Source organism: Harpia harpyja, chromosome 4, assembly GCF_026419915.1.
Source record: "Harpia harpyja isolate bHarHar1 chromosome 4, bHarHar1 primary haplotype, whole genome shotgun sequence".
Classification (NCBI taxonomy): Eukaryota; Metazoa; Chordata; class Aves; order Accipitriformes; family Accipitridae; genus Harpia; species Harpia harpyja.
The window spans coordinates 26,613,989-26,758,167 of record NC_068943.1 but is presented as its reverse complement, the minus strand read 5'-3'; the positions used below and the strand labels follow the sequence as shown (position 1 = coordinate 26,758,167).

General features: G+C 37.4%; 1 protein-coding gene across 5 annotated transcripts; it reads left to right on the top strand.

Moving 5' to 3' along the window:
* Window positions 1–47,833: 47,833 nt before the first annotated feature.
* PCDH17 (protocadherin 17) lies at window positions 47,834–139,713 on the top strand. Of its 5 annotated transcripts, none has more exons than XM_052786026.1 (6): window positions 47,834–48,372; window positions 50,005–53,080; window positions 77,561–77,619; window positions 77,777–77,946; window positions 127,415–127,489; window positions 135,169–139,713. In XM_052786026.1, exons 2-6 carry the CDS (start codon window positions 50,453–50,455, stop codon window positions 135,849–135,851), a joined length of 3,615 nt encoding a protein of 1,204 aa, XP_052641986.1. In that variant the 5' UTR covers window positions 47,834–48,372; window positions 50,005–50,452; the 3' UTR covers window positions 135,852–139,713. The 5 variants fall into 5 exon arrangements, with proteins under 5 accessions (XP_052641986.1, XP_052641984.1, XP_052641985.1 ...); XM_052786024.1 differs by having other exon boundaries at window positions 77,774–77,946; XM_052786025.1 differs by having other exon boundaries at window positions 49,929–53,080; window positions 77,774–77,946.
* Window positions 139,714–144,179: the final 4,466 nt, after the last annotated feature.

The window sequence follows — 144,179 nt, the reverse complement described above, 5'->3', positions numbered from 1 at the left end:
CTTGTCAAAACAGTGGGAATTATGTTCTCATTCCATGTTAAATATAATTAGCTAATACTTTCCAAAGGATATGCAGGCAGAAGTATCTCACATTTCTAGCTTTGTTGCAAATTTCATTATTTGCCTTCATTTGTTCTCTCTCTCAGAATGCAAAAGTTTAAGTTATGTCTCCAGTATGCTCAAAAGAAATCCATTATAAAGAAGTTGGGTTTCAAGGGTATTCACGTTCTGTGTATGTACATATCCATAAAGATGTTTTAAAGGAAATAATTGTGAATTAGATTGTTTACAATGAATTATTACATAAATTTTCTTCTGGGATTAAAAAAAAAAAATCAAAACAAAACCAAAAACCAAAACACTTTCTAGCCTTTGTATCTTTTAAAACACTTTTTTCCCCCCAACAAATTATGCATAATACATTATAAATACATTTCTTTTGGCTAACTAAATTAGTTTACAGCTTATTTAGTTGGGACATTGAAATGCATTATTTTTATGGTCTTGCTTAATCAAAAGGGGATCTACAAGCCTATAGTAAAAATAAGCCGTACCTGAAAGAGCTTACAATAAAATGACAAGATGAGAAAGGTACATGAAATAAAAAGTAGAAAAAGGATAAGAGAACAGCCTGATGACACACAGCAGTTTCTAGTATAGAAAAGATGCGGGTACCATTTGTAGCAAATCAGACCACATCTACTCTTCTAACTGCATCCACCCCAGGGAGGGATGCTTGGCAGCCAAGCCTCAGAAGTAGCCTCCTCTAGGGTAGATTAGCTGTATTTGCATGAGCAGTTCTTGGCTTTAGAGCCTTTCTGGGCCTTGTATAGTTTATATAAAAGTCCGTTTGTAAATATATATATATGTGTGTATATATAAAATAAATATTTATATATATTTTTGTCAATCTGTGTGTGTGTGTCTGTGTGTATGTACGTGTGTATACACATTTATTGATGGGAGGGTTGAGGAAAGGACTATAAATTAATGTGTCTGAAATAATAAGACAATTGTGTTGCAGCCCACCTGAAAGGTTTTTTATAGCATGAAAATGTGGCCATATGTCACATATCTCGAGGGGGTAACCAAGGACAGAGGGGAGTGTAGGAAGGTCCCCAGCCTGGTAGATAATGATGAAGGACTGCTCAGGGCAGGGGGATAAAAACCCGTCTCATTTGTAATGCCTATTGAAAGCATTTGTTGGAGTGTGCAATCCACTGAACCATGCTTGGATTTAATTTAGGAGGGACATGCTTGGGTCAGAAGAGAACTTAGGAACAAACTAACATTTATAAACCATGGGCAGTCAGTACACTTAAGACCAAAACTGAGCTGGAGAAAGAAATTACTTGATACCCAAATAACACTAATGAGCTCCAAGAAACCCACTGAAATCAGGCATTTCTATAAGGATCTACCAAGAGTAGGATAATTTATACACCGTAAATGTAAAAAAAAAACAAATTCCTTTTTTAATATGTGTAGAATTCACCTCACCTAGATTCAAATGTCTAATAATCTTCAAACCTATCTTTTGTATTTTTATAATTTAAAAATCTGATTTAACAATCTAGGTTGATTATAGAGTCTCTCTGGACACTCTTGCACTCTCTCCAGAGAGAGAAATTATCTCTGGAGTAGCCTGCTTTGCTGTACTAACTATACAGAAACCGAACACAACTCCAGTCTTAATAATTCAGTCAGTCCTTCATTTTAGGTATCTATAGATTGTTGGGTACCTAAGTGAGGTGATTATGGGCTACAACTCTCACTTTTGCTTCTCTTTACAACTCAGGGGTTGTAACATCATGCAAATTGCAATTCATAGCAATGGCAGTGGTTTTAGGGGAAAAAAAACAACAAAAAACCCCCAAACCAAAACCCAACCAACGAAACAAACAAAAAAAACAGTCATGAGGTGAGGCAGCAGCCACAGAAGGAAATGGAGGAGAGGGTTCATATCACTTTTATCCAGGTAATACAGATCCTACCTGTTAGGCATATACCTTTCAGATTACAGAGCATGTGAGGATGCAAAACAAGAAAGGGAACGCACCTCATCAGCTGCTGAGATATGGCCAATATGCAGCCAAGATTACAAGAATCATGGGAGAAGGAAATGAGGCAAGGGGAAATCCGATATTGCAGTTTGAAGGCCAGAGCATAGACCTGAGAGACAGTAATTATAAAACCTGATCTTGGGGGTTTTATGAATCTTACATTAGATCTCAATGGTTTGAATGCTGAAGCAGTCCAGGGAAAAGAAGGTAAGAGCCAGGCTTCTCCTCACAGTGCCTAGAATGACAGAAATAAGAATGCCTGCCCAGGTTTCTTCTCCCTTACTTTTCTTCTGGTGCCATGATGCTTCTATTCTTGAGTATAAAATACACAAGAGGCTTAATGGCAAGGGACCCCCACATTCATCACCTAGTTCCTCCTGTTCCCAGAGGCAGGGTTAGGGGTCCTCGAGACTAACATGACAGAACTGCTTCTTGGAAAAGCGATTTAACCATGAGGATACAGTACAAAAGTATCTATGTCTGTGACTGCTGTGATCTGTATCAGACTAAATGTTAGTCATACCTCTTGGACAGAAAGGATATGCTAGATATTCCACACAACCAAGATGGTGAATCTCCTTAGCGTGTGTAGTAACAAGATATTAAATTAAAAAAATAATTTATCTTAAATGGGGAAAACTTCAGTGCCTGCCATCCTGCCGTTTTCTGAGACTGAAACATCTCAGTTCTGCCCAGTTTTTTTCTAGATTCCTCAAAAACCTTTAAAGATCTTACTTTCAGTTTCTTTGTGCCTCACTTTTCTATTTCTTTCGACAATAATTATGTTTCCCTGGAAAAGCAAAGGAATTCACATTTGTAAACTGCTCAGACACTTGTGTAGTGCAGACCAAACAAGAACCTAGATAAAAAGGTTAAGAACTAAATGCAATTATATGTCTTATACTCCTCTCCCTCCATTTATGAAAGCAGAGAGTATAATAAGAACTAGCAGACAGAGCTTTCTGGAAAACTTCTTACTGCCTAAAATAATGAGGAAGCTGTTCGATCATACTAGAAATATTACTCAAGTAATTCTGTCAAGGTCAGAGTCTGGCAAGTGTCATTTTCTATTTGCTACATGAAGTACCATGTGTTCAAGTTGCTGTGGAACTACCCCAGGGCTTGCAGAGTGGTTGCATGTAACTTTTCAGAACCATTTTGTCTAACATTTTTATCTACTCTTGTTGCTCCTTTGTTCCAGCTCTACCTGTGTTTCTTCTAATTCTCCATTTCAATTTATGTTGGCCCAGTCTCATTCCAAGTATGTTCACTGTGCTTAAAGATACATATGTTAATATCTGCTTAAAGTACACTGGAGAGACTCAAAGCCGCACAGTTGTGTTGTATATGATACACTGTGCAAATGAAGACAGGCAGGAGAGTATGTCATTTATAAATAAGATTCCAAGGGGTGTATCCCAAACGTATGTTAAAGGATACAGAGCATATCTATCAAATAAAAAAGGGAAAACTTTTCTGCTTTCAAGTAGTCTGTATATACTGACTCACAGTGATACTCTGGAGTGAAAATTATCTGCATTTCCAAGGTGAAAGGTCAGCTGAAAATCTTTTATATAATATCACTCAATATTTTACTGTTATGTCCTAATATGGGAGAAGCCTTGTAACGGAAAAAGTACTTTATGTTAATAGGTGGAATCTAGAAAAAAATACGAAGTTATATACCCCCACCTTCTACTTTTTCAGGAAAAAAATACTTTCATGACATAAAAGCATCCATCTTCCACTGTACATTTCACAAACTTCTCCATTACAACCTACGAACTGAATTTCTCACTTGTGATGATATTGCTATCACAAAAACACTGTATGACACCAAAATACAATTGCTGACACATTAGCTGTGTTCTACCCTTCAGCTGCTATTTATTTTATCATTTCAAAGATCACGTTTAAAAAACAAGAAAGCATTGGCATACCTACATAGGGACAGAACTCTAATGTTAACGAAATATAATCCTTTTACAGCTGTTATTGTTTTAATCTTCCATAAAGAAAAGCCAGTTAACCTGACTGCTGTCCAGGTCCTCTCTCTTTGACAATATGTATAATATCCTGGCTTCCTAACGCTCTGACACTCTGCTGAGGCATGATGCACTGCTGAATGTGGGGCACCGCAAAGCTAAAGTGGGAGCAAAGGTCGTGGATTAGAATGAATTAAGCAAACATGGATTAAGAAAGATCAATGAGCAGGGACACAGACTCATCAGGCTCTGTTTAGATAATCTGCTTGCTCCGACTAACATTTTCTTCCAGCGTTACAGCTGAAGAAAATGTACTTGAAGCTCACTCTTGTCAGCTCCTGAGAAACTATCAGTAAATCACACAGACGAGATAGTACCCTGAAATGTAAAAACTCTGCCAGGGACTGATATTGACCCTGATCCCCAGATACCAAGTACCATGACTGAAAAGACAGGTCTGCAATCCCAGATGATGAAACCATCAGGTCAGTTGCTCTGGCTCAGTCAGTGCATTACTGAGGAAGAATAGAGAGAAGCAACAAATGATACTATAGCAAACTGCGGAAAAGGGCAACAGGAAAAATCAGAAGGGCATTCTCCAATGTTGTGCATTACTAGTGATGACAGAAATGTTGGCAGAAGAGACCTGTCATTTCAGAGGAAACAGCTTGTAGAAAAATATAATCCTACAAACTGATCAGAGAAAACTCGCAGGGTCACAAAAGCTGTGGGAGAAAGTTGAAATGAGTGAAGTTCCCATAAGCCACATGGTGAGTAGGGACATGAAAAGCGTGAGCAGAAGTATTAGGGCATTTACTGACTAAGAGAAGTCTCTCAAAGAATTGGATCTGTCCGTCAGTAGAAAAAAAACAATGTCCTGACTCGTGCATAAGGTCAAAGTTGTTGGAAAAATAACAGGGAAGTCTTACCAAATCTCCCACACTGATATCTAGTTTTTATTGGTGTATACTCCTCTAGCTTGGAAAGTTAATAAAAGAAAAATCTACCAAAGAGCTGAAAATAAAATATAGTAGACATCATGCTATAGGAACCACCTCAGAAGTGATGGCATGTGTGCTGAACACATCTCAGCCTGTAAGACCTCATAGGATCTCAGATCCTAATCTCGACCCACTTTTGCTTTCTTAAGTGACACCTTGAGAATGATTATTCTGTACAATTTAGAAATAGAAGAAACTTTTATAGTCAAGTTGCTTTTTTCTGTCACTGCAGGATTTTTCTTAGTGGTACATTTTAACTGTTTTGTCACATTAGCTAAATCACAAAGGTGCTGAAGGATTTTACGGATAAAACAGTAAGATTTTTGCTTAAGTAACAGTGTACAGCCAGAAACACTACCAATAAAATTAGGAGAAGGATTGATTTCCCAAAAAGTAACTGATGAAAAAATACTTACTTTCCTGTCAGGGAAGCAGATCTTAGAAACTGCAAACAGTAAAAAAAATTATTTAACTTGCAGTCATCTGTTCACGATTCCATAGGACAGGGATGGTTCCAGCACACAAATGAACTGCAGGATATATGAAGAAGATATTAAAATCAGAAAACAATGTCAAAGCAATCCTTTATTCACATAATGAATAAAGGACTGAATTTGTCCCTTATAGCCTGTCAGAATAGAAAGCGACTTGCTTCTCTAAAAACTCACCCATTCTAAAAAGAATAAATAAAGTAATGATTCATGTCTGCCTCACACTCAGCTTGCTTTTGTATTTTTCCAGGAAAAAAAAAAAAAAGGAAAAACAAACCAAAAACCAAAACCAAACTTAGTAAATGGGGTTTATTTTCTTGTTTTCCCATGTTTCAGTATCCAGTGAAAGACACAGAAAATCACTAACACAGTGCTGGATCTGAATTCAGTCCAATGTAAATACTTCCATAAAATAGCAGATCGAATCAGGACAAGGATTCATCTGTCCCAGCATCCTTCCTTCAACAGACACGAGTATGGGGAACAGGCATGCCTGGAGTGATCCTTTCTCTTACCATGCTCTTGAAGCAGTAAGAGTCTGAGGGACTTCCTGAGACAAAGGCTCCAGACTTCTGTGTTCAATAGAGAAGATGGGCCTGTCCTCAGTCCTTTTAAGAATCTAATTACACTTTTGGCTTCTGCAACGTCTTGTGGCAATGAGTTCCACAATTTAATTACAGACATGATATGACAAAGTACTTCCTTTGTTTCTTTCAAAACTGCTGCATAAAACTTGCGTTAAGCGTTCTCTACATTTTGCATTGGAGAAATAATGAACAGTTAAACAGTTTACCATACATCTGTGATAAAGAGCAAATTATCATCCTTCCAACAACTTGAGCTAGCTGGTTTCTCATCAGGATCACTTTGAACAGAATACACTGATAAAATACATAAATATACGAAAACTGTGTGTGTATGAAAATCACAGTACCCTGAAAGGGGAGGGACAGAGAAATTATAACAGTTATTTTTTCTGAGTTGGTATTTTTTGTTTGTTTTATATTGACTAAGGAAGCCTTGCTTGTAACCATTTGCACAGGTAGATTTTAAATTATCTAGCCCTGGGAATGTTCTAAGATATATGCATTTTAAAAGGTATTCTGTTAATGTAAGGGTAGAATGATTCCTGAAAGTACAAAGTTCATAATATATATGATTACAAATTCCTTTTGCAATCTATGTACTCCTTATTCACTCCCTGATATTTAAGGGCACTTACTGAGGGAATGTAAGTGTTATTACAATGAGTGACATACCATATGGCAAGCAGGATCAGATGCAGCTTTGCATACTGTTGTCATTTTTCCCCTTGTACTGCACTTTTACATGATGTAATGTTTTTCTGTGATTGTTCAACATTCTACCATTTAAGCCTGCCATATTATAAAATGTCATTTTAGGGGGTTGCAGCTGAACCTGCTCACCATAAGTCTGCATTTATTTCACAGATGTCTATCACACTGTCATCCCACAGGTGCACTCAAACTTCAAAATTTTCCTGTGCCTCAGCTTCTAATGTAAGAAAAATGTATTATGCAAGATGAGGAAATGGCAGCCAAAAAAGTAAATGCTGCTAAATGTCACTTTACAATACAACATGGGCATGCAAATGCAAGTAACCTTATAGGGTGATAATATTTGCACCCTCAGTAAAATGTGATGTGCAAATGATAGTGTAAGGGCCAGGTCCTGAAAAGTAAAGGTCCTCTCCAGGGTGAAAGTAAGAAACATAAATGTGGGGGATTTTCCATTAATATGGGAGAAATTTTATTTTTTCTGTGCTTCTGCTCAATTGTCATCAATGAAAATTTTTTAACACTGATTTCATCTGGAGGTTATTTTCTGTCTTAAGTGAAGTTACAGCTGGTTTAAAACATAGAATAGAATCATAGAATTGTTTAGGTTGCAAAAGACCTTTAAGAGCATTAAGTCCAACCATAAACCTAACACTGCCAGATGCACCACTAAACCATGTCCCTAAGCACCACATCTACACATCTTTTAAATACCTCCAGGAATGGTGACTCAACCACTTCCCTGGGCAGCCTGTGCCAATGCTTGACAACCCTTTTGGTGAAGAAATTTTTCCTCATATGCGATCTAAACCTGCCTTGGCTCAACTTGAGGTCATTTCCTCTTGTCCTATCACTTGTTACTTGGGAGAAGACACCAACACCCACCTCGCTACAACCCCCTTTCAGGTAGTTGTAGAGAGCAATGAGGTCTCCCCTCAGCCTCCTTTTCTCCAGACTAAACAACCCCAGTTCCCTCAGCCGCTCCTCACAAGACTTGTGCTCCAGGCCCCTCGCCAACTCGGTTGCCCTCCTCTGGACACGCTCCAGCACCTCCATGTCTTTCCTGTAGTGAGGGGCCCAAAACTGAACACAGGACTCGAGGTGCGGCCTCACCAGCGCCGAGTGCAGGGGGCAATCACCTCCCTGCTCCTGCTGGCCACACTATTTCTGATACAGGCCAGGATGCCGTTGGCCTTCTTGGCCACCCGAGCACACTGCCGGCTCATATTGAGCTGACTGTCGACCAACACCCCCAGGTCCTTTTCCACTGGGCAGCTTTCCAGCCACTCTTCCCCAAGCCTGTAGCGTTGCATGGGGTTGTTGTGACCCAAGTGCAGGTGAATGTAATCCCATTGCTCCATTGTTAAAGAGTGTTAGAAAATAAGCAATGTGGAATGCATAGCTAAAAAAAAAAAAAAGGAGGAAAAGAAGCTAAATAATAATGTAACAGTTAAGTGTAATCACAGATTTAAGGAAAAAGCAGGTTTCTAAGACTGTCCCTGCAAAGTTCATACATCTATAAAGGACATTCTCTTCTCTCTTTGTTTCATTTCACTTCGACTTTCCTCCTTCCTTTTTCCTCTTTCCTCTTTCTCTTTCCTCTTTTCATCTCAATGTGCCATGCCCTTTTTCTATCTGTAGGTCAACAGCAATGCTGTGATCTAAGATTCCATTTCAAGGTCAAACTCTGCTGCATATCTACATGAATGATCCATTTAATTCAGCTAGGCTGCTAACATACATAGATACACTGGAAGGAAGACAATGAAAAAATAACTAAGGCAAAAATTGTCCAGCAGGAAGTGCCACTGGTCCAAAAAAAAAGATTTTCAAATCTCAGTTTGAGTTTTAGATCTCCATTAGAAAACTAGTTTTATTTATGCACCAATCAGGAAATCTGTAAAAGACAATAACTAACAAATCCTTCAATAACAGATTATTAAAAAACCACTTTTCTGAATTAGAACAGTATTGTTAATAAAAGTATTTTCAATGTGCAACAATAAATATGGATTCACAACCAGTGTTATTTCTATGGGTAGATGTGAAAGTAACAAAAGATAAATTAAAATGCAAAGGAAAGGACAACATCAAAATACAACTAAACTTTTAATTAAATAAATCCCCATAATTTGTTCATAATTTTGGAGTACATGTCAATATAATTCAATACATATAATCCTATATTCTGAGATCATATTGGTTTTGGTGCCAGCACAGAGTTACAATAAAATTATTGCCTTGTTGATTGTTAAATTAATTGAGATTACATATGGCCTAATACTTTTGGTAAATTCTTCTCTGATCAGTCAGTCTGAGATTGTAACAAGAAAACATGGATTTATTGAGGCCAAAATAATAGAAAACATTGATATTGTTTTATAACTGCAGTTGAAGTTACAGTTTTATATTGAGGCCTTTACTACTTGCTCTACCTTCCTTGATTTATCAGGACCAGAAGACAGGGTAGCCTGGCAACAAAAAGCACTGCAACAAGGAAAGTTAAAAACGCTTCTCCCTCATTAATATGTGTATTTCATGTCTTATTTAATCTACTTTAAGTACTCATTTACCAGGTATTTTCTGACTGTACTTGGTTAATAACTAGCAAACATCACTGAAATATGTGCTTAAAATATGTATCTTAATTTTTCTTTGCAAACAACAAATATGGTTATTATAATCCTTCTTGGAAATAAAGAGGTTTCTCTAATTAATTACCTACAATAAATTTCACTGATGTCAAACAAACACCTAAGGCCTAATTTTTTTTTCCACTTGGAAATCTGAAAGTCTGTTAAAGAAAAAGGTTTTTAGAGAAAACAGTCTTTAGTTAGAATTCTGTTAATTTTGTACAGTTATTGTCACTTCCTTCTTTTACGTGATTTTATATTAATTTCCTATTGAAGGATTTGCATTTAAATAACAGCAGCTGTCAAGATTTATGGCTTAAGATATTGGCACAAACATAATAGAAAGGTACTGAAAAGTCTATTGCAATTGAATGAGTTTGGGTAAAAATTGTACTGTCCTCTTAAAGATTTTAGTTCCACTGGTAAGCTTACTTGTTATTTATAAAGGAAAGAGAAACAATTTCTCTTCGCAAGCTTCGCTCTCACATTTGTAATGCCAGCTGCAGATACTGTCCCAGCTGAGACAGAACAGGGTAATTCTTTTTGTTCACTCTGATTCTGCAATTCAATGAAACTTAGAGAAGTTGGGAAACAAGGAAAAAAAGAGCTATAGAAAAAAAAAAGTAAACATGATTCTAAAGAAAACAAAGTCTTAAAAAGAAAGTGATGACAGCAGGCTAGTGAAAAAGCAAATGTACTGTGATATGCCAGAAAAGTTCAGAAAAATAATATTTTTCATTTTGTTTCAATGTTTTCAAAGTTTGTTCTTTTTCTAGAAGATCATTAATAAACAGATATCATAATTTTGAAATCTCTATTGAAAACAAATTATATCCAAAATATAATTTTTCTAGTAATTTTCTATTAATGAGCAGTTTCTTAAATCCATATTTGTTCTTCATCCAGCTTTTAAGTGATTTACTTGTATATGGAATTAGTATTTTCTTAGTATTCACTGAATTTCCAAAAATATTTTGATGTTAAAAAAATATTTTTTTTATAGTTTGTGTTTTGTTACACAAAATAATGCAAACTATGAAAAGTTTAAACTAATATATTTTACCAACTATTATGATTGGCCTATAAAAGTAACCATTTTAGTGGAAAGACCAAATAGTTCTGCTATGTAGCCTTATAAAGTACAGAATATAATAGATATACATTTTGCACAGAATAAAAGTATTGCAATAGCTGAAAATAAATAGCAATAAAAAATTCAGTAACATATTTATACCACAGCATTTAAGTAAGTGATCAGGAGATGTCTCGCCTAACTTTAGAGGTCTACAAGACACCTGCATATTTATTAGTTACTTTCAATTTTTTTTATATCCAATGGAGATCAATAAGCAGTAGAGGATGGACTTTATGTAACCAGCTATAGATATCTAGTTTAGGATTACATGAATCACAAACTGAGAGCCTGTTTCTCTCAACTAATAATAAAAGAAGCCTACACAAACAGCTCAATTGTAGGTGTCTGCTTAATACAGATGTAATGGTAAATGAAAAGAATCATCCCTGTTTACTATTTTCTTTACCCCCTATGGCTCAGATGACTAGTTTTTCACTACAATAAGTTCAGATGGTGGATTATTTACGGGGATTATAATTGAAAGTACATATTCCATCTTTATGTGGCAATAGAAATCAAATTGTCCTATATGAACTTTGGCTACAGACAAAACATATGCCATGCAACACTTAATTACTAAGAAATATAAAATCACAGCAGTTGATGTCTCAATATATGGTCATTCTCAAGTCAGTTTGAACCTATATTTTATGGGAAAATTCACACAAGAACATCTAGATTATATTATGGTTTGCTGGTAACGCCAAGTGCTTTTGGAAAGTTACTTGTCTCTACATTTGCAATAAAAGCTTGATTGTGTTAGGTAATATACAGAATTTGATACACAGCATGTCATATCCAGATATTGTCATTTAACAACAATTATTCATGAAAATTTACACTCCTCAATATATATCAGAAAGTTTAGCAAGTTTAGAATGGGAAGTTTAATGAAGATTGTCTTCCAACTGCCATTATGGCAGACACAATAAATAGTAACAAACGTAGATATAAATGCTGCCGGTACTAAAAATGTAGTGTTGTCTTTTCTGATGAGCAGTGGGAAGAGTCAGGTAAATCAGGTGAAAGAGTAAAAGCAGAAAATAAATCAGTAAATATGAAGAGCAGATACAAAACAGAATGGAAAAGGAATAGAATAAGTTAATTCAAACAATGTAGTGATGGATGTGGGAAAGACTTGATTATAGAAAAAATAGAGATAATCATTGAGAAAACTAACTAGATTAAGTAGTTCGATACTTAACAGCAATGTATGACAAATAGTCATATGGAATCACCCATGGAGTCATACAGTTTTCCTTAGAAAATCATCCAGGGATAAGTTCCTGTGCAGTGAGATGATATACACGGCCAAAGGAAAGGAAAAGCTTCTGTTCATATTTTTCAGCTACAGACAATCATCAATAACTTTTGGGGTTTGTAAAGGAAAAAATACTAAAAGGTACAAGAAAAAAGTCAAATATTTATCACTGATGTGACAAAACTTAACAAAGATGACATCAAATCCCAGACAGATATTTTTGGTAGACTTGCATTAGTTCAACACTAGGTAGAATTAAAAGCTCTTTTAAATTAAGAATTCCTTATAAAACCAGGACAAATGTTCTATCATCTAGAACTCCTTTTCATAGCAGCTCTAATAATAAATGGGAAGACATTTAAGCAAGCTGAAATGTTAATAATTTAATGTGTTTTTATATTTTGTATCACAAAAGAAAATAGCTGAAACACTATTCTTTAAAGAGTACTTTGTCATGTGTGTAGTTTCTGTTTAGCAATAGTATTTGTCAGTGCACAACATTGATGTGTAGGACTTCAAACATATCTCATAAATTCTCATGTTCGACTAACATGATTGATCTTGCCATTATCTCTAGCTGTAGAAATCCCAATAATTTAAAATCAAGTGTTTCCTGCTAGTTAGCCTAGTAAATTTGGTCTGCCTCTGAAAAGATCAAGCTATTACAATTTTATCTTTCTAAAAAGAGCTACTTATTTGCTTTGAAAAGATTAAGGAACCTGTTACTCCATCTGTAAGAGTATATAGATTCTACAGCAAAGAAATCTAACAAATCTGGGGAAACTGGCTGTTTGCTCGAACAGCTGACTCAGTGAACCATTAAAATGGCTCATAGAAACTCCAGGGTTTCAAATTCTCTTTTGGTTATATATTGTCTCAACATGTTCTAGAAAAATGCAGAGCTCCTCTGTCTCAGGGCCTGAGCTGGGAAAATGTGTAAATAAATATTGTCTATAGCACTCATCTCAGGAATTTTGTGTAACCCAGAAGTAATAAAAAAGTGCCACAAAAACTGAATATTAGTTTAAATATTTTACAAGTTCAGAAGCTAGAACAGAGGAAAATAGAAAAAAAATCTCTAATGTGGATTCTTTAATAAACTTTCTGAAAATATGTATGCTTCATTTTTCCGTACAATGTAGAGTACAAAATATTTTGGACCAGAGTATGGTTCTGTATCCAAGTGTCTAGGATGTTTGGCTATGGGTTAAGAAGTCCCAGACAGTTCCAGACACAGTGTCTGTATCTCATATTCAGCACTAATTGGAGAATAACTGGAGAATACCTGTATATGTGTCAATTTACCCAGGCTGGTACTAGGGTATACTGTCATTTTCTCTCCTCTTGACTGAGACTCTAAAAGGATTTTGCATGAAAAACTTCTTGTTTCTGAATCAAAACTGCAATCACAAGCAAGTTCAGCCCCAACCTCAGTGTCAATCTGTTCAGTGCTGGACAGCCAGAGTATACACATCTCCAGCTACTCAAAGAACCTGAGAAGCAGCTTTGAGGGGATTTAAAGATTTGTGAATACAGAATAAGGCACCTACATATCACTGAATGCATTTAAATCCCCTTCCCCTTTTCGCTATCTAGCTTCTTCTGGCTCTCCCCAAGCAGACCATTGTTTCTGACTGGTAATCTGTGAAAGAAAAGATCTGGGCCAGAACTCAAGGAGGAAGACTAATAGAAAAATGCACAGCAAAATCAACAGACCGTCAGCCTGCTTTAATTAGTTATCTTCTTATTGTAATTTAGTCTGATGTGCAAAAAGTAACTGTAAAAGCATTACTTCTTTATATATCTAAACACTAACATAAAAAAAAACATTAAAAAATCTTTTAGTGACTTTCTATTATGTCTCATAATTGAAGTAATCGTTACTCTACAATGCATCTACTGTGCTAGTACACATTAAGCAAACATTAGCAAAACCAGAGAAATTTCAACGGAATGGAAGTGTTACACGCTGATTTTTTTTTTTTTTCAGTGTGTCTTTCAGCCCAGTAACAGCATTGAATATATCTCAAAGTCTCAGTGGCCCTGAAAGATGGCAGAAGAACTTTCCAGCCTGGTGAAAATATCACACCACTTTATCCCCCAGCACCATACCTCAGCAGCCTTACCCTCAAATTTGGTGAGCCATTGATGCATGAAAAAAACCTCCAAACACCTTTTCATAAAAATCTCACTGCTGACCTTAATTACATCTCTTCAGTACACCAGTTTCTGCTCATGCATTTCACCTACCAGAGGCAACTTTTCTCTGATGGAGCTTCTTTCCCAGCATACAATCTTCTCCAATTTACTCTCATAGGAACTTCTCTCGGTACAGTAATTTCCCCATAGACTGGGAATACATCAGTGTTGCCAAAACGTTTTGGATGCACTGGATGCTTCCGTGTGTGGCATTAGCTCCATCTCACCCCTGCTGGTATTCCTTCTGTCTTCTGTGTAGGTTACCCTGTAATGATCACTTGTTCCCTTCCTCCTTCCCATTCTTCCTCCACCTGATAACAACAGGTGTCCATTAGTGGTGCTGAAATTACCTTTAGATAAAGAAGAGGTGTCTTTTTTATTAAATAAGCTTCAGCTGGAGCATAGACTTAAGCATGTGTCTAGCTTCAGCCATTGAAACGGACTCAATAACTTCATGGGATTATTTACGTGTGCAAATTATATTCATTACTACTTAAGAATGGTTGGTCAGGTTGTACCCATAAAGCATCAGCCATACCAATGTGAACTGTGCTAGTAGAATAATGTATCAAGTTTTGGGAGGTTATTGCAGTTTCTCCCTTCCACATTCCCTTTCCAGCTAACAAGTACTGCTATAGTACTCTTAAATGTTTTGCTTACAGAAATATTTCAGGAACTTAGCATTAGCAGCTTCTTATTCTTTACTTCTCTCATCTCCCTTGAGAAAAAGTGTGCAGAGAAGAGCATCTGGTAGTTTCCAATATCTTTGCAGTGTGTTTTACACTAAGGAGAGTCAGGTTGGTGAAATAATAGCTGCTCTTTTATCTCTGAAGACAGAGAGCAAAGGGAAAAGATTTTTAAAAAATTTTCAGCCTTTGAAATGTTGTATAGAAAGACCATTGAAAATAGCAGATTGGAGATATGATTCTCTGCCCTCTAACTTGAAGGAGTCAATGGCGGTCTGAAACCAGAGTTAAGCCCCCCAAAGTGCAGGCACATGGGTAATTGCATAACAAGCTGTTTAGAGAACACTGAAGAAAAGACATTCAGGAAAAAAAAAGGGGCTGATTTAGCTTTTACCTTCTATGACAACATTTAAAGAAAAGATTTTCTTCAAGTAAAGAACAAAACTCAGATTTGATTAGCACTCATGAAAATTTCTGCAGAAAATTTCAGGGTACAAATTCCCAAATATTTTTTTAGACAAAAATGTTAAGCTTCATTGTGGTGGGTTGACTTTGGCTGGCTACCAGGTGCCCACCCAGACGCTCTCCCACTTCCTCTCCTCAGCAGGACGGGGGAGAAAATAAGATGAAAAAGCTCATATGTTGAGATGAAGACAAGGAGATCACTCACCAGTTACCATCACAGACAACAGATTTTACTTGGGGAAGATTAGTTTAATTTCTTGCCAATTAAAAATAAGAGTAGGATAATCAGAAACAAAAACAAAACTAAAACCCCTTCCCTCCACTTTTTTCCCAGGCTCAACTTCACTGCTTTGTCCCTGACTCCTCTACCTCCTCCCCACGCTGAGCAGGGCAGGAGGATGGGGAATGGGGGCTTAGGGTCAGTCCATATCAGCTCCCTTCTGCCGCTCCTTCCTCCTCATGCTTTTCCCTTGCTCCAGCGCGGGCTTCCCATGGGGTCACAGCCTCCTTCGGGAACCCACCTGCTCCAGCGTGGGGTCCTCCACAGGCTGCAGGTGGAGATCTGCTCCCCCGTGGACCACCATGGACTGCAGGGGGACAGCCTGCCTCACCAGGGTCTTCCCCACGGGCTGCAGGGGAATCTCTGCTCTGGCGCCTGGAGCACCTCCTCCCCTCCTGCTGCACTGACCTGGGATCTGCAGGGCTGTTGCTCTCATGTTTTTCCTCACTCCTCACTGCCAGGCAGCACTTTTTACCCTTTCTTGAGCACACTTTCCCCGGGGCACCCCGGCCTTGTCTGTGGGGCTGAGCGGTGCCCTGGGGTGGGCGGGTTGGAGCCGGCTGGAACCGGCTGGAACCGGCTGTGTCTGGCACGGGGCAGCCCCAGCCGCTCCTCACAGGGGCAGTGTCTGCAGCCCCCCCAAATGCCAGCACTTTGCCACCAACACACAATACATTAATTCATATAGAAAACAATTTTGGTTTAATTTGGTTTAGTTATAAAACAAAGCAAATAAATCTTGAGACTAGCCTTCCCCTGCTGTATGCTGTGGTCATGAAATCTAATCAATTTAATTAAAATAGACATTTTCTCACGAATTCTATTGATTTGGATGAACTCCCATTTCTCCATGAAATACTTTTCTTATTAAAAAATATCAACCAGCCAATTATTAATAATGTTTTAAGCCAACCTCAGCAGGCTAACTAAGGTTCTTTCATAACGGAAAAGGGTTAGAAAACAACCTGCCACCAAAATTTTAAAATTCAAATCAATCCCCAAAATTTCATGTGATTTTTAATATTTAAATGCAATTGAGAAAGACACTTAGCAACTTTAGTCTCTCTCATAGCATATTCAGTGATTATATCCTACCTAACACATGAAATTACACGTGAAAGTAGATAAGAACATTTTCTCCACTGTTCAGTGAAAGCTGAGTGCTAGGATGTCCCTTTTGATGATAGTGCTAGAGGAAGGCAAAAATGAGATTGGATTTGGGGTTCCGGAAGTAACAATAACTGGACTTTTTGTGCAACAGCACTCCCCACCATGTCCCCTGTTTCAGTAAATGACTTCCTTATGCGCACACCTTGAAGAGGCAGACGGAGAACTGAGTCCTGTGCTTCTGTGTAAGTGGAGTCCTTTAAGGAAGAAGATAAGCGGTTCTTTGCCATTTAACAAATAAAGACAAAATAACAATAGTACATATTATAATTAATAATTATCACTTTCAGAATACCATACAGTTTCAAAGCACTATGAAACCATCAAGTAATTAATGTTTACTTAGTGAAATTAACATAATTCAATATACAAAGACACTAAAACAACAGAAGAGTTTTAAAACACACAAGCCAAATCCTGGAGCCCACCTGAGAAGTCGCGCAACTTTGTAGTCAGGTTCTACACAATCCTTCATGTGCCATGTATGCACAGTGTCCAACAGCAGCAGAATAGATCAGCAGAATAAACCATTTGGAAAATAATAAAGTCTCAAAGGAGATCCCGGATTTTAGATGGCTCTCCAGAGGGTCAAAATCACACACCTTGATGTTCAAGCTACTCATAGTACTAACAGACAGGAAAGAATTGACCAGATAAAGGTGTGTTGTTTTTTTTTCTTGTGAACAGTGTAAGATTTTATTGCTAATTGACTCTTACAGCTTATTCACAGTATGATTCTGCATTTTTATATACTTAGAAGTTCCATTGACTTAAACAGGAGTAGTGAGTGCACAAGGAATGGAGAATAAGGCCTTTGAAGTTCAGTATCATTATTTAGATTTCAGGCATGCCTGGAGACAGCACTCTAGATTAATAGAATGCTTTGCTTCAATTAGCTCTGTGTCTCCTGCATCCCTCCCCAATTCCCTCTGCCCTTGTTTAACATACTCCCTTATCCCTTCGCATTATCCAGACAGGTGCTCTCTGCTACCACAGACTGCTGGAAGTTTCAGGGAGGAGATTCGGTGTGGGAGGAGGGGGATGTATATTGGTTTCTTGGCTCTGATGCAGGAAAGGAGAATGTGTGAGTCTGTATACAAGGCTGATTTGTTCTCCCTGAGTATTGTTTCAGAGATTCTTTAAAAAGATCACTGAAAAAAAAGATCTTAAAAGATCTCTTACACAGATATGCTCACTTCTATGTATGGCAAGCACATTTCCACAATCTAGCCCAGAAAATGTAAAACAAAGGAGTATTACTTCTAGCTGATTAATTCTGGGGGAGAGAGAAGCCAATATAAAGGAAAAAATATCTATTCTTTTGTATATATGAAAGGAATTTTTATTGTGGCGGAACTGAGATTTCTGCCGTGATTTTCTCAGGTTTTCTGCTGTAATAAGCCCCCTCATTTCAAATTTCCTTGAAAGACGCTTAGGAGTATAATGCAACAGCCACTGAAAACTGACGCATCCTGCAAAGTGGGAGCAGGAAATTATAAGTTTCACATTGAGTTCAATGGGAAAGTCATAAGGCCCTGCTCCTTTTCCCTTGGGGTATTTTCCTATTTTATTGTCAGTACTATAATGGGCAATCAGTTCCTGAAATGGTGCCCTGCTGTCTAGATGAAGCCTTTATAGGTTTTTTAAGCAGTCCATTTGAACACTGCAGAATAAAAAAGTCAGCCCTTGTAAGTTCAGATTTTAGGGCCCTGATCCTGCGCTGAACTATGTGTCGGCAAACCTCCTGCCCACTTGGAATTCAGTGCAGGATCAGGGTCTCAATTTCTACATTTTCCGCTGCAATTCAGACCTTTATTTATCACAGCTGGAAACAACATTACAAATAAAAATGCTTCTAAAAACCAAAGTGTCTGTCCCTTTTAAAAGTTAACTTTCCTAGATTTATGCACATATATTTACATAGTAATCCTCTAAATGGAGATACTGCTTCTAATGAACTAGGGTATTACTACAAAAATACATAAATCATCACAGATGTTTTCCAGGCAGAAACACTTTCTTTGAAAAAAAAAAAAAATCTATTCAAAACTCAAAGGAAAAAAAGTCTTTTTGAGGGCCCAGTATCACAAACCAGATCCAAGAAAGACCTTATGGGACAGATCCAGTGTAAGATTTAGGCCTAAAATGAAACAAAGAGAATTTAGGGATCACTTAAGGTTGGCTAAACTGGGATTTAGAAGACCAAACTTGACTACAGCCCAGACCATTATATAGGTCATCTCTTTTCAGCACTGCCTAATCCTTACAATACCTAAATCTACAAAATGCCTTCTTGTGTGGCTTAAAGTTTGCTACTGCTGAAAGCGGCCATACTTGTTCAGACTTGGCTACTGAAGGTATATGCCCATTGCCCAGATAAATTCCAGTTTTAATCAGAGGACAGTATGTCAGTGAGCTATCTACTTCTCCAGAAAATTCTGAAAGTATTGCTATGTCTTTTTGCACATCTGCTTAATGCTCAGAACTCTTCTTCACAGAAGCTGGAAGCCCGTTACCAGCCATTGGCCATAACCTTAATGGCAACCCCAGAAAAGGGCCTGTTCCACCTGCCTGCTGAGGTGGGAGCTCTATGAAGCAGGAGTCACAGTATCAGAAGAGATAGTAAGTTTATGAGTGACTCTTTCCTAGTTGTTATGGCATTTAGTAGGAAAGAGGTAAATCTGATATTTTTTTCAGGTCTTTACTCCCAAGACTATTGTCCTTGTAACCAAGCGGCATAGGAAGTACATATCTATTCTGAGATAGAGCAAGAATATAATTTTTGTCCCACTCAAAGGACAGTTGGAGAACCCTTTCTACGGTCACTTGACTTTTTTGGATACAATGGCTTAATTGCAAGAGCAAAGGCAAACATTTATCAGCAGATCTCCTCACCAACTTGCTGCTTATGTCTCAGTAGGTCACAGAGCTTGGTGACCAAGGCCACTGCTGTAGGGGGGAACAGGAGGCATCAATTGCTTCAAGATTTGAAAATCTGCTTACTGGACAAATGGTTTAACTGCCAGCCTACAATTCAAAAGACAGGGAGTACAATTTATCACCACTTTTCAAACTCATTTCCTTTGGTGCCTATTCCCCCAAGGTGTGTAGGCTTTCAAAATCAGCATCTCACTCCTTTAATCTGAATTCTTTCACATCAGAGCAAGAATTTATTCATGGGAACTAGCTACTTACTCTCAGCTGGATGACATATATCTGAGTTCACCATACCATTTTCATTCTTGGGCTCAATTAACCTTGTCTCATGTAAAATGAAAAAGAAGGATGATAGCATGAGCAGGACTGAATTTTCCATGAAGACTTTTTTTTTTTTTTTTTTTGATACATTGAAAGACTGAGGACATGGCTCCATCTCCATAGACAGATGTAAAGATTCATACGGCAACCTATCCCAGATCTCAGCTGGCCAGCTATAAGCTGACTCCAGTTCCAAGGCTGGGAGGTAGTGTTAACACGGCACTAAGCCCAAGTTAACCAAGCGTCAGGAGACTCCTGAGAAAATGAGAGCATTGGCAACTTTGCAATTTTGAAAGGCTTGAGACTGTGTTTTAGTCACTCCCTCAGCCTCAATGAATAGTTCTATTCAGTAGCAGGTGATTATCCTTAAGAGCAAGACCTATATGCACTCTGATAGAGAGCTAGTAGAGACACCCTACTGTGAGTGGTTTTTTGGCAAGCCTCACCAGAGACTTTGGCAGCTTCTCTTCCTCTAAAGTGCTACTGTGCTTTTGCATGGTTGCATTCTTCATGCAAACAAATATCAATGCCAACCCTAAGAACATGAAGAACTGATAATAATTATTGTTTTCACTGCTGGATAGCAGAGAACAACCGCAATGTCGAGAAATATCATGCTTTCTGAGCATTTTTTTAGAAAATGTATCTATTTCCTTTAGCTTAGGTAATAAAATCCAGTTATCTGACAACATATTTGAATTGTGTTTTCATTATACACATGTACATTTTGCAATGGATTACAGTTTTTAATTAAGGCCCCATGTGGTTATCAGAATAGAGTAATTAGTAACTTCCAATAACAATTTTATGTTAATGTTTGTGAAATAATGTATTAGACAATTGTAGAACAAAATAAAATAAATTAAAATGTGGAATGTCTTAAAGATCACAGTTTGAGCCCCCCCAAAATGTTTCTTTTATTCAATTTTTTCACTCTATTCCATGTTTGATAATGTATTCATAATAGATATATGTTCATAACATTTCAAAGCTGGAAAATGTTTACTTTCTTGGATTGAAAGTATCTCTCTATAGTATTTCTAATGCTCACATAACCTGGCCTCCTCTGGACTATTTTGTGAAGTTTTATTTCTGGGAAGAAGGGCAAAACAAGGTCCACAAAAATAGTGATAAAGAAAAGAGATGAAAGGGAAAGAAATGCAAACGGAAAGAGACATAAAAGGGCAAATGTTTTTAGAAATTGAATAGGAGCAATACATCATCTATTTACAATGTTAGCAGTGAAAATTATTTCCAGATTTTGTAGCAATAATCTATCGTTTGCATGAAACATAATGCTCAGTCTAAAAAATCACTTAGGGCAGGTGTCTGCCTAACTTCTACTAGTGTTAACAGCTGTTGGGGTGGGAATAACGCAGTTTTATTGCTTGTCCACTTGCCTACAGGCTGCAGCTCTTTGCAACACGTTCCCTTCATGAACCTTGTTGGCCAAAATCAGGGAACAATAAGACCTGTTCACAAGAGGGAAAGTCCCCTATCTCTAAAAAAAATAAAATGTTCTTGGCAAGATGACTCCAAAGGTTTCTCTGAGACGCTGAAAATTTGTGCTGGCCTGAAGGCTTTGCGCTGCTGAGCAAGCACAATTCATTCTGTCTTGTAAGGAATGCCACAGTGAGTATGCAGGGAGCAGTGAAGTTTCTGCTAGGCAAGGTGAGAGTTCCCATCTCCTAGAGTTTTGGGTTGTGATACAGGAACAGTTTAGACTGCCAACAATACGTGTGTTAATAACTAGTCTTGCTTCCAAGATCTCAGCGGCAAATGACTCATCTCATGCATCACAGTAGCTCCTAACCTCTTGATACTGGCTAGATGCTAGACGGACTAGAGACCTATTGGAGAAAATGTTATTACAGAGCTCTGAACTCTGCCATATTCTAAATGCACCAAGTCTGACAAGGCTGTGTAGGTGGAAGATGTCACTCCTACTATACGCACCTTCATTACTGAAATTCCCACACGAGCTCTTTTTGACTCCAAGTCTTTTGTTTACAAATGAAAAATGAGATCTCTGATTTGATAATTAATTCTTACACCAGGTATTTTTGACTGTGTCTTTTGTTTACTCGTATGTGGCATACAGGGGTTTTCTGGTCTAAGGCCCAAGAAACAAGAGATAAGCAAACAATGGCATAAGACCTAACCACTATTTATGCTCATTTTTGGTGGCTGTCTCCTACATGTAACAAGCATATATATGTTTATCTTTGGGCCAGCAGCTGGAAAGCAAAGGAGGATACTGATAATATCTATCAGTGGTTCGCTTGTCATGCCTTTGACTCCAGCACAAGGTCTGTGGTTTTTATTTCTCTTCAACAATCTGCTGAGCAAATATTTATCCTCCTAGTCCTCTTACCCGATGGAGGAATTCCATTGGTATTTGCAAGGGAAATTATACTTCTTTGAGCGGAATAGAAGACAAACATTTTCACTATCCCAACGACGGGATGTATGATCTTAAAACTTGCCATTTGTTAACACCTTCTCCCCCACAATATCTCCAAATACGTTTTCTCTCAGATGGTGTAAATTAATGTCACCAAATTAAACTCAGTGCTGTTGTCTTCAAACTAATTTAAATTTGAATGTTGATATTTCTATTTCAACACTGTAGAAGGTTTACATGTGTGCCTTTAAGTTTACTGATTATGAGTTAATTTATTGTAAGGCATCACCTCCTTCACATCTAGTCTCACTCAGGAAGAATTCCTGTCTTTTTTGTATAAGCAGGATCTTTGGTGGAGACACTACCTAATACTGGCAAAAAACTTAGAAGTAAAGGAATAGAAATGAACCAGACCCAAAAAGTTCTGTCTGACAAGTCTCCCAAGACTCCATGTCATCTCCTTCTCAGAAGAAGAAATCCTACAAAATGTGCATGTCTTAGAATAGAGGAATATTTTCAGGAGATTGGAAGATTTCAATACAAACTAAAATTTCAAACTTAGAGTTTCTTGTATGGAGACATTATTATTTCTCTGTTTCTACTGTTTCTGCTGAAGTACTTTTAGCTGATACATACTAGGATTGTAATTGCCTTTTGAGGGAGCTGCTTCATGAGGGAGTGTTGTTCCCTGATGGACTATTACAGCTAGTTTTTACTTCTTTTTTTCACTCCCATCTGATTTAGCTCCCAGTTTATTGCTCTCTAAGCTAATGATACTGCACTGAACACAAGTATGTTTCATTCTCCTTCTACACTGCAGTCATCCATGTCATCCATTTTTTTCTCATATCATGATCTTCCATTGAACTGGTGATCCCTCTCAATGCTCTGTATTTCATGACATTTATGCCAAAGTCATCAATGGAATATCAATTAATTCCCATCAATGATGTTCCTGGATCTTAATATTTTTTCTTCTAACACAAAATCTTTTCTCTAAGGAATGAACCCTTGTTGTTTTTATTCACAGAAGTATTTTCAGATGTTATCAGACAATGATCCAAATTGCAGTAGAGATTGTCTTGAGGAAAAAAACCTTCTTCAGACGTGCAAACAGGTGGCAGCTCTGATATGTCACTGCCTGGATGTCACTGAGATATCCTGTTTATTCAGTTGTACCTGACACCAAATAAGAAAGAAGCATAAAAAAGGAAGAAGATGTAACCTTTTTTCTTTTTTTTTTTCTTTTTAAGAAAAGATCCAAACCCAGTAGCAGCCCATGAACAATACTTGAAAATCTAATGACTTTAGAATAGTTTGATGGAAGACTTAGGGATTAGAAGGTACATCTACATTAGGAAGCAGTATAGTGCAATAGAGGTGAATCTGTGGAGCAAAACCATTAATTCAGCAATATCCTCTGTAGAATAAGCATTTTAGATGGGGTAGTTTAGAAAAGCTGCAGTCTTGCCTTATGCTGAAGTGCAAGGGGTGTGCTCCTACGGCACAATTCTTTGCCTATCTTCCATGTAGACTATAGAAGGCATTAAACTGTATTCTTCAGCCAACCCTTCAATAATTACAAAGACTGGCAAAAATATAGGGTGAAAAATCTCCCTGGAGATAAAGTGACTTACTGTGTACTGACTTTGACATGTAATGAGAGACATCAAAGTAAATCTACATCTAAGAACGCTCCACTTTTACCAAAGATATACCAGTTACACCCACAACTCTTACGACATCCTGAAAAAGAATTGTCTTTGGATTTTGTTAGCTACTTATATAAGTTAGGAGAACTAACATATCTCTTTCTTTTCACAGAGTCTTATATAAATTTGAATTTTGAATGTTTTTTATTTGACATCTTTCATATAATTACTATCTTGTTTAAATATCACTGTGCTATTGCCTGAGGTAAATGCGGTAGAAAATCACTATATTCAATGTTACTGCCTTATAGTTTCATCCCCTCTGTCAAACTGAGAACTTTTTTTAATTCTGCAGGGGAATTTTTATTTCATTTGCTTGTTCATTCCTAATGTGGATGAATAAGTTGCTGGCTATCTACTTACAGACACAGAATATTTCCTGTGTCAGTTAGCCAAGCTTAAAATGGATCTGTACACTTTTGTCATTGTCACAGATAGGTTTTTTTCTCACTGCACAATAATGAAATGCAGAAAAAATACACATTAACTTTTTTTAAAAAAATTATTTAAATGATTGATAGTCAAATCAACTGCTGTTAGTTCTAAGTCAGATTCTCAAACTTAATACAGACTAAATTTAGGAAAGAACTGAGCACATACTTAAATCAATCTTTTGCTTCAGAGGAGCTTGGAGCGAATCCAAAAGGTGGGTGCCGAGCAGGAATTCTACATTCACATACAACAGCTGTGGAACAATATAGCACAGTGCTTGAAGTACTCAAAAGCAGGGGGAACTGGGCACTCACTTCCCTACCCAGTTTACATTAAACTGCCATTACTTAAAAAACTTATGGTGACAGCAAGAATATGGTTCAGAATGCAAATCTGGCTCTTCTCTACTCAGTGCAGTACCTTTTGAAATAGGAGAAATAAGTTTTACTCCAAATCTCCAGCTTCTGTGGCAATTGCTCTAACCACCAAGCTACTGTGTGAAAGGCAGACTCCTAAATGAGGTCCAGCCTCATCCAGGCAGCTAACTGCGTCTCAGAGTTAGGTTCTCAAATTGGAAAGGAAAGGGTATTTAGACACCTATTTTTATCATTTCTAGTTGACTGATCTTGAAATCTCCCTGCTCAGTACTCCAAAATTTGTATATTCTCTTCTCAGGTGCCTAATTCAGCAAAATTCAGTTCCTGGGATACAGCAAATAACCTACACTAGCACACAAGCTTTCCTTTGGAGCTCGTCCTTAGGCTACAACTACCACTTTAGGTATCTACATGTGAAGGTTTTGTACCAGTGACATTTGCAAATCTCTGATATCAGTTAGGAGGTGACTAACATTTCCACTGGTAATATCCCCACTATAACTAAGCTATTGCCAGAAGCCATGCATATTAACACCGAACTTCTGACAGCATTAAATTGGTAGGTGTCTAGATCATTAGATTCAAAATTCATAAAATAGACGTTACTCGGTGCACTCCATAGCAAAGCCTGAAACACATACTGAGTATTTCAGCTATACTGGCTGTTGTGGTTTAAGCCCAGCCGGTAACAAAGCACCACAAGCCCGCTCGCTCACTCCTCACCCCCCGTGGGATGAGAAGGAGAAAACGTAAACGGTCATGGGTCGAGACAAGGATAGGGAGGGATCACTCACCACTGATGGTCACGGGCAAAAGACAGGCTCAACTTGGGGAAGAAACAAAATCAATTTACTACTAATCAAATCAAAACAGGATAATGAGAAGTAAACCCAAACCCTAGCACACATTCCGCCAGCCCTCCCTCCTCCCCGGCCCAGCCCCACTCCCGGTTCTCTCCACCTCCCGCCGCCGAGCGGCGCAGGGGGACGGGGAATGGCGTTTGGGGTCAGTCCGTCATACCTTGTCTCTGCCGCTCCTTCCTCCTCAGGGGGAGGAGGACTCCGCACTCGGCCCCTGCTCCACCGTGGGGTCCCTCCCACAGGAGACAGTCCTCCACGAACTGCTCCAGCGTGAGTCCTTCCCGCGGGCTGCAGTTCCTCACAAACTGCCCCGGCGCGGGTCCCTCCCACAGGCTGCGGTCCTTCAGTCCCAGGCTGCCCCAGCGCGGGCTTCCCCAGGGAGCGGTGGCCATCTTGGGGGGCATCCACCCCCTGCTGCGGCGTGGGCTCCTCTCTCCCCGGGTTGCAGGTGGGCATCTGCTCCCCCGCTCCCCTCCGTGGGCTGGGGGGGGACGGCCTGCCGCCTGGTCTCCCCACGGGCTGCAGGGGCATCCCCTCCTTCCTCCCTGCCCTCGGGATCTGCACAGGGGTTCCTCTCCCACCCCGATCCCCCGACTCCCGGCAGGTTTCCTCTCTGGAATCTGTTCTCCCAGAGGCGCTACCGCCATCGCTGACGGGCTCGGCCTGGGCCAGAGGTGGGTCCGGCTCCCAGCCGGGGAAGCTTCCAGCAGCTTCCAGCAGCTTCCAGCAGGAGCCAGCCCTACCCCGCTACCGAAACCCTGCCACACAAACCCAGAACGCTGCAGTGACGTGCGGAAAACAGACTCCACAATCGGTGAGATTGTAAAGTAGGTATGTTCATTCAGCGCTGGGCAGCACGGGGGGGTAGTCCCACCAAAGTCGTGTGCGCCTGATTTGTCAGTTCACTTTAAATTTATACAGTCAAGTGTTACATATACATAGAGTTTCGCAATACGCCTATACATAGGCATTACCTAGCCCCGCTTCATATTATAATTAGCTCTAGGAAGTCATTTCCATAGTCTCCTCTCAACTGCGCTTGCACAGTGCCTCCTTATGATGGTCGTCTGGTGGTCGTGAAGATGAAGGCTGTATGTCTTCTTCACAGTGAACTCTTAACTTTCTGTCCCTGCGCAGACTCAGTTGTCCCTTGGCATTTGTCCAAATCACAAGGTTGGTCTTGGCTGGTTCTTGGAGTCACTGCTGATTCTTATCAGGGACTATCTCCTGTCCCAGTCAACCTCAACAATGGAAACGTTAAACATCACTTCTCATCCCCTTGGGCCATGTCTACCTCTACTGAAACTTCTTTAATTTCATTATAAGCTAGATAATTATTAAACAATTCCTATCTACATTCATATATCTACTATATCTACTAAGGTTCCTTTGGTTCCCCGTCTCAGCAGTATCTACAAGAGCTTTGGCAGGACCCCAAATCAGCCCAATCTTGAGGTGGACCAGTCTAGATCTTTTCCCTAGAATGACCTGTCTAAAGGAGACTGAAAACAGAAAATCCAGGCTTTAACAGTCTTTCAACTAGGATAGCTAATTTTTTTTTTTTTTTAGACAGAAAACCTCAAAGCAACTAGGACAGATAAATAAATAAACAATTATCTAATTAATTTATAAACCATATTCCCCCACCCCAGTTCCTCCATGATCTTAAAGGTAGGTCCTGGCTTCTACACTTTATTTCAGTCAACCTGGCAGCTCCCAGCTAGAGCAAATAGCACAGTGCTCTGTAGTTAGTACGGACCTTGCTTCTGTCATCCCTGAAGCCTCTAACAAGGTTTTCAGTTTGGCCAAGACCTGCAAAATCCCAGTTCATTGCTGCACCTGTCACTGCCTCCTACTCCTCTTCTCTCACCCTTGGCAATCCCCAGAACTTCCTATATCTGTGCTTGCTCAGATGCTCTCCAGAAAACATCCAAATTTGCCTACAGAGGGAATCCACATGGCCCACTCATTTTGAGGGAATATAAACATAATTTTGAACAATGAATTAAAAGAAATTTAAAAGAAAAAAGTAAAAGAAAATTCTCTGAATGATTTACAGCTGTGAATCTTACCCTAAGAAAGTGATCTTTACAGCAGGCAAGTGAACATCTAAGTCATCCCATTTCTTCATGGCACTCTTATTCACCACCTCCTTGTTCAGCATGCTGGCAGTTTTGCATCCCAGGCCTATCAGCCCAACATGCCCTTCCACTGCAGATGGATAGCATCTAACTCTGCAACACTGCAGCAGTAGTGAAGGGCTGCAGTATTCATTTGTAACACTGCTGCTTTCCTAAGAATGATGCCCAGAAGCCTAAAATGCTTAAAGAAAAATGGATATTATAGCTACAGAAATTGTTTGAGACACAAATTAAGAAAAGCTAAAATTTGAACCTATATTCAAACTGGTTTGGTATTTTTGTTTGTTTGTTTGTTTCAAATTTAGTAATGCCAACATTTGCAGGATTGGTTTCATAAAGGGAGTTTGGCCGTTGATTTCATATGGGTATTACAGGATCTCATAGGAGCAATGAAAAAAAAAGAAAAGATTCTATGCAGAAATGTTTATCCATTGGTATTCATCTCTTAAAGCTTTCTGTACTCTGTGATAACTTGACCTTTTTATTTTCTATTGACCACCAGACTTGTATTCAATATAATACTGTATTTAAATATTAATGTATTAAAGCATATAACTGTACCGTATGTTACCTTTTTGTTCCATTTCTATCTTAACTTATATTAGAGGGTTTAGATTTGAAAAAAGTGTGAAAAATGTCCTTGAAAACTTGTAACTAGATCTTTATAAATATTACAAAAACAATAATTTTGCATCAGTATGGTGAACAAGTAGCAAAGTGCCTGAAGAATATAAATTGAATGTTCTCTAGAAGAATCGGTAAAGGTTAAAATTCATCATTTTAACTGATAGGCTTTCTTTGGGAAATAACGGATGCAGTGAATACAAAATGCTATGATAATTTTGTGTTGCTCCTCAGTGCTGTTTTTTTTTTTCCTTGAAAAACCATATCTCTTCAATAATAAAGCATACTTTTTCCCATTCATTCTAGAACTAAAGTTTCCTACAATGCTTGTCTTCATACACAATTGATAGGTTTTTTCACTTTAAATGGAAACTTTTTATCTGAATGGAGTGAACACTTCTGTCCATTTTAGGAGAGGCTGCAATTCTATAGGAAATACACTGTGACTTAGATCTTTTTAGGAAAAGATTTAACCTGGACATGGTATGAAGACTGGTTGCTAAATACCACATTTACTACCACAGTTTCCATAGTGATTTTCAGACTGTAGCAGGCTGGAGGTTAAACTAGAAAAATAGGCATAAATGCAATTTATGCTAGAAATAACAGCAGTATTTAGGAACACCTGTTTGTCCTAGGCACTGCACCAATGCCAGTAACAGATACCTTTTATTTTCAAAGTCTTACTTGTCTACTAAGTGAAGTAGAAAGGTACTGCCATCTTTCTATAGTTAGGAAATTGAGTTACAGAGAAATTGAATGACATTTTTTTCACAGTCACATGGGAAGACTGTCACAGAAATGAACGCAGGTCTGTTGAGTTTCAGTCCAGGTTATAAATCAGACTCCAGTTTTCCATCAAGTAACTTTACTCCATTTAACTATTATTTAAACTGCAGATTAACCTCCTGTGCTGATGGCCTGAAGCAGCTGACTTGCATGTAAATCAGGTATCAATTTGTGGAGATTAGCTAATTCCAAGTAATATTATTTCTTTCTACCATGTCAATACTTCTGCCCACAAAAGATTCTCAGTACAATGCGCTTTGTTAATTTGGGGTACGAAACAGGTTTTTAATTGCTTTGCCGATTTAAAACTTACTAGTATGATTAGACTGTGGTAAAACAAGGGCAAACAGGGTCCAGATTTGTACTTAGCATTGTTGGCAATCTGACTATCACAAGTTCAAACATTTCCAAACTTTCTCCATGAGATATTCATTGCCCCTCCTGAGTGTTAGGCATCCCAGGACCCCCGGGAACAAGCTCTGTGGCTCACAGACCCAGTAGCTTGGCACAGAACACCATTTTGGTAGGCTAAGAAAGGAGCTGCAGGTACATGTACCTAAGCCCCATGTGCAGAAACTGCATTGTAGTGCTGCAGGTTAGGGATGGATTTTGCTTTCTTAATTCACCTTCAGACAGACATATCCCCCCTGCTCAAATCTCTCTAAAAGTTCCCCACAAAAGGCACAATGACTCCGAGTGTGTGTTTGTGTGAAGTTCACCCCTAATCTTTACATGAGCTAAGAATTATTCCTGCTCCCTTTATATCTTTCTCTTTTTTTTCCTCTTCTTTCTGCAGGCTATTCAGATAAGGATTTTCATTGTCACTGTTCCCACTTTACTCTGAATAAGTGGAGTGTATGAAAAAGCAAAACCCACAAAAGAATGACTCGCAAACACTGATGCCACCATTGGACTTGAATTTAAAGCTATCACACAAGGACACTGTTAACATTTATCCTCCTCTCTGTAGGCCGACAAATTAAAATATTACTTGAAGTCTCGGATCAGTTTCTGCTACAGCGTTTCATTTTGATTGATGTCCTCTATTAATATCAGTGATGCTAGTTAGCTTTAAGACACCCCAAAGGGTAGTCAACTAGTTAAAACTCCAAATGAACCTCATGCCAGCTGTTTAGCCCCTTGAAAGTTTTGCTGAGCATTGACAGAAGACCTTATCAATCATTGCAATTAAGTGCTTTCAGACTGTCCCTTCTAAGGGGAGTCAGCTGAAGTACCATCTGCTATTTTGCTTTTAAAAATCACTGGTCTCCTCTAAGGCAGCCGTTTCACTTTTGAAATCATGTTTCTTTTGCAGGAGAGTGATGGGCTGAAGAAGAAAACTTTTTGTTTTAATAATCAGCAGTTTCTATGATGTGACATAATTTTTGCAGTGCTCAGGGCCTTTTACAAATCAAACGGAATCCAACTAAAACAGTAATTAATGTCAAATGACTAGTCACATACGGCCCTATTTAATTAAAAAGTTCTAATCTTTGATTAAACCTCCTCACATGTTCTTGAGACTGCAAACTGTTGTCTGCAAAGAGAAAGTAATTGGGTACATAATCTATTGTGTCTTCTAACTGACACCTGCTAATTGTCTCAGCAGCAAATGGCAACAATTTAATTTAGAAAGTTAAAAAGTGTATCTTAAATATTCAACAGATTTTTTCTGTATTATGTATTGCTTTACTGCACTGGGAAGATCTTTTCCTGAATTTATCCCTCTAAGAATTTTCTGCTCTCTAAGAAAATTATTCCATTGTTTTTCAACAACATGCTTTCCTATAGTAAACACAAAACATATGATTTACTGGTCCATTCTTTTAATGTGAAGTTAACGTTTTAAATGCTATTAATCTGGATATTTTTTTTCTAAATATTGACTAATCTGCACAGCAGCCATTGCAAACAGGTTTCTATACCCATAGCTTACAGGAGGAAAACCAGGAGGAATAAGCCACAGAAACTACCTCCTCAGGAATTATGACTAATTCAGAATTTCAGCTGGGGAAAAACTGGCAGCTATAATCACCTTCAGCACTACAGTGAAGGACCTCCCCCTCTTCCTCATCCTCTTGGGATCTTAGCTTTAGCACTAGCAGTACAAAGATGACTGTTAAGACAAGAGTGCCTCAGACGAAAGAATATCCTTTCCCAGCTTCCACCTTTTTTTTTTTTTTACTCATCAGTGCAGAGCCTAATTCTCTGATTTAGCAAAAAATATAGTCACTATTATGTCTGCATTTACTGCTGAGGTGCTCTTGCTTTCTAGGCTTATGGCTAATCTACCTGCTAGATTTTTTTTTTTTCTGTCTTCTATGGCATGATTATTTGTTGTTTACAGTTTTTCTCAACTAGAATTGTGACACTCTAAATATATTGGTACTCCCAGCTGAAATTCCCAACAAGTATTTTGTCTGCTTTATGTCTTATTTTACAAATATTTTAAAAAGTCCTTTGGCATGTTGAATGACGCATTCTCAGGGAAGAATACCACCACTGTCTTTTGACAGCACGTGTTTCAAAGCCACGCATAATCCCCCAAGCGAAGTGGTAGGTTAAGTGTGTCTGCAGATATTTTTTGGTTATGATGGCTTCAGACACAGCTAAGCTCTCACGCCTCCAGTCAAAACTACCTACTTGGGCACAGTCATTTTCAACTTTATTGCAATCCCAAATACATCTGGACCCACCCCAGTATCTGGAACTAGTATGCTGCCACTATAAAGGGACCATCGCGTCCCAGTGGTGGTTGTGAAGGTGTCCACGTGGGATGGCCCAATGGCCTGGGGGCATCTTCTAACTGAGCTCTACAGAGAATTCTACTGAACAGTATCTATCCTTTTTCATCTATAAATGTACAAAGAAAGGAAAGAATTGCTTTCACCGTTTTACAGACAGAGAAACTGTAGCACAGCAAACAGAAATAACCCGTCCAAGATGACAGGGCCAATCAGTGGTAGAGTCAGCAAAATAAACCTGTGTCACCTGATTTCCATATTGCTGCTCTACGGTCAAAATATAAAAATAGCTATCTATCAATACATGTGGATGTGTAGAGACAGATAAAGATATAGATGATCTAGATAGCTTTGTGACTTTTATTACAGCAAGTTGGCTGCTGCATGCCAATAGAATAGTATATAAACACAGCAGAAGGCTTGAATACATTTTTTTTTTATATAATCATTGACTTTCAATGTCCAAATTTGGGGTCCTTGGCCAAATCATATCTTTTCTCCATCTACAGTATCTTCAGTTACTCATCTTTTTTCCCTGCCTGCTTCACACCTTCATTATCGCTCACCTGCTGTGACCTCTTAGCCACTGTAAACTTCTTCCCTCTAATCTCCTTCCTCCAGTTCACTTCAAACACCGTGGCCAAGGTTATCTTTCTTGTTCACCACTCTGACCATTTCAGGTTATGTCTCAGTCCCTCAGTTGGTTTTCTGTCTCGTTACACTACAAGGTCAAATTTCTCCTCTGCAATTTCAAGGCTTTGCAAGAGTCTGCCTTAGCCTACCACTGGACTGAGTCCTTACTCTTTCCTGGCTCAGATAGATACAGTCCTGCCTACTGTATGTATCCATATCTCATGCATGACTTGCTATTTCTATTCCCCAAACTGTTTCCAGTACCTAAAATATCCTCTCTGTTCTACCGTTCCAACCAGCCTCACCTTCTTCTTTCAGGTCTCTACATTTTCTGTGTAAATTTGGTTATAAGTGCTTTGGGGCAAGAGGCTTGTTTTTGAAAATATAAGGCATTTGTGAAGTTGCAGGTATAACGATGACGTTGAAGAAATAATCATTATGAAATTTACTTTGTTATCTTGCACCATATTGTAAATAAACATATTAAGTAGCATTTAAATATATTCAGACTAACTAAACAACAGACATGTCTCCAGATTTATACTCAAGCAAAGGAAAAGGAATAGTGGTTACTATGTGTGAGTCAGATATACTTGACAAATTTTATTGCCTCACCAGATTGCCTTTCCTTTGAAGGCTGACCACTACCAGATGATACATATTTAAACTACAGCTTAGACTTTATCGTGGACTAAAGCATGCTTTTGATTCTCATTAAGACAAGACTCCTGACAGTGTGCTATGAGCTCTGTGACATTCTCAAAAGAGGCTTGAGCCATAGTTAATTCTGAAATAAATATGCTGCCTTTCAACTAAACAGCTCTTACTGCAAAAAGGCAGCTACACCTAAATCTGTAAAACAAAAAAGAGGAAAGTGGATCAGGGAAATAAATCAGGCAAGGCTTATATCAATTAAAAATGTTGGGAAAAAGTTTATGGCAGCAGTTTGATCCCTCTTCTCTCAAAAAAAAAAAAAAAAAAGTTGGGAAATAAAAAAAACCACAGACACAAAAGAACCTTTTATTACCGGGAGTTCCCTCAGGCAAGGGGCGTTTCAGCTTGTTTATCATACAAGTCTTTCCCATAGTTCAGGTATTAGGCAACGAGTTTCTATAATCTACTGTCAGTGAAATTAATGTCTGTAAATCTTTACCGCTGATGATATTATAACATCAGAAGCATCTAAGGGCAACTGCTTTCAGTTTTATTGACAGAAGTAGTGGGAAATGGAAGCAAAAACTTGCAGCAGCAAATCAGTAACTCTTTCTAAAGCAAATGTGATGTATGTGATCCATTTCTTTTAGCTTAGCTATGAAAAGAACTAACAGAAGAAATAAAATTTAAAAAAAAAAAAAAGCCTGGCCACACAAGGTTTGCATCTTGATATGTAATTAACTTGATTAATTAGCAGTATGCTTCTTAAACTGTAACAAGTAGATAAGTGAGAAAAAAAAATCCACTAAAAATTTCTGTATCTGATGCTAGTGTGGGAAAACAATCCCCCTCCCCAATTTATCAAAGTAATTGAAACAGCAAAAGAGATAAAAATGTGTCATCATAAAGTGATATAGAAATTAATCTGCTTGAGAGCTCAACATGTTACAGTGATCACTAGCTGCCTAAATTCAAACATGCTTTCACATTATTTGTGACATATACTCCACACATCTGGAAACATAGGCTATAATGTATGCCAACTCTTCATCGATCTGCTCTAACAATGTCGATAGAAGTTTGCTTATTATTCTTTCTTTGAAATGCAGCAACAATGCTAGCAACGTTGACATCTACAATTAAAACACATCTTGGTAAATTCCATCACACCTGTTAATGTCAGGTGTGATTGCACTGGTCCTAGTAAAAATGTACAAGAGACTCTACTCTCCACTTTGTGGTGCTAGTGAGTCAGTGTTGATAATGAATAAGTCTAAATATTTTGATTGAAAGTATCTTATTTGAAAAAAAAAACCAAACCAAAATCAAAATCCACTGGAACAGACTACTTTTTCAGCATATCTTTGAACCAAATTAGAGCAATATTTCAGTGTGGCAGCCGAGTATATTTACATACTTAATTTTAAATAATTTATATTACCTTTTACTGGGATGGTTTTACTCTGGCTGGTATGGTAGAAATCTTATAAATTATTGACTGCAAACTAAATCATTGTTGTGCTCACCTATATTAAGATAAAACCTCCTATTTTCAGTATCATAGTGTGTACTTTTGCTGCCATGGTAATCAATGGCAAAATTCTATCTGATTTCAGAAGGATGAAGATAATTCCCCATGTTTAAATCTGGCTATCTGTATCCTAGACTTTCTTTTCTAATGAATTGAACACATTTATTCAATGCAAATTACTCAAATTTGTTTATCTGACTGCAAATAAACAACATATAATTCAAAGTGAATTCTCATTTATGCTTTTGCAAAATGTGTTGTATGGACAGAAGCAATGATGTAAAGAGATTCTGATATTTTTACTTGAAAAGAAAAAAGAAAAGAAAGAAAGAAAGGAAGAAAGAAAAGAAAAAAGGTATATGCCTTTCTTTCAGATCTGCCAGTAGTCATCACTGATTTTTAGCTCATGGGTTTCAGTTTCCTTGTGGAACACAGCACCTTTCCATTTAACATTCCAATTTTGTCCCTGTGTGATTTTCAGTGCTGTGGCATTTAGAAAGGGTGACAAAACCTCAATACTTTTTTATTCTGCGGGTCAGTATTCCAAATAATTGTCCTGATACATTAGAAATGTTAGCTGCGTTACTGTTAGTCTTGTCACTTGCTATTTACCCCACAGAAGGGAAAAAGCACATTTTTTAATCATCTTTTTCTTCCTAATTAATTGCATAAATATGCTTAATACCAGAAAAGGCCTGTTAAACCCAATGAGAATTTGTTCTTCTATTCACTAGGGTAAGAGTTAGGCTTTGGTTATCCTATAGCTGACTATGAATTGATTATATCAATTTTATCATTTTAAATTCATGGCAGTCATACACAACAGAAAGTCTCCCAAAGTATTAGTATTTGCCTAACTCTGTTTATTAACCATCTTTGTTCCCCTTATGTGATCAGGTGTGAACACTAACTGTTCTTGTTTTTCTTTTTTGTCTACTGACTGGAAGGAGAACATGTGTATTAGAATCTGCCAGAGAGCATCCACAGCTTCAACTCTAAATGAGCATACTGAAAAAGAATACTTTCACGAAACAGAATAAAGAGATTAAATATTAATCTGCAAATGAACTTTAGTTTCTTAGTACAGGCTATACACTTTGTGTATGTAGACATTTAGTGATGTATTGCTTAGGTCTGCCAGCTGTAACTTTGTATTATTTCTTATTTTAAACTCTTTGAGCTAGACAGCATAGACAACGATTTGGTCTCTTTGAGGTCTTTCAAAATCCTCCTGTGAATCTACTCTGTATTTTTTACAATTTTTCTTTTATGCACTTACTCTATGATAAGTGGCTTTTCAGAGGTTTGGGCCCAATTCCCAGGGTACTGTAGCCAGTTGTTTGAGACAGTTGCTGTTTACTACAAGACAATAAACAATGGCCCCTGTTTGTGAACTCTTTCCCATAAAGTCTGTAAACGGAAGAGCTTGCTATATGAAATGCTTAAGAATAGTCACAAGCTAAAATTTAGAATTCTCCTCACTCACTGCTTAAAAAACCCAAACATACAAAAAAGCTGAAAGAAGTTGTGCTTCAAAGTTCATTAATAAATTAAATGTGCTTCTCTAACTTCAGTTGCTTGAGGACTTCTCTGATTTTTGCATCACATGGGCCAAATGATAGCAAGATTATCATGTAGGTGAAGGCTTAAAGCTGGCTGTGCTTTGATGAGCGTTCAGTAGGAAAACTCAACAGGTAGTTACCTGGTAAAGTTCTGCAAGAGAGCAGAATCAGGATTACAGCCATAATACTGTAGAGACAATTTACGCCTGCTGAAGAAGTGAATGCTATACTAACATGACTACAGCCTTTAAAGATCGGAGACAATGATCAGGAACATCGCTTTCTCTTAGAGAAGAAAATATAGCAAAGCAATTTAAAATGCACTTCTTCAGCAGTTTTCTATATGATTATGTCTTGTAATAAGAGCTCAATAATGTCTGAATTCAGACATTTTGGTGACCTAATATGTTTCATACAGCTTAGGTCCCTGACACCACATATTAGCAGTGATTTTATCTTTCTTTTGGTCGTATGTGGTCTTCTCTGATATACAGGTTTTTGATAGACATTCATCACTGTAGCATAAGAACATCTAATATTAGTGTACCGAGCAGTACAAATTAATCTATTTTAATTTTGTTCTGCCATCAGTGCTTCAAAGAGAAAAGTGTGAGCTGTTTCATCTTAATAAATTAAAGTTACCTACATATAAATTTTGCTATATATTCCCATTAAAGCAAGCTAAGTAAAGAGAAAAGCCTTGTACCTAAAGCAGAAACATGCTGAGGTGTAAAATGGTCATTGTTTCTCACGGGATTTCATTCCACTGTACCGGGTCTGTCCGCTGAAGGTGTCAGGTCCTTCTCCAGATTGACTATATTTAGGGCAGACTGCTTTACTGGGACAAAAAAGCAAGATTGTCAACCACAGCCTTCTCAAAGGACTCGGTCTTTTCAATACCCTGAATCATTAAGCACCTTCAGATAAGGGTGAGATACTGAACTTGACTGATACACCCTGAGACAGGACTCGTGCTCTCACACGTCAGGTGGCAGCCAGCGTTACAGAGGAGTTTCGCTGCAGCACCCTGTCAGCCAGAGTTTCCCATGCAATGAGGGTCTATGGCTTCGCCGTTACAGAAATCAGGATATAACTGATGCCCGGTCATCATTCACCGTAACAAAATGGCATATTCTTGTACACCAGAGATGTTTACATACCCTTAATTTGGCATGTAAATTAAGTAGTTAATTAAAAAGTAAATTTCACTTCTTTAGTAAAACTTTAAATAGCAATCCTCCAAAAAGCATTTAATTTAGGTTTAATAGGAGTTAGTATATATTAAACTGGAACTAGTTATTAATTGATACAGAAGTAAAAAAAGGATAAAAATCAATTATATATTCCCTACATCTGAATAAATATATTTAAAATAACTATCCTATTTCAGTAATGTAACTGACTCATTAGATCCAAATTGAACACCTGTAGTGTAAACCAAACCTTAATTTAAAATAATACCCATCTTAATATAGTACACTCCCCTTTACACACTACAGTGGACACATTCAGTGGAACAGGCAAATGGCAGAAGTTTGCCATTTAAATACTTAATGACTATGCACATTAAATAAAAACTGTCTGGAACATATATTTTGTAGTGATTTATCTGTAATTCAGGTGTTATCTCTAGATGTATGTAAAGCTGTTAAGTCTACTAACAATTTAAGATATTATAATAAAACAGAAAACTGTAGCAATTCATTGATTTTAATTTATCGACACTATAAATTCCTCAGGGCAGCAACCGTGAATACACTTTCCTGTATAAAACTAAAAACTATTTTGGTACCTAACAGAAAAAACTTAACAATAGAAACACTAAAGAGGATTTATATTTGCATGGATTTTTTTTTTCCTCTTTCTCTTTCTTTCTCTATTTTTTACATAGGTCATCCAAAAATATGTGGGGAGGAGGTTTTAAGATTTTCAGAGTAACGAGTGATTGTATGTACTTATCAATAAGATGCCTTAAAGGACCTAATTTCCAGGACATGGACACATTGCAATTTTAAAAAATCAAGCCTCTTTAAAATGTCAATAAAGACAGATAAATTCACTAAGCATTTTTAGTGGTCTCAAGGATACAGTATTTCATATTTTAATTTTAGGATCTGTTTTTGTTTTTGCAGCAGGTTATAGGAATTTTTTAACATTAGGTTTGCACCTTGGTTATTACATTTGGTTCTGGGGTTTTTATAGCACTGGATTCTGACTAATCACTTATGACAAGACTGTAAGACAACAGTTTGCCTGCAGAAAGAGGGATGCATAGCAGCACCATCCCAGGAGCAAATGGAGAAGGGAAATATGTCTTTTAGAAACATAATTTTCTCTCTTGCTTGCCCCTGGCTCTAAGGGGGGCACAAACTCCTACTGCTCTGTGCTGGCAGCCAACTGTCAGGTCAGCTTATCTCAGATGGGCAATGTGTTGAGGGGATGAAGCCAAAGCCCTGCATGGCCCTGAGCGCCGGCTGCCGATGCCCCATCAGGACGGGGACCGGTGGCCCCGCGCAGGCTGCTGTCATCACTCTCCAGCTTTTGCCGTGACCTGCAGTCCCACTAGCCCGTGCCAGGAAGCAAGCCCTCGAGTCTCCCTTATCTTCCCGCGCGCTGGGGATAAGAGTGTTTGACAACCCTATTTGGCGATTCGGCCACCGAAAGCGGTATTGAGGCCTCAGTTTGGTAGGCAAACAAGGCGAAGCAATCGTCTGCCACCCCGTTAGCCGGCTGTAGCTGTTCCGGACACATCGGGCAAAGACCCTCATCTCGTAATCCCCGTGAGCACTTGCGAATTCATCAGAGGTGAATCTAGATCCTCACTTGCCATCGGAAAATGAAAGGACGCTTCATACAAATAAACGGGTTGTGTTGCATCCACAGATGTGTCAAACTTTGAAAACCTCATGCTCTAGACAGCCTTGCCTTGCTGCTAATTGGTATGTTTTTCTTTAAAAAGTGAAGATTCTAACCTTTTACTTGACAGATATGTGGGTAAAATGCCACATAACATTTTGAAAGCTTATCTATAGTCTGCTGTTTACGAGTCTTGTTTATGTTGGAGCTCACAGAGGAGTATATAAATGAAGAGGGTTAGCAGGAACAAAACTGAATGGTTGGTTGCAAACAGATGTGTAAACTAGCGAAGAAAGGTTTTCACCTACAGAAAGTCTAAAGATGTTGCTCCCTTTTAAAAGGCAACCATACAAATGTGACACTTGACTCAACAGATTTTCTTATTATCATTATTTATTCCTAGTTGTGTCCCTGGATTTTGTGGGTGGAGAGTAGAGTCAGTTTCATTACCTGTTTGGTTTTGGTTGGGGGTTTTTTATTATTATTTTTATTTCTTTCTAATCTTACGAAATTGCAGCTAGGAGAGAGTAAATGGGATTCCATTTCGCTGCGAGATTTAGCAACAGAATTGTTTACAGTGTTGCAATCAGTCATGTTTAAAGTAGAGCTACTAACTGCATAACTGTAAGGGAATACTTTGGAAACAAAAGGGTTGCATAACAGGCAAATTTAGCTGGTAGAATCTTTAGTATGCAATGTATAAGAAATTTCATAAGCCCTAGGGAGAGTTTGCAATTTTGTCAGTGGGTGCAAAATGCTAACTTAGAAAAACTAAAATGACAAAAATATGGAAATAACTGACAATCAGAAAGCCGGCTTAATTCCTTTCTTTTTTGTTATTTTTGGTTTTGTTTCCAGTAGGAACTTTCCTCCTGCAGATTTATACACACAGATTACTTTGCATTTATACTTCAGGCTTATTCTCTTCAGGAAACTAAGCGCTGCACTCGGACACCGAAAGTTTCAAAGACCAGGATATCTTCATCCCACCTGAGGAGTAACTGTAAGAATATTGGCAGAGGTGTGGCTCAGGAATATGTAGTATTTTACATCTAAATTATTTTGGACTCTTCCTCAATCCTCTGCTTCCTGCCACTACTTGGAGGTGGCAGCACCAGCTCTGAATTTCCACAAAGACATTGGCCTTGCCTTCGCAATCCCATTGCTGACCTGTCTGACTGATGTTACAGGTTTCAACCTGTAAGTAGCACTTTGAGAGGAAAAAGTGATGCACTGAACTCTACCACAATTCCTTGGCTGCTGCCAGTAAACATTAGCTCTGAAACAATTGTAAGACTGAAATACTAGAAGAGAGTGAACAACAAAAACCTACCATTCCATAAGAAGCAATACCCTGATGCTTAAAATTTGGGAAAATGTTTTGAATAAGTGACTCAAACCTCCTGCAGCTTGAAGGTGTGAAATGTGGGAAGCCTGTGATATTCCAGTTAAAAAACTTACTGGCTCTGCAGTGTTAGCCAGAGATTCAGCTTGACTCAACAATAATATCAGCCTCACCTCAATAATATTGTAACTTAGAAGGTGCAGCTATTTTCTTCTTAAAGGAGGTCCAGTGACACCCTATATTGAGATTTCGGTGAATTCCTAAATATTAATTATTATTACTACTAATAATGTCTATATAATATCTTAATATTATTAGGGACATTCCTGCATAAGAAACATGAGATATATCCAGCAGCTTCCTCAGACTCTGTTGGGTCAGTAATCTTGTTTGTTTAGTCTTTTTGTTTCATTGGGTTTTTTTAATGAAGAGAAGGAAAAAGTTTTGTTCCATACTTAACCTCAGTGACCACAACCTTAAAGTCTACTTGATACAGCATCTTTCTTACAGTTCCATGCAGCACATGCTCTTGCCTTAGACTGCTCTCATGAAACACATTTGTCAAGACTTTCGTCAGTGCCCCCATTTTCTTTGACTTTCCTGACCTTTCATATCATCTGATATGCTCTTCTTGAAATGTTACTTTAATTTTGGCTTCTCCAGCTTTGTCCTCTATCAGTACTCTACCAATACTTCTATATCTGCCCAATGTATGTCACTTAGGCGGATCTTTGAGCTTGATCTACTTCTACCTTTTCCTTAAAGCAAGCACTCCCAGCACTCCCAGAAAAGTTTTAAACCCCAAAGATCAGATTTTACTCCAAAACAAAGCTTTGTAAAACATCCAAAGTGAGACAGGATAGAAAAGGTATAGACAACCCCCCCCGGCTCACACTGCTGTGAGAGGGCACATCTGCTTGTCCGTGCACCGTCTCAGTCCAGCAGCTCCGCAGGTTTGCAGAGCATTACGCACAGTGCCCTCCCCAAGCCGAAGAGAACATTTTCTTTCCTTCCCCTCTGAGACTGGAATAGCAGTTCTGTTCCCTGCTTTTCTCAGCCCTTTCTGGAGTTTCTGCTCACTCCTGTCTTTTTTTTTTTTTCCCTTCCTCCTTCTCCTTTTTTATCCTGCGCTTCCATAAGTTTCTTCACTTGTGCATTCTCAGGGAAGGCACAATGTCCCCCCTTTCCAGAGTGCAGCCTAACCCAGAAGGGAACAAGAAGACAAACATCTGTCCTGTCCTGCCACATAATCTTTAAAGGACATAGGAGACATTAACCTACAATATCTGCAGACAAACTAAACACCTTCTACTAAACCAAGTATTTAATAGATTTTAATGACATTTATCAATTTCTAAACAAATATTTAAATCATTATAATAATAAAGGGTGTATGTGCTCTAATCTCTAACAAACTTGTCACAAATAATTCACAAAACAGATTTTCATCGGTACGGTACTTCATTATTCAGTAAAACAAAACTTATTGCTGATCTCTATAGGGTTTAATGCAATTTACCATGAAAAAAAAATATTTGCTTCAGAAGAGTTTCTAAATGCTTCAGAGAATATCCATTATCTGTAAATGCAAATAATTTCTATTCTATGTTACAAAATCTAATGTCTATATTTACACAGTATGTTCCTATCTCACTGGTAATATCAGTGCACGCACTATGACAACATGCCAAGTCATGTCATATGATCATATTACCGTGCCATATCATACCGCCAGGATTAGTGCCATGTTATAATAAAATGGCTAAAATGTTTTAATTTTCCATGTTGTAGGTTTGTTTAAAGGAGACTATGTAAGTAAACAAACAGCCCACTTGACCATTACCTGAGTGTGTCTCTGTCTCGCCGTCGTTCTGCCCAGTAACTTTGCGACCTACTGGACAATTTCAATCAAATTTGGGAGTGGTGTCAAGGTGATTGTAGTTTAAATTTCATTCCAGTTAGTGGGTATGTATGGGAGATAAATTGATACCCTAACTGAGAGAAGAAAAAGTAGCCGTTGTACCTTTCCAGGCAGTGCTGCCTGGCCCAGCAGCACGTCCCTCTCAGCCAGCCACTCACATCTGCAGGGTAACCATCACCGAAGACACAGGAGGAGGCTGGTAGTAGTGGCAGTGGGAAAATTAAAGACACACCTGTAGGAAACCGGTTTTAATTAGTTTGATTGCTCTTAAATAAATTGCTTTATTTTTTGAATTCATTAAGAAAACTTCTTAGTCTGTTTGAAACGCTAGGTTTGATCTCAGTGTGTCCTGTTTCCACTGTAATAATAAAAAAAAATGTTTCTGTATTCTGTGCTGAACAATGATTAGATAACATGCCTGAAAAGAGGCATGAGAATCCAAGTCCTAAGCCACTTATCTGTGGCCTAACAAGTCACCCTTTCTGTAAGCCTAATGAATCTTTGTGTGTGTGTTTGTATGTTTGTTTGTTTGTTTGTTTCCTTGTTTGTTTCCAAAATGACCCAGGTACAACTGTGTATGTAATACTTCCCAGCTAGATAGAAGAAGTAGGTCTCAACTGTTTCAGTGACAATCTCAGGCTTAGCTCCTACTTGCTAATTCCCTTTGCCTGAAGTCTTTTTAAATAGCCTTATGCCCCACTTCAGCACCCTTCTCCTATTTCTCTCTCTTCTTGGCTCCTGCCCCTCCGTTAGTCCACTAACATCATTTGCGGACACTTACCTTCTCTTGCCTTTACCTACTACACTGTTATTTCTTCTTTCCTTTCTCAGCAACTATCCTCTCTTCTACATGTGTTGCTGGTGTGGACTGACATTTAAATTGACACGGAACTGCTTACATACAGAGTGACAAAAGTAATTTTACCTGTTGTTCTGTCGCTGCTTCAAAACAATACTAATGAATGGAAGAAATGTCCTTTTAATCTATGTAACTTGTGCTTCTTTGCTATTATGGGATGAATCAAATCAGTGGAAAGGTTTCCATTGATTTCATTGAGTTTCTGGACAGTACTTCTCTTACATTTCCCTAGATGCCGTATAAATTCTATTTTTAATTGTCTTTTTAACTAATTTTTTTCCTAGTACTGAAAGTAAAGCCTGCCACACCATAATTCCTTGATGACCCTTTTAGTCCTTTTAAAAGACAAACAGATTTTGTACCTTTTAATCCTCACACATAGTTACTGATCTTAATGACTGCATATTTTTAACAGTTCATTTACTTCATTTTCAGATTCTGTAAGAACGGTTGATGACTACCATTTAGTTAGATGCTTTAAGAATCTCTCTGTTGACACCTCAGTACAGACCCACATCTCATCTTTGTTGCTAAAAAAAAGTTGACCTGAGGAAATGTCTTCATTTGCTGTGAGCACCAGAACACAGAAATTTAATTTCTCTGCAATACTTTTTCTTTTACAGCTGGCCCACTAATAGCCCCCCCAGTTCTGTCGTGGCTTCCTCATATTGGTAAAGCATATGTTTGGTTTTTAACAGGTAATTCATTCTCTTATATATGGATTCTTTGTTCCTCAAATTCCCTCCTTGGCCTTTCTGATTTTACTTCTTTCTATTGTTTTCAAGATGATTGGATTTGGGCTTTCCCAATGATACATTTTAGGCTCAAATAACTTAAATATTGAACCTTGACATTTAACTACATTGATCTTTTCCTTGCCTTCCTATTTCTTTTATTTGTTTAGGGATATTTGTTCTGAGACTTTTGTGCTGTGCTTAAGTACCCTCCATGCTGAGACTAAAGATTTTCATTTCAACACTTCTGATTGAGGATATTTCTTATTTATTCCCTTTTTCTGAAAGTAGAAATGTTTACCTGTCTCTGTTGAGGATAGAATGATAAACTATTAAATTTCATTACAAACATTTCCCCCCCAAAGTCTGAATACTGATGCGTTATGTTCATGATTAATCAGCATTTTTTAAAAAGTTGGGTTTGAGATGTATCCTGTTACTATCTGTTATTTTGGTTGATGTCAAACTACAGCTTCCACTAAACAAACATTTCAGGGATCGAAAAGTAGTTTTCCAAAGCATAATTTAACCCCTCCGTACGTAGGTTATTGTTAAGACTGTTATACTGGACTTTGCTCCTTTGTTGAGCTTCTCCTACACAGTGTATTTAATGTGGGTATTTTTGATCTGTCAGGTAGTGTAAGCCTTCTATATGTGTATTGCTGTTATTAAGGATTTTCATTTTGTCTATGTATTAGCCTTTCCACAGTACAGCTTTGTCACCAAGCTGTTGATAAGCATTTTTTCCTTTTGTTTTAGTTTTGTTTCTTTTTTTTCCCCAATAAATATACACTATATATTCAATACACAGTGACGTGGCACAGCATATAGGTATTATTGGCACACACTGCATTACCATCATGCATTTTCTTTCTGACTTTTCTATGTGAGAAATACAGCAATTTCCTGATGAATGTATAGAAAATTATGATGCCAGTCTAAGCTATCAAATATGTAGTGTGTGCTACAAATTTGACAGAAAAAGTATTTTAGATATACTATAAAATCATCGAAGAAATAAAATATTCATTACTTGCACAGGTGGATTAAAATCAATAAATGCCATTTTGTTGTTATAAACTGTCTGATGTAACAAACATCAGCCTGGCAGAGACATATATTCATATGCAGGCATAAATTTTTATCTGGCTTTTTCCAGTTAGGCATCTAGGTCTCTATTGCGTTTAAGAGTCACAATTTTTAAAGATGTCAAGATGATATGATTTCCAATAAATCATTAGAAATTGCTAATAATCAGCCATACCTGAAAATGAGCATTAAAAAGTAGCTCTGCTGAAGTTAACGCTAAAAACTGCCATGACTTGTAGGGCAAAGGGTAAGCGTTTCATTTATGATCATCACCTGGTAGTCAGTCATAGGTTTGAGGATCTAGTGCTAGCAATTCAGATTTTATTTTTCCTCTAAGTATTCCATGCATGTCATTGGTATCAATGGCATGTTGTAAGCTGCGAGATGTTTGATAAAAAAAGGCAGATTTTACAAGCAAAGACTCCAGTTACTTGGATAAAGGGTTATATAGTTTTCCCCTTAATTTAGAGTCCCGACTACTTGTTTTACAAACTGCAGAGTGCCCTCAAATGTATTGACTTCATTGTGGAGTCAGAGTATTTATTGTGTAATGCTGAGTCATATAAAAATCCAGAAAGGCGTTCACTAGGGTGGAGAAAAAAAATGATGGAGATGCTAGCCTCCTCAAAAAAAAAGTCAAATTCATCTTGGGTTTTGTGACTTTTTTTTTAACAGAAGTAAACCATGAGAAACATTGCCAGAAATGTATTACATAGTATTATGCCACTGTAATAGTGAAATTACTGTTTTATCCTGCTGGTGCTCTCCTGCTCCCTCAGAAAGGAAACTCGAGTTCCCGCCGGTGTACACGCTTGGGCACACACACACGGACACAGGGACACGCACACGGACATGGACACGCAGGATGTACCCCAGCTGCAGCAGTAGCTGTAGCACACTAGAGGGAGCCGTTACATAATGGCAGTGACCCTTCTCCCCCCCCCCCCCCCCCCCCAATTAGCAGAAATTGCAGAGAAAAATCTCTGGACATCCTGAGACGGACATCCTGAAGGTTTGGCATAGGCTACGGAGTAAGGAGAGGAAAGCGGAGGACTGAAGTGACAGTGAAACGAGGTCTCCTGATAGCTCAGGAGCTTTACTCTGGTGTTTGTTCCATTTTTAAAAATGTGCTACTCCTATAGGGGATGTCTCCAAATAAGTGACTTAGCCGAATACGCCGATTTTCATCAGCCAATCTGAAGCCCTCATTCAGAAAGCAAAGCCCATTTTGTAAACATATCCTTTATTTCGTCTGTCTGTCGCTCTTACACAGAAAGTTGGCACGTCTGAGAGTAGTGATTTTACGCTGCCACTAACGTATGTACGGTTTATTTATACACTGCATTTTAACACAGCATTAGTTTGATAACGGTTACTAGCAGACTCGTTCTGCATGGCAGACTATCCGTTTCAAAGCTACAAAGAGGTCTTCAGGACGGGAAGATGGGTCTAGAAAGACCCCTTACTTGAATTTATAAATCTGTACCACTTTCTGCAAGTCAAATTATATTTATGGACACAGTAACTCAGAAAGGGCTGAAGGTTATCCTATTGAGCAAGGCGAAAGAGCAGCTTCCTTAACTGTGCCTTTTAAGAGCCGCTCTTAAATAATTGTCAGGAGCGTCTTATAATCGCTCCACAGTTGATTTTCCTTTTTTTTTTTTTTTTTCCTTTCCTCCTCCTTTTCCCCCTAAATGATTCATGCTACTTACACGCTCGTCACTCACAGCTCACAAATGGCAGCTTCATTTCGGTACGCGCGGGTCGACACCGGCGCTCCGGTAATCCCAGCACTCACCTTTCCAGCCTCGGTCCTCCCCCCCCCCCCGCGACCACCGCCGCCCCCGGTCCCCGCGGCGAGGGCAGGGAGGGGATGACACGGGAAGGGAAGGGAAGGCAGGGCTCTGCTTGCTGCGGCCCCCAGCCCTCCCGCTCCCCCATGCTCCCACGCTCGGGACCTGCCCCTCGGGGAGGGCGCGTCCCGTTCGGGGCGGCTCCCATAGGGTCGGGGAAGGGGTGGCGGGGCCGGTGAGGGGGGGGGGGGGGGGACGGGGACGACGGACATCCACACGCCCCCCGGGGGACTCGGGGACGGTGCTGCGGAGCCAAGTCCTCGCTCTCGCAGTGCTTTGGAGGAGCGCGGGGGTGTCGCGTCCCCCCTCCTTTCCCACCCGTCATCACGGAAGACTTGTTAATACGCCTTAAAAAATAAATAAATAAGGGCGGGGGGGGGGGCTGCGTATAAATAACTAAATAAGGCCAAGCCGGGAGCAGCCGGGGGCGCGGCGCTGCGGTGCGCGGCGCCGACACACCGCAGCCCGCCCGCCCGCCCGAGCCCTTCGCACGTTGCGCGTCTCCCACCGAACCGATCTAATCAATGACACCCAGCGCCCGCCGCCCGCCCCCGCCCCGCCCCGCCGCCCGCCCGCTTCCTCCCATTGGTAGGTCGGCGTCGGGGCCGGTCGGCGCCGCCGTCGCCGATTGGCTGGCGGGGAATCCGTATCAATGTTTAAGCCGCGGCGTGAGGTGAATAGAGGCAGTCGGCGAGCGGCGCTGGGCGAGCGCGGCGCGGCGCGGCGCGGCGGCCCCGCGAGTGCTGCAGTGAGGGAGGCGAGGAGGCGGAGGCGGGGGGGGGGGGGGGGGGGGAGAGAGAGGGAGAGAGGAGAGGCAAGCAGGCAGAGAGCGGCTCCAACTGTTGAATTTTCGCTGAATTCTCTCCACTTACCTGCGGGCGGCTGGTGAAATGGATCTGGTTTATCGGGGATCGGCGTTCCTCGCGCGTGCTGTCTGGCTAAGACTGGCGACCGTCTGTTTGAAAGGGGCCACCCATCAATGAGGCAGAGAAGAATATTTGTTTTTTCTTCTTTTTCTTTTGAAAGCCTCTCTACCACAGGTTCCAGAATTAACTGTGTACTTTGGGTCCGGACTCAAATAAAGGAGAAAAAAAAAACATTGCAGAACTGAGACTCGGAACTAGATCTGTGAGCTATGTATTGGGAACCTATGTTTTTGTTGGTGGTTTTTCTTTTTTCTTTTAATATGAAAGATCTCTGATTTATTTCACACATAACACTGAGGAAAGGTGGTTAAAAACACTCAGCAAAGCAGGAGACAGACGCGCCTCTGTGCCAGTGAGTGGATAACAGCCTTGTTTTCCTGATCCTCAGTCTCCCGGAGAAAGAGGTATAGTAAAAGTGTAGCTGGATCCGACACCCCCCCTTCTCTTTTTTTTTTTTTTCTCCTTTCCCCCCCACCCCTACAAATCTGATTAATTTTTTTTCCTGTCTACAGAGTGAGTCAGAGAAGCGTTAGGAAGAAGCTGCAACTAATGTCTGTGAAGGGAGGAACATGAGGCGATAGTGAATGTGATTTCTTCTGCTGGATCTGACTCAGCCAGCAGATTGAAACACCTGCATTTCTGGATGTGCCTTTCCTTTATTTCTGGTTGTTAAAAGAACCTGAAATAAAATCTAGTTACCCTTCCCCAATATTTACCTATACACCGTATCGCTGGGAAAGGTATATCGGAGAGGGGGAACGCATCTGGCGTTGCCGCCGCTCTTCTCCCCTCTACCAAGATGCCCAGAGAGACTGTTAAAGCTTGAAAGGACTGCAAAAAATGCATCACACCAGTGGCGGAACTGCATAGGTTTTAATATAAGCGAATTGGTCGATTAAAAGATCTCCCACTTTATTCATCGCCAGAATTGTTTTTCCTCTTCTTCTCCCCTCCCCTAAATGAAGAGAACTAGGCGGCAGTGTCATTGGAAGGAGATGTTGAATAGAAAGGAGAGGCACTTGATAGCGCAGCCCTGTGAATACAGAGACTGTTTCCCTTTTAGCGAGAGACTAAGAGAGAGAAGAGAGTGTGTGTGTGTGCTGGCTTTTCTTTCTTTCTTCCCCCCCCCTTCTCTCTCTCTCTCTCTCTCTTTTTTTTTTTTTTAATCTATGCGTCCAGCTATGGGTTGCCTGTTGATTTCCTCTCGGCTGGAGAGAAAAGCAAACTGGAATTAAACTGCATCGAGAAAAGTGCAGTTCCTCAGACACGCATACGCACACAGGCATAGATAGACTGAGAGAAAGGATGTGGTGGTGGCGGCGGCTACTGGCCTGTCTTAAAGAAACCCAAGTGTGCATCTGATTGAGCACAGCCTGTGATTTCTCTCAAAATATATATCTATTGCTAATGGTGACGGTCGGCTGGTGGGTTTCTTAATTTTTCCCACCCCCAAAAAGGACGAGTGTGAGGCTGGTGGTAGAGGGAGAGAAAGGAAACTACAAATCCGGACACTAGTTTTTGCTGGGGGGGGGGGGGGTGCGTTTTGTTTTCCCCTCTTGCCCTGCAGTCCTCATTTCCCTCGCCTTCTGATTCGGGAAGGAAACAGTGAGGGTGTACGAGACAGAGAGGGGGGAAATACCGATGGCAGCGAGATGCAGCTCTCCGCCGCAAGCAATGCAAGATTAGATCTCTAAATGCAGCAAAACACTCCCTGAAAACCAACAACCCCGCGGTGCAATCAGACATTTCACTGCCTCTCACTGCACACGAAGAGGGCTTCAACAACAAGCTGAGACTTTTTTCCCCTTCTGTCTCTCTCCCACCCCTCCGCTCCATCGCATCACAAGCGATGAGTAGCAAATAAGCTTTTCTACCCCTGCTTACAGACCTGTGGCCACCCCCCTTTCCTATGTCTATAGAAATACACATATTTAAAAAAAATCTTTTTGATCGTTTTTAGAAAAACAACCGCTGCCGCCGATTTTTTATTATTGTTGTTATTTTTATTATCCTTTGTACATCTGCGGGGATTCGAGGATCGGCAACGCTTCGCCTGCCCGGAGGAGAAGATCTTTTGCAAATTTTCTGATTTTTGAAACCCTCCCACTGCCGAACTTGGACAGCCGAAGTAACTGCGAGGGGACTGCAAGCACGGCAAGCGCTTGCTGAAACGCTGCCGAAGCTGCTCCCCCCCTCCGCCCCCCCCCGCTTGCTCCCTCCCTCTGAGCTACATGGTCTATTTGCTGCCTTTCATCCTGTGTCTCTGCAGATGCTTTAGAGCAACAGGTTCAGGAACTTAAAATACGGGGGTGGGGAGAGAGGAGGACCAAAAAAAAAAAAAAAAAAAGAGAGAGAAAGAAAAAAGAGAGAGCCGACGGAGAAGGAGGAAGACCAAACCCAGCGCAGGAGGCAGAGAAGACAGGGACAACCCTGGTCGCCGCTGCAGCTGCTGCCCCCCCACCACCCCCCCAGCCCTGCTTGGGGATGTACCTTTCCATTTGTTGCTTCTTCCTCTGCTGGGCTCCCGCCCTGTCTCTGAAGAACCTGAATTACTCGGTGCCGGAGGAGCAGGGAGCGGGCACGGTCATCGGGAACATCGGCCGCGATGCGCGGCTGGCGGCGGGCGCGGCGGGAGGAGGGATGCTGCCCGCGGAGCGAGGCGGCCCCGGCGGCGGCCCCGGTGGTGGCCGTGGTCCCAAGTCCACCTTTCGGGTGCTGGAAAACTCGGCCCCGCACCTCCTGGACGTGGACGGGGAGAGCGGGCTGCTCTACACCAAGCAGCGCATCGACCGCGAGGCGCTGTGCCGGCGCAGCGCCAAGTGCCAGCTGTCCCTCGAGGTGTTCGCCAACGACCAGGAGATCTGCATGATCAAGGTGGAGATCCAGGACCTGAACGACAACACGCCGGCGTTCCCCTCTGACCAGGTGGACATGGACATCTCAGAAAACGCCGCGCCCGGCACCCGCTTCCCCCTCACCAGCGCCCACGACCCGGACGCCGGGGACAACGGGCTGCGCACCTACCTGCTCACCCGTGATGACTACGGTCTCTTCTCCCTCGACGTGAAGTCCCGCGGCGACGGCACAAAGTTTCCGGAACTGGTCATCCAGAAGCCGTTAGACCGTGAGGAGCAGAGTCACCACACCCTGGTACTGACAGCACTGGATGGCGGCGACCCACCGCGCTCGGGCACGGTGCAGATCAACGTGCGCCTCATTGACTCCAATGACAACAGCCCCATCTTCGAGGCGGCCTCCTACGTGGTGGAGCTGCCGGAGAACGCGCCGCTAGGCACCGCCGTCATCGACCTTAACGCCACCGATGCCGACGAGGGTACCAACGGAGAGGTGCTCTACTCCTTCAGTGGCTACGCACCCGAGCGCGTCCGCGACCTGTTTAGCATCGACCCGCAGAGTGGCCTCATCCGCGTCAAGGGCAACCTGGACTATGAGGAGAGCGGCCTCATCGAAATCGACGTCCAGGCTCGGGACCTGGGGCCCAATCCCATCCCCGCTCACTGCAAGGTCACTGTCCGCCTCATCGACCGCAACGACAACGCCCCCACCATCGGCTTCGTCTCCGTTCGCCAGGGAGCGCTGAGCGAGGCTGCCCCGCCGGGTACCGTCATTGCCCTGGTGCGGGTCACCGATCGGGACTCGGGCAAGAACGGGCAGCTCCAGTGCCGGGTGCTGGGTGGTGGCAGCGGGCCCGGAGCCGTCCCTTTCACCCTGGAGGAGAACTATGACAACTTCTACACTGTGGTCACCGACCGGCCCCTGGACCGCGAGGCACAGGATGAGTACAACGTGACCATCGTGGCACGTGATGGGGGCAACCCCCCGCTAAACTCCACCAAGTCATTTTCCGTCCGGATCCTTGACGAGAATGACAACCCGCCCCGCTTCAGCAAGAACCTCTACGTCTTACAGGTGCCTGAGAACAACATCCCCGGAGAGTACCTGGGCTCCGTCTTGGCCCAGGACCCCGACCTGGGCCAAAACGGGACAGTCTCCTACTCCATCCTGCCCGGGCATGTGGGCGACGTCTCCATCTACACCTATGTCTCCGTCAACCCCACCAATGGTGCTATCTATGCCCTGAGGAGCTTCAACTACGAGCAGACGAAGCACTTTGAGTTTCGCGTGCTGGCCAAAGACTCTGGCTCACCCCACCGCGAAAGCAACGCCACGGTGCGCGTCACCGTGCTCGACGTCAACGACAACGCGCCCCTCATCGTCCTGCCCGCCCTCATCAACGACACCGCTGAGCTGCAGGTGCCGCGCAACGCTGGGGTGGGCTACCCCGTGGGCACCGTCCGCGCCCTGGACAGTGACTTTGGGGAGAGCGGGCGCCTCACGTATGAGATTGTGGAAGGCAACGAGGAGCACCTCTTTGAGATGGACCCCACTAGCGGTGAGATACGCACCTTGCACCCCTACTGGGAGGAGCTCAGCCCTGTGGCTGAACTGGTGGTAAAAGTCAGTGACCATGGCAAGCCCAGCCTCTCCGCAGTGGCCAAGCTCATCGTCAGGGCCTTGGCGGGGCCCCTGCCTGAGGCTGGCGAGCCGCAGGTGAACGGCGAGCAGCATCGGCGACCACACTGGGACTTGTCGCTGCCCCTGATCGTGACGCTGAGCACCGTCTCCATCATCTTGCTGGCCGCCATGATCACTATTGCCGTGAAGTGCAAGAGAGAGAACAAGGAGATCCGCACCTATAATTGTCGCATTGCCGAGTATAGCCACCCTCAGCTGGGAGGAGGGGGAGGCAGTGGCGGGGGAGGAGGAGGCAGTGGCAGTGGAGGGGGCAAGGGCAAGAAGAAGAAGATCAGCAAGAATGACATTATGCTGGTGCCCAGCGAGGGCGAGGACAGCCGGGGCCCCCTCAATGTCATGAACGTGGTGAGCAGCCCATCCCTGGCCACCTCACCCATGTACTTTGACTACCAGACCCGCCTGCCCCTCAGCTCTCCCAGGTCGGAGGTGATGTACCTGAAGCCCGCCTCCAACAACCTGACCGTACCCCAGGGACATGTGGGCTGCCACACCAGCTTCACAGGGCAAGGGACTAACGCCAGCGAGGCTCCCCCGAGCCGGATGTCCATAATTCAGGTAGGAGACTTTTAGAATACCCTGGACCTCACTTTAGACGCTGGGTTAACTTTACCTTTTGTCTGCAGTGAAATCTGCTGTCAGGCACCACTGAAGGGACCAACACAAGTCACTAAAGAGAGGTGGACTTAAGGAAAGTGGAACCAGACCGCAGCTGGTGGGGTGTGGTTCTGCTGTCACACCGGTGTTTCCCGGGCGATTCCAAAGTAAATGCCCGCCGAAACAAGCGGAGGTATGGCAGTGCAAATGAGGGGCATGTGGAAGTGCAGGCAGGCGTTTAGTACGTTTGGGGCACGCTGGGGGATCTTCCCAGAAGATCGTCAGACAGAGGTGGGCACTTCCACAGGTTTCACTTTGCTTTGGTTTGGGGTGGAGAAGGGGGGAGGGGGGTTCTGAAGCAGTCATGTCATCTGCAGTAACTAACAGGACATGGGAGAAACTCTACCTACTGAGGACATCTATTGCAACAGTGTATTATAGCCCTCCGATCCTGTATGTAAATATGAGCTACCTTTCCAAGATGTATGTTTTTAATTTTTTTAATTTCCTTCTTTAGAATATATACACATAAATATTTATTTTTTTGATGCAGAACAGTATCATTGGGGCCCCATTGCCTCCTCCTCTCCCCACAAACAGCCAAACGTTCAGCGCTGAAAATTCTGCTTAGTCAAATAGAAAGAAAATGTACGTGGCAATTCCCTCCTACCCCCAAATGTTAACAAAACTCGCCTCCTGTCATAAAACAGCAAAACAACTAGTCAGTTTTCCAGTAGCCTGAGTCAATATTGATGATTGCTTTATAGCGAAAGACTTACATGCTCTGTCTTCTACCAAAGCTCATTTAGAAATTACAGCTGGGCTGCATTCTGCTGCCAGTTATATCCACACTGTCCTCTACCGACTTTTGTGAATGTGAGACGTGGCAGAATTTGGACCATTGGATGTAGGGTGCTGAGCAAAGAATGACTTAATTTTTTGCAGGTAGTTTAAAGTCCAAACTCAGAAGATGTATTCCAGAGCAGTGAACTCGCAGAGTGAAGGTGAGGGCAGAATTTGGCTCCAGTTGATTTAATTTGAAGTCATACTTCATGATTAATGCAGCTTAATGTTCAAATACTACAGGTATTTGATTTTTAACATTTGGATTGAAAGCAGGCTCTGGATAATGACTATTAAATATATTTGAAATGTCATATCTGTTTTATCCTGTGGTTCTAATATGCTGTTCTGAGTCATAGGGGAACGAGCTGAGTGTATCAGAAGTGACACAGACTCATTTTGTGTATGCAGCAAGTGGGAAAGAAGTTGCACTGTAGACACTTGATGTACCAAAAGAAAATTGATAATACCTTGGAGTTATCATACCCTGTGGTCTGTGAACACTGAATGTTCTAGCTGCCAGCTGCATCGAATGTTTTAAACTAAATAGAAGTGGCCATCGGTAATTGGCAGGTTAAGTAACCAAAATTCCAGTGACTGGTGGCCTGTAAATTGAATATTTATAACTGGGAGAAAAAAAAAAGAAAAAAAGAAAAAGGCTGTCTGTACAAGGTCACTGTGAACTAATCCTCAACCCACTACTGAGTTGTGTCACAGAAACAATTTCATTTTATGCCTATCGTGAATTTGTGTTGCTATCAATTAGGTGAGTAGAGCAATACTTAAAATCTGAAATTGATTTTAACAAAAAGTGACACTTCAGGAAAGAGTTTAGGTTAGGGCATAACCGGAGATAATTTGATTTATAATTCATGCTTTAAAAAATAACTTTCAATGACACTTGTTTAAGTAATGTCAACTTTTTTACTGTAAAATGGAGTTGTCAGAATGCTAAAAAAAAGAAAACACTTTTTTTCCTACTGACAAGTGTAATAGTTACTAAAAGACAGAACATTATACTTTTCTATAACCATGTAATGTCTATATAAAGCAATTAATTCATGTATTGATGCTACTGAGTAGTAAAGATTCAATTGTAGTGTAAAATCCCTATGATTCCTTTTTTTACAGTGTTCACTGTATAATATCAATCATGATTTTTTTTTTTCTGAGATCTATATAAAACTAAAAGAGGAATTTCCTCCCTTAAAAAGGTGTGTTGTGGTTTCTATAAGAGTTTTCGTTATGACAACTGTGGGAAATGTTAACCGTAACTCCTCATAGCACATACTGGTATCTCTAATATTGTTTTTACTTTCCCTGAATATCTACACAGAGTGTTTTGGATGTTTAGATGGTCCAGCCAGTAGATTAGGAAACATTCATTTTTCCCTAGTGAATAATCTGTTCAAACATACTTATGGATACTATATTATGTATTTGCATTGACAAAACAAATACACAGTATGAAGCAGAGTAGTTGGTTTCTATTTAGGAAAGGCCCAGACTTAAAGTAGCTAGATGGGAAAATCTGACCCTCTTCACTATGATTTTGCATTGCTAAAATACATTTTGTATTCTCTATCTCCACATCTCTAGAGTAAATTTTATAAAAAATTTGCATTTAGAATGTAGATACTACTTTGTGTCTGGTCCTGTACTTCTGCCTCATGTAAAATTCAGACTGCAGACTTAGGGAGAAATAGTGAAGGATCAGCCCTCTCTCTGGATCTACTCTACCCTTAATCACTCCAGGAAACCTGTGTCTGGAAAAGTAAATTGCACAGTTAGGAATCAAAGGTATAGCCAGTGGAAAAAAGATACAGAATCCAAACAGCTGCTTTATCATCTCCTTTCATTAGTCAATTCAGAAAAGCAGTTTTCTTCGTTACCTCAGTAAGGGAAAGGTAAATGATTGTGTAAATGTTCTCTAGCAAATATTCACTTCAGTTTTTCCAGACATATTACTGAACCACGATAATCTCACACTATATAATTCATACAAAAATGGAACTGCTTTTCTTCACTCTCATTTTCTCGGCAAGTGTTTAATGGCAGAATTCTCTAGCGGGAGCCAGTTATTAAAACTTTATGTTTATATATATATGTACATACTTATATATCTATGGATATATATATACATGCTAAATATTATATTATTACTTAGTACATCCAATTCAGTCTGTAAATAATTAAAAACAAATAAATAATTTCTTTCTCAGTAAGATCCAAATTTTCTCACTCTTATGAGGAGTGCATAACAATTTTTTTGCTTTGCTTACTAGTAAGAGCTAGTAAAGTCAATAGACTTTATGATTCCCTTATTTCTCATGAATAGTATTTTATTCTACGGATAGCCCAATTTATATCCATGAATACCTGTGGACTAAAGTGTTACTTAGTGACTATGGGTTTCAGACTGACCCAAAATGACGAGCGGTTGAATAAAATACTGCCTGATATGTGTAAGAGCGGTGTAAACTTGCCTCTCTCTAAGTGACTTCTGTTACACATTAGTCACACGGTTCAACAACTTGTGTGTTTACTCACTACTTTGTAGCATCCAGAAATGTGCCATGGTTGCATGTGTCACTTATATGAATCAATGAACTTCTTCAGTACCATAAAAATGAAATAATTTAAACATGCATGCATACATACATGTATGTATAAAATTTTTGATGGACAGCCAAGGATGCTGTGTACCTTCAGCTTTTATTGGCGCAAGACACTTGCAAGTGCTTAGGGCCTCTGAAAATAGACCATTTGTGATTTGATGTGCACGTGAGGTTGATGTGTAGGAAGAATAGTGTTTAGTAACATACTGGGAAGTTAGAACAGCTACGCTTTAGCATGTTTCATTGCTTTTAACTTCAGCACTCATACTCTAAACAAACTTTAGAAACAGTGCTTTCAAATGCAAGTCTGTTAAAAATATTTAAATATAGGCCAGTGCTATACAATTCTCATTGCCAGATTCAAAATTCTATGTGACCTTTGAATCACTTGAGGTCCAAACTATTTGTTTTTATTGGGGAGTAAAAAAGAGGAAAGCAGGAGAAAATGGAAACTCTACATGGCTGAAAGAAGATTTCTGGTCACTCTAGACCTTAAAGACTACTGGGCAAATTCTGTTCATCTCATTCTGGTGAGTAAATCAAGCTGACCTACTCACCTGACTAAGAGAAACAGAATTTTGCTTTATTTTGAAGGCCAGACATTAGAAAAAGAAATATCATGTACAAACATATACATATATGTTCATATCTGTCCTACCAAAAAGTTCTGAGTTAATCCCCTGGGTGAACAAGTCTCAATTTCTTCTTGCAGGTTTCCAATAGATAAAAGAGTGGATGGATAAAGGGGAACAAATAGTTTCTTTAAACAAATAGGTTCTGGAAATAGGTTCCTTGAAGTGACATAACATTAGTGTAGAAAACTATCTACGTATGCAAGTAGTGTTGATCATCCTAGAGATTATTTATTATTACACTTGTGGTGCAACTTGGAGAGGTTTGTAAATATATCAGGAATGAGACGGGTGTGAATAAAGAAAACAGTGGTCACGGCTTTTGCTAAACAACAGCTAAAAAAGAATGACTGTGTTGCAAGAAGCTCTCAAGCTGGGAATCACTGTAGCTGCTGTACTCGGCAGTCCTGTAGCGTTTTAAGATAAAGTACAGATCATTCGTAATACTTCAGGCACCTGATGTTTATGATGTGTCAACAGACTACTGTCAAATCCCATTGCAGCTTCATTGCCAGGTGTCTAGTAGTACGTAAGAAGATATAGTCTTCAGGGGAAATAAAAAAAACATAAACTATATTAGTGCTGCTCTGTCTTTAGATATACTACTATTCCATGCTTTACTTTGAGAAACTTCAGCTCAGAAATTTCAAGATTGCAGAAAGAAGTCTGCAGCTGCTGCAGTATAAGGAGAAGCAGCTTTGCTCACAGAAGTTGCATTCATTCTCAGTGATTTAAATTCCTATCTGAAAACAGAGGTATTCATTTTTTATTTTTGTATCTTCTGCTGCAAATGAGCAATATTATTCTATCTCACTAGAGCTAGTAGAATTTAACATTTTGCATCAAGAGAATACTGGGGCAGTTCTACACGTTTGGAAGTTTGTGGGTTCGTACTTTATAATTCCCCAAATTTCACAGCTGCATATTCTAAACTGTCATCAGATGAAACTTCAGAACTACCTGACTAAGATGCATTATGGTAGTTTTTACAGTGTTTTACAAGGTTAGATGTCTTGCAAAAGAACTCCTGTGAATGTTTGCATTGTGTAAATACAGTCTGCAATTAGTATGATTTTGTGTTATATCATTCTGTAGCTTTAGTTTTACTTACTCAGTGAAGTCAATACCAGCATCAACTGTGTAAGAATTTTAGGACAGGATCTTTTCTATATTTTCATGAAGCATTATTTCATTTTTCGTCAAGATACACTGCATAGTACTGTGACATGAAGTAAATATATTTTAGGACAAGATCTGGCAAAATACTGCTCACTATGGCATCTGCCCTGGCTGGTGAAACAGGTAGAGGAAGCAGAACTGGGCTCCTGTTTTGTGCTACACCTCCTCTGGTCTTGATCTTGAGCTCCTTGCCAGTATTGTTTATAGCAATATTATTTCAAAAAGATCATTCCTGATATATAGGTCCATATGAGATCTAAAGAACTTTCCAAGATGAAATGCTGTAATATAGAACAATAAACACAACAGAGAAAAAGATAATTTAAAAGTCTGAAATAGAATATGGATATTATGAGAAAGCAAATGATATTGCCGGAACAGAAATTCTCATTAACCAATAAATTAAGAATAATAATGTCTCCGTAGAACTTGCTGTTTTACAAAATATAAGAGTTGAAGAAAGTGCAGTTAAAATAAAGGACATGAAGCAAGTCATGCAGGATTTATTGGATCACAGCTCTCAATGGCTCTAAAAGTTGTCTGAGCTTGCCTCATCTTGGTGCTCACTGTCACTACCTAATCTTAAATGGGAAAATCCACACAAATTTGTGGTTACCAGCGCAATTTCGATGACTGATCCTTTGAAGAGTTATCTTTTAACAATAGATTGGTCAGGTTTCTGCTATCCTTACCCATGTTTATGAAAAAGCCTGTTCTTACTCATATTTCAGTCAACAGCATAATTTTGACTTAATCAATGATTTCAGTGGTTCAAGAGTAAATTGTGACTGAGACCCTTCCAGAGTCCAGCTAAGAATAGTATGATTGGGCCCTTTATTTTTATATTTCAGCTTTTTGTGATGTTTTCTTACAGCTTCTTTACAAACAATTGAGGAGACTGGAATTTAGAAGATTTTGTAACTATGATGTGAACTGTAACATAGAATCATAAAATCATTTAGGTTGGAAAAGACCTTTAAGATCATCAACTCCAACCACTAACATAGCAGAATCAGGTGTGCAGCTGAAAGAAGAAATCACGGACTCCACTGAACATATTGTGGAACATATATTTTCACGTTTTCATATCTTTTTGAAAGTGTGCATAATATAGCATTGTTCTTAAAATTCAGCAAATATTGTTACATGGAAAATTAACATTAGATACATGTAAAATACTCAGAAATATCGCTTGGTATTAAGGAAGCATAGATACAACCTGGCTTCTCTAATGAGGCAAAAATGTCATTAAAAAAAAAATTTCTTCCCAAGTCACAACATTTGGCTGTGAACCAGCTGAGATTTTGTTTTCAAATTTTTTTCCCCAGCATTTTTTCTTCCTTTTCACTACCCTCCTCCCTAGGAATCATTAACATACTGGGTAATATTTATGCATATGTTTTTAAAGATCCTGCTTGATTTCTCCTTCTTTCGTTGTTTCTACAAAATTTAAAATGCCTTGTCAAATTAATTTTAGGTTTCGCTATGCAAGACACTCACTCTACATATAAAAAGTGTATGTATATGGGTTGTTTTCTTTCTGAAGAAAACATACACGACGCATGGCAGAGGTCTTGAGATACCTTTTCAAGACTGAGGAGTGCCTGCATGTATAAAGAAAAGACATTTTGTCACTAGTACTAGTATTTTCCAACAGGTAAGAATTTTCTGTGAAAAGAACTTAAACAATGATTTGTTGACCGGAGCAGAAACACAGCTCTGTTTTTATCTTTAAAAGTATAGAAGCAATCCTTTGATGTCAAAAGGTCAGAGTAGAGCAGTTGGGACAAATTTTTGCAGCAGATAGCCTGAGAGCTTTTTTCTTTCAATTGTATCTCTACTTCAGCTGTAAGAAGCAAAGTGGTGAAATTAATGCTAAAGGGTTCAAAAATACAGGAAACAAGTGAAACTCTCAGGGGACTGCAGGCTCTTACCTAAATTAAAAAAAAAAAAGAAAAAGAAAAAGGTACTAGGAAGAGAGTGGCAGAATGATTTTTGGGAAAAGTTCCTGGAGTTTGTTTCATTTGTTATGTTTTTAAAGGGACAACAAGGAGATTAACTAGTTTCTGCTTTTGCTGATGTGATGAGATGAAATGGAGTAATGTACAGCCTGCCATAAACCTTGGCCAGGGTGTGTTCTAAGCCCTAGTAATATATTTGTCATGGCCTTTTTAGTACAACCTTTGTTTTTTAGTCTGCTGTAGAAGAAGATTCTGGATTAATTACTGTAAATCCTATGAGAAAAAAAAATAGATAAATTATTAAGCATTTTAGATAAAATACTCAGTATTAAGTACTACGTTCAAGAACAAGCAAATTCATATGAATGTCCCTGTTAATTAGGATATTAGGCAGTGCTTTAAATAACCTCCTTGAGCAGTCATATATTTTCTAGCTAAATCCCAAAGGCTGCTGATACAATTCCTGCTTATTAAGGTCACCCGAGAACCATCTCTTTCTTCTACTGAATTGCTTCCGCTAGTTAGTGGTGTTACCTGTACAGAAAGGGTAGCAGAAGATCAATTCATCTCACTTGCTCGAGATGAGAAGATAGCTCCTTATTTTTGTCTGGTGATGTGTCCTCAAAATTGAGGAGTCCCTCTACCTGTGAAGATATAACTGCATAGTTTCAGCCAATTATTAGTGTTACTTGTACAGAGGGACAGCATAAAGATCAATTTGCATCTCACTTTTGTGCAGAGAGGGGATATCTCCTCTTTCAGCCCTCAAGACAATCAGTCCCATGCTGATCTATTTTCAATTTGGTACGCTACAAGCGATCTAGGCAAGTATTTTAGCCGTAGACCTTTCTACTGGTTTCGTGATGTATGTATCAGATGAGAGTCCTTCTGGTTCATAAAATACTTTTACCCCGAATAGAAAAGTTTCTAATTGCATCCCGTTCCCTGCTGGGTGGTTGCGTCCCGCAGTCTCCGTGGCACGCCAAAGGCTGACTCTAAAGGCGAAAGGAAAAGTCTTGTTACAAGATGCAAAAGCATAATTTCAGCTGTGTGGGTGGGACCTCTGATCGATGCATTGTAAGTTCTTACAGTGATAGACATGCGAAATTAGTTTCAGGCAGTGTTTCAGACCATCTATTGATATATGTGTGACACGCTTGTATTTGCCTGTACTAGTTCTAGTGACACTATGATTACTGGTATTTGCAGTCCTTGCCCTGGAACACTTCCAGGCAGTTTTATTGTATTGAAATGGCTCTTACAGTTCATTGAGCATCCAGCATAACACTGCTGAATATGATTGGCGCGTTTGCATATATTTATTCAAAAAAAATCAGGCAGTTAAACTGCATAATTATGGGAAAACGAATCATAACAATAAAAGACCATTTAAGTTAACAAGCTTTGTGATCAAAGGATAAATACAGGTTGGATAAATGAGACTCTAGATGTAACTAATCTACATAAATAGGCTTTGGTCTGATTAGAGGAAAGGAATATATTAAAATAATCTAAAGGTATTAAAAAAGCATTTTACTTCAGTACTTTTATAATGTCTAGTTTTATTTCATCACATTTTTAACATTTCTACTCACTAAAAATATCTGTGTTCAATGATAAACTACTTTTATGTGGTTTTATTTCTTGATTAACAGTGTTTACAGTGCAAAGAAAGTCTAAACTAGCACAAGTAAACAAAAGTAACATTGTAAGTTTTCATTCTAGTTTGAATGCGTTGTGTGTCAAAAACCTGAAACATTTTTTAATGTCTTAATTTTAAAATTTTTAATGTTGCAATGTTTTTTGATTGATTTTTAATTAAAGAAAAACATTAAAGGGAACATTTAAAGGACAATTTCTTGTTTACTGTCTTTATCAGCAGAGAGCAGCCTTTGTAGTGTTTGAAAGCTGGTGCATTAAAAATCAATTTCAAGTCTTCAAAGCTATAAACTCTTGCTTGCTTTGTAGATATATACTGTTTTTAAATCATGGGAAGCACACTTGACAATTGAATTAAAAACAAAAGGTAAATAATGGTTTCATCAAAATTTGAAGGATTTCAATATATTTTTAATAATAACTAAAGAATTTTTTATCGTGAGTAGACATGTGAATCACAATTTGCAGCTTTTAAATGCATAATTTGTTCCTGAAGACAGTTATATGTATTCTTTTATTAATAGAATTTTGTTTTAAACTTCTGTTGGTGTTATTCTGTTGTTTTTAATCAATGCCATGATTCAAACACAGAACATGTCAGTCAGTTTCTTTACTTACTATATCTCTGTCTTGTTCTTTGCTGATTGCTAAGCAACCACTTATGGTTAAGATTGTTTAGCTACAACTTAGTTTAAAAAAAAAAAAGGTGAGCTGAAGTGGGCTAAACAAATTTTCATTAATTCTTAATGAAAATATTTAAAATCTATAAAATTTTAAAGATGACAAAGAAAAGGACATTGTTTTAATAACGCACCTCAGATTCAGTGCTTGGGCTTTGTTCCTACTGGTATTGAGGAAAGCACTGGTTTTCCACAAATCTAGAACAAGCAGGATCATGTCCTTAATCAGTGCATAAGTAATTTCGAGGCCTATGGAAACTAACTTATATATGTGTAATTATAGTAGCGTTATGTCTTTCAAAGCATCATCCTTAAAACACTTATTCAGTGACTATTTTAATTTAGGTCAATAGAAGCATTGAATTAAATAGATCGCTTACAGGAGTAGAGCTGCTGATGTGCGTAAACATGTGCAGAATTCAGCCCAGAATGTGTGAGTCTGTGTTAGCTGAACTGCTCCCTGTTGCTTTTCCCTTTTGCTTTAAAACCACTGCAAAGCTGCAAAAGCTGTTCGTTTCACTTAGCCTCCAACTGCATTCTCTAGTATGCTATTGAAATAGTCCTGATGTCTGAATATTTGATATTTTAGCTTTTTCGCATAGACTTGCGTAATTTGATATGCAGATTTGAAGATCATAAAAACAATCCTGCTTTGATGATCATGAGCAAGATTATCCAGCCACAGCTGTAAAATACCAAGTGTGTTCTTTTCTGATCTCTTCATCATTTCAGTGGATCAAATGACAACAAGAATATAGCAGAATTTAGAGTCCTTAGGAAACAATGAAATTAAAAGCCTTTTAAAAATGGCAGCCACAAAACCTTAGAAACTATTTAAATTTCTAGACTGTACGTCAGATAATATAACTGTGTGTATGAATGTATATGTGGAGATACATAGATATGAGAGCAGCATGGATTCAAAAGAACTATCTAGCTGGATAAAAGACACCATTAATGACCAAAGTGCATCTATTTTTTTTTTTTTATATTGTGTATGATCTGTACATAGCTGTATAACAGCGTTTTGGAAGATGCTGTCAATGTGCACCTTTTGCTGCAACTTAGAAAGCATCAAGTTTAGAGACAAATGCTGTTGTCATTTTTTTCCCGAGGCAAGAGTATAGGTAAGGAAGGACCTCATTTTCCACTTCATGGTAGAAGTTATACATCTTGCTTAAAACTGTGTATCCCTCTATCAGACTTTGGGATTGAGAGTAATGATGAAAAGGAGGTATAAGTCATGCGACACATCAGAACGATCAGCACTCTATTGCTTCCATCAGGGGTGTTAGGTATTAAAAAGCACATGATAATTTGCATCTCGTAGCTCCGAGGCAAAGAATGTATCAGTCAACTTTGTAGCCATCGGGTGAAAAAGAGGGGAAAACAAAACGTTTTATGTTATTTCTTTCAATGCATAGTCTTCATTTTGTCTAAATCTGTAAAAGTATTTTGTCTGTTTAAACCACCTGTAGCTTCTTTTCAGGCCTAACAGGATATAGTATTGCAAGGGGCAGAAGTACCTGAATGAATTTGTTTTATTATTTATTCATTTGCCACCATATATATGATCTTTCCCAACAGCATATGTCTCATTATTGCAATAATGTGATGGCAATGAAATAATAATTCCTTCAAGCGTGAAATAACTCATTTTAAGTACTTTCCTGTGCTCATTTGTTTTAAACAGGCTTCCAGAACTTTGAACAAAACTTTAATTTCAGTTCATTTAAAATATATGTAGACCACACACACTCTTTTCTTCATCCCCTGATACTGGCAAAGGAACCTTAGGAACCAGTAGCTAGTTTTCCAGATTTTGACCTACTTGTTAGTCTACTTTACTTGCATGAAAGTAAAGCAAGAGAAAGCTGTTTCTATTAAGCAAATGCGAGCTTCAGGACTTTTGGTTAGTATTGGCAAAGATCTTTAGATAAAGATAAATTGCTTGCAGTCATACTGGTCTTGCTGATACCAGTAAATGAAGAAATAGGCATACATGTTGAATAGCCGTGGGAGGAGAAGAGTTTATTTAAAAAAACGGTTTTGTTCTGATTTAAATTTTGAGCCATAGGTTTTCTATAGTATTTTATAATAAAGACAATTACATAGTAATTTGGGTTAGAATGCATGCCCAGTTCCCCATCTCAAAACCCAATTTGTTACTACCTGTGGCTATTTCTATTAAAAAAAGAAACATAATTACTATGAGTCTCAGCAGTCTAAGAGTAAATTTTTGCAATTACAATACCTCCCTTGGGCAGATGTGTGAAAATGGCAGATTAATTCCTGCCAGTATCTGTCTATTCCTTGCACATTCTAAGGTTGCTGGTAGCTTGGATTATCATTATATTAGTGCTGTTTGTTATGCTGTGGTTAAGGTTAAAGCAGCAATCCTATTATAAACCTTTAGGAATAGGGCTTTGTACCATTTCCGTGGAAAGTCTCTACACTGAAGTTTGATACACAAAGTCCTAGGAGTAAGATCCTAATTCTATTTTCATTGAAAGCGAATGAGTTTGCTCTTGATCTTAGCATATTTTAGAAGGGCGTTTTGTATTTTATTACTTTATGCCTGAGAAGATTTAAACAAAACCAACAAGTAAACCCAAGTTTACTCATTCTTAGGAATTTACGCTGACATTAATAGAGTTGCATGTGAACTGAAGACCATATAGTAGTCCTTTAGTATTGTATGGCTTTTGTTTTATTCCCAATGGCACAATGGCATGTTTATTTAGAAAGAAGCTTCAGTAAGTTGAGATGGCCCTGAAATTATGTAAATGAATAACTTTCCACGGAAATAATCTAATTCGTCTCCTAATGAGTTTTTCTACCAGAAAACAAGTATTGAGGGCATATGTGTAGAAGAATTGCATGCAAAGGCTCCGCTCTCTGAAGCTAAGCACCTAACTCCATGTTGAATTCCAGTGAAGTTGGAAGTTGGTGTGGCTTCATGTGGGCTCATGATCCACCTGCAGGGAGCAGCATTAGTCCGTGTTACACTTTATCCAGTTTGAATATTCAGGAAGAGCTGTGTGAACAATCTTAACAAGTTATTTTTTTCCCCTTTGCATGACTTTTTATTTGGAATTTCTTGTGCTGTACCTGTCGTATTTTCATTTCTTTTCCCATTTTGAAAGAGGCTTCTCCACACACACTTCTGAATGTTGGCTTGGGGACTTCTCTGATGTGGACATTACTTAGAGAAGGTTGCATTAACTATTTTCTTTAAAAGATCATGACTAAAAAAAAAATTTAAATAATTAAAATATATATGCATCCTTCAGTTGTCGTTGCATGCATTCTACTTCGAAAAAATTGCTCACGTGCTGGGTGAGCATCCTACTAATTAGATACAGAGGCAAAACCATAATTTAATCCCTGTATTCTAACTAACTCCTCAGTCAAATATTAGCATTCTTGTTCAGTCTCTCTATCCCTGGTGAAACTTGCAGCAGTGTCCTAGATGTTGACAAACCAACACTGGTTTGGAACAGAAAGAAGACTTTTCCTAATCCTGGAATCTTTGCAGAGAACATTTCTTATGTGGATCTTCTTTATTTTAACAGCAAAATCTGATTTCAGAGTCTCCGTATGGCAAGCTGTAATGAGAGGGGTAATCTAGAACATTTTTTTCCCAGGCTTTTAAGAATTTACAGGTCAAAGTCAGCCTTTAAATACCTGTGAGTTTAGAGATGACCTCTGGCGATCACTAGATAAGTGGGTGTTGTGTTCTAGATGAGGTGATCCTATCGAGAAAGATAACTATTTTTTTTGCTCGTTCTGAATCAACTTAATATAGAGTCCTGTATAAAGACATTGCAGCAGGTTAACGTTGAAGTGATGGAGTTGTGGATGGATATGCAAAGCCCTATAGCAGAAAGGCCTGATTTTTTCTGTCCAAGCCTACTTGACCACTGCTACTATATTCATGGTGTATTTGATCAAACTTTCTGTTTTATGAGGCACCTCATCATAGACACATGACTGTTATGGCTTTAAAATATATTTAGGGACAGAACCTCTTGCTAAATTTGTGCAAACCTAAATTATTTATCTTATGTCACAAATAATAAATCAACTCATCACCATTTTACAGTTGAAAATCTCCTTGCACAGGCATGTGAGGCTGTAAAGTTTGATGATCTACTATTCTGTCATAAATTCGGCCGTTATTTAGGCAGCATATTTAGTGGTGTGTCTTTTTCTAGCGCTAAGAGGAAATAATTATGCCAAGGTATTTGTGTGAATGTAGGGCTTTGTATCCTGTCACAAAATGTTCATGGAATAACTTGTTGGGGATTTTTAACAAAATGTTGAAAGAAAGAGTTGCATGACCTAAATAAGAAATTAGATGGAAAGTAATAATGTAAGTCTTAACATCTGTGATTTTCTTCCTAATTCCTAAGGAATTTAAGGGAATCATTGCTTTTCTGGGGAAGGATTTTAGGAAAAGAAAGGGGATAAGGTTGCAGGTTTAAAGGAAAGGAGGCGATCTAGATTTACCTCTGTTCTTCTGACCTTCACCTAGGAAGAAAGCTTCAGTGTTCCTCTTCATGCATGTTTTCTGTGCAGGCACTGTGGCTTCAGAACCAAGTCCTGCTTTATCTTTGTTGCTAATTTTTTTCACTCTGTAGGGAAGAAACATAGTACTGGAGTCTTGTGCTACATACAGTGTTTGCTGCCTAGCTAATCACCTTTCCCCGTCACTGCCATTACAAATCTGTTTAAATGCCATCCATAGAGAAGACCATATGCTGGGATAAAGGAATATTGCATTTAAGAGTTTCTTCTCATTTTCTATCACTATTGTAATCTTCTTCCTGCTCCTTTGCAGCTTTCTTCAGCATACAACATATGTATCTGTGGGAATGTAGCGCACTATGTAAAGACTCGCTTATCCCATAATTGACGTAAGCAGACTGATCCAAGGGCTATTGAAACCAATTTGAAAACATCCATTGATTTCAGCAGACCTCAGGTCATGGCTTGTGGGAGTTTTATTGTTGCCTTCTTTAGTGAGAGTATGGGTTGGACAGAAGAAGGTAAACACAGTGGATAGATGTTAACACAAACTTAATAGATTTAAAATATCCAGTGTCTCTGTTTCCCTTTACTAAATATTAGGAGGACAAAACAGTTTGTCAGTGTTAAAAGGCCATAATTTGATCTCCTTCTCCACCATATAGTACTGCAGTGTTTACAAGCTTTTATCTATTTGGAAAACATTTGTGATATGTTGCTCTTAGAAACAGGAAAACAGCAGTGGTAAGAATAGGACAAATTCTACAACACTTACTGGCTTCACTGGGAATTCCTGCTGAGTAAGAACTTTCAGATACAACTCAAAATTAAAAATAAAATGCCAGGAGCTCACAATTGCACTGTAGAATCTATGTGCATGAAAGAAAGAAAGAAAAGATAAGGTTTTCGCACAGAAAAAAGGGTTCTAAACGCAAGGAGAGAAAAACATTTTTGAAATCATAACAAATACTTGGATCATCTCCTTAAATTTCAAGGCACCTTTTTTTAAGTTTCCCTCTAATTTTAATATCTTAATTTCTAGACTTCATATTTAACACGCAGATCAGAATGAAAAATAAAAAAACCCCACAAATGCTATCAAAGATACACTCCCAAATGTATTGTTGAGTTCATGGTATGATATTCTTAGAGTAAGCTGGATATCGTGATAAGTGCAGATTTCGTTCTAGTTACCTAATTGTAGTTGAGTCTGTTGTGCAGTAAACATAATATCTGTTAGGAATACTAAGGTAGACTCAACATGGTGGGAGCCATAGATAAAAGGTGCATTAAAGCGTTTCAAATTCAATCATTAGGTTTCATTGCACCCATCTGCTACCAGAAAATATAATTGGCAACTTGATTCATTGACCTTTAACTGTCATTTTGGACCATGTTTTTTGAAATCCATATTTTCAAGTTAGACCTAGAGACTTAATTTGACAAGAGAATGCCCAGTACATTTTAATGCAATTACTTTTTTCTTTTTTTTTTTTTTTAAGCAAAAGATTTTTTTAATATAATCAGGTTTAATGGTCTGTTGTATATTCTGCTAATCCAGTCAAAGTAGTTATTTAATATTGAATGTGGTTAAAAGCAACTAATGTTCAACTTCATTAAGGCTTCTATTAAATAGAAGGCTTGCTGAACTTCTACTGTTTTTTTATGCACGAACTACTACCTCTTATTAATTATTTCCAGGGGTTTCTGTTACACTAGAATTAGACTTACAAGCTTCAGTTCCACCAAGATTATACAGCACAGTACAAGGGCTAAATAAGCATTGAAATTGTGGAGTGCTTCATATTTTGTTCCTAAAGTGTGTTTTATCTCTTTTATTTTCTGGAGCAGATATTGTCTTGTGCAGGGGGTGTGGAGTGCATGCATGTCTTAGCAGTTCTATATGTGTGGCACACAAGCAGACTTATAAAATAACAGCGTTACTTAGAGCGAGCAGGAAACATAACGTGATAAATGAGGATGATTTAATGTTTTCTCAACAATGGTAAACAATTGTACTGTTCTGTCATCTGAAGTTTATGTAATGGAAAAAAGTGATTACACGTGTTTCTTTACACAACAGGATACAATTCCTGAAATATTTATGTAATATCGAGACAGATGTATGTAACCTAACCTTATAATCCCATTTCACAGCTTTCCCAAATACTGGGGAGCTCGATAAATAGGAAGCCGATTATATTGGCAGTATAACTCCATTAATAGGATTCGGATTTGCCTTATTGACAAGCCAGTACTGTTAATATGATCCAGTATATTAAATTGACAGGAAAACTGGAGCAATAGAATTTATCTGCAGCCTAATTGACAGGGAAGCTCTTTCAAAAGGTTCTTAATGTGGTTTTTATTGACAGAGTAGCTTCAGTAAGTACATATCATTGGTGAACAGTGTAAATATATTGGATGCAACTGTACTAGCAGATTCAGGTGAAGTAGTTATTGTTCTGTTTTGCCATACTTCCATCTTTACTTTGATAGAAGCTGTATCAAGCTTTCTCATAAGATCTTCACAAATGCCTCTTAAAGCATCAGACTAACTGCACTGCTCACAGGCGTTTGACAAGTTGTGAATTATTTTAAATGTGTTCATCATTTTTAAATGAATAGAGGCAATACAGAGCAATGCTATAATGTGTCATGAATTTCATTATGTTTATTTATTGACGCTGTGATTGTAGAAGCAGAGCTATTGTACTTTCAGCTTGAGCTCTTTATGTGGTGTGATGTTTGGCACCTCTTCCTACATTCTGATCTTGCACCTCCTCCAAAAAGTAGTTCATCTTCAGACCTCATATTACAATTATTTTTTCCTAGTCCCATTTGACAACTTTCCACATTGTCTTCCCAGACAATGCTAATTTCATTAGATGCTTACATTCACATTTCTCCAGCACAGAATAAAATGAGGCTCAGAAACCTGAAACCATTCTGAAACAAACAGCAATTTGAGTTTCATCCAGAAAGATCTTCTTGATTCCCTTTCAGTAGAAGGAAGTTTTCAGTTCAGCTTCCACACTTTTTCCTAGTCCCATCTTTCTTAGAGAGAGAAGTTTGCCTTTAAACACATATCCTGCATCTGCTCTGGCAGAGGAGCTGAAAGCTTTTGTTAAGCTGACTTCCCCGCCAATGAAGAGGAAACTTGTTCCCGAAAGGCTTCAATCTTTTACTTCATATCAAAAAATCTGATCAGGGTCTGCTCTCACCCCATCTTTTGAGTGTCTTTTGGGTCTACTTTTTTAACAAGGTCACTTAAAAATATGTCTCTATAGTGACCTTTTTAGCTTCTTCAGTCTTCAGGCTCGGTGCAACCATCAATGAGGTGAGAGGAAGCTTGACTGGGCCTTGCGACTTCTAATCCTTGCACTGTGATAAATCCCTACAGCCTAGGCTTCTGTATTCTTTTGTGTCCTGTGCATTGCAGAGGAAACTCTTGTAAAAATTTAAGAAATAATTGTTTTCATTAAGCCAGTAGTACAAACACAGCTGGAATATCTGCAATACCTTAATATGAAAGCTTAAGCCATGAATCAAGAATAATTTTTTTTAGTAACAGATAGGGTACTTGCTAAGAGAAAATAGTACATGGACTAGGCCTTTATATGGGGAAAATCTGCATTCTTTCACTTACAGGAAATGATGGTAGTCTCCGTCCGCAGAGTTGCACTTTTCAGAAGTCACTCTGTGCATTTGACTGAATGGCTCAGGACCTCTTTCCCGCACAGTTTTGCTTTTCTCATTGAAGAGAAAGAGAAAACACAAGCCTCCAACACTCTTCGATATAGAGTACAGCAGCCTGGTGAATGATATTGCCATGTACATCTGACTGGTTTTGTTGCCCTGTGTTTTTAATGTGCTTTTGAAGAATGTTACTTATGTCAGAAATTCACATAAACACATTGTAGGTCTTTTAACACCAAAATACACATTTTGCAGCAAGTGTGAATCTTCCCAAATATGTACATGTCATATAAATTATGTCTCAAAAACATTTTCAAAAGAATGAGAGTGGAGAGCACGTATTAGGAGAAGATTTGTTAAAAAAACTTATTTAATTTTATCTTTCAAAAAGGTAGAATAACTTATTAGAAGTTTATGCCCAGCTTTTTTTTTTTTTTTTTTTTTTTCCTGTGGGGCTAATACATTTTCTTAATGAAAAAACTCTTGTGAAATCAAAACCTACTACTTCAGGCTAAGTATATACACTTACTGGCTGAGAAGTCTTTGTGAAAAATTGTACTATGTTGAACCCAAACTGTTCCTAACAAAATGAAGACAATTGTCGCTCTTTCAAAACTAGATTTGGCAGAATACAATTCTTTTGTCTTCAAAAGTGATTGCCATTATATAAGATCTTTGTTTCATGGGCGTGAAACAAGGGTGAATACTTGGAATTAAACTTTTTAAGAAAAGACACTCAAGATGCTTGAGTTAGATATTAAGTGGCAGTCTGATAAAGGGGAGATATGTTTCATTTCATTTTTGCATTTAATGTTTAATTAAAAAGAAGTTAGAGTCAGCAAAGACATTTTGCTTTATTGTAGTTCCAGGTATGAACACCTACATAAAATGGAGTTGCATTGTATCATTTCTGAAAATGTGATACTTGTTCTTGTAATTCTGAGAAAAAATTATGAATATTCTAGTAGTCTAATATTCATAAATCTGATTAATGTCTAAGTCCTTTTTTTATATATTTTAGAATACATCTTTCCCTAATATGACAATTATTTCTGGACATAATTTGTCAAGAATACTTAAATATTGCATTTCTTTCTCCCCCCACCTCTTTCTCTCTCTCATTTTCTCCATCTTTCTCTTTGTAGTCATGTTGATTTTAGGATTTCTGTTTTTTTTAGGAGAGAGACCTGTTGAATTGAAAACTGTCTTTTGTTTTCCTCTAATTTTATTCAAACAGTATGGAATACACCAAAGATTGCTAGAAACCTTCAGAATTGTGTTGTAACAATGATTTTGATTAAAAAGGAAAAAAAAAATGAAAATAGCTAGGAACCTCTAATTTTTAATAGACAGCCTGCTTTTTATAGGAATTCTTGAAAGCAGAAGCCTTGTGAAGTCCTCTACCGTTGTCTTACTGAGCAGTAGTAGAATCCCTGAAATCTGATTGATAAATATGGGGCTGTAATTTTAATCCTGACTGTTTTTGAAAAAATATGTATGTGTGCAGAGCCACAGTGGAATTCCTTTTTATTTATAAAAATATCAAAACATTTCAACAGAAGTAAACACATATGCCTTGTGAACATGAACTTATGAAAAAAATAAAAAAGGAATAGAGATTAATGTAGCCCATTGCTAAAAATATTCCCCATAATTAATTGTGTAATTCTTTGCCCAGGCTAGTTCAAACTGTTTCCAGTGATGAAGCTTTCATTTTTTTTTTTTCTTCTATGAGATTATTTAAGCTTAATAGATCCTATGAGGAATTTGTTTCTGATACTCTGTTCTTGGCCATAATTTTAAATTTTCCTTTCTCTAAATGAATCTTTTGGAAATCATAGTCATTCTAGAATTAATTAGTAGAACCTTAACAGTTGACTTTCAAACCTCTGAATGGTTTTATTTTGAATTTATAAAATTCAGTATTCCAAACTCATATGGTGTAGTTTATCTAGGCCCCTGTGTGGTCTTAATACGCAAGCCCTAGCACATGTAATAGGATGAGTGGTTTGATAGACAGTTGACGATAGCACTTGAAGGATGTTCTACATGTTGTTCATGCAAACACTGGCCAGTAAATGATTCTTCAAGTCACATTACTAGGCTGTAGCAATTATATTGCCACATCTGAAACTCCATACCAGGAAAAGTGTATTTTGCACAGGTTTAATTTGCCTTTTCTTTTACTTTCCTCCTCTTCAACTCCCCAATGAAAAAGGTAACATAATCAAACTGTAAGATATATTCTGAAAGGTAGTAACCCTCTTTTTTAAATTTTGGTAGCTTTTGAAAGGTTTATGTGTGTTCTGATCTCTTTCAAAATGGCATTTTTTTATGAGCTTCATCCTTCTGAGAAAGCTGTATAAAACGTCTGTACAGAAATCCTTAGGAAGTTTTCTGCAACATCGCAGTAATGGCAGTGTTCCTAAAATTTCAAATTTACTCTAGGGTCACATATTAGGACAAGTAGATGGAAAAAAGTATTTTTAAAGGGCCATTGTAGCAACTGTGAAAAAGCATATCGGTTGAATGGTTTAACAGCATACTCTCACTGGAAATGAACTGGTTCCGCTAATCTGTGAAAATGAGCTATAAAACCAGGACCTCTTCTCCAGGGGAGCTATGGATGGTTAGGTTGACATCACAGACTTTAATTCTCTGGTATCTAACCAGGGCAGTGGACGGTTCTGCTTTTGCTTTAGTTTTAGAGACCATTTGTCCCAGTATGTTTTCTTCCTACTGAAGAACTTGTGTATTAGTAATTGGTAACCTAGGTGATACTCCAGCCCTCAACCTTGAATCACAGAGACAGAAAACATGTCTTTACTGTTTAACTCTGGTGACTTTTAGAGATGGATTTTTTCCGGCAGTTTTCTTAGGGGGGGCTAAGAGTGGAGCTCATTTTATTTGGTTCTTCAGGAGGCTAACGGTGCTGGTATTTGAGTAATTTTTGGTTATTTATCAGGAGATTGTAATTCCATGTAATTCACTTCTGATATGATGCATCTTACTTAGCTTTAGCTATTACACTGGACATCTTGCTTGTCATTTAGATTCCCCTATAGTTATTAGTGAAAGTAATTTCCAGTAGCAGTACGTACGTAAAGCTAGGTGCCCCAAATAGGATGAAGTATCTTGTATGTCTCTAATGCTTATAGAGGGAGCTTGGCTGATTAGCTTAGAGGAGGTGACTAGCTTTTAGATGGTTATCTGCAGGTGAACGGAAACCTACCTTAAAACTGGAGGCAAACAGAGAGGCATGTCGGTTCAGGTTTCCTAGAAAGGGCTGCATACCTGGAGAAGAACAAAGAGTTAATTTGCTGTTGATAGATTTTAAAGTAGCACTCATTTCTTAGAGTTACAGCTATGCAGTGTAAAGAGGTATGATTAATGCATGAGCTGAAATGGGTAATATGACTTCCGTAGATGTTAAAGTGTAAAAATTTTAAGTATATGACCTCTCATTTCAACTGGGATTTTAAAAGAAAAGTGTTTAAGGGAGATGATAGACATTCATACCTCTCTGTAATCCGTTGTGAAGTGGATGCTTACCTTTCTAAGATTCCTCTAAACTGCCTAGCCTTAAAATTAAATGTTTATTATCCCAATTTTTTGTAGATATTATCATACATGAAGTAATTCTCTCTTTGCTGCCTGTATCTCGGAGTGCCCTGTTACAGCTCAACATGAGCTTCATACTTTTGTAGTTCATAGGAGGTCTAATGCTTTAGAGCAGAAGGAAAAGAATTCAACTCCAAGCTCTGTGGCTGTATATGGTTATCAAGTATTAATTACATTTGTTCTTTTGCAGCAATGAACTCACTGTAACATGGCACCCAACTGTTTGTATTGCTGCAAAATACAACATGAAGGAAATTGGTCAAATTATTATCGAGTTAAAGGTCATTAAGTATTACCATAAATACAGAATTTCTCAGAAACAGCTCCCATTTTTAAGATGGCAGCTAAGATGTAGTCATAACTTCTGTTTTAAAATTTATATCTTGGCTAGTCCAGGGTGTGTGAAATGCTTTTTTTTGCTATAAAAAGGCAGAAACAAAAAGTATGACAAGTTCTTACTGTGATCCAGCTTATAGATAAGTTCTTAGCACCATCTTTAAGGAGGTTGTATAATTAATTCCAGGGCAAAAGTCCGACTTTTCTAATGGCAGAGAATTGATGAAAAGGCATTTCATAGCAGGCATTTTGCCTGACAATGACATGAAAAATGGAAATGTTGATTCTAGTAGCAGCTGTGTTTAGGAGGAGGCAGATGTCTTACATAAGTAAAAGCATAAGGTCAGTTTTCCTGGGCATCTATAGTTGAGATACTAGACCTAGAAAATAGACGTCTGCAATTGTAATAGTTTATTTGGATTGAGAAGTCTTGGGCTCTGTGAGTGTCATAATGATTATATGTGTGTATATATGAGGTAGATTTGCTGCACACAGAAGAGATACTAGTTTACAATTTGCAACAAGAAAAGAATAAAAGGAAGAATTAAGGCTGCTTCCAAAATATGATGTGCTACATTTAAGAGATTACATACAAGAATGCTGAAGTATTTATCTTTACGCCTCCATTTCTTCCTTTTATTTTGTTTTCAATATTTGTTTTCATATGGAACATGTTTCATTGGAACATGTTAAAAGTTAAGACAAGCTTTTATTCTAATTGCATGTATGAAAACCAGGATCTTGTCTGGTTTTAAGTGCAAAGCACTAAACCACCCCCTAATTGAAGTGGCCAGATTTTAAAAAGTTTGGATACCTGTAGCTGAAATCACCTTCTGAAACGCTGACTTGGAAAAGCAGTGATACAAGACTGAGGTTGATGTCCCAGATCTTCACAATTCTCCTTCTGTAATATAGCATATTGTTTGCATTGCTTAGGCCATATTTAAGAACTTTCATAAGCCCATCTTTTAATAATACTGCTGAAGAGCAAGGCTCTAGCTGGACATAAACATCCAGATTTCAAAATTATGTGCAATTTTGATATGATAAAAAATCATTCAGAATTTTAAGCATAGGTTCTTTATGCTATATTTTGAAAACAGACGAGTAAAAACTCATTCTATCGTACAGTTTATCATAAAAGAAAATTCACTGATAAAACATAAGATTATTTTTGTAGTGACACATACAATGCTACGTATGCTACAGCTTAAATTAGAAACAGCTTCAAAATGTGAACACAATGTGTGTTATAATCCTAATTTTTGAACCAAAAGATTTAACTAGAAACAAAAAGAAAGTACAGCGTAAATTGACTTCATACATGCCAAACAAAAGATAACTCTTTATCTTCCATCCCTTCCGTAAATGACACAAGATATCCATGGTATATAAGCACATCTATTTCACATGTACCTTGGAGTGCCACGGTGGCTACCTATTTCCTGTTGCAAACAGCAATGACTGTTAAATTTCAGGTGTAACTTCATGCATCTTTTCCAAGCTCCAGTATTCCAACCATAGAAGAAGCAGTAGCAAATATTTCTAATTACCCCTACCTATAATCCCCAAACAAAGCTAAAAAAATAGACCGGGGAGCGGCAGGCAAAACCAAATATCTGAGACCAGTCACTTGGGTAAACACTTGTTGTGCGACATTAAACGTTACCTTGGGCTTTCTGCTCCATTAATTGAGCACTGCCTGTGTTACTGATACAGATACGCTAGACGCTGTTGCAAAACTCATAGCTGCTGCGAAGCATAGTGGTGTGATGTGAAGTGATGCAGAAAACAGTAGAAGCTCTGTCGCTAGGTCAGCTGCAAGAAGAAGTGACGTGTGTGAATGTACAGTATATGGAGTTTTGTGAAAGATGCAGTCTCTCTTTCTCCCAAAGAACTTCAGCTGATGATACAAGGGGAATTCAGTTCCCTTTGGCAGGACTCCATGTTGGTCTGGATGCTGTAAATACTTCTGCTTCTACAGTTACTTAGCTCATGCTGCTAAAAATATACTCATGACAGACTTAATGAAAGTATCTTCTTTTAAAAACTACTTGTCTACAACAGTCATTTAATGTTCCTGTTTGCATGTGTGGTTCTCATTATTCTGACATAGCTATTAATACTGATGAAAATTAAAGAGAGAAAATCCAAATATTTTCATCCTTGCACCTTTCCAGTGGCATTTAAAAACCCCACAGCTAATCAGCCATAAATTTTCTTGATTTTTTTGTTTATTTTTTTTCAATTCAAGAGTTATATAGCAATACATGAAATTGTATTACAGAAGTAAGGGCTTCAGAATCCCAGTAGATGATGTAATTATGATTAAAAATTAGTATTATGCAAAAGTAATTTTTTCTCTCATTTTCAATAACCATCAGTCTTAATATCTAACTAATGAAAAAACATAAACAGTGTCATCTGTCAGGTTACTAACAGAGAATGCCACTTATTGGAGCCTCATTGTTTACTTTAGCAGGTAATTTGTGGACCGGAATCATTTAATTGTTCTGAGCACATAATTACATGCCAGCATTTTCCAATTTAATTAAAATGTACAAATCTGAAGATTAAGGGAATTTTTGAATTATTAATCATTTCTCCTCTAGGAAATCTTGTTGCTCTGCAGGAGATTTGTCCAGTGTACAACTATACGTATTTTTTTCCTTCTCTTTCACAGACAGACAATTTTCCCGCAGAGCCCAATTACATGGGCAGCAGGCAGCAGTTTGTTCAAAGGTAAGGCCTATTAAATAACTTTCTCGGCTTCCCCATTTGCATTCTTGTCAAAATTGCTTTGCCAGAGAGTACAATTCAACTTAGAACAAGTAAATACAACTCTCTCTCTTTTTCTTTTTTTTCTTTTTTTTTTTTTTTTTAATATGTATTTCAGTAGCTCCACATTCAAGGATCCAGAAAGAGCCAGCTTGAGGGACAGCGGGCATGGGGACAGTGATCAGGCTGACAGTGACCAAGACACTAACAAAGGCTCCTGCTGTGACATGTCTGTTAGGGAGGCACTCAAGATGAAAACTACTTCAACTAAAAGCCAGCCACTTGAACAAGGTGAGTGAAGCCTCCAATGCTTACTAAAGTGTCGAGTTTAAGCTGTCATTATAAACCTATTAGTATTGCAGTTGCGATTTATCAGGGTGGAATAGCCTACTGATAATACTATCAGAGAAAACAGTAAATGTCCTAGCTAGCCCAGAGCAAAGAATGCTCAGTGTCTTTCAGAACAAACATGAAATGAAACAGCAAGTATCCAAAGTAGATTTAAAAAAAAAAAGAAAAAAATTAGTACTTATCTAAAATGATTAGAATATACTTTATCACCACTGGCATTGCCTGTGATATATTACATACAGTCCTTCTGCCAAAGTGTGATTTGGAAATTCAAACTAGACACGACTACAACAGATAAAAGAACACCAGTCATTTACATTCCTCATGTAGTTTGGAGAAGAGGAAAAGAAAAGAGGCTTGGGATAACAGACAAGAGTAAAAATGGATCAGAAGATGTTTTCATTTCATGGATGTATTTTCCTATTTGTAATGTTGATTTCACAATTAATAGTAGCATGAGAAGTGTCAAATAATAACATAATCTGATTTTCAGTATAATTTCATTCACATCCTGTGGAGGTACCAAAGATGAGTGTCCGTGAAACAGCTAAAATGACTTATATCGGGACAATGACAGTGCTCTCTGCAAGCATTCATTCTGACAAACAAGCATGTTTATTTCCTCATACTCTGCATCTAATTCATTTTTTTCCAGATGTGTTTTATCTAATTATGAGGTCTTTTATTTCAGACACTTTTTTAAAAGCATCAGACAGACTGAGTACTCCAGCATTGTGTGTGTTTGTGTTTTGCTTCTAGGCTATAAGCAATAAGGAAGTGCACCACTGAATTATTTTAAAATGTGTTGTATGTTTGCTATTATTTCAATTTGCTGTGGGGAAGACGTTTCAGTGTTAAAGACATTTAAAACATTATTAAATAAGCCAGCCTAAATAAGAAGCTATATTTATAATTAAGCAGAAATACATTAAAAGATTTTTATTAATTGTTGACCAATTGGACCTAGGGTTTTTGCCTCTTAGTCTAGTCTGATCTGTAGTACTGCCATCAGAAAATACATGTTCAACTTCATTTTTCTGATTATGTTGAGACTGCAATATAATTTTTGCTGTGTAGAATATTTAGAATGCTGCAGTATAATTTATTCTGTATATATTTGAAGGTTGACCTCATATATGACCTTATTTTCCAAGTAATAAATGCCAGAAAGATTATTTTTTTCTGACCTTTTGCCACAGCAACTCTCTGCTTATAATTGGACATTGATCTGTATAAAGATGCAGTACTGGAATACTTTTTTTTTTAAGCAGCTGTTTGAGTGTGTGTCTAATTTTTTCAGTTTTGTGTAAGAAAAAGACAATATCTCTGGATTTCTATCTATCAAGTACAGCCACGAAAGACTTCTAAAATTTTAAAAGTTTCATTAGGAAAATTATTTACTACTCAAATTAAAAATGTGTGGTTTTTTAGAAAAGGACTGTATGGCCAGAGGTCATAATATTGCAGTTTGTCCAGCAACATCAAGCTCCATACTGGTCAAAATATAAAAACTCTGTAAGCAGATTAAGCCAACCATTCCTGTTGCTTATTTTCGTTGTAATGTAAAGAATTATATGGAGGTTTGCACTTGTCATTATATCTAGATGAGGGACCCTATTCATCAAGAAACATCTTATTCCAGTGGCTCATATGAATTCCTCACATTCTTATTAAACATATATTGAACTGTAAATGTTAAGTACTGTCAGCCACTGAACTGCAGCGGTGGGTATTTATGTGAATTTTCTTACTGAGAAAAAAAAAAAAATGAGGATAGAGAGAGACAAAGTACTTTTTTTTTCTTTTTCTTTACTTTTTTTCCCCAAATATAATTACAGATGGTAATGATAGCCATTTGTTTACTTGTACGAACTCTTCCGTCTCAAGTGTGCTGTAATAAAATCATTGGCATATTATGAAAACTGAACCTGCGGCGAGCACCTTATGGGGTTACAGATCATCGCAGTAACAAATGTGGTGCAATGTGGTGTTCCCAATGAAATCAATGATCGCTTGTCATTGAGCTTCCTACGATTAGGGCTCTTAGTCCAAAGTAACTTTTCTGTTTGGAGAGAAGATAAACAAAATTGCTTTCTCTGCTCATAAGCCAAGTTGAAGGAGGGTGAGAAATACAATATATGTGATTAGGATAGAAAAAGGATTGCATTTTCTTTAGAGAAAAATTGTTTTCTGGGAAAAAGAGATGAGTAGCTTGCTAGAAAGAATTGTCTATGGCAGAGCCTGAAGCAGTATCAGAAGTTGTGGTTCTGTCATCATTCTGGGTTGTGCGCAGGGATGGGAATTCACTATTTTGTAGCAAAGTTTCAGGCTTGAGTATTGTTTTTTAAAGATATTTAAAATAGTTTAACTTCTGCTTTTAGAACAGTGCTAATTATTAGATTTTCTGGCATTTTTGAAAAAAGAGCAGGATTAACTGTGAATTCAGGATCTTGACTTGTGATTCCTAATTTTAAAAAGAGTTAAGTTTGAGTTTGACATCCTCTGTATGTAATTCCAAACACTATTGTCACGGGTCCAGTTCTACCCATGGCAGTAATAAGAATGATAGTGGTACCAGTAGTTTAGCTACAGTTTTGAGCAACTCTAGCCTACACAGCTTGAAAAATAAATGGTCATATTGAGAAAAAAATTGTGTCAGTAGCACTACAGCAATTGTGCTTCTATCAGTAATAGAGAAGTAGGAAATTTTATGAAAAAATAATTTTTGTAGACAAAACATCTGGTTTCAGCATGGGATGGGAGGCAATCAAGCTTATTTTATGATTTGCATTAAAATGGTAAAAACAGTGAATGGTAAAGCCTCAGTAAGTTTACTATTAAAATACTTGATTTCAAGGAAAGTATCTCCAGATAGCAAGTTTTGTCTGGTGGTGATTGTAAGCATTCACACAAATGGGAAAGATAATGCAAATTAGATATAATTATGAAATGCTTATGAAAGCTCTACACTTGGCCTTAATGGAAAGAAAGGGGAAAAAAAGCCCAGCCCTATAAAAGTTATCGGGACAGTAAGTCTTGTGTTAAAATAAGCATGTCCCGTTTTAGTTATCTCAACCATATATTCTCTTGCTGTGAATTCCAAGCCACTTTCTGCATAAAAATATCTAGCTGTCTCTTAAGCTTACTTATGCTATCTGAATCAGCTGTCTTACTAAGCAGCTTGTTCCACACGTATGCTACTTTTTCAACAGAATGGTTTTAGATAGATTTGTTTTGTTTACCTCTCTTTTTTCACTTCTGCTGCTGAGACTTTAAACCCTGTCACTAGTTTGGACAGTTTGAGATCGCCCTACGTAGAAGACTTACAAGAATTAATAATTTTGAATACATCTGTCAAGTTACCTGTTTATTTCACCTGAAGTAGCATATATTATTCACATTTTATATATAAATAACAGAATAATCATTTTGTTTGGTATGGTTTAAGCATAACAGCACTAATCTGTATTTCTTGAAGAGATATCCAAAACTGAAAATGATATTGTAAACCATAAATGGTATCTGCAAATAAGCAGTACAATGGCAAGATGTACATTTTATACTTTTCTTAGTGAATCCTGGATATGTTTACCTTATAATCAGTAAAACAATAGAGTTATGAACATTTCTGTAGTTACTCATAAATCATTGTCTTTGTTAGATTTTCCCAGGAGTTTTTCCTTTCTTTTTCTTTTGGTTTTTTTGCTGTCTGTGTTTTCTTGCTTTAACATAAATCTACATTTTCATGTCATTGTCAAAAATATCCAAGGGATTAAGTATCTCCAAATTCGGTAGCTTTGTGTTGAATTTTGCTTTATTACTGTGCATTGCATCTTTCTTTCAACACGTGCCCTTCCCGTTCACACCTGCATCCCACAGAGGGGGCATTTCTGCATGTGCTCTTGCCTTGTGAACAGTAGCACGGATCCTGAGAATAAACGAAAAGTGGAGGCACCTCCTTGGAGGAAGGGTAAAAGAAAACTCTTCTTTAGCGTTGGTGTCAGAGGCTCCTCTAGGACCTGTATTGCTCACTAGGCTTCTTTGTAGAACAGCACCGTTTTAATCTGGGACATGGATGACTAGTATAAAAGGACTGTAATGTATCCTCAGGAAAAAAAAAAAGACATATTAAATATAACTTAAAAATATAATACTTCTTTCTTCATCGTTGCAACAAAACTACATTTGCATCACAGCTGATGCAGTCCTGCATGCAACAGTCTTAGGAATAAAAGCTATATCAGTGTTACAGAACCTCTATGAATACTGTTAACTCTTGAGTTTGTCCACCTAACACGTTCACAGAATGAGTCTGTAGTAACTTCTACATTTACATTCTCTATTTCTAAACAAGAATGATCCCTGAAATCGAGTATCCTGCATTATCCATCTCCAGCAGAGCAGAAACTATCAGAATTTTTTATGAAGATTTTTTCTGAACCATCTATTGATTTTCTTGCCATAATCTTGCTTGAGCCTGTAGGATAATTAAAATCCGTTCTGTTTAACTGTCTGAGAATCAGTCTAGACTGATAAGTGCAGAAAGTTCATCAAGCAAATTTCTGCTGTCTGACATCATCACCAATGCTTTCCATGCCATTGGGGATGATGGGTTCTTTTATGAGTACATCAGCTTAATGAGGTAATGGAAAAAGAATATTGGGGAGAAATATTTCTTTTCAAAGTTCTCACAGCTGGTGATGGCCTCCACTGAGAAACTGATGGACACTGGGAGTCCCCCCAGAGCTGACACAACCTGTGAAACATTTTGTTCAACATTGCTTCCTCCCGTAGGTTTTTTCCCCTGGACAGAACATCTCCTATCACATTCTCTCTGTGCCCAGAATGTGACTAGCTGTCAGACCGCACTACTTGTTCTGACACCACCTAAGAGTCTTTCTGTCCAGGACTATCGTCCCTTCCAACTTGCTTACCCCTAACATGGTCAGGTAAGATGCTAACTTGCTGTTGTATGTCAGGACTTGCACACAATAATCATTCTTCACTTTCACCTGATTAATTGATATCCAGGCAAGCTACAAGAGTAACTTAATTGTATTGGGAGTCTATTTCCTTTTCTTAGTATGACTTAGTAGTATCTGTTTCTAGAACTGTAAATTCTGGAAATGGTTAGGTGAAGCCCACACAAAATGAGATTTATTTTTTCCCCTTTCATTTGTGCTTTTCCGTGTATTCTTCTCTCTCCTTTTTTTGGTTTCTGTGCTTTATGCAAGCACATGTGTGATCCTAGATGAAGACTAACATAGGTCAAAGACTAACTTATCTGTTCTGTAACTGGTTCTGATTGACCAAATTTGTTATCAACACCCTGGAGATATTTGATTTTGGCCTCATTCTAATAGTGGGATTTTTAATTTAAGACTAAAAATGTACGTGGAACTACAGGCTTTTAAGAAGAATAAGGCCATATTTAGACTTGTTCAGTGTCCACTCCAGTGTGTCTAACAAGTTCATTATGACATTTAAGCCACTGCCAGTACTTCCTTGCTACTTTTCTGCTGTGAGTACCTTGTTCAGCGAAACAGTACTTCTAAATTTAAGAAAATTAGCAGCATTATTATTGGTCTCATCCTTCTTATGAAGTCCTTGTTGAATGGTAATATTGAAACTTCTACTGGTATTAAAGTTTTAAATTAATATATTTCATTTTTAGTCAGAGGAGTTCTCATAAAAGTTTTAAATGTTCTAAGTGCCTTGATGTCAAACACTCATTTAAAGATGATCTAGGTAACACTTTTGCAAGACTTCCTCCTTACCTAGGCTGAGCAAGGCTATGCAAATGTTCTGTAATGCCCTTTTGTGAGAGATCAGAATAATATTCTCCCTTTGAACCTAAGTTAATGAACTAGAGAGAGGAATACAGGTCAGTTGTCTTTGCTGTACAAATGATTGTCATAACCTTTCTCATGTTAATACCCAGTAATCCATGACATATCTGTTGCTGTATTATGTCTTGAGCAAATTATATGATGGATTTGGGCAAAATAAAGACAAACCTCTTGTATCTACCGACTTTTATTTACTCAGAGTATTAAAGATTTCTTTTTTCCCTCTGTGGCAGTTACGTTGAACATTTTTCTGCTTTTAAGTTTTATTTTTAGACCATCTACTAGTCTACGAGTCAATTTAGGTTCCTTTTTCACATTTCAGTTATTTCAATACTGAATCGAGACTTGTGAGTGACACTGGGTGACGTCAGGTTGAATGATAATCAGGTGTGCTTCAAAGCAGAGTCCAGTTTGTTTCGTGCTTCGTCGTTAGAGATGAGAGCGTTCCCAGGCATAGCTTCCCTCCGTAGTGGACTCTTCTCCTAAGTATACGGGCAGCTTTGCATTTCAGGGAAGGCTATCCAGGTGAGGAAGTAGAAGTTTGAGGAAGCAGGTGTTTGTCCTAAAAGAAGTCAGAAAAGGAAGTGAAGTGAAATCCTAATAAAAAAGGGATGGATTAGCTTAATACCTCGCCTACTTACTTATCTGCCTTCATTGATACAAAATAGAAAAGCAGTGCAAACATTCTGGCAACTGAAGTGACAGTGAATACACTTTGCATCAGAGTATTTTAGCCTATTATTGCTGCCTGTTATTGCCTAGTATCCTGCTTTTCAACTGGAGTTGAGCTCTGCCAAACCAGGTTTTTAACCAGGTGCACGTTTCAGCATCTGGCAGATTATTATCATCATGTGTCTAGTAGCAGTGAAGTTTTGTGAATAGCATATCCCACATTTAATTAATGTATTTAGCTACAAATTAGGGGGGAAATTTCTATAACTGACTTTCAAAACATGCAGAAAGAACTTTCTGCATCTGTACACATGCAAAACATGTCACTGTGGGGGATTATAGCCATTCAGCACAGCTTCATCTATGCACCATTTGGTGCGTTATGCTACATTTTTCAGGTAATTTCATTTCTCACCCCCATTATTTCTACTTATTTTATAATTGCAAATTAATTCAGCGGTTGAAAATTTTCTATATTTTTGCCCTATATTTTGTTTTCATTGGAAGCTTCACCACCAAATCAATTAAGATATATCATTACTAACGACTTAAAAGATTGAGGCTGTACTGATAAAAGTATTAATAAATTTTAGAGTTTTCTTTGATGAGCTTATTTGCAAATTAATGCATAACATGCACTTTAAGATCACAAGTCTGTTACCATAAGTCTCATGTCTGAGACGTGAGTGGAAATTCCAACATTTGGGTGCTGTAGGTGTTGGTGCTTATTTCTTCATGCTTTGCTTTAAAGGCAGCAAAGCAGAATATCCCTCCCCTGTCACTAGTGGAAATCTCATTACTTCCTTTCTGTACTCTCTGTTTTGACACCGCCTTTCCCAGGGCTGAGCACAGTCATTGTACTGCAGTTTGTTCTTGGAAGGCTTAGAATCCATAAGTTATCTTTTTGCTTTATTCCCACTAGAAGAGCAAGAGAAGGATTTGCAGTTCTCAGTAAGATGAGGCCCTTCTATGTCAAAATCATTATCTTCCGCTAACATTTATTCTTTTCAGATTCTTTCTATAAATTGAAAGAAAAGTGGGGGCATAGAAAGATCAACAACTTTTGAAACAAGGAAATCAGAAAATAGATAGTTTTCATTGTTTCAGGCTTTATGCATTTCCCTGGGTAGTAAATGGATGTTCTCTGCCTGTGCTTACTTTTGTTAATGAAAATTTTAGGGCATATATTCATATATTGGATGGAAACTTAATATCATGGAAACGATTTTAATGGGACTAGAGAGTTTATTCCTGCCTCTCAGTCTGTGTCTGAAAACATCCTCGTATGGTGTATTTACAATTTTCTTTTAATTAAGCTTACATAGAATTCTAGTTTAAAAAACATACACATATGAAATCCTGTGTGTTTATTCAGTTACATAAAGGAGACAAAATAAATACAACATCTCTCTTTCTCATTTTAATTCAACATTGTATGATTGTATCTCCTCTTAGTGAGTCAGCAGAAATACAGATATGACAAACAAGGGTATTAGTCAAGTTTTGATACAATCCCATTGTAGCCAATTCTTGTTACCAAAAGGAAGGAATATTCTGCAGATGGAGTTACTGTAAAGCTAATGTGTATTAGCTGGAAACATGAACTTGGACTGTACTTATCAATAGTTTTATGTTCAGCTGGGGAAGACATAACAGAAGTGTCTTAAATAAGAGACAGGAGTTAATTATTCCATTCAGCAATGCTTCAGTTGGAGTAATACCAATTGTATTTTGTTCTTCTGGAACAAAGAGTATCTCCTATTTTCTGTACACAGAAATCCAGTCTGTCCTTTTCCTGGCCCTTTTTCTGTGTACATACTACTTTCCTCCTATGCCCTGGTTTCCAGAGGGAGAAAAGTGGCATAATTTAATTTGGGCCAGAGTTGCAGCACACTCTAATTAGTGACACAGCCACTGTACTCAGTTTGTAGGGATATTTTTAAGGAAGATCTGGACAAATTCAAAGTCAACAAAGAGAATAACAGCAGAAAATAGAGGCTTACAAAACAGGGCCTGTGGGTGAAGTTTAAAAGAAATGTTTGTTTAGAATCTGTGTTTGTTTAAATGAACAAAGTCTGGGGGGAAACAATAGAAGTCTTTGTGTATATAAAAAGTAGTTATAAATAGGATGGCAATTGCTTTTTCTTTCCTTTTCTTTTTGTTTAATTTGCTGGGCTGGCTATTTAGGTTACCTGTGAGGGAGAACTTTCTTATAAAGATAGCTAGGCACTGAAGCAGGCTACCCATGTAAATTAAAGAATCCCCCTTCCTGGCAGTTTTTAAAACAGGTTAAATACGTATTTGTCAGCAGCAACCTAGATTTATTTTAACCTACCCAGGGCCAGAGGATCCACTCTAGCCCTGCTTTTTGTGATGCCATAATTAAATGTGAGCATGCAATATACTGCCTAGTCCTGAGTAAAACATACTGAAAGGGAACTTTTGCACTGAGCCGTTCTGCAGCCTTGTGTCTGCGAACATCTTCTTTCGCAGGAAGAACTCACCGTGCTAGAGAATTGCAGGGAACGTGGATTATGTAGTGCTTCACAACAAGAATCCCTGACATAATATAATAGTATTTAGCATTTAACATGGACTTTTTGCTCAGAGGCAGAGCTGCAGCATGATTAACTAATTACTGCTCAGCGAAACTTTGTCTACTCTCTGTGCCTCAGTGCTAATACGCATGCCGTGTATCAGCCTCTATGCACCTACTGCCCATCCTGATTTCCAGAATGGCAGGACAGCTGGTTTCCATTCCCTGCTGCTGCTTTCTCCTATTCCAGCTGCCGCACTCAAATAACCTCCCTTCCCCAAGTGGGCTTCATATGGTTTGAAAGGGACTTAATGTACCTCAGTGCATAGGGAACTTTTGATGCATATTTCATCATGTTACAGTTCTTTCTACAGGGAACACTGCATGTATAACAGATGTTCCCTGACTACTACCCTTTCCTGAAGGTGACATGCCCTTTTTTTGTGTTTCATCTCTAATGTATATGGAGCTGGTAGTGCCTGCGTGGTACTAAAAAAAACTGCTCCATGGCTGCCCCTGTGCTGCATGCCAAGCTATATTTAATTCCATCTGCTCCCCTCTGCAGCATGAAATGGAGAGGAGCATATGCCCAGTATAACCAAGTCATACTGTGGCACAGAAAAAAACCCTTTATTTAAGATCAGTAAATGTATTTTTAAAATTTATGACCATATTCTTCCAGCTTTTTATACATAAACAGTCTCATATTAATCAGTGGGGATGTTCATATGACTACACATCAAAAATCCTTCATATTTTATTATTTCTTTTAACATTACCAAGACTGTGTATGTATATGTAGCGTGTGTGTTTATATATGTACACATGCATATGCATAAGTACAGAAATCAGACATCATTAACTGATATCCCTGAAAATTTGATTGTAATCTATATAAATCTGTATCTTAACAGTATGGAAAATGTAAAGCTTTAAAACATTCTATGGGTTTTTTTTAAACTGCAAGTATGAGAACAATTCACAAATTTGTTTACATAAAACATCATAAAGCTTGTTTTTGGGAAAGTATAATAATACTGAGGCAAAAGCTGTCAATTTAAATACACAGTTGAAAAACAGTATTTAAAAAATGAAGCTCTTTATATATAATGTATAGTACTGTACATATAATGTACATATATATGTATATGTGTATAAATATAACATTATATATATAACAATATAATTGCAGTGTCTGCTTAAATATTATAGGGAAGCGCACCTTGGATTTTTAGAGGGTAGTCTATCAACTTGACTGTTTCTCAGAGTTTTGAATTAAATTCTTCATACAGAATTTTATTATGATGTGACCCAATTTTTTCTTGAACAGATGAATGTAGTTCTTACATAAAAAAAGGCCATTTAGGTTGCATATTGGACATGATCTCTAGGCAGTTACAGAGTCCAAACAACCTTCCAGGCTCTGAGTCAAACATACAGACTAAGAACAACAGAAACACAAGTGGAACTGTGTCTGTTCTGATACTGTGAAGAGACTTCTGCAGCACATCTGTAATCTGCGTGGCCTAAGGAAGCGTATATTGGATTTGTGTGCACTGCTGAATATGAATACTCCTACACTTCATGCATGTGATTAGTTTTAGCATGTGGTATTTCTTTTCTACTTTACCAGTTTGATTCGAAGTGAGGATCCTGTCCCTTACCCCTATGGTATTTTGGTGTTGTAAGCAAAGTTCACATAAAGACAATGTAGGTCTATATGTTTACCCCAAATTACTTCTAATTTAAAGAAGAAATAACTTCTTTTTTCTTTTTTTTTTTTTTTTTCCCCTGGAGGTATATAAGGTTCATACTGCACCTTTATAGTAATTTCAGAAAGCACCAGCTTCACATCTCTTTCATAGGAATATTTTACTTACAGTAGAAATTTTGCACATGTAATGTGGGAAATCATATTATGTGGCCCTAGAAATGTGTCATTCTTGCGTGGCTAGTCCTAAAAAAGACCAATTTTTTTCTCTATGAAAAAGCTGCAAAATAGTCTATGAAATCAATTTCTGTCAAATTCTCAGCCTGATTTCTTTTATAGACTTAGTATTTGCCCACAGGCAAATAATTTCAAAAAAAGGCAAATTAAAACAGTTTGACTAAAATATTTATAAGATTTGTGACTGCTATAAAACACAGATAGTTGAATGTGACCCTGAGTAATGTCAGGTACCACTTTCTTTTCCCTCTTTTCTCAATGCAAAATTTTATGACCCCAAAATACCTGGCTGGTACCCAGGTAGGAGTACCTGGGTGCATAGGAAAGGCAGGTGGTTTTGAGGGAAAGTGCATTGAGTAGAGAGGAATGGAGAAAGAAAACTACATTGAACACTACAGCCACTGCTGCAAGGAAAGCTTTAAACCCAGCTTAACTTGCCAATGTGCTGTGGCTGCTTTTTGCTTCTCAAGAATACCATAGAGTAGCCAGAGCACGCTACTGAATCGGACCATAAAAATTAAAATAAAATCATGTAAAGTTGATACTGCATATCCTTAAATCACTGGAAGTACCATATAATAGCATAAAATATTTTTTCTTTGGCATTCAGGCTTATAATAAACAAATAAGGACATTCTCAAAACATATATTTAGATGGAATTACACTGGAAAGTTCACATAGTAATATATGGTAAAATATATTACAGCTTGCAACTGTCCCCAAAGCAAGCACTATGTTATTAACTCAGAACACTTGTATTTAACATTTAGTACAATTTTCAAACAATAAAAAACAAATAATAAAAATGTAAATTTTTAACAGAAGTATCAAAAACTTTGAAGCATGTAGTAAAAACTATCTATCTTGGTTATCATTGTATTGTTATTTCAAGATATGAACAGAATTTAAATAGTTTGGACTTCCAAAATCAATATTATCTCAACATTTTCTGGCTTCATGATATTTACTATGAAAATAAAATCCTACAAGATGTTTAAGCCTAGTTATTGATATATAGTTATAAAAGTTGTGAATTTTGCCTATGGATACCTCTTCTTTATTTGGAACTATTGATAATATCCATATTTGTTACATTCAGAGTCTGATTATTCATTCTTTATTATTAATGTTTAATTTTATTCCTTTATATTTAATGTTATGTGTTTCATTTTGTGTACATTCACATTTTTTCTTAGTATATGGAGAATAGCAGAAATATATATGTTGCTAGAATTTTGACACAAGAAAAGTCTCTCAAAGACAGGTTAGACAATCAGTGAGAACTGGGAACCCACCTTCCTCTTGTTTTTAAGAAATCTTACCCTATCGCTAATTCACTATTATTTTACAGTGATCTCAGGAGATTTGTAACCTCTTTAAGTAAGATAAAATAAGCTACTATTTAAAGCCTAAAAATTTCATTGCTATTTAAAATCTAAAGATTTCTTTAAATTCTTTAAAGACATAGTTTTGGATGTCAGTAGGATTATAGATCATTGTATATTTATTACATTTCTGCAGCTTTTCACAGGTATACATGACAACAGTAGCTGGCTCTTCATTTATTAAAAAGAAGATTCTTATATTTAAACTTTTTACAAGCACATTTGAAAGATAAGTACCATACAGCTGCTTTCCTCATTGTAAACTTGATTCTTTTTCTGATACGCAGAAATATGGAAAGACAGAGAAAGAAAGAGTTACAGGAAGAAGAAAGAGAAAAAAAATGAGTAGTTTAAGGTGTGGGAAGGTAATATGTAACACAGAGGAGAAAAAAAGCAAGTAATCAAAACCCACTCAGATTTCTTAAGAAACAAGAAACTGCCCTACTGTTAGAGGTAGTGTGCTTCTGTTGAATTTAATTTTCTGCCAAAAGTGATCAAAATTTGTATTTTTTCCTGGACACTAGCTGCAATTAAATAATCCTAAACTGGAACACATTCCATATGAGACAGGTGCTTGCGGTTTTGCAGTACAGATTCATCAGTCAGCTGAGTTGTACCACCTTGCCCATTTTGAATCAACACAGTATGATATTTAGTTATTGTTATAAATCAACAAAACATAACTTTTTATTTTTAATCCAGTGTCAGGTAACATCATTCTTTTGCATAAGATTTTGTAGCTGAACAAAAATAAAATACTTCCTCAAAATATATATATTTTTACTTAGGGGTTTGGTGCCTTTGTTCAGTTTACTGGCAAGATTTGGGAACAGAGTACTCCGGAAAATACAACAAAAGTAAAAAACTTGCTAAGTTAAAGACAGCTAAAAATACTTTTCACAATCTTAATGAAAACCAGGAAATACAAGTTTATGGCATCTTCATTTAGAGTTAATTTTACCTTTCCAAAATAGATTCAAAACTAAGGCTCAAAATTTCTTCTATATATTTAGTCCTTTATAAGTGCAAGGAAACTGGAAAACCTAGACCTCAAGGTTTTGTTAGTTAAGAAAAGAAAAAAGCTTAACATCCCAAATCTCTACATTTTCAACCCTGTTGAAGAAAAGAACAGTCCACAAGTTCCCAGGAATGTTGTCCCTACCATTTCACCTCCCATCTTACCTAGCTCTGAGCTAGTTACCCTGATTCTTTATAGTTAATTAGTTAATGAGCACTTTAGAATTAATAAGGAGAGCAATAGGTACTTCTGGAACATGATTCATTTGACCTGTTTTAGATGAATCACACCCTCAAACGCTCATTTCTCTCTACTGTCAGTAAAAGATGACTAACTCAAATGTAGTTCAATAACTATAGATATCTGAAGTTATGAAAGATGAATTCCAGTTCAGCGTTTTTGCAGGAACCAGCTTTTTGCACACTGGCCATTGTTTATCCCAGCTTCTTGGCTTCATTGTCTCTTGTTCATGTTATAGGTGCTAATGGTTCAGGCCCAAGCTTATTCTGGAGTCATCGCCATTAATTTATTCAGCAAATCTTTCCCATTTCATCAGAGTGATGATGTGGAGGTGGTGAATCTCCCTTCCATGTAAGAAATATGATTTCTCTTTGCACAGCTGTTGTTCCCTCTTCCACGTATTTGCAGTTGGGAACTGTTTCTTCACTCACAAAATTGGGTGCCTGTGTAAGGTTTATAGTTTGCGATGCTTTGCTTAAATATTCATCTATTTGGCTTTTCTTTTGAATTCTTATGGCCAAATTGCTGGCGCCAGAAGCAATAAAGAATAGTGTGTTGGAGGTTTAAAATTAGAATCTGAGATCAACCTGTACTTTGGATTCTAAAAAGCCCTATTTGCTGAAATGCTTTACTGAAATGACTCACAGAAAAGGAAAGGGATGGACTTAGATTACATGGACCTCTACTTAAAACCAAAATAAATTAACATATTCATCTGACCGCTGGAACTATTATAATTTAAGTTAATTAAATACCAAAGAATGAATAAAACCATATTAATTTAAGGATTAACCTCTATATAAGATATCTGTACCTTACATAGTGTTAATCTTCAGTAAATTTTTATCATTTGGTGAGTTGAAGTAATTCATGATCTTATTAAACTGAACTTCTTATTACATCTAAGGCAGTTCTTGTGTGTTCATTAAATAGCAATGGATTCTAGAATAGCTGTTAATCCCTGGCAAATACACTTGAGAATCAACTGGTATTTCATAAACATACAGTAACAATCCTATTAAATCTAAGTAAGTATTTATTCAAGATGCAGGGGGTCTATCCTGTTGTATCACACCCAGTGTAGTATGTGCCATTATTGGTGGTAAGGGGAGGGTTATTTGCAGGAGTTCACCTGCGACTGTCATCTCAGCTCCATCACCAGAGCCAGCTGCTGGAGACATTGCACATGCTGGCAAAGAGGTCTCCTTCTAACCTTTCTGCGCTGCGTCCCTGAAAGAGATAAACTAAACTAAATAGATATTCGAATAGCTACGTGAATGTCAGTTTTCTGCCAAATAGCTGTGTGAACTGGGGTTGTCATTTTCTTTCACACTTGTAGATGACATAGGTTTGCCAGCAATACTTCACAATATAGATGTCGTCTCACAAGTTGCTATTCAGCATCAGTGTTATTAATAGTGAACATAGTCGGCTTTCTTGCAAGGCTCACACAGATAAAGATTGAACTGCATTTTTGGCAGATTGAACGGGATTGTCAAGAATGTGTCACATACCTTCTCACGTTCAGAGTAACCCTAATAACAACTACTGAAGTCTGTAAGTGTCCCTCAGAACTATGTCAGAGAGTAAATCTTATGTGTTTTACATCAGTCAAATACCTTTGACTGTCTTTTGCTTTTGTGTTTGCTCTTTCAACTTTTTTAACTGATAAACAAGTAGCAGAGTAAACATCTCATCTGGATCCCCCCCCAAGGTAGTCAGTTTACTTTGGGAAATTTGAGAACTTTCTTCTGATGGTTTAGTTTTCTTTTTTCTTAACCACTACACAACATTTCCTTTTTTTAAAAAAAAAAAGTTCTTTAACTACTTTTACAGACGAAGAGAAGATGGAGAATACATTTAGAAAACAAACAAACAAAACCCACCTGGTTTATAATTGAAAACCTCAAGAATTTTGTGAAACCCTTAAGTAGACTGTTTTTAATGACTCTAAATTTCTATTTCAGAAATGATGGGAAATTAATTCAGATTAAGATCCTATAATACTAATTTATGCTTTGTTATTCACAGTTAAATTTATAGTTCACAAAATATTCCAAGTTTATCTAGTTTACAGAATGGGAAGGCAAAAGTGTGCATTACTGGAAGTAGTATCAAACTTCCTTTAGTTTACAGCTTTACACAGCTTTTCACATCTCTATATGTTTTCTTGTACCATTATGCATCAATAGGGTCAATAATGACCAGTTTAGTCCCTTAATATTGTTTCTGATTTGGGCTTTAGACCCCTCAGCTTTTTGAAAGTTAACTAAGTTTTTAATTTCCTTTCATAGAAAATCATCAGAAAAATTCATTCTAATAAATGAAAGAATTAAATATTATGATTATTCTATTGCTGAAAACAGAATAAGATATTTTGAAAAGGAAGGAAGTTCAGCTTAAAACAACAATTTAGTACTAATAGTGATCGTATTAAAAAACTGTTGAAAGGGTAGCCAAGTTTTCTATTGGACATTTGAAATTTTTAACTGTATACTTTCTGTGACTTTTTGTAATCCTGGTCCCATCTGTCTTCTTCTATATCACTATTCTAGCGTAGACTGTAAAATGTTACTCCTGTAAAATGCATCTTATCTGGAGCAGTCATGCAGTTAGCTACATATGCATTTGATTTTATGAAACAAAATTCTTAATAAGGAATTCTTTTAATTTTTCTGGTGCAGATATTTTAATATCTTTTATTAAACTGAACTAAGCTAGTACTTAAAAATAGCTCCCTGACATTCAGAATAATGGATATGAAAGCAAGAGTAATAAAAATTGCTGGGAAGGTGCAGTGCAAGCACTGATTCAGCAACTACCACACTGATTTAAACATTTTCTTTAGTATGTAAGATATTAATCTGTAGGAATTTGAAAACATATGCAACCAGCCCTGTCTAGTAAGGGCTGAGACATGGAAGTTACTGTGAGGTAACAAACTCCAATTCATCATGCAGTCCAGGGCAACTGTACTGTATGTACGCCCTTCACTTACACCAGCTGAATGTAATTCAATCACCCACCTAGTTGTAACTTCTGAGTCACCTTGTGGAATTTCCTGTCACTCTAGTGATTGCACAAAGACTTTAGGAGAATTACACTCCTGTGCAATTGAGGGTCTAAAGAAAAGAATGCAAGAAAGTAAAAAAGACATTTTTCCGTCAAACCTAGGTGGATTTTTGTGCCATGAATTTGTCTAATTGTGTTAGAGACCCTTGGCATCCATAACGTCCCGCACAATGATCTCTACCACTTACTTAGGTGTGTGTACAAACATACTGCTGTTGATTGAAACCTGCCACCTGATAATGTCATTGGCAGTGCCTAGTTCTTGCTTTAGGAGAAACAGTAAATAATTGTTTCCTATTAGTCTTCCCAGTGACAATCATGATTCAAAAATCTTTTCATATTTTCCCTTTGTTGTGTTTTCTCCAAGCTAAAAAATCTTAGTCTATTTAATCTCTTCTCTTACGAAAGCCTTTTCATAACTTTGATCATCATTGCTACCCTTTTTTATCTTTTCAGTTCTATTATATTCTTTTGAACATGGCATGAGCAGAACTGCATACAGAAGTCTAGACACAGCAGCTGTGGATTTAAACAGAGTAATGTTTTGTGTTTTAATCTCTACTACTTTTCCAAGATTTCTTCTTATTCTTACTGATCTCCTGATGAGCTATGAGCTGACACCTTCATTTAACTGTCCAGAATAATACAAAGATCTGTTTTAGAGTCCATAGTTAGTGTATTGAGAGTTGTTACTGGTTTTCATCATGTACATTACGTGCATTTGTTGACACTGAATCTCATGTGCCTTTTTATTGTAGTCATTTAATAGCATGACACCTATCTGCAGCTTGTCACAATCACGCTCAGATTTTACTACTCACATATTTTTGGTACCAAAGCTAATTTAAGTGATAGTGTTACAATGCTCCAATTTCATATTTGGGTTCCATATGGTCTGCTGATTTTTTAGGAGTTGTTTTACCCATTTTCTCTAAAATTTAGTCTATTAATCTTGTAGTTGCAGGCAGTTTTTATGACTCATTTCTATCCCCAAAATAACTGCATTGTGGGAATCTCCCTAGGCTCCTTTTCAAAGCTTTTTTCCTTCTTCTTTTTTTTTTTTTTTTTTGAGGGGTGGGTACTCGTGACCTTCTCTTCTTTCAGTGTTGTATTATATGCTGATTTTCTGTCAGCCCCACTGATCTTCTGGCAGACTTTCATTTTTTCTATTTTTTTTTTTTTTTGTAAAAATTGTCTTCATTGCTTGCTATATCATGAACAAATTATCTTCAGAAACCTTTTCCATCCTTCCCTACAATATAGTAACATTTTATTTGTTTGACTTTATGCATTTTTCTCTTCCTAATTTGCACACAATTCCCACTTTTGTAAGAGTATCTTTTTACTTCTAATGGCCTCCTTTACTCTGTTGTTTCCCCATGTTGGCTATTTTTCTGTCCTTTAAAAGTGTTTTTGATAAGTGATATACAGTTACTCTGAGCTCCTAATATAGTATCTTTAAGCAGGCTGTCATGCTATCTGCAAGCATTTAGTCTTTTAGTTGTCCTTTTCAATTTCCCTTTAAAAAGCTTTGTCATGTTCAGGTAGTTCCCATTTTTTAAGTTAAATGCTACTGTAGTCATTCTTTTTGCCTTTTTCTTTTCTACAGAGACATTGAATTTAAGTGCTTTATGGCCAGCATTACAGTGTAGCATGTAGGTAATTACATTTTCAATGTGGCCTGTTGAATGCTAAAAAGTAAATCAAATAAGTGAAGTTTATCCTCTTGTGAACTCTTCAACTAGTTGTTTTAAGTGCAATGTACTTCATCATTCCTATATAATTTGTATCTTGGCATTATAATTACACTGGGTTCCGTTGGGTATTTTCTTTCTACTGCCTCTGTGAGGTATCTGTTCCATCACATTCCTCACTTAGAACCAGCTGCTGCAGTTCTTATTTTTTAGACTTAAAAAAATGTACAGAATCAAGTAAATATTTGGGTTTGGTCTGATTACCAATTTTATGTGCCCTGTTCAATTAAGATTTTATTTGCTGAAGTTTTTCTTTGCTATTCCCTTTCCAAACATAGTTAACTTTTACTCTAACTTTTTTTTTTCCTTTTGGAGTGTACAGTTTGTGACTTCACTCTAGCTGACGAGTTATCTGAGATTACGTGCTTTTCTATACCTGTTGCATGTCTTTAATTTAAAAACACTCTCTAATAACCAATTCAAATGTCACCAGTCTTTTTCTTTCCTGGCTTGCATGATGTCTATCCTTCTTGGATGTGCTCCATTCATTACAAACATTTCCTTGGTTACTAATTAAAATATACCCTCCTCTTATCTAAGTCAATTTTCAACCCAAAAAAGTATATAAGCTTTAGCATCTAAAATCAGAAAGTAGAAACAGAATCTCTGCAGAAATGTGGAAATGTTACAGAAATGTGATGCCATTTTCAATTCTTTCTTAGGCCATAACAGAAAGACAGAAAAAAGAAAAAAAGACACATTTATTCCAAATCAATTATAAAGAGATCCATAGCTGTCTCATTTTCATCTTGAATTTTATCTTTCACTTGTGATTCAATTGACTCAAGTCTGCCTCTTCATAATGAATTTTTATGAAAGAGAGACTTGATAGTTATACCTGTTACTAATGTTCAAGTAAAAATGCAATGTTTTGCTTCCTTTTTCTGGAAAAAAATCTACATTATATTGGTAGTCTCCAATGACTGCCACCAATTTCCTATTTTTGCTTCATATATTGGTAATAATACATATCAAAGACAATATTTTAATGATATTTTTATTGTTCCTTTGTTACACAATTTGCCAAATGCCTATTTTAGGCTCATTCCTTACCCTGTTGTCATTTTGACTTTCCTCATCCTTAGAAAAATATTGTAGAAATCTTTCACAAGTTATTGTTGCAGAATTCCACTCAGGAATGCAAACATCCACTACTGTTGCTATTTTTCTCATTCTAGCACAAGTCTTAATGGTTTTTGTCTTTTTCTACACTGGAGCAGCTGTGAAAATTCATCCAAATTAACATTACAGGTGGATTAGTCAAATCACTTTAAATCTCTGTATAGATATATTTATTTGGGCTTAAAATACAGTTACTTTGGCTGAGCTTAAATCAGCTCCAAAGTGAATGAGAGTAAAGTGAATCAGGAGCATTTTAGTTCTGAGTAGGAATAAGAATAAAAATAAGGAAAAGAATAAGAGTATAATGAAAAGAATAAGAGTATAACAGTAAGAATATAAGAATATCCACATAGTGGTTTAATGCGATTGAACAAATCTTCTTTGAATTCGCCTGTTTAATTGATAAGGATTAATTTTCCAGAGTGTTTCAGTGTAGCCTCAGACAAAAGTACATGTGGTCTTATGTGCTCTGGTGTTCACCAGTGCACTGTGGAGATCTTTCATGAAAGCAATACCTTAGGCTGCTTGTCCACCCAATGTCTACTCCTGCTTTATGGACTGCAGTGGGATCTGTTTCTTTCTTTGATTCTCATTCGATTACAATATATATTTATTTTAAATTCCTTCATCTGGAAACTTAAGAAAAGCAAACCTCTTTCCATTCCTGTTTTAAAAAGAGGTTACAATAAAACCTGAAACTTGTGGAATATTTGACCCAGTGGTGTCCTGTTAATAGCTTGCTTGCTGATTCAAACGGGCAATACCATCAATTCTGTATTCAGGGTTTCCTTACTGAAAAGAACAAAACAGGTCTGAATGTAAAGCTATGGTACACTGCACTGTCAGGTTGAACAGCTCAAAGGTAGACAAGGATACTCGCAACTCTGTTCAGCTGAGCTTGAATTCCACCCTGATGCATGCTGAGAATTATCATTATATGCTTTATTCTCAGTGGCGACTGCCAGACGTGTAACTCTTCAAGCATATCTTGCCATTTGTTCTATCCGGCAGAAGTGGTTTTGATTCCAAAGTAGCTCTTCCAGCTATTTTGTAGGAATAGTGTGCAAGGAGAGTGAGTTTGGGCAAATAATAAATAAAAATTGACAGTAGTGTTATATGAAGGGAAACAAAATGACTCCCATTTCCTTGTAAAACGCGTGAGGATGTACAAAATGTTAAAGTCATATTTCTGGTGAAAAGACAAAGAAAGATAGAGCACATTCATTTTGTTAAGTACAGTATGCTAAAATCCATAGGAACCAGATCTTGCCTACCCCATAATGGCATTACCAGGTGCCTCTTACCACAACCTGTGAGAACCAACAACCTCAATCATTTAGATATCGACGTGACCGAACTACGAGACTTGCTTGTGCTCGACTGCTTACTGGGCCAAAATCAAGGATGGGACCCTACACCTCTGCTGAATTAATGTTTATCTCGTTGCACCCTGGTTTCCATTAGAAGAATGGGAATTAGGTATGTGGATGGGGAGCCAGAGGCAATAAGTACATCCCGGTAGATCCACACCATGCAAGTTTGATGTAACCGTGGAGGTATTAATGACAGGCTCAGCTTTCCAACCCTTAACTTACAGACATGAAAGTTTTTATTTACTGCTGTTTAGCTTCTGGTTTTTTGTTTACTTTCATTATTATTCTTGGCTTTGATTACTTCCTCAGTGTTGGAGAATCTGACTGGAGCCCCAGTTTATTTCTTGTGATGTGCCTTTTCCATCAAATGACAGCCATCAACTGAGAACATTTTATTTCCAGTCTTGAGAGCTTCACAGTCGCGAGAGCGGCCTAGAGGGACACAGCTGTCTCATTGTGCAGTGAACAGAGAATTATTCTCAGATGCATCCTGCTCAGCAAAGCCTTAAGTATTATGGCCAGGTTCTTGAACTGGCATTGAAAGTAAATTGAGAACCAGTGGAAAATATGAATTGTTGATATGATAGGTTGTGGTAGCTTGTCCTTTTAAACAACTAATTTTCTTGTTCTGTGCATACTATGCTTGTGAACCTGACTCTGATTTGTACATAATGCTAACTACAAGAGTATGAGCAGGAAGAGATTAGCACACTGATGGTTGCTATCAAATTCAACTTTAAAAAAAAACAAACAATATTTATTGAAGTAAAAATAAGGATTTTCTATTCCTTTCTCTGTATGTCTAATGAGATCTTGAGACTTTGTACTACTTGCATGAGCATACAGTATATAATTTAAGGAAACAGAAGGCATTCCTAACATACAGATATTCAGAATGTTCTTTTTTCTTCCATCATCACATCTTTCTTCATTTGGCTGACCTTGAATCAGCTATTTTTTACCCTTCAGATTTTGTGACACCTTTGTGATGGCACTACTTCAGAAGCAGATGTAAGGTTAGGGTCCATCAGTTTGTGGCTCATAGCAGCTATACTTGCCCTGTCTTTGTAACGTATGTGGCAAGCATGTAACTTGTGGTCCCAGGTTGCACGGGGAGACTCGTGTTCCCACTGCGAAGAATTCACATCCTAGAAATCTCATCTGTGACCAGCTTGCTTTGGCAGTGGAAGCAGCTATTGCCTAGGAAGGACAATTCCTAGGAAGGCATTAATGTGTTTAAAACAAGAAGGAAACATTTAGCATTAAAGGGAGAGATAAAAATGTGAGTGACTGTCCATGATAAGTGTTAGCTCCTGATGAGCACATGGTCCATCACAGTCTCTCCAATTTTAGAAAGTTACTTTCACAATTTTAACTAGTCTAAATAAATTAAACAGTCCTAGTTCCATCAACATGGCACATTCACCTTTCTCCAGCTGGGGATTTTAGAGGAGAGAGGGCTCACGTGGTCCTGCAGCAAACCAGTTCAGGAAGGTGAACTGATAGAAAACTACATGGGGTCTTTTTCTGTTTTTTTAGATACTTGAACCTAGTCTCCGTAGCATTAAAACAGGGTAGAAACACATTCAGGGTGGATGCCAGGCAATACTGATCTGGCTTAGCTTTACATATTGTGGAACCACAGCCTAAAGAAAGGAGAAGCTTGCTTCTGTCAGAACTAGGACTTTTCCAATGATGTTTGCTAGCCTGAAAGATCAGGAATCCACACTGCAAAGCTGCTTGAAGCAAAACAAAAAGATGGCAACTGCCATGGTTTTTTTACACCTCTGGGTAAAAATCTTATTTTTGACCAAATGAAGAAGTAGACAGTTACTTTAACCTGTTGCAGTTTGTACAGTTTTCTGGAATTAGGCACATCCTGGCACAGAATTTTTTACCTGCATTTTCACAGAAGCTGCAACAGAAAAATAAAGGACTTCATTAATCTTCTAAAAAAATCACATCCTTTGAATAAGAGTTCCTGCTAGATATAGGCAAGATGTTGCAAGATAGTCTCAAACTATTTACAATATCTGTTCCTGCAATTTTGTCCTATTTTATTTTATCTTTTTAATGTAAGCTACTTGTTTTGCATGCAGCATGAATGAATGCCCATTCTGAGTATGCAAAAAATGTAGGTCTTAAAGTTTAAGCAGTAGGTTAGATCTGCAAATTACCAAACCAGAATTACAGCAAGAGGGAAACTATAATTGTATAAATTATGAGACATCAAACTCTTAAACTGAATGCATTCCTGAATTACATCATATTTTAAAGGGGACATCTTAATTATAAATCTTATTTAGAGATAAGAGCTTAAAAGTTCCACTATTATTCATTATTTATTGCTTTATGTTTGTATTACAGGCCTAATCAGATTACAAGTCCCATTTTGCTAGCAACTACCCAAGCAAATGCATACCTTCATCATTCTGGACTGAGCAAACGGTGCAGATTTCTGTTCAGTTTTTACTTCTGTTTAGAGTAATGACTTTATGCTCTCCCATCTTAAATTGGACAATTATAAGAAGGATACCAGAGAATAATGTATTTTTCTTGCAAACCGTGAATGGCCACTGTGAAATAATTTGTTTCCCAACAGAAAATTCAAACTTGTACTACAGACAAGTGAATTGAAAAGAATTTTAAAGATTCCAACATCTATAACAGTCAGATTTTGCAAATGAAGTACAAGTGCACCTAGTCAAATGTGTTAAAAATCCCAAAGTGCTAATAGCAAACTTTAAAATTATTTTTATTTAATTAGTCTAGATAAAGAAGGTAGACATTCCACTTCTAAAGCAGGGAGTTTCTTAACGTCTCTAGTATTAGAGGAGATATTTTATGAAAGAATTATAAATGGAAATCTACATTGGGAGGAATTTCTAGTTCCAACAGGGGTGCAAGACTGAAATTTTCCCCTTAGTAGAACAAGAAGAAGAAAATCAGGCATGAGGACTGCCAGTACTTACATCTGTTTAAATTCTTCCCACATCTCCAGTTGATTGACATCTTCAATAAGCTGTTAATGACCCACTCCATTTGCTTTAAATGAGCCTTAAATTTTTAGATCTGGTGTAGTTTTGTAGGAAGTTGAAATTAAGTAGATTTAATTGCTTTTTTTCAGGTTTTGTTTTTGTTTTTGTAATTCATCATTCAAAGGAACAGTATGCTTTGCCATTGTAATAAAGTTTCTCAGTTATCTTTTCTTTGATTTGAGTTCTAGATGCAAAACTGTGTACTAGTTATAATGAATCAGCATTCTTACCCGAGCTAGGCTGTCTGTTAGGTACCAGTTATTCATAAAATAAGAGGTTTTCTCATGCTGGCTTTCAGTGTTTTGAAATAGTAATTTAGCAGCTGTCTTGGGTAGGGCTGTGCGCATGCTGGAAATCAGAGGTGACTCTGGTTCTGAGATGGGTTGGTACTGCATTTTTAGCAGCGTATTTGCTTTTCTCGTACCTTGATAGTTTTACTCCCTGGGGCACAGAGCTGAGAAATATAGATTGTAACTATCATGCCAGATAAGGAAAACAACGTAACTGATGATGCAAAATGTATTGTCTCTGACAGTGAACAAGCAGAGACTGGCTTGTGTAAAACAAATTTTTACAGTCTGACTGTGATGGGCTATTCTCACCACAGTGATACCTGCTGAGGAGCTGTGTTATATTTAGTTGCATTGTAATAGCATTTCTTTCAAGAAATGAATTACATATCTGTAGAGAAGTGATGGTACAGGCAACCATGGCTGTTAGTATGCAGTTGGTGCTTTATATTCAGGCATGAACATCTATATTGGTGGCAGACACTAGCTAATCTGTGATTGTGATAGAAGAAAAAATTGGCAAGAGGGCTGGGAAGTGGGGAGCTGGACATCAAAATGCCTATCAATGTAAGACTTTATTGCTGCAAAATAAATAGCACGCGATCCTTCCCCAGTAGAAATGAATAAAAACTTAGAAGACATGGTAAGTAGTGAGCTATTCTACTTCCGTGGATGTTCGTGTGGGCAGTACTTCACAATATGAAATCTGAACTCAGTCTTCTGATGCAGGCTTATTAATATTATAGTCCCTGAATCCATATGCAATCGACTTTCCACAAATATTTCTGCTAGGTCATACTGGTGTAAGGTGGGGCGTATACAACTGCAAATTTTACATATACGATATGGGGAATGGTAGTCCATATGATCTTCAGTCTTGAGCAGAGAACAGATCCCCCGTGCCTGTCTGCATAACCTTTGCAGTCTGTACCTCCCTGCAGAAGGAGGATAGCTATGGATTGCACTTATCTGGTAGACCACACTTTAGCCACTGCACTTTGGCGAGATGGGAGTATGCCATTAGCTGAGTTAAAATGAAATACAATATCTGGTAGAAAGTAGTCACTGTGCTCTCTGTGACCTCATCCCTGCAAGGCAGCAGCTAATCAGCGTTATCTGGTAGGGTCTTTCTATTATGTCCCCTCTCTTACAATTCCTATCTGCTCAACAAATGACATATGATCTTTCATCTGCCTTTGTGCCTCCAATAAGCATAAAGTCTGTTGGGGGGGCAGGAGGAGACGGAGACTAACCTTTTCAGCTCGATTACAGAGAGAAAAATTTGTTTTTGTAATTAGAGCTCAGCAGTGATCTCTCTTTATTTCACTGATACTCAGCTCGGTGTAAACAGAACTCAATTTTGACAACTGTTTAGCTCACGGCACAGTTTTAAAGTATTAAAGGATAATGGAAGACTTATTAGATTAGCTTTTGCCATGATCTTTTGGTGTCCCAGATAATTATTATTCGTGATACAGCTGAATGGTTTAGGCTTGTATTATTATTATGCATGCATTTCTGTGTAATACTTTATGTACTGTTGATAGGCACTAAAATATGCATTAGGAAGTATACATTTAGTCAGATTGCACAGATATTAGTGGTATCTTCAAGTGGCTCAAATTGTTCTTTTTGTGAATGTTATTTCATTTCCATCATAACAGTTCTTAGTTCCTGACTTCTCTTTTTAAAACAAATCAGTTCAATCATCTTCATCATCATTATTATTACTCTTAATCATTCTTAGTAACACTTGTGTGACTTCTACCATACTCCTTTGATCCAATCATTACATTAGATTTCTCCCCCAGCATTTTATTTTAATATTCCCTCCGTTTCATGTGTTTTGTGTTCTTGGATATTTTTTCTTGCACTATCACCTTTTCTATCTTTCTTATTTTGTATTTTAGATCATTCCTGCTAGTCACATACTGGTTTTCACTTTGCTATTTGATTTTTCCTCTTATTACCTCTTAATTATGGTATGTTGCTTCTATCTCTGATCTTATAATTAGCTTCTTACCTTTTGATCACCTTTTTTCCTATTTTGTGTAAGGCACGTCTTTTTAACCTTTTCACCACTTTTGCCTACACAGTTTTCCCTTTCTTATTCTTTTTTGCTGGCTAACATAATTCTATTAGTTTGATTCCCTCTGATCAGAAACATTGCTTCTAATCTTATTTTTTATTTCTAGTAAGAATTTTGTATACAGTTTTGTCCTTCTTTACAGCTATGTAATTTTCTTTTTTTAGAAGTCTAAGTTTGCAACTTCTTGGCAGTTCTCTATAGATTAGGGCAATACATTTGAAGGTGATTACATGATCATCCTGGACAGCCAGCCTAAATTACTGAAATACATGAACAAGAAAAAAAAAATATATGGAGTTTTCACATTTGAATAATTGCACTTTCTCTTAAGGTGCATCTGGAAAGCGAGTCTATGTCAGTGACTAAGTGGGTACATTTAACAAAACATGAGTACTAGTCCATGAGTGAAATACAGTTGAATTTTCATCTCAGTCTCCAAATGAACATTGGTGGCTCATGTTATGAAAGCACAAAGATTGCTTAGGGCAAAGAGTGCTCTGTCAAGGTTAATGGCCCCAAATCCTCCCTGCCCTAAACATCTTTTAATGTTTTGGGTTTGGGGGGGGGGTTTCAGGTTATTTTTAAAATTGTTCTTCAAAACAAGAGTCCAACAGGAAAAAAAGTGTAATAGTAACTACATTCTGTGATCCACCTCACTGTTTATATATTAATCTTTATGCTGCACTCATTCCAGTGATGCTACCATCCAGCAGGATGTTTTGTTCATGTTAGTTATTTCATGCTTATGATTAGTATTCTTGTTTGTTCAGGCACAATGTAGTAACTTAAAAGCATCCAGGCCTTTCAGCCATATTTTCAATTTGGAAGTGAAAGGCATGTATCTCTTTCTGAAGAAATCAGGCTTGTCAAATGGGCATAGTGCAAAAAAGGAGATTGTTATCATCACTGTGTAGTAGGAAAAAAAAGGATTATAAATATATATGCACGCCTTGCACATATGCTGCCAAGTTATCATGAAAAGAGCAGGTAGTTCTCTGAAAATCAACCCTTTCCCACATTGCTTTTATTATGTATTAGATATTCCTATTCATTCTGTTGATACTCATCACAGCAGTACTGAGTACTTTCCAGTGGTGTATTAAGCTCTTGACTTAAAATCTTTCATTTTATCTCCAGAACGAAAAAACAGCTGAGTGCCTCAACTTTAATTAAAGCATTTTTGGTAGCCTACGTCCCAAAGGACTCCAATTCTAGTTAAAATGTGTAATTCTGGTTGAACAATGAAATGTCATATCAAAATATATGACATTTCATCTGAGAAGTGAAGACCTGAGCAGAGGCAGATCACTTTCTGCTTGGTTGAGACAGTTTTGTAGCCAACCAGCAAAAAGGGAAAATATTATTTATAGGTTGTCTTTTGTGACAACTTTATACTAACAAAGAACACAATTTGAACACAATCCTGATTTATATAATGATAGAATAATAGAGGGGTTTGGGTTGTGAGGGACCTTTAAAGATCATCTAGTCCATCCCCAATACCATGGACAGGGACTCACCGCCCCTATAGTAAAAAAATGTCTTCCTTATATCTAATCTAAACCTACCCACTTTCAGTTTAAAACTGTTGCCCCTTGTTCTGTTACTACAGGCCTTGGTAAAAGTCTCTCTCCATCTTCCTTATAACCCCCCTATATATATTGATAGGCTGCCATAAGGTTTCCCCAGAGCCTTCTCTTCTCTAGGCTGAACAACCCCAACTCTCTCAGCCTGTCTTCATAGGAGAGGTGCTCCAGCCCTCTGATCATCTTCGTGTCCCTCCTCTGGACCCGCTCCAACAGGTCCATGTCTTTTCTGTGCTGAGGACCCCAGAGCTGGATGCAGTACTGCAGGTGGGGTCTCATGAGAGTGGAGTAGAGGGGGAGAATCACCTCTCTTGACCTGCTGGTCATGCTTCTTTTGATGCAGCCCAGGATATGATTGCCTTTCTGGGCTGCGAGCACACATTGCCCTCTCACGACCAATCTTTCATTCACCAGTATCCCCAAGTCCTTCTCTGCAGGGCTGCTCTCAATCCCTTCATCCCCCAATCTATATTGATATTGGGGGTTGCCCAACCCAGGTGCAGGACCTTGCATTTGGTCTTGTTGAACTTCCTGAGGTTAATGACTCTTTTTCCTCATTTTTGGTAACCAAACGAGAGAGCTTACTCCAAAAGTATTTTAGTCTCTATATTAAGAATTTAACCTGAATTTCCCTCTGAAAAAGCCTCCCTTTTTGCATTGAGTAGGTAAGGAGTACAAAAGGCTTTTTAATTTACATATCTAAGCAATGTAGCCTTCCTAGAACACAGATTATTTTATTCTTTATAGTGGTACAATTTCAGCCCCAGGAGACTACAATCTAGTTGTGAGAGCTTCACAATACTTCTTTGAGTCTTTTAGAACCGTTTACTCTACTGAACTAGCAAATACTCCTTCATGAGCTGATCTTGTCCAAGTATCTCCTTGGTGAAGTTAGCATCATTTTCCTGAGATAGAGAGGTAAAGCTGTCTGCTACATGCAAGCTGTCAACTTTTCAGTCCATATCATGTAAATTATATTACCTAATATATATGATATATCTAATCATGATATATAGATAAGACCTGAAAGTACACTGATAATTATGCTGTTCACCACAAGTTCAGGACTTAGTCATGGAGGATAGGTTCTATTATTGCTCGTTTCTGACAAAAAGGTATAGCACATTCTCCCTAGATCACGCAAGCTAGACAGATCTCATGGTTGACGGTATTAAATAATGCAGAGATACAGGAGTATAAGAATAATGAATGTCTTATCTTTCTTTTCAGATCAACCACCAGTGTACTGTCAAGTCTATGCCATGACCCAAGTCCAGACTGAATTTTGAAGAGTATTAAACTTGCTTAGATTTTTTTGTTAATTAACATCTTCTTGAGCTTGCTCAGGATTTAGATGATTGGATAGTGAATGTCAGTCTGTTATAGTTAGTGAATCTTAGCATTTATTAGAACACTGTTTTTGCGATGAAGGAAAAGATGGCTTATTTGACTGTCTGTTCTAGTTAGGATCAGTACCAGCCACCTTCCAGTTGTCATTCTCTTCCTAAGCTGCAAAGGGCATAATTCAGATTTTTTGGATCACCGTTTTCTTAGGGTATGATCCTCTTTTTTGGTGAATAGCTATATTGAATTTTGGGACTTTTGCTAGGCATATAGCTTGCGCTTATTGCTAAAGTATATCCAACAGTCTAGGAAGCCTTCTGAATACGAACATTATGAATTTTAACAAAAGTTCTTTATGGTTATTTAGAACACTGACTACAATTCAGCTACGCATGGTAGGCATTGTATTGATTATGGAGTTCATCAGTTTGGTGACTTGAGATATGACAGACTTGGTAAATGCTGATGGGTATAAGTCAAAAGGATTTCTCAGTCAGCCAAAAAAACCCAAGGAAATCTCTAGAGCTGATGAAAAGTAAGAGGTTATATGAAGAATAGACTGTCAGTGGCTGAGGCTCAGGTATAAAGATTTGCTATGTCTTCATCTTGTGACCAACCACCTTTTTTTTCTGAAGTGGACTATGGAATTTCTTAGACAGCCATAGATTATTTTCCCTAATTTTTAATTTATTTATTTATTTTTAAATCAGGATCATTGGCTTTTTTCTTTCTGGGAGTTGAGAAGTATTGATCACTACTATAATACATATGGTCAATCTGAGGCATTTGCAGGTTAGTATCCTCTATGTTGACACAGGAGGCCAAAGGTCAGGGCAAAATAATCTGTAATGAAATGGCTAATGCATGAAGGCAAGGGTAATGTTGGACTCTGACCATATTTATGTCAAAATGTACCAAACCCATTATTTTTCCATTTGATTATAAACAAGGTACCAGTGAACTCCTTTTTCAATTCTTTAATACAAGATCCATAAATAGGCACTATTATTTTAAATTATCATACCTGAAAAGCTTGTTCTGTGTATAAATATATATTTTATAACATCAGCACCATTGATGCAGTGTTGCATAGAATTGTATATTTAGAAGACTACAGATTCTAGCAGCAGATACCAGATAAAACTTATTTCCTGAGAACTTTGACAGCAATGTCAGAAAACTCTAAGGTGACGAAATCTGGAGATAAGAAAACAAATCCGTTCTCATGATGAGGAAGACAATTATCACAATATGTAGAACAGCACAAATATTGAAAACAGAGAAGAACTTAAATGAAGTATCAGAAGATAAAGGGGGGGGGGGGGAAGACTTGAACATAATTCAGGAGGAATTTCACCACATGAAATACCAGTCTGCCAGTGCACATCATGTGGGTATCCAAGAAAACAAGACATAAATCTTCTTTTTAGAGGCCTCTGGTGAACTGCAAGCTCACTATAGAGCAGACTGGCAGATGGAAGAAGAAACCAAAAAATATTGGTGTGTCTAATTGAGGCTTGTCAAGTCTGTAAATAACATATTTTAAAGCCAGGAAAACTTCACTCTACAGAGATATGAGGACATTACTTTCTTCTGACTGCTACCATATCTTGGTAGAACCTTGAAGTGATGTTTTGTATACATAGCAATCATATCTTTACTCTGCACATGAAACATTACTTAACAGCAATTATAAAACCTCAGTTGTTGGTGAACAGTATGAAAAAATCTTGAATTTCATGTATAGAAAAGATTTTTTTCTTCTAACAAGAAATAACTGTTCTCTCTCTTGTACTTTAAATCTAAGAAGAATTGGTTTTGCATAAAATCAGTTCCCCAGAATTACACTAACGTACATGTGAAGGGTATGTAGGGTTTTACAAGTGGACATCCACTGTTGGTAGCAGTAGTGTGCATTGCTACCTCCTGATGTCATGAAGTCATGTCCTCATGATTTCTTGAAGTCATGATTATGGCGACATTAGTCATTTGAAGAAGATATATTTGTGCATCTTTTTCAGATCAGCATAGTAAACAGTGGGCCCAATACTATAAAACTGCAAATTAAATCATTGTAGTAACCTACTATAGTACTCCATTTAGTAGAATTCCTACCAGTAAATGCTGAAACTGAAGAAAGTTGGATGATGCTTGGACGAGGTTATGTGAAGCTAACTGAGGAGGATGTAATTTGCAGTGCAACAATACAGTACTGCATTGCTTTTTTGTTCATACAAACTACGATGGCGTGCAGAAAAACTCTACCATAAACCATAGCAGAGTAATAGCAAGCTCGTATAGAAGAGCTTTTTGTATTAGTATTGAAGATGCTGTTGTGTTCTCTTGCATTTTTTTCTCCCCCCCCCCCCCCCCCCCCTTGATAATCTGATAAACTTCACTTTAAATTGCAGTCTGGCTGCATCAATTCCAAGAATCCCCGTTTTCTAGGCACACATGAGTGCACAGTAAGTAGCAACACACTACATGGCAGGTAGTTCTAAGCAGACTTCCAAGGTAATTTCAGGAAATACCAGATACAGGGCATCTTTCAGTTCCTTCTCACATTCTTTAGCATTTCCTACCTGCTTCCAAACTGCCTCTTCTGCTTTGATTCCTTTGCTGGGAGCAGGTGAGGATGGTGCAGAACAAAAAGAGTTTTCTGGAACTTCAATAATTTAAAAGTGAAACTATAAAGATAGTCCCTTCAAGCATATGCTGAAGAGCTCCTTCATGGAAATACTATTTTTCCACAAAGTAAAATTTTGCATTACAAAAGGATTTTTCTGTTACGTATGCACATATTTATGGCTAACTTGACTGGGCACATTACAAAAGCTATCCATGTAATCTTCATTATTAAAGCAGCTTCTAACGTTAGATATTGTATAAAAAAATCAAATGCTTTTTCTTACCTTATCACAAAGGGGGATTTGAAATTGGAGTTTGGTTTTGGTTGGGGTTTGGGTTTTGGTTTTTTTTTTCACTTGAAAGGTTTTTTTAACCTTTTGCCTGGGAGGGAAACCAGACATCTTTCAGAAGAACAAAGGAAAATGAAATAATCTCATAATCTGTAACTATCCTACATGTAATTTTGCCCAAAGAAAAGATATTAATTTTTCATATTTTTTTAAATTCATATTTAGTTAAGAAACATTCCTTTATTCATCTGTGTCAAACTTACTTTACTACTACAATGTAGTAAATTTCTCTTTTACTTTAAACCCTGCCGGTTAGAAGCTGCAGTTTTGTGACCCTTTTAAAGAACAAATGTTTCGTAGATAAAGTCAGAATTTACATGCATCTTCTCTGCTAATTTTTAACTATTCATCACCTCTTATGAGACAAATGAAAGCAGATAATATTCTTCCTCCAGCAGGAGCCATTAGATTACGTGGTGTCTCATTAATAAAGGGTGGTATCTCATCCACCATAATATAATAAATATGTGAGTGAAACTCCACATAAATGTAAAAATTTCATGCAGCAGGCAGGCTGGAAACATATTAAAATCAACATTTTTTAGACAAGTCTGCCAGAAAGTATGGAAAATATACAATAGTTGCCTTAAATACCAAGAATATAAAAATAAACTAGTGACAATATGAAAAAAAACGCAGGTTATTCAGTCCTCAGAATGCAAACGTGAAGAGTTATACATTACTAAACCCATGGGGAAAACATTCACCCTTATCTTGCTTGTTTGGATTCATCTTTTATAAACCAATTCAACATTCATGGGATAATTCCAGTTAAGGTATTTATGCAAACCTGAAGATAGAATCCTCTAATTACAATAGGTTGTACATTCAGTTACACTTACTGTGCTTTGTTTACATGTGTCACATAAAATGAAATCCATTCTATTTCTGCATAGTATTGTCTTTTGTAATTTTTACCTTCCTTTTTTTTCTGGTGTGAACTAAAGATTTACTAGACTTTTAATACTTTTTTCTTAGTTAACCCCAACTGCTTTAAACATTTTTTTTCCAGATGAATTAGGATCCTTTATTTATCTTGATCGTGAACTCTTTGGGAATTCAGGGGAAAACAGCACCTTGTACCCATTTCTGCATGGAGGAACTCTTACATTTTAGTGGACCTTTTGAACATGTGTCAATGCAACATTTCTGCATCTCTTTTAGGCTAAATGTTAAGTGCTAATTTCTGAAATGAAGTATTGCAAAATGAGGAGTATTTATCATGGAGCCATGATTACTTTTGAGCTGTGTAGTGAGTTTATGTCAAATATAGAAAAGCATAGTGAACCTATTTCAGAGAAAAGAAAACATATATGTAGATGTATACTGAAAGACTGTCAACCTTTATATAGAATGTCTTTAAAAGCTCTGGAAGTCTTTCTGAAGTGAGTGTGGTGAGAGACTACCTATCTCATTCGAATTCCTTCTGCTTTAACTGGACAAACTGTGAACTTCACTCTCTCCCTTTAAATGCATTACCTATCACAGTAAGAGCCTTATAAACCTGTGCATTTCCCAGACTCATTTTCAGGTGCTTCCATACATTATGAGAGCATACAAGACCAGGAAAGAAACGTATACAAATTAAATGAGAAGCCAAAGGAAAAAAGAAAAAGAAAGAAACATCTGCAGGGCATCAGTGTGAAAAAATGTTTAAGCTGCCTGTTATTAACTGCTCAACCTGTTTTATGCTGGATTTCTGCATAATTATGTTACAGAGGAGGGGGGAAAGAACAGATGTTGAATAAAGATTGAAAATAAGAAAATGAGACTGTTAAAAAAAAAAAGGAGTCGTGGTCGCTCTCAGCTAGACATTTTTTGGCAAGACTTTTAGACAGCAATCTATTTCTCAAATTCATTGCCCATTTCTGCAAGATTAATGTAAAACAAAATGTTTCTTTTTAAGTCTGATCAGTTGAACAATTATACAGCTCCAATAATCCCCAAGTCAGTCTTTCAGAAAGCAGCTGAATGTTTCCTCAAGCAGTTTCATAAATTAGATTAAATGAATATGATATCAGGTCAGAAACCCTATAAGCTCCTTCCATGGGAAGTTGTTGATAGCTTATGTAATTAGCTGTTTTTTTCATGCTTTGCAAATATCCAAATAATCCATAGAAGATACATTTTTCAGAATCTTTATGGAATAAATGCCACTAAGCTATACTTCTGTGTTTGTCTGTCCCCTTTTCTCGCACTTGCATCATGCTTTAAAGCAAACTGAACTATCATTTTTTAAGAATGTCACAATTTTTTTCTCCCCTTACTTAGTTGATATTTTCTGGCACTGGGTTTGAAAGCATTATGAAATTGCTGTCATGATAGAACTATCTAAAAAAGGGGGTGAAACTACTTGCAGAGTTACTATACTAAACCATGGGCATCACCACTCCGCTGTACACTCCCTTTTACCCTGAGTAGAATATTTACCTCAATGGGAGTTATTCCTGAATACACTCTGCAGTGGCCCTTAACTGAAAGAATCATGCGTTTTAATGCAACTGCTATCACACTTTTTTGGAGATGGCTATTCACAAGCTTAAGACAAAATCAGAGACCATTTTGGGAGAGGGATTCAGAAGTGAAATGAATCCTTTCCCCAACGTTTTAATTTTCTTCTTGTTAACTAAAAATATTTTATTTTTCAAGCATTCCCGACTTTGCTTTCCTTTGCTATCCTCACCCTACATACCATCACAAGTAGACTTCAGTCTGTTGAACTGCTTCTTTCAGGTGAGCAAATACTTCATCTGCTAGCTGTCTTCTCTTGTGATTCAAAATTTACATGTGAGATTATAAAGCTGTGTAGGGTTTGTTTTTTGAAAAGTTGCAGCTTAAAAAGTCACAGCTCAGAACTGGATAGACTGTGTTATTTCTTGAAGAGCTTACAAGTAATTTGATGAAGAAACTGCATATTTGTATGCATTTTATATTCAAAGTATTTGGACTGAAATTTCCTCTGAAAAAAATATTCAAAATTATATCTCTTATTTGATTTGCTTTTGTCCTGATAGAGCTTCTAAAAGACAGTATGCCATTTGGAAGAGGTATAGATGTGAAAAAAACAACCATGTGAACGTGTATTACTTCGGGTCTGTGGCGTGTGCATGCACATTTTCTAGATACATTCTTACTACAAATCCTTACTGTAATTGCAAGTGAATAGCAGTAGCTCAATGTTATAGTATGTTTAATACTGCAACTGTGCCATAACTGCCCATCTCTATAGGAAAGCATGGTTCATGGGTACCAGCAGGTTGATGGATCTGTCTGTGGAATCAGAACAAATCTTTCTTATGATTCATTTTTTCCACAGATACGCCATAAAATGAAGACAGCAGATTGATGGAGGCTTAGTTTTTCTGCTCTTGTTTTAAACAGTAGATGTAGAACAGGTTCTTCTGTTTTATAGCCTGAAGCCGAACTGTCAACATAAAAGATGTACGGACTTAATACCTGAGAGCTGGGCAGAAGAATTTCTTCCCACTTTTTTTAGAGCAGATTAAACACCGCACAATATAGCTCATTAGTGCCTAGTATAAATTTATTGAAAAGGCAGTTTTTGCTAAAGCATGAAATACTTTGTCTTATTATTACCTGCTTTACTGCAAGACACAGATTTCAGCTGAGAATGAAAAAGTTTTTCATTTACAGCCTGCCTGTCCATATTGTGAGAATTTCTATACCTGACCAAAACCATAAAGCTTGAAACATTATTTTTGCTTTTTGCCTGTGTGAGTGCATGTGACTGACTCCATGTCTCACTTGGTGTCATGTAACTGCAGTCAATATACAATTATGAGTTTATCAACTCTGTACTTCATGAGGGAAAAAAATTAACTGATTATAATATGTAAAGTAAAATAACCAAAGGTGATAACCATTCAGGTTTTGTTCAGCTTTGGAGATTAATTCTGTAGCTTATTTTTAGTTCTGGATATTTTTATTCAATGAAAAAGTAAAATTGCGGACACTTCAGAAAACCAAATGTCAGTATCAAAAGAGCATTGTATTACATGCTTTGAAGGAGGACCAGAGGAAGAGAAACATGAACAGACAAAGAGGAAAACAAGATGAGAAACAAAAGGCTGAAGAATGAAAAAAAGAAAATAAAAATAATTGTTAAATAATATGTTGCTTTTCACATATTTGGCAATAGTTTATATTTCATAAAAGCAAACGTACTTTTCAGAAGGTATTTCTCCTGTTCATCGCTACAGATATACATACATATTTCTAAAAGGAGATCCTCTAGATGTGCCTGGGATAAAAAGTCCCGCTGCCTTCATTTCAGCTCACATCCTTTTGGGTAAAACCCTGGAGGTGTGAAGAACTTAAGTTAGGACTTAGCTAGAGTCCAGTTTCGGGCATCTTTTATAATTCATCACATTTCTTTTTCCCCACAAAGCAAAATTAATTCTTAACTTTAGATTATGGATCTAGTTACAGTTAGATATTTTTACTATATATTTATAACAGAACCAATACTGGTAAAACAATCTTGAAGTAAAAATGTGCTGAAATGCATTCTGTTTTAGAGCTCACTAGAGATAAAACTTCTTTTGTGATACATAACATTTTTTTCCAATTTTTCTTAATATCAGTTTAAAGGAAAAAAATAAAGCAAATAAACAAAGCCACACCTGATACAGATGAGCTTAACCACAACCATTGAAATAAACTAAAAGTCAAGCTTGAAGGAATTTGTGACTTAGTGAGGAAATAAACTGTTTTAAAAGGTGGACTGGGAGTTTTTTATAATCACTGCTTTTATTTTTATTTTATTTTGTTTTTAATAGGATATTGCCTTTAAACAAAGCAGGTATATACCAGACATTCCCTGCATGTTTGCCAACATCTGTTAGGTGTGCATACCTGTAAATTTTTGTTTGTGCTTTAAATTCTTCAGAATGACCTACTGATAAATGTTCCATTTTAAAAGATTTTTTCCTACTCATGTAGAAAATGACATGCCTAAGCTTGCTAGGTTTAAAAAGTTTGTTGACCTGAAAGTTTATACTCATAAATTTCCCTTCCTTCTGTGAACTGATCTTGGATGCTACTTAAAACTGTATCCAAATAAGTGATATTTATTGTGGGCTGAAAGTTTATAATATAGTGCATGCTGGAGAATGGTAAGTCTAAACTGCAATTCTGATTTAGAGAAACAGTTCTCATCAGAAGTATTGCCCCAGCTTTTTGCTTGTTTTTTTCCTGTAATCTTTATATTTTGATATGATAGATATATGTTGGCCTCCTCTGGTTAATTTTGTCCTGTAATCTCTTGAAACTTCTTTCTTGCCCTTTGGTCAAAGCGTAAGAAGCTAATCTGCTCAACTTTTTAAAGTAGCATGAGGAGATCTTTCTACTTGTGGAAGGGATAGGAATGTAAGCAAGTTAACTTGAATTAGTTCTTCTGTGACTGGTGTAGGATGATACAGTTTTCATTAATCATGTGTGTGTTGTTGTGTGATGTAACACAGCTGGGCACAACAAGCTGGAGCGTGTCTTCCAAGAAATTTCAAAACAGCTTTCTTGAAAACTGCTGTGAAAGAAAGAGCACATTTTTGTAGCAAGACTGATTAATCAAAATAGGCCTTTCCTAACACAGAAACAAAAAGAATCCAATTAGATGTCAGTTCTGCAGCTCTGCTCATAATCACTGCCAAGATTCTGTGCAAAGTGTCTTGTTATAGAAGACTAATAATGCTATATTTAGGGTAGGGAACCAAGTATTTTCAAATATTTCTGCCTAAAGATGGTAACCTACATCTATATTTAGACATCTGGAGAACAGTTTTGGTCCACAGTCATACAGTTAATTAGCAATGGGATTCAGATCAACTGTAAATATCTACATTAGGGTGTGCAATGTGTTGACTCTTTTAAGTAGGTCTCCATGTGCTATAATGAGAAGTTAGACACCTACCTGGCAAATGAACTCCTTTCTTGGAGGTACACAGGTGTCAGAACCTGGGGCTATGTCCCACATACATTCCGTAGTTAGGTGTAAAGGCATGTACCTGTCTGTGTGAACAGCACAAAATAGCACTGCATGCTGAGTGGAAGTGTCGGAGTTACTTCTGTGTCAGAATCAATCTGGACACATTAGTGAATCTTTTTAATCAGGCTAATCTGCTTCTCAATGAGAAGTCATTTATAGATATTTTACATTGATTTGGCCAGAAAGTGACATTTGAAAAACCTAGACAATAAGTTGTTTATGGTGGTAGCATTCATGATCTCCTAGGTGCCTTCCAGATGTTCAAGAAAAAAAAAATCCTATGTAGAGAGATCAGTCTTTCAACAACAGTTATGGAAAAAAATAATTTGATTTTTAGACACATTTCAGGTTTTTTTAGAAATAACTCCATGAAATTGCAATCTGTGTCTGCCTGTTTCCCTGATTACCCGTACTTTCTGAACCGGTATCTATCCAAGGATACAGGCCTCAAAAATAAGTTTCCACAAATTTTGTGGATATAGACAGCTGTAATAAACTATATAAGTGCCCAATATAAGTGAAAAACTGATGTCACAGATTATTAGACACTGAACACTCTTGACTGAAGTCATTAATAATGCCTCAGCTACTGAGAAAGCTTCAAGCAGACTGTGCCTTCCAAGATACATTAGTCAATAATAATACAAAAATTTGCAGAAAATAAGCTTTAATTAGTTCCACTGCTCATGGATCTATGTGTTATTGTTAGCATGTTATCTTTGTAGACAGTGCAACAGAAACAGGTCTAGTGAACAGAATTAAGCACAGGAAGACTACCAGCCCTGTGGAGAAGCTCAAGGAGGACAAAACTCTTATGACCAGGAATATTAGTGGAACAAAGATGAGAAGGCCAGTGGATGTGCAAAACTATTTAGAGTTTTGAAAAAGTTTAAATTTCCTTTGGTGGCAGATGGAAAGGCAGAAGACAGAATTGTCAGTGAAATGACACTCCCAAAATCAGGGACAAGCAATCTGACTTCTGAGGCTCCTGAGAGTCTGGCAAGACATTAGATTTGCAAATACTGAAAGAATATACACACATTTAATGCAGGGGGGAGTTGTCTTTTTCTTTCCCTTCTCATATTCTTTAAGTAGAATAAATTAGAGACAACTAATAGCTCCTCAGCTTCTCTTGATCTGCTCCCAGGTTCACTTCACTGAGTGATAGATTCTGCATGCCTCTGGGAGGTCTCCATAAGAGAGAGGGAAAATGCAAACACCACCAGCATGTTTTGAGAATGCTACAGATTTTGCTCTGTGCATGTGAGATAAGCAGGTAGTTCTTGGTATAATTATTAATTACTCACAATTATCACCAGTTGTATTCATGGGACAGGATACACTTCTATGATAGACTAAGGTTATAATATATGTCCTTTCTAATGCCTTATAGCATCTTGTTAAATTATCCTCTATTTGTGATTCTTTACCTGCTTCTACTCAAGTATCTCTAAAGCTGCTTGTTAAGAGAATGCATTTTAACAGATGTCCTTGCACTCTGGGATGAATGCATTATGGATATAGAATTGTCTTCACACTTCTTACAATCACCTCTTTTCACCTCTTCACGCAGTGAACACCTCCAGCTTATTGTCACTGCACTTGATTGCAGCATAGGAGGTTTACAGGGTCAAAGCTAGTCTTGTATCTTTTGTTCTGTCATGCAAGGCTGGAGAGCTTTACTCATATTTTCAATTTTAACATGGCTTTTTTGTACTTTTGTAATTACTTCTATAATTATTAATAGGGTAAGTAAGTATTTTTCATACATTTGTGCGACAAATGTGTGAAACTGTATGTATTGTAGACACAGGTTTGTCTCTATAGTATATATTCAACCATATCCTTGTGAACATTTATGTTTATGTATGTATATGAAGGTGATCTCTGACAAAGTGTCAGTGGGATACAATAAATTGCCTTTGTCCTGTAACTTTTCCAGACTCACCCACCCGCAACCCACTAGTCTCTTTTGCCAGGATCTGTTCTACAATTCCAAACCTATATGTACATCAAAGAGACACAGTTAAAAAAAGGAAATAAATTGTCAGATAATTGTCTTGCAAAATTTTGGGCAAGGTTGAATTTTCACATATTAAATTAGTGTCTGCACTAATAGCAGCTTTTCTGTGTAAGCAAGTGTCACTATTATATGCCCTAGTTCAGGAAGATGACGCATTCATGTTTGATTTTAATCATGTGTGATCCCACTGAAAATGAGGGAAATTGTATATTCTTTCTGAAAGCCTATAAAAAGTGAAAGATTAAAATATATACTGTAAACAGTTGAACAAACTTGATAAACTTACCCTAGTGAGCACCCAGCACACCTGAAGGCATTGAAAGAGGAGACAGAATAAATAAGATGTTTTAAAATAATTTTGTCTTTTTCCTGTCCCAAACACTTGACATTTCCCATAATTTTGGTGGGTAGAGAGAGGCTTTAGACAGGCAAAAGAAATCTTAAATTCGGGTGTGTTTTAGCACCCAGGCTATTACTACATTTTAAGATAATCACACTGCACAAGTTAAGGATTTTATCTATATTACAGATCTGTTCTCAGAAGGCTTTACATTCCCCATTGCAGCCTTTGATAATTCAATTAGTCTCTCAAAAAGTTGGGAGTAGCTGATAAATTCACTTTAATGTTAAATCAAGTACCCCAGCAGGTTTCTCTTAATATGATCGCTTCTCAGGGAGCTTAGCTCTAGAGGTGATACCTCCCAAACACAACTTTCTGCAAGGAATATGTGGGCCTTCGGAGCAGATTAAAAGAACTGTCTGTACCAACGTAGCTTCTCACCATTAATAAAGTTACTTCAGATCATGACAGCGATCTCGTTCACTCAGATGGCTGTCCATCTAGTTTAATTTATTTTAATTGGCAGCCTTAGGTCCCTCCATGGAACAGATTCCATGAATATGATGAATGATCCCAGGAACAGAGAATGTCATTAAACAAGCTGAATTTAACCCTTCCCTTTAAACACTGTCTTTTGGGATTCCCAAATCCTATTGGCAGACACTGATTGCTGAATAATAAGTAGGAGGGGATTAGCTAGATCTGCATTGGCTGTGTCTTTGGAGAATGCTAACAATAACGCCAGTTCTGTTTGTCTACCTCTAGGAAATGAACAAAGAATATGTTAGACGCAAAAGATGAACAGCAGGATTTAGTGTGGTAAATAGATGCATGTCCCTGCAGAAATCAAATAGCAAAGCAGAGAGAAAAATCCTAACAAGAAAACGCTGCTTACTACTTACAAACAGTTGGCCTTAATAGGGAGATTGTCATTGACCTTCTGTACAAGATTACAGTTTTGCTAGAAGGAAGACTTGAATTTTAGAGGTATTCATCCATGTCATCAAAGACGCATGTTGTCATCATAGTTAGAGCAGACTAACTGTGACACTGAAAACTTATAGAAAATGCTGTATTTTCCTCTCCAAAGGTAGAAAATAAAAGGTGACAGAAATGTACATATCCCTTTTTGTGTGAAATGCTTTATTCTATATTTTTACTCCGCTCCTGCTCAAAGTCAAATAGGCAGTTATATTCAAGGATAACATTTGCTGATTGTTTCATAAAACAGATTCTCACAGTAAGCAAAATAAATATATTACTTTAGATACAACTTTTTCAAAGAAAAATTGCAAACAAATTAATTTCTAATGAATTAATCCTAGGAAACTTTAGGGAAGACATTTTGCATAAACATTTAGATTTAATATATGGTTTCTTCTCTTTTGGTTTTTTTTGACTTGAAAATCAGACTTACATAATAACTTCTTTTTATTCAGAGTGGTTAACCTATTAAAGAATTGCCCTTTATTTTCCCATGCCAGTTTTATATTTTTTCATATATTTTTTTAATTATGATTATTTTCTTTTTAATAGCCCTTAGCTTTTTTCTACCAAATAAAATAACGCTCTAAAACTGAAAATATCTACCCCAATATATGTTGTATCCCAATATATGATGTTGTGAATATTAGCCTTACTACTCTGTCCAGTACAGCTCTGAAATACTTCTTGAAGTAACGCAGGTGCAATGAACTGTGGATGAAAATGTTGAAGGCAGTTTGTAATATCAAGCTGCAATTGAATTTATTTGTTTATTATGCAGACCAGTAGGCTGTAGTGGCTAAATGTAGCTGTGGTAATATATCACAGGAACATCTGATAATGCAGATGCACTCTACACGATTACTGTCATTGGTTTTCCACTTGATTATGTTTAAAGAAAAATTAACTGCTAAATAAGTGTGTCAGCTTTTCAGAGGACTGTGACTGATGTTTTGTGAACAAAGTTGTTGACAGTTGTCATCCCAGTCTGAGTCTCTGAGAAATACCAGTTCAACATTGTTGAATCAAAAAGCATATGCCAAATTTAAACTGAGAATTTATTTAAAGAAGGAATATTTGGGCTGATGTTGAAAGCCACAGACTTCATGAATGGAAGAGCTCAGGCCTACTCAACCTTTAAAATAAGAATTTTGAGATCAGACTTATTTTCGAGAATGGAATCAGTGACTGGTGGGAGTTCCAGGTATGCCGCTCTACATCAATAAATTTTATTTTGTCCTTGGAAAGGAGAGAAATGACATACTATGATTTACTTTGGGGCATCTCAGATAACTTAAAGTCTAACTCCAAAATCCAAGGCTAGCAATTCTGTACTCTCAGGACAGGTAGGTAGGCATGAAAAATCTGGTACATAAATATGAGCTATGGTTCATGAAGCTCCCTTCCTTTTATTTTCTTAGTTAAGCAACAGCTAACTGTATGCTTTTGTAATATTTGCAGAAGATCTGTAGGTTTGAACTGTAAATGAAAGGGAAAATTGGAATTTACCATCTTTGCAAGGTATCCAGTACTCTGCTGTGTTTAGCATTCAGCTAGATCTGTGACCCAACAGAGCCCGGGCTGCAAAAGCAAGGTATGGCTGGACAGAAGAATTGACAGGAAGGACATTGGCTCTCATCTGCCTCTGAATCTAAATTCTAGCAGGAGCTAGGATGATGTTCTGGTCATAATTACGGTTCCAACTTGCTCTGTAGACAAACTGTAATTGATCAGCTGATCTGGATTTCTTTTCCTAGATTTCTGGAAATAAAATAAAAAAAAATAAAATAAAATAAAATAAAATAAAATAAAATAACTTAAAAAAAAAAAAAGGCCGCTTTGCACCATGTCAAACATCTTGCTTGTGTAAAGGTGGCAGCACCTATACATCAGCAAAGCCACTCATTATTACAGTTCTGACAAGAACTTAGTTGGCGCCAGAGCTGCAGCTGCAAGAAGGAAGTAGATCAGCTACAACTTGCCTCAGTGAAGAGCAGCAGATCCCAATGTGTTCCTTCAGGCATTCAAAATGCATTTTGACACAAATTTTAATTGTGTAAAAAAAGTAGTAGCTTGGTATAAGCATGGTAGCACAGCATTAGGGGAGAAGGAAAGTTGCTTTACTTTTGCAAGAAAATAGCTCAGTGGAAAAATACCAGGAATCTTGATCTGTCCAGATACTGTATGGATATTCTGTGGAAATCCTGGAAGTTATATGTGCATGTAATCACTAAGCTATTAGTTTGCAAGGGGACAATTTTCCTGCCAATGGGAGAACAATGTGCATAGGGAGAACATCTTGGAAAAGGGGACTCATGATGCTGAGTTACACACCTAAATCTCAGCTACATTAAATTAGGGAATATTGGACCCGTAGACTCAAAACAGTCTTCTGAGTGCTGAAAAGCTTAAGACTGCTAATAGGAGAAGCCGGACCGATGGGTATGTATCTCTAACACAGAGGCAGATAACCTCAGGACATCAACTCCATGCACATTCAATGAAGATAGGTAGGCCTACCTGGGAAGTGTTTTAGATCTGGAGCCTATCTCCGACATTCTGAGTGGTTCTCTGAATCCATCCTTCTCCATTGCCTCTAGAGACAGCATAAGAATTCTAGCCTAATTTTAATTGCCAGAAATTAGATTATGTGGCTATCTCTGTTTCTTGAATGAAATTATTCTGTCTGTTATAACTGCTGTTAGGCATCTGATGAAACTAATATTCAGCATCTGAGTCTACTTCCTGTGGGTTTTTTTCAGTCCCTTGATTGACAAGAACTCTTCCGTAAAGAGCAGATTAGATGGAAGCTCTCTCTGGTTTGCTTCCCTGTTGCATGATAATAAAGCTTAAACAGGAGATGTGAAAAAACTATGGCCTGTCTTCCTGCTCACTAGGATTTAGTGCACACGGTTGGAAGAAATCAGGCTCTTCAGAAGACCTCAGCTGTAGGAATACCTTTTCCCTAAATCCTAAATAGACTTAGGCAGGTACAGTTGCCTTAGGAAAGACTATGCTTTATGGTCTTGCTCAGAGAAATAAATCTTAGTAAAAGAAGCAGCTTGAGCATATTTCATTTTTACTGTCATGAATGATGTCAGATGTCAAATCATCAGCATTTTTTAACCATACTTTATAGGAAGAACACATTCCTGTGTGTTTTCCCAATTAGAAGCATTTTTATTTTATTTTACTTTGCTGGGGGGTTTTGAGGTGAACATTGACACAAAGGTTAAAATAACTTCAAAAAGCCTTCAATTTAGTATTAGTTCTATGCAGTTACCTCCATCTTTTAGAGTATTACTGTTCTGCATGGTCTGCCTAACCAAAGAACAAGATTTACTGTGCTCTTTGATGTTTTAAAAATATACTGAAATCTGAAATCAAGTGCTTTGTCTGCATCTTGACTTTTCTGGCAACAGTGAGCTGAACAGTGTACTAACATATAGAGTCCCCCTAATATCACCTAAAAAAAAAGGAAGAACATATCTTCAGAATCGATCCAGCTATGTTTGGCAAATGATTAAATGTTCTGAAATCTGATGTGGATAAAAGAGGGAAGATCAACAATCAAGAAAGGAAGAAAAAAAAAAGGGGGGGGGGCAATAGATGGAAAAAGGAATTCCAGCTAAAACAACCCCATTTGTTTAAGAGGCTGTACAAAATACCAAATGTCATGCTACGAAAAAAGCGTAATCTCTATTTAAAGTTAGTCAGAAGGCAGAGCTAAAATATTTTGCTCATAGCCATAGTGCAGAGCTCTTTGCATATCTTGTAATGCAAAATAATCCTACAAAAATCACATACATCCTTTCTTTTTTTTTTTTTTTTTCCTTTTGGGGGGGGTGTTTTGGTTTGGTTTTTGTTTTGGGGTTTTTTTGCATTAACCATTTAGGTTAGAGGTTTTTTACATAGTAATACTAGGGACAATTAAGTCTGTTTAGCACAGAGACAGATGCCAGATGTATGCATGTAACAGTTACAGAGGAAGCATATGCATAGTATCAACTCTACAAATAGTTGGGCTCCCTGGGCACTCGACAGTTTTGAAGCTAAGGGAGGGAATGTTTTTATGTTACAACATTTTCCCTTGGTGGTAGCAAATTAGCTGCCTTGTATCCATCTTCAGCTGGAACTGCAGAGAGTCACTTGAGAGTTTACAAGTAAGTTTAGAGCTCTGCTAAACTGTTTCTTAGATACCTGAGAAGTGGGATACATACCATGCATGTGTTGTAACAGGTGGACTTAAAAAAAAAAAAAAAGTTTGTTCTTTTTTTTCCCATAAGACAATTTTTTCTTACCTTAATTCCTTCCGGATTTTGTTCAAGGTCAGACTGAGCCTTGCTTTCAGATATGGTGCTTCACACACAATTTTTGTCTCCTTGGGAATTAAAGCAATTCTTTTTCTTAAAGAAAAACAAAGCAAAGCTACACTTTTATTGGGAAACCCAGAGGCTGTTTGTGAAAAAAACATGCAGTAGATATTGGGGCTCAGTTTTCTCTGCCTTCCATTATCTGTGATACTAAGAATTCAAGCTAATAATAACTGTACAGGTCTCTTGCCTTTTCTTTCCAATAGAACAAAAAGGCTGAGAGGACGGGGACCCATTAAAATCAAGTCATGGTGGAAAGCATCCATGAAACTCTAAATCAAGTAAATATTATAGTGATAAGTTCAGGTAAATGAAAAGGTCTCTTTAAATACGCTGAGAAAGTTGATCATGATCCATGTCTAGAATAGGTTTTACTGCATTTTATAGTATGTCTGCCCCATTTCTAGGAGTGTAGTATCTTCATCACCTCTACAGAGTAAAGATTTTCCTAAAGGAAGTCAATAGATTGACACTGACTGACATATTCTGAATCCTTCAGCAGCTTTAAAGGTAGCAGCTGCATCTTTTACTTGCTTTGCCAGAACAGTGTTTAACTTCTCTTATGCTTCGCTGTTGGATTTCCTTTGTAGGGTGTTCAGATAATTAAGCTGAGGGCACAGCTAAGAGAAATTACCCTGAGTGCATCTTACTTGGTGGTGATGTTTGTAACCAGCCTTTAAGTCTATCTCCAGGACTAAAATACACTTTTTATAAGAACATGGCTCAGATGAGGGGTTGCTAGGGACCAGAAAAATGGCTTCTAACAGTTAACAGCCTTTAAGAGTAAAGTTATTAGTGAAAACAATGAACACATAATGACAACAGCTTTGGAAATAGTTCCCAAATTACCAGCTTTTTCTTAAAATATGTTTTGTCACTTAGTGCTCTGATATCAATACAAAAGTTGAAGCTATAATGAATGCAAAGGTGACAAGTAAAAAGGTGACTCTCAGTTGAGCAGCTCAGCTGCTGCAAATAAAAGTAACTAGCAGGAGAGATTTTCTGTATTAGTGTTTTTAATACCTGTAATCTCCTTGATCCTTGAAATATAAGAAAGTGATCTGGAACTTGAGGTTTTGATGAAGGATCTGGGGAAAGGAAGATGTCAATATTCTGAAGTCATCTTCAGTAAGTGTCTTTCAGAAATTCATTTACAGTTCATGGAGAACCTGAAAATATGGTATTGAATCTGTTTACATGTACAATTCTTTTTGCCAAACTAGTTATATTTAGAGAGTCTGATTTGCAAAATGCATCCTTAATTATTCTTTCTGATTGATCTAATTGGAGCACGATTCAGGCAGAAGGCAAAGTAGGATAGCATTATGAAACTTAAATTCCTAAGAGAATGTGGGTGCTTCATAAATTGGCATAAGGGTAATCCCATTCTGCAAATCTCTTTTGAAGGCGGTAATAAAACACAACACCAGAGATCTGCTAAATAGTCTAGGGCACCATCTAATCAAACACTAATGAATATGTTACTTAGCATAGCATAGGGGAGACTCTATATGAAGCTCTTAAATAATTTATTTTTTCCGAAGAAGATATTTCTGTGTCTGTATGTCCAAGTGAGAGTTCCTTAAGATGCCTGGACAACTTCAGGGTTTTTCTGAGAGCAGCATCATGAAAAGCGTTCTTCCTCCTGTTCTGTCAGATGCATTATACTGCCCATGAAGTCCAAAGTATATGACCCGTATACAACATCAACCTTTTGAAGCAGAGAATGATACCCAGTGGGCTTTTCCATCTATCAGTGTAAAACAGACATGGTCTCATTATATCTGGTAAAGGAGATTTTGAATGTAAATCCAGGCATGCTGGCAGGAATGTGGAGCAAACTACTCTCTTTCACCGAAGTGGCCAGATTTTGAATGGTTCGGCATCCATATAGCCCTTAGTCATTTTTTGTGAGACTTTGTAAAGGAAAACAGATAGCATTTGAAAAGCTTTACTGCATTGATTCTGTTTTGGACAAAATCATGCTTCTGCACAGAACCTGACAGACTTCCATTCAAGAGAGTCTACCTATAGTCAGGATGTAAACAGAACCATCAAAAGGACATAGAAACAGATTTCTTCAGAAGCCTGTCATGTCTCTCTCCTCAGTGACACCCTCATCAGTCAATGTCTGTAAACAAGTTGTCAAATCCAAATTTGAGACAAGCTTACAAAGCAAAAAGCTTGGTGCCTTCTAATTAAAGATTTGTATACTGAGATAACTGGCAACCAGTGAGGAAGGCTCAGTGGTGTAATATATAGCTAATCATTGGTGGCTTGACGGTGTGACAGATGGGGATAGCTTCTTTAAATTATGGAGCTTTTATATTGGTATTTTCAGGAAATGTCAACAGCGTGATTATATTTTCATTAATGTTGTCTTTCCTTCCCATTCATTGCTTTCGTCAGTCATACCCACTTGTTACCTCTTGTCTCTAACTGCACAATCTATCAATATTTGTATAGGATGCCTCACAATGGGCCTGGCTAATGACTGGATTCCTAGACATTGCCACAGTACAATATACAGTGTTAGTATTTACTGAATATTTCAAATTAGATATGAAAATTATTGATCTTACAACTAGTTCGCAATAAAGTTAGTAAAAAAGAATGTGAATATCATGCAAATTCTGCAAATGATTATACAAATTCAGTTAGGTTTCAGATTTATGAGTCATTGCATTTTTGGGTGCCAGTACTGAAACAATCCCACTGTAAAATCTGTGGAACTGCCTTGATCAAGAGCAGGGAAAATATGTGATATTAAAAAAGTTCTTTCTACCAGATCCACAAGCCTGTTCTCTTCTGTTAATTGCTGCAATTTTGTTTCTCTTCTTTTCCAGGAAACAGCTTTTGGGCTCTGCAACAAAGATTTACTGTTTAAAACTATGAATTTGTCAGATTACTAAAGTTTCCCTGTAGCTTCGCAGCTAAGTACAGGGTTGGCATAGCTAACCCTTGTACGTTTCCTCCCTGCAGCCCTGGGCTAGGAAGAGGTTTTTACGGTGGGATGGGGAAGAGTCCAAAATATCTTTACATGACTGTCATATGGTCTTTTTACTGCAAATTAGAGTAGGTGCCAGTTTGACTTAGAGGCAAACATTGGAAACCAAAACTGGGTGTCTGTTCTCAGCCTCTCCTCTTTCTCCTCTGACAGGAAGAAATGAGACACCCTTTTTACTAGTCAGACATTTTCAGTTCACTGCCAACTATAAACTCCTGTGCTTGTACCTTTGAGAAGCATAGTGAAAAATTTCAAGGGCAGTGAGCTATGCCTGGGCCACAGATAGAAATTGTTTTTCTGCTGTGGAAGTTTTGACAGTGTTGTGAATTTTGGAAGCAGAGCCTATCCCTGTCTGTGACTCACAGGTCTGATTTGCCTCCAGAACAGCAAGGCAGAGGCCAAAGACCCATTGTTGGGATCTGTGGACCAGCCCGCTGTGAGGATGGAAAATTTTCAGGTAACAGAAATGTTTTCTTGCTCTTACACTGTCTTTAAATAAAAATATGTGATTGCCATTAAATCGTAAGCATGGATTTAAAGCATACTTCCATAAGAAAAATGTTAAATGTTCTGTAGTGCACCATGTAATCCTGAAATATTCCTCCAATATTTATGGTTTGGGACAAATGTGAACTAGAATTAAGTCCATACGCCCACCATCTTGTTATTGCTTTTGAAGTGCCTTATGCCATGGCAATATAAAAATATATATTCTCTTTATCCTGTGTCCAGACAACAAGAAAACAAACAAAAAACCCCAAACAAAAACTCAACAGCCAACAATGGGGAAACTGTGTAAGGGTTATAGACCTCAGAAGCTTGTAGTTATATCAGGAAAAGACCATGAGATCCAAGAGGTTTAAAAAAGTGGCAGTCCATTCTCATTTTACTGCCAGTCATTTTGCTAATCTGAGCTCCATAATTGCTTTGCCTAACTGAAAGGAGCCTTTAAACAGACAAGCCAATATAAATACTCAGATTGGAGACAGCTCTGTTTAATAACAGCAAGCATGTGTATAGAAGTATTTGTTTACCTCTGCTCATTTATGTCAAAATCAATTGTAATTAAACAGGAATCCAACCACAGAAGTAGTACTTTAGCTGATTGTTCTCATCAGAAGTGTCATATAGCCCCAGTGTTTAGGACATGTCAATGCAGCCCATTAGTTTTCTCCTGTAATAAATACCTACTTATAGTCTTTTCATCTTTTCAGTTCTTTAGTAAAGGCAATTGCCTGGCTCAAATAAAAAAGTAAGACACCATTTCATATAAATTCTGGGAGTTTTTCTGGTCATATTACAGGAATTACTGAAGTTCTGAAAGGCAGAGTTATTTATATTCTCTATTAGACATTAGATACCATTTATTGTCCATCTGTTTACACATACGTACAGAAAATAGAGATCTTCCGTATCTATTCAAGGTATTAAAATATATAAAACATACCTTATTTTATTAGTCTAAAGCAAGTACTGGTGTGTTATTTTACATAGTGTGTGGTTAGACCAGAGAAATGTAAGCTACAGAGGATTTTACACCTTGTTTCATTATTGAGTGAATTCTAGATGGAAATTATTTTCAAAAATGAACACAAATTCACAACACCAAGGGTGAAATGAATCTATCTCCTAGGGAAATCAGTGTAACTCCATGCATGCATCGAAGGCAGATCTTTTCCTTTGTAATGTGAAACAAGGGTCAGAAAACATGTGCATTACTGTTTGCTCCATAATGCCATGAAGAATAGAGCATTTCAAGAGTGAAGGTAGAACTTACAGCAGTGTGAAACTCCATGCTTCAAAAAGAAGACATACATTTTGGAACGGGTCCTCCAATGTATTTTTTATTTAGAGCTGTTAGTTGATAGCCATTCCAGTCAACTGAGTCAGCCAGTGAGCCATCCTTGACAATTAATGAGTTTTTTTAGCTTCCATATTTATAGAAAAGAATAAAAAGAAAGTCAATTAGAAGGAGATGTTTATGCGATAGTAAAACCTACACATCACCTGTTGAAAAAGAAAAAAAGAATAAATAAGAAAGATATCTGAAAGATAGACTAACATTTCCTAGGACAATGAAAAATAACAAAAGCTACTGACATTTTAAAATATTCAGTGTTATTAGTGTATTTATGTAGCCATATTCTTATTTAGCCTTCATTAATGAACATATAGTCATACAAAGCTACATTTTTTTATATTTTGTGAGTAAAAAGGTCTTAGAAATGAATGCACTTGAATGACCATTTACCAGGTCAAATCTTATAACTTATAATGATCTGAACTCTGTCTGCCTTGTTTAACTTCAGAAACGATTTGATAACATCATTTACAAGTTTTGAGAGGAATAGGATTGTGTAGGTCTAGGTCTAGGTCTAGGTTCAGGCTTGTGTATAGAGGAAATCAGATTTTAAATATATGAGTGTATACATATATTTACATACATATAAACATATATATAAAAGCATATATGTATATGTGCATATACATACATTTAAAGTCTGATTTCCCCTATACACAAGCCTGGACATTTACTATTACATTATATGGAGTACTTTGATACAGAGTATAGTGTTCTTCATCTTATAAACACAGTACATGAAATATTTCTTGAAAATGTTTGTATGCTGATGTCTTATGTACATGGATTTTTTACTTTTCATTTGCTTTTCTGCTCTGTGTGTGTATGTGTAATTGAAATAATTAGGGTTCAATTAAATGAGAAAAAGTATTTATTAACTCAGTTTGGCTACATTGAGTCACTGTTAAAAAAAAATTCTTGAGTTTATTCTTTGTTATCATTATGCAAATTTCATATAATTAGTGAGTCAAACTAAGATATCTCAGTTATAGCCATTGAAAGGAGCCAGCTGTCTAAAGCATTAATTAATTAACTTTATAGTACAATATATTTAGGGTGAAATCAGTACCCATATTTAATTCTGTTCACAGTATTTATGAGGAAAGCATAGGAAATTAAAGATAGCACAATAAAAGTATCTTTTGCTTTAAGTTTGCTACAGAAGACAGATGTTAAATATAGCTCCTCTGGTAATATAGAATAAAATACATAAGATATGTCTTGTGTTGCGCCAAAGTACATACCTTGCATTGCATTTTATATGTTGGCAACATAACTTTCATCCTACACCATCTTAAATTTCTATCCGGTATACATTTCCTATCATCTAGGTGACTTGTTTCAAGATAGCTTGTTTCCTTTTCTTTCTACGGCTAATAATTTAGCAGTTCTATTTTAGTGTATTTTCTCCCCTAAGTGCACAAAGCACTTCTGACTGTTTACCCTTAAAGCTCCAGAGAGTTAGGAAAACCCCTAGGCTCCTTCTGTTTATTGTACACACTTGCACTGTTAAGGGTTTATTTTCAACAGGAGGGAGACAAGTATAGAGATAAAGACTGATGGTGCATATCACTCTACCAGCACATCTTGCTGTACAGCACAGTGTATGACCTATTTTACATATATATATTTATATATTTACCTTTAAATTGGTTCTATTTTCTCGTATGTACTAATTTGGTCCTTGGTGGTGATAGTTCACTTCATGTTTATAGTTTCTCCTGCTAGTACAAAAGTGCCTGTTCGATTTTCTTCACTGTCTGCTAGCTGTAGCAGTCAAAATTACGGGCTAATGGCAAGACAAGCAGCTTATAATGTATGATAATCAATACTCAAAATCCATTTCCTATGATGTGACATAAAAGAGTGAAGTGAAAAGACACAGATTTTCAAGACTAGAGCACCAAAGCTCATGCAATGCGGGTGGTTTTCACTTCAAGGTCATTCAGTATTTGTTTCTTCTTCTTTTTTGGCTTCATATTTAATTCAGTCACTGCTAGAATGCCCAGGGAGCAGAAATGGAAAGTTAGTCAATACTGTGAGTATGAATGCAAGTATAAAAACTGTTTTAGCAAATGCAGGAAATGAGAAGGGGAAGGAAGACATGGCGTGCAATATATAATGTATATATGCTATATGATATATATCTCTTTTACTTAGAGATTGCCAGCAAACTTTGTATTTTTATTGGCAGTAATGAATAATGTAAATACCGTGTAAGAGTTATCCTCATACTCAGTGTATGTGTACGCACATGCATAAGAGCTAAAAATTCAAAATCTTAGAACGTAACTTGGTTATAACAAAATTAACCTAATCAGTCTTGAAAATCTCAAACATAGTTTTTGGCACAGTATTGAATACCTATTGTAGTTAATTTATTTCCAGTGGCTGAGAACTTCTCTGACCTTTACCTTTCATCTAAATTTTGTTCATTTCAATCTCTGTTCAGGGAATAATTTTGATCTTTTTTTTTAAACGAATACAGTTCAGTCAAGTTTTAGAATAAGAGACAGTGTCAAAATAGAGTTTCCCAGTTGTATATTTCATATACATAAGTTATTAATGTAGATAGCAGAGAACTGTATATAAATATATGAACATTTATTTAATGTATGTTAAGATAATAGGACACAGAACTACTACCTGAAAGGTAGGAAGAATTTTCCTTCTACAGGTGCTCTTTTTGTGGTTTAATGAAATAGGCTGTACTGTACTGAAATCTTCCCAACTGTGTTCACTGATGGTCTCCCAGTACACTCTGAGCTCTTGATACATTAAATATGGTTAGAAAGTTTTAGTGCTACTTTTTTTCTGTGAGAAAGAAAGAAGCAAAGAGGAGTCCTGTTTTGATAGAATGATTGAAAAGAGAGAGAACAGCAGAGAGAAGTGTCGGTCCATTGATTGTGCAGTTCTGAGCATTTTACGGTAGCTAACATGCAGCATGTCTTTATTTTCATCTTTTGTTAAAAAGAGACTAAAATTATTTACAAAAATTCATACAAAGGATAGTTAAATTTACAAAATAAAACAGTTAATTGGAAAGCTGATTAATTGCTTAGGGAAACCTTCAAAAGTGCTAGAAAACTTCTACTCAGCATTATCATGAATTTCATATAAACGAAAAATAGTTTTAGATATGGTTAGAGAAAATCCTAAACAAAACACCTATTATTTCTCCTTACTGTATAGGTCCACTTTCAAAGCTAGAGGCTGAGCTTGCCACAAATCTACTTTGTAGGATTAGGAGAAAGAGAAAAAGAACAAAATTAATTAAAAGCAAGCATTTGCAAAATCTGAAGTTCTAGAATTAACATTGGAAAGGTTGGCTTGGGGCATTTGTTTGTTTGTTTATTTCTGTTGGATTTCTGTGATAAAACGCAATCAAACCTGGCTAGTATTAACTATTGCCCATCCCATGCTGAAGCCTGGAACCTTCCGCTCCAATGCTCTTGCCCCATGTGCCTTTTAAAATATATTGATTTGGTTTGTTTTGTGGAATTTTATGTTCTTTTTCTGAGAGAGAGAGCATAGCAGTTTCATTTGGCTGTTTTAAGCAGCAGCTGTTTGATGCTGTAGAAGCTCTGGAAAACTAGATACAGTGAACTTTAGTGGAGATGAACTTACAATTTTTGTACAATTTTGTATTATTTTGAACTTTTTTTGGGGGGGTGAAATGAAGTGTATAGCAATGTCCTTTATTTGTATGACTCCCTTTTCATTAAGCAATTATAACCACATATGTTGTCTCTATGGTTATGCATACCAATGCCATCTCATTCAAGTGAAGAAAAATCAAACACCACAAAATTAAATCTCTTCCTTAAACTCTTCTCAGTTCTGTCACTATGTTACAGTCCCAGGGTTGGGGTTGTCTTTTGCTCTTGCTTTTCATTATGATAATTCTAATTTTTATTGTACATGAAAACCAGCATGCAGCTTACTTTTCCTTGCAGGTCATAGAATCATAGAATGGTTTGGGTTGGAAGGGACTTTGAAAGATCACCTAGTTCCAACCCCCCTGCCATGGGCAGGGACACCTTCCACTAGACCAGGTTGCTCAAAGCCCCATCCAGCCTGGCCTTGAACAATTCCAATGATGGGGCATCCAAACTTCTCTGGGCAACTTGTTCCAGTGCCTCACCACCCTCACAGTAAAGAATTTCTTCCTCATGTACAATCTAAATCTACCCTCTTTCAGTTCATGCAGTCGAGGATACAATTGGCTTCCTGCGCTGCAAGTGCACATTGCTGGCTCATATCCAATTTTTCATCCACAAGTATCCCCAAGTCCTTCTCCACAGGGCTGCTCTCAATACCTTCATCCCACAGCCTGTATTGATACTGGTGATTTCCATGACCCAGGTGTAGGACCTTGCACTTGGCCTTGTTGAACTTCATGAGGTTCACCATGAATTCATGGACTCATTCCTCAAGCCTGTCAAGGATGTTCTAGATGGCATCCCTCCCCTCTAGCGAATCAACTGCACCACTCAGCTTGGTGTGATCTGCAAACTTGCACTCAATCCCACTGTCTGTGTCATTGATGCTGATATTAAACAATGTTGGTCCCAGTGTGGACCCTTGAGGGACACCACCCATTAGTGGTTTCACTCAACCAGTAAAATTTTCAAGTAATTTTCAAGTAAATTATCTCACCCCGATTTAACTGATCATTGTGACACAACACAATTTTATTTAAATTTAAGTCACATTTATTCATGTCTTTTTAGAAATGTGAACAGTCAAAGCTGTTTACATATTGGATTCTCATAGATCACCTTTGGTGTTTCTTCTGTGTCAGGTTTCTGCAGCCCAACTGTCCATAAATCTGGTGGTGGTTTTCTAAGATTACCAGGAATTTATTTTCTAATTTAGAAAGATGATGATCACTTAAATTTTCCCTGTCTTTGGGTCAACAAATTTGTTCTGCTTTTCTGAAGACCGGTTGTGCATGTCTCTGTGTGTGTGTGTTTCATCCTTACATTTCAAGGTATACTCATAGTTTTTTGTCTACCTGGAATTCCAGGCATTTTGTAAATAATAAATTCCTCAAATAAAATAAAAAGTTGAACCCATCTTCCCATTTTGTGGAAGAAAATGCTTAATAGCTAAAGACCAGTGTACAGCTGATAGAAACCTAGAGATGATAAAAGGATTTATTCTATCAGTATTGACTAGAGAGTATTGAGAAGAAGAAGAAAAAGAAAGCAACTTGGATCAGAGTTGTGTTTTTCTAAAAACACATTTAAGGGGTATTTCTGGAATTTTCCCAATCCCTGACATTGGTTCAGAGTCGTGTACAATTATAAAATTGTACCCAATGGTGGCCCAAACATATTTTATTAGTGTAAAATGACAGACGAGCTAAGGCTTTTAAAGCAGAAAGTTTTCTTTGAATGATAGAACAGGAAGTATCAAAATTTATGTTCTAAAAATGTAGTGAATAAAAGATCTTATTTAGCTATATTCTTTGAAAGAAATAAGAATATAGAAATCCTATCTGAAAACATTATCAGTTCAAATAGTGTGTCACAGTTTGTCATTCTTTCAAATTATATGTATTGAGCAAATCCATTTTCACTTACTTGCACCAAAACAAAAAAGGGGAAAACTGATTACATGATCCATACTCATGTCTAATAAAATTGCAATATGCACTTTTTGACAAGCTTGTATTTAATGCATACTGATGGAAAATTCTAGTTCTCTGTTCTCAGCAGGAAAGTAGGCTTTTTAAGAAAACCTTTTTATTTTGTGACTGTCACACAACATAATTATAAACGAAATGGAGGTGACAAAAATGAAAAGCCAGCTTGCTGATTTTTATGAAGTGTTTGTATTTCCAGAAAGGCAGTCATTGCTCAGTTATTTGATTTGAAAAATTAATCCTGATAATGCCTTTTGAGTTCCTTAAGTACTGTTCACTCTTTTCTAGGATGAGTTTTACAGAACAAAGCCTAACATTTCTACAGCAGATTAGTTTACAGATGAAGCTCAATTCCACTGAGAATGATTCTCTAATGACCCCTTTATACTTCCATTGGGCTGTGTGAATGCTTTAATATGTAGAGAACAGTTAAATAAATCTATTGTCTCAACTAACAGGTTTATGCAATCCTTCTGAAATATTTTAATTATAGCTTCTTCTTTTTCTCCATAATTAAGAAACCAGATGTCAAGTAAGCCCATCACGTGTTGATCATAGCCTATCCATTAGTTTAAAGCAATCCACTTATAATTAGAGTTTTTTCTCTTTCTCCTTTGTTTTACAGAGCAAGAAGAATGTGTTAACTGCACAGATGAATGCAGAGTGCTTGGTCATTCTGACAGGTGTTGGATGCCACAGTTCCCTGCAGCCAGTCAGGCTGAGAATGCAGATTATCGCACAAATCTCTTTGTACCCACAGTTGAAGCTAATGTTGAGACTGAGACATACGAAACTGTGAATCCCACTGGGAAAAAGACTTTTTGTACATTTGGGAAAGACAAGAGAGAGCACACTATTCTCATTGCCAATGTTAAACCTTACTTAAAAGCCAAACGTGCCCTGAGTCCTCTGCTTCAGGAGGTTCCCTCAGCATCGAGCAGCCCAACCAAGACATGCATTGAGCCTTGCACCTCAACAAAAGGACCACTGGATGGTTGTGAAGTGAAATCAGGAGCCTTGGCTGAACCGAGCAGCCAGTACTTGTCAACTGACAGTCAGTACCTATCGCCTAGTAAACAGTCGAAAGACGCTCCCTTCATTGCATCAGATCAGATGGCTAGGGCCTTTGCAGATGTGCATTCCCGAGTGAGCCGAGACTCGAGTGAGATGGACTCTGTGCTGGAGCAGTTAGACCGTTCAGCCCGGGATCTAGGCAGGGAGTCGGTGGATGCCGAGGAAGTTGTGAGAGAAATAGACAAGCTCTTACAGGACTGTCGGGGAAGCGACCCTGTGGCCGTCAGAAAGTGAGGGGCCAAATAAGGACAGGCTGGCAGTTACGTTCCTCTTCTGCTGATTAAAAGTAAATACATAAGTAAATCCCCTGGTTGTAACAGATTTACAGGAATGAAGGAAGACCAATGCTGCTTTAAGGCTTTTAGTGAACATCTGAAGTGCCCACAAGTATGTTCTTTTCACTGCTCTTTCTTTTTGACAGATAACACTGGTTTCATTTTGACCAAACTTTCATTAGGACAGAGTCAAGTACACTAAGAACAAAACGAAAGAAGGAAAGACGGTGCCATTTTGACAATCTGATAGGAAGGTGTGAGAAAGGTGGAATGGAAATACGTCTGATACTTTAAGACTGTCCTGAATAGCTGATGCTGACTTTACTGTTTACGTATAAACCCCAAGAAAAACAGGGTTGAATAATTCTGATCTGTGGTGGATTTCCAGCAGTCACCGCAGGCTTCTACTGAAAGTCCTAAAAGAGTTCTTGTAGTAGTCCAAGCGACACCAAACATTAACATTCATTTGTGGTAAACATTTATGTACAAAGTTATCTGCCACAAATATGAAAAAAAAAAAAAAGAACAAGAAAACAAAAAAACCCATTCCAGATCATTATTCAACAAAACATATCCTGATCATTAATAAAACACTTCATGTCATATTAAGGTTAAATGTAAAATGATAGAGTCCATCTTGTTCTGCACACACATAAGCTAATTCACTTGATAAAAAAGAAAAAAAAGATTTTAATATCTATTTAGCATTTTAGTGTCCAACAAAATTATAAATAGTTAGTGGTAAGTTTTAAAAAAACTGAAATAAAATAAAGTTTGAAAAAAAAATAGTTACCTTTAAGGGTAATACACAAAAGAAATTAACATTACTAACACTTTTTTATTCATTTGTGGACACTAAAATAGCTCAGGAAAGTGAAAATGTCTTGGACATCCACAAAAATCACATGATCATTTAAATGTGCAAATGTAAGAAGATTCAGTGTGTTTACATCAAATGACATATTTTTATTGATTTATTGCAGATTCAGTGCATATGAGCCAAATTGTTGAGTGTATAAGAGCTATATTGTGTATTTTATTAAATTAATATATAGTTGTGTTGCAAAAATATTTGGGCTTATATTGTAAATGGCAAGTGTTGCCTCGGTAGCTGTCGAACTCTATGAGTTTTGTTTTTTCCTGCTTCCTTTTCCCCATGGATTGTGGGAAGCAGCGCCTCAGAGCAAAGTCTCTTGTTTAATGTATGGTCTACGAAGTACTGCAGTACATAATCTGTTCAAAATGTGTTTGAGTGAGCTGATGGAGCTAACTGAACGGCCTACAAATACATCCATCAGTCATGGTTATGTGCAAGTCCTTGTAGAAGCTTCTATTGCAAACCCATGTTTAATAACAAAAATTACACTCGAACCAACATCTGGAACCTCCTTGGGTTTTTTTTCCAAACACATGCAGCCAGCCTGTTTAATGTAGGATATTTGATTGACTTCTTAAGAGATGCCACCATTTTCAAAGTTTTGCTCTTAAGTTCATAGAGCTGAAAAACATGTCAGTGCCAATGTGGCATGGGCACTATTTTATCTGATTCTTTAGAATGTGCAATTGCTTACTGCAGTTCTAGATATACACTGCTTATTTTGGGGGATGGTTTTAGTTTGGTTTTCATTTGTTCTGAAAAGTCTTTGCAGAATAACTTGGGATATACCTTCTACTTTTTATTATTTTTTCTAAGGGTGTTTTTATTGCATTTGAAAAATCCAAAATTGCCTTCAGATGAAAGATAAAAACCAACCCACATTCAAAATGAACTTGCACAGAACAAGAAGAAGCAGAAGAATAAAATGTTTAGCTCAGGATTTGTCCCTTATATACTTCAGATACTCTGTTGGAAGTACCACTACGGCGCATTGTTTAAAAATGGTGTATCGGGTTTATTACATTTAATCTGTATTATATAAACATATATAAAAGAGGTTGGCAATCTCAAATCCCACAAAGTCACAGTTTTCAACAGTTCAAGAAAGGAAGTTGACCCAACAGCCTGTTTTGATGTTGGGATTGCTATTAAATGGTGATTTTAGCTAGTCAGTCCTACAATGAATTGTCTTTGGGAGACAACCATTGACAGTTTGTTTTTAGCAACTCCTGTTAAAAAAGTCTACAACTACATGTAAAAGAAAGGATCTTGTACATGTTTTATCAAGCTACTCTCCATGTTTTGGACAATTTATGTATCTAAAATGTGGTGTTGTCTGTGTTATATAATTTTTTTTTTTTTGGCCAGGAGACCCGAGGTTGGTTTTGCTTGATAGCTTGATAGCTTGAAATTCCATAGTGGAGAGGATTTCCTATTGTTTGATCAGTCTCTTATACGTATTTCAGTGGTGCCCATCACTTCAGTGTCTGTGCACCAAGTCTTTAGCTCTGCCAGTGAGATCCATTATTCAGCAAAATCTAAGCCAGTATGTAAATGCAGTCAAGTGATGGAGATTTGTGTATTTTATAAATGATTTTAACACTGAGTAACCAATTGTACAATTCATTGTATGTTTCTGAAGACATAAAACCACAACATTCTGAGAAAGGGCTGTGCCAATGTAAGAGGAATTTACCTTAAGGCTCTCTGTCACTAGTGATTTACTAGCTTTAGCTGTTTAACACATTATCTGTATTTAGTAGTGATTATTTATTTACCACTCTGAGGTAATTCAGAATTCATGACTCACAGCTTTATAGAAGAGTTTAGGAAATCTTGCTTTTATTTAATTTGGCTGACAACTGCCTTGTGTTGTAGATCTCTGGCATACTGCTTTCAGTAAGGATATCCCAGATTAAAAAATCTGTTTCACAATTTAGAATGGATACATAATGAACCAATAAACCAGCAGAGCTTATGCAATGTGCATTTAGCTGGTTCAGTCAAAATGAACATGATTGTGTGTGAAGGAAGTACTTCACACAAAAGAATTTTAAAAGTATTTTTTCTCCATGGTGTCTCTACTATCACCACTGGAGAAAGAGGCAGCAATGAAAGATAAAGTTTATGATTTATTTCTCTCATTCCTTACACACATGTTTTACAAGACTGAAAGAAAATATCTGCCACATGATTATAAAGAGAATGGCAGAGTTAAGGGAGGCAAGTTAAGTAACTAATAAATTGTACTGTACACTGTGAATAGCAAATAAGGCATTCTATATCTTTTTTTATTAATGAAAGCCAGCAACTGGGAGTTCCTTAAACAATTGGCCAATCAAATCAGGACTCAATATCAGAACTTTTTTTCTGGTTTTCTTCTTGGCATATTTATCAGGAAAAAGATTCTCCTGAACTGTGATTTGCCACTTGAGAATATAGGTTTCCCAGTCCAAGTTACCCCTAGAAGTCAAACATTGCTCATAGTAGAGCAAGATACATCATTCAAGCAAACTTTTAAGCTGCTTGTTGTTCAATGGAAGGGAAATTGCTGAGGTCAAGAAGGAGTCTGAAGCCTAGCATAATATACGCTCACTCATTATTGTTTAATTACTTTCTTTTGACATCAGGCAGTGATTATTATTGCATTAATTCAAATGGGAGTTTTGGCTATCAAGATTTGTTGATTTGAAGTGTAATTGAATGAAACCTGATTAAGGTTTTGACTTCTCTGGCCCGATTGTGATACAGGTTGGCATTCGCATTTATCAGCCCCTGCCTCCCCATATGGCTCAAAGTTGCACCAATGACTGGTGAATGACACAAAAACCAAACAAAAGCAGCATACATTGTATGGATTATCTCAACCGCTATTGTTTAATGGCTGTGTTTAATGTGACCTATCTGGAAAATGAGGACTACGAATAAAAAGCAATTACTAATAGTGGTGTTGCCTGCTTTTGCATTCATTAACACAGAAGAAATGTGTTAAACACTGCATACCACAGGGAGCCTGATGGTAATTACTTTGGAAAAGCAACTTGTGGCAATGCGGCTGTTACAGCTAGTTATCAGTTTGCCAAAAAAATGACAGTTCCTGCTTCATTTATTAGAAATGTGTAACCGTTTTCTCTCAACAGGAAGGTGGTGAAGAGTTTTCGTCAAGCTGGGTAGGTTTATCTTTTAAGCAGCTGATGTGCTGAATCCCTACAGGCTGTTATTTGCTCATAGAAACATGGAGCTGAATAAAGGATAGTTTGGTTTCGTACACTGGTGTGAGTTCACCAAAAGCATTATAAATAAGGGTATAAGTTCTCAAAGACTGTCAGCCCAACATGAAAAATCAAAACACTGCTTGAGTATACAAGTGGAAAAAAAATCTGAAGAATGTAAAGGGTTGGGTTTTTTGGTTTTTTAAACGTGTCTTTCTTAAAAGCCTGAGTAATAGAGGTAAATAATTTTATTCATGTTGCTGTAAATAACATGACAAAATGCTGGGAAGAATATGACTAAGTTCTATGTCTGCTTGTTTGAGTTTGCTGTTATAATTTAACACTTTTGTTAACCTCTTTTGTTTGGTTGGTTTTTGTTCTGTTTGAGCATCATGATCAATCCCTCAGAATATGTGGCCCTTTCTGTCTGTTCCTGCCTCCATGCCAGATTTTTGGGGGGTTTTGGGGGGTTTGGTTTGGGGGTTTGTTTGTGTGTTTGTTTGGGGGTTTTACCAATAATTAAGTAAATAGTTTGTTCAGAATACTAGAGGTATTATGAAGAAATGTGCTAGTCCTGCAGGCAGAATTACCTTTTTTACCCATTTCATGTTTTCTGCAAGTCTCTTTGCCAGAAACAAAACCAGCCTGCATCTAGTTAGCTGGCTCTCCTAGGCACAGAAAACTCCCATTGTTTTCTTCCCTTTTCCTTGCTACATATATTTGTCTTTCTACAGGCTGAATTCCAAAATCTAGCAAGCCACTGTCTGTGCAGAGTCCTGCCAGAATATACCTTATGCTGCTGAAGGCCTCACTGGACATGGGATGTTGCTCTTACTGTCTTCAACTGTGGGCAATTCAGAGCTTGGCTGGATCCGCAGTATATGTAGAACAAATCATAAACCATCCTGGCTTTTCTTTACCCAGAATACAGAGTCATTGATTTCTCATTTGGAAAGTGGCCAGTCTGTCAAACAGCGATTCTCAGATCTCCTTTAAGCCAACCACGTATAACTGCTTCAGGGTGTTCACTCATGGGATAAATACCCTATCCTTATTCTTTATTGAGTCTAAGACATGAAAGCAGCTGAAAGCTTATTTCTTCAGTTAGTAATGTTTCCCTAAAAATGAAATTTCTTCAGTAGAAAGAAGGGATGGCTCTCTGCTCTATGTATAGCTTGATTCATGAAAGGTCACCTTAGTATCAGTAGTGCATGCAGAAATGGATCAGGGAATTAATGAGCCATCTAAGAATTTTCTGAGATGTATATTCCATAATGCATATGTTATGATTCAGGGAAGAGAGCACAGTATCTTGGTTTATTTATTGCTGATGGTTCCTGATAATGCCTGGCTCACAAAAAACATTTAGTTCAAGTTTGGGGGAAATATTTTTCTCTGATTGGGAGAGCATTTCTTTTTTAATATTTTTTTTAAGTTTTTATTTTTATTTTTTTCCTAAATATAAGCTGGTCAAATTGTGGGCCCTTTTTTAGTTTTAAAAATGAAAATGGTATTCTGACTTGGTTCCCTCCTTTAGGTTCTTTGGGCTAGAGATAACACCCTTTATTTGGACAAGACTCCAAAATGTCCATAAACATTCTGTGATTTATCTTGGTAAGAAGCAGGAGTATAGCTATGGCTTGAAACAGATTATTGGACAACAGATTTACATTTTGACCTACTACTGTATTTAGTACCTTGAACACTAACTCTGGAAATCTTATTAAAGCACACCTACTGAACTGCTGCCAGTGAACTAGGGGATCAGTCAGTCAGTTATCCTCAACTTTTTCCAAGTTAAAACCACCATTGAAGTTGCATCTGGAAATCAGTTGATTGCTAGTGCAGTACAGACAACATATTTGTAATATGTTTGGAAGAAGAAATACTCCTTAACAAATTTGCAATTACATTTTGTAATACCTGCAAATTTTCTGTCATTTTAAGGGTAATCACACACAGAACTCTTTTCAGTGGTTTGATTTGAGAGTGATAAAAAATGGATCACTGTGCTGGCATCAACATTAAAATGGAAACATCATATCTGTCTGACCATCAGAAAATGACATATATCTATTTCTGTTATCACTGTCTTTAGGAAAATGTTCCATGCATCTATTTTTTTAACCCTTTTACAACAGACATCTTTTATGATGCTACATTCTATAAGGATTTCTGCAAGTGCCTCTTTTATTAGTCACCACTCCCTCCTTTTCATATGTTCATTTAAAATACTTTACATTGCAAATTTATCTCATGTAGAGAATTTAGAGCAGATTCCTCATCTGTCTTCAAAGATGTTTCATACTTCATACCATATAATTAAAAAATGTTAATCATAATATTTGTAGATAAGACCTCCATTTCTTAAAATTCTTTGTTTTAAAGTTTGATCATATTAAAGTTGCTAAAACATATTAAAACAATATTTTTATTTTCCAGTTAAAACACTTATCTTTTTATGAACAAATTGTCATTCACAATTGTGAGTTCAGTGGGAGATCCTGTTAAGAGGAGTATCACACTTAGTAAACTAGTCAGCTCTCAGTCAGGATGTTTCCTTGATAACTATACATAGAGCTATTTCATCTTTAGTGAAAATTATTTCTGTTTAGATATTTTTACTGAAATTGTGAGACAAAAATCATCTGATATGTATATTCTGGATAACTAACATTAATATCTTCTAATATCTAACATAGCATTTAATATCTTCTAACTACAATATGGTTCATAACAATGTATTTCATTATGAGTACATGTTTAGGGACTGTCTTAGACCAGATGAGAAATTGTATTTCTCTGAATACCCGTTAACTTTCTATGCTTAAAGCCATATTGGCTATAAGAATGATTTTCTATTCCCTTGTGTCCTATTCCAAATTGAGAACAAATTTAATATAAGGCACTGCTATATCATTTAATAAGGATTTGTACAACACCAAGTGAATATAGTAAATACAGCAGAAAAGAATACATGTGAAACTAGTTTAATAACATTACAGTACCATTGTGTTATAAAAGATTTAGAATAGAGATTAGCAAATGTTAATAAGCCTTTACCTCTGACCACAAGATAAGCTTCTTAAAAACATTGAGGCTCTGCCTCAGTTCAAAGTCTATAGTAGTGGAAAGCTCCAGGATAAGGGGGCTGTCCAGGCTCTGGGCTTCTTTTGTGCTATCTTCTTCTGGAAGTGACTCCAGACGTTGGTAATTTTGCTTCCATAACAACTTTTGCATCTCCATGCACCAGTGCAGGTAAGTAAACCAAGCTCCCTGGTATGTACCAGCTCACAGCTACTCAGTGCTCCAATGCTACCTTAGCAGAGTCTGGTTAGTTGACTCGTTTAGGGATGCAATATGGATAGAAAGTGGATTTGTTTAGTTGACTTAATCTTTTTGTACCTGTCAAAGTAAGACATAGAAATCCTTTAAAAGGAAAAGAATGCTTACCTTTTGAAAAAGTAGAAGTCTTTGAAAAACAGTCTCCAGAACCCAAAAGAAAAAAGAAAAAAAAAAACCCACAACAGGAAAATTGGCAAATAACTATAAATGGCAAATGACTATAAATCCACCACCATTCTTTTCTAAATACTCCTGTTCCGGTAGACTGAAATAAGAGAGAGGAATGGAAGATCTAGAAACCCAGGTAAAGCCTGTATAATGCTAGTAAGTACATTCAGTGCTTTAATTTCCAAAGAAATCACCTTTTCAAAAATATTCATTCTCTAGCACTTAATAATCTTCTCTGGACTGCTGAATCTTAAAACCACTGCAGCTGCAAAAGTTATTGTGGCTGAAGGCAGAAATCAAGATAGAGGAGGAAAAAGAATATGATGCATTGGGCAGACTTTCAGTTCCTATTACTTCTTATCCATTTAGCGGAGGTGAAATGTCAGGGACCCACCATATTACTGCAACAGTAGGAGAAGTAGGAACAATTTGAGGACGTCTGAATCAAGCACTCTTGTTGAAAAAGCTTTCGTGGAGATTTGCCAAGCTTACTGTGGGATCAAGAATGTAAACCTGAGACAGCTCTGCTGATAACCAGTAATTCCTGTAGTCTAAGGTGCTGTTCACATCGCCTCCTGCCTGGAAGAAATTCAAGCTTCTATGGGTAATGACAACACTCAACTGCAAGGAGCCACCAGGTACTGCTGCCAAATCTTGAATCCCATAGCTTCTTGTAAGTGGATGC

Excerpts from the sequence above, each read along its gene's own strand:
- PCDH17 (XM_052786024.1), top strand. The coding sequence starts at position 50,453 with ATGTACCTTTCCATTTGTTGCTTCTTCCTCTGCTGGGCTCCCGCCCTG. Across the intron at positions 77,620-77,773 it reads AGGCAGCAGTTTGTTCAAAG|TAGCTCCACATTCAAGGATC; the intron begins GTAAGGCCTATT and ends TATGTATTTCAG. Across the intron at positions 127,490-135,168 it reads TGAGGATGGAAAATTTTCAG|AGCAAGAAGAATGTGTTAAC; the intron begins GTAACAGAAATG and ends TTTGTTTTACAG.